Genomic DNA, 144,179 nt, shown 5'->3' on the forward strand with positions numbered 1-144,179 from the left:
CCTAAACCAACAAATAGGCTTTTTGGTCATTTGTATGATTTTAAAAATATATGGTTTATTTTATTCTTCCCTTTTGGATATAGAAAAGAAAGATTATAAATGAAGAAGGGGAAGACTAAAATTGAGTTTCAGAAGAACTTCCTTTGCTTTGTGCTTTTCTAGGACAGCAGCTTCCCTTAGACTTGTTGAAATAACTCCACATGGTCTAATTCAGTTAACTAATTCAGTGAACTCAGTTTTTCATGTAGCCAGTTCTATTTTGCCAAAACGGTTAACTTTCAAATGAGTTCTATGTCCTGATTTCTTTCGAGTAACGCCAATCGAAACCCTCTGATGTTGGAATTAAGGTTTAGTGGGGTGCAGTGAGGGACAATATGCACCCAAACAAGTTAATCTCTTACAGTTTCTGATCATGATATATGATTTAAGGCTGAGCTGTCTCCAGTATGAGCATTTGAAATGCAGCTAGTCTGAACTGAAATGTGCTGGAACTGTAAAGTACACGTGCATTTCAAAGATTTGGTATAAGAAATGTAAAATATTCCATTTTTTATACCGTGTATGTTAAATTTTTTTTACTGTGTAAATTTTTTTAATACTGTGTATGTTAAAATTGTAATATTTTAGATGTATTGATTAAATATATTATTAAAATTAATGTCACCTGTGTCTTTTTACTTATTAAATGTAGCCACTAGAAAATTTACAATTATACATGTGGCTCACATGTTTCTGTTGGACAGTGTTTCCCTCACAGAGAGGCACTCAAGTGGAAAGTCATCGTTAAAAGTTAAAGATAAGGGGTGCCTGGGTGGCTCAGTTGGTTAAGCATCTGCCTTTGGCTCAGGTCATGACCCCAGGGTCCTGGGATATAGCCCCAAATCGGGCTCCCTGCTCAGTGGGGAGCCTGCTTTTCCCTCTGCCTCTCCCGTTGCTTGTGTGCTCTCGTTCTCTGAGAAATAAATAAAAGCATAAAAAAAAAAGTTAACAAAACAGGGGCGCTTGCTTGACTGGCTCAGTTGGTAGAGCGTGCAACTCTTGACCTCTGGGTCATTAGTTCAAGTTCTACCTTGGGCTAGAGCATACTTAAAAACAAAAAGTTAACAAAAACTGTTAAATTTTCACATGTAATTTTGTAACTGAGGACTGAATCCTTTAACATGTTACATAAATAAAATATTTCAGGTATACATCTTAGAATGTTTATACATTTAAATATATAGATTTTTGTCTGTAGGTTTGCACAATATAGATTTGATATCAGAGAATCAGGTTCTAAAGAGAAGGCCAGTGGAACTGAGTGGGTAAGGAATTTTCTTTCAGCATCTGAGCACTATTGCTTTATAATACTTTGCAGAGTCTGAATCCCAAGTTCACACTGCCAACTTGCTTACCGGGGTACTCTTCCAGTTCCTGAAGTTTGGACTCATTGATATCCGTGGCGATGACTTTGGCACCTTCTCTTGCAAAAGCCTGGGAGACACAATATACAAGTAAATCCTTTGTTTATTTGATTTGATTCCATTCTCATTAATGGAAAGTCAGTTAGCCTTTCCCCCTTTATCTTATTTTCACTTTTTCCCTATAAAATAGATGGAATTTCAAGCTCTCTACTCTCACTTCACCCTTCCCATTGTTATTATTTTTATCATTAGGACAACGTAACATACATTGCGCTTGTCATCTAACCTTGTCCCTTTAAGCATTATCAAATAAAATCGTGTTTTTAAAATCTAGGACTCTGTTACTGATACCTCTCAAAATACTGTTCTGTGATGTGATAGCCTGTATTTCTCGTTTCTGAGCAAGTTCTTATTTTCCACTTCTTATATTCCAAATAATAAAAGAAAATGGGTTATTTCAACACTTTTTCTCCTCAGAGTATACTACTGTTTTCATAAATGTCAAATACTTTTATTAAAGTCAATACTTTAAATGCATTAATTAGCTAAGGTGGGGGTTATAATGTGCAAGAAGTTGGTATAAATTAGAAGGTAAAGGTAACCCGATAGTCTTGTAACTCTAGAGTCCTCTACCTGAACTGATGTAATTTCAGAAATCTATGCGTTCCCATAGGGCCCGTGCAGTAAATATAGTGCAGAGAAACTGAGGCAGAGGACTACCTCTCTCAGAGTCAGAGGTTATCAGTGATGTCACATAATAAACATGGGAGGTGTTCATGCCTTCGTCTTTTCCCCGGGGGTCAGGGATAGCGACTTTTCTTTTTGTAACTTAAGACAACAGAAGCACAAGATAAACAAGAAAAAAAAAAAGTAGAGCAGAATTAAATGACCATGGGATCTGCCCACATAGTTCAATACCTCAAAGTTAGTAGGCAAACCACAGATAACAACTTACTAAGGCAGCTGCCCGGCCAATCCCCTGAGCGGCAGCTGTCAGCACGATGACCTTCCCATCAAGTCGACCCATAATGGAACCTGCGGCTTAAGCTACAGACGCGTGTTGAATGGCTGAGCACCTGGTCCTGTGCAGCGATGTCTAGAATGAACAGTTCAGTGAACTCTTTAAGAACTTAATGACAGCATTTCTGTACAAATCGTCCCATCATCTGAATTCTCCAAAAATGCTGACTCCAGATACCTAGCTCGGTATTATCAGAAACATTTAGCACAACCCACTGAAGTGATATATTGGACTTTAATCCACCAATTGGTTTCTTGAGTACTTAGAGAAGACAGCATCTGATACTAACGGAGCAGGGGCGGGAGTCCTTCCCCTCGCTACCACCACCGTTCTCCCCACTGTCCCTATACAAACTGCTATAGCATTGTATGTGCCCTTACTAGTGGGGGCTGCTTCTTGATTTCTCTGCTGTAAACTTTTGTTGGGGTTTGCACTATCGATTATCTATGGCTTTTCCTTGTCACTGGGATGATTTCATGGTTGGCCTCAGAGAGTCATTGAACAAAAGAGCTGGAAAATCAAATCACGTTCAGTACTCCCATTTTATAGATGAGAAAAGTGATCTGACTTGCTCAAGGTCACAGACCCAGTTAATGATGGAGCCAGAACTAAGCTCAGGCCTCCTGACTCCTTTGCTATGTGACATTTCACCACACAATGCTGCTGATCCTCTCTTAAAGTTTCAGCGTGCTACCAGCAGTAATTTTCAGAATGGAGGACTGAGGAATTCTGACCTAGGGAAAATAAGATATGCATAAGATATTTGGTTCTTGGACCGTAGATCGCAGGATGAGAGGGAATGGCTAATGATGAGGTTGGGGGTAGTTAAGAGTCAAATGATGATCAACTGAGGCCATCTTCAAGGAACTGAGTACATTTTCTCACCCCACTGTTCTTAATGGGTGCCTCTGATCTCACAAGTCACACAATGGCTGCTTTGTCCCAAGGCATCACATCCCCATTCCAGGCAAAAAAAGAAAAAGAAAAAGGTGGTGGTGGGAGATAAAAGCGAGAAGGCTTCCAGAGTGTCCTCACTTTCTTTGAGAAGCAAGCCCTCCTCAGAAATTCCAGTCTTCATTTCACAGGCCAGCTCTAGCAGCAGGGGCTAGAATTTGAGGTTTTGTTTTCTAGCCTCTATGATAGAAAAGCTGGGGGAGGGGCGTAGCGAGCCCACTACTTGGTACATGTACAGATAACCTACACAATCACCCTGTTCAATTACCTGCCTGATAAAGTCCAGGTAGCTCGCTAGTCTTGCCTAGAGGACTCACATGATCTAGTCCATTCTGTTGGAACCTATCTCTGTTCTCCCCAGCCAACCTTGGCTTTTTGCTGTAACCAAGCCTCCGCGCTTTATCTAAGCTGGGAATGCTGAGGGGCTGGTTACACCTGTGGGCAATGGGCACCAAAGGACTGATGGAAAGAGTGTGACAGAATCAGACACGTATTTCAGGAAGATCACTGTGGAGCAGTCCCGGGCGGGGGTGGGGAGTGGGTGGTTTCCTGGGGAGGGTGTGCTGTGGCCTCAAGGGCCTCCCGTGAAATTGCAGGGAGGGAGGGGATGGAGAGGGGAGCGGGACGAGCGCAGCGTTTCAGACAGGAGGCCGGGCCTGGACACCAGTGCACTACCTTCAAAGGGATGATGTGGTCTGTGCCGTGTCTCGAGGCTGTGAATTCAAACCTAGGCCTCGGATTGCAGGTCCAAGAGAAGACCTCGTGGGTCGCGCTGTTCCTGCGGTCTCGGGCGGGCGCCCTCTAGGTCCGCACGCGGCCGCGCTGGCTGTGCGCTGAGGCCGGTGCGTGAGTTCGCATCCACGCGAAGGCAGACCCGCTTTGCGGGACACAAGAGACCCTGCGGACCCTCCGGCCACCGCCCAGCCCAGCCGGCGGCCCTCGCTCCCAGCCCTACGGTGGCTGGGGCCTCCCTCGGGGGGTCCGACGGTCGGTTCTCTCATTTCCTCTCGTATCAGCATTTTCTCTAGTACACGCGTGCACGCCTTAACTCTGTGTTGGAGTTTTGCTTCTCAGAGGGCCCCACTAACAAGCGGCTCCAGGGACCTGCTTACAGCTTCACCGATGATGTTCTCGGAGAAAGGCTGCATTTGTTATGCGCCCCGGAGGCTGAACTTTCACAGTGCCCGACCTCCTCTGATGCCAGGGAGTTGCACCGTTTTTTTTTTCTTTTTTTTTTCTTTCTTCTTACACGAGTGATACATTTTCACTCTAAACACGTAAAGAGTTGAGAGATATGTATGCTTCAGAAAGTAAGAGACTCCAATACCCGCCCCCCCATCTTGGGCATGGTGTATTAAAAAGTTATTATTTTGCCCCCCTGTCATTGCCGGTTTTAGGTGCATGGCACGGGAGGCACGTACCAAGGTTTTCCCTAGGATTCACTGACACCGGAGAGGCGCTTACTGAACAACTGCTCAAGCACAGAGCAGCCGCTTCGCTCACTCTGAAATCTCTTCCTCGCTGGTCTTGTCTTTCCGGGGCCAAATTTGAGGGCCAAAGCCTTACTGTTGGAATAAACTACACTATCAAACTAAAATGAATTTATTTGGGAAAATGAGGGCAAACGTGACCTGAAATGGTAAAATGAGGCAACTCTCAACAAATGCAACGTGAAAACCACACTGAAAAACTTACAAATACCAGAGTTTCAAACTTGTTAAAAACACACCCTTATCTTGATCTAACTGCTGAGATTAATCTTGAAAGAGGTACCTTGCAGAACAGAGCAAATCTAAACCTCCCCCTGTCCCAGTCTGAAGTGTCATTTAAAAAAATATTAGGAAAACTTACTTTAGAGCAGCAAGTGGATGTCGTCCACCAGATCCCTGGGCGAGCAACAAACTCGAGACCTTTGTACAGAAACAAGTCAGGCGCTTAATAATGCATGTCGGGATTTGTAGTTTCCTTCAGTTTTAAGAAAAGGAGGCGCACATTTATACACTATATATGTGTGTGTGCTGCCATCTAGTGGAACTCAGGTAGAACGGCTGACTCCAAGGAGAAGGTGAAAAAAGGAAAAGCACCTTACAGCTTACTTAGGATAGGGAAATCATTTCCTTCACTTTAATCCAAGTCTTTCTTTGTTGTTTGTCCGTGCCTGCTATGTGCTGTTCTAAGATATTAAAAATTTAATGAGTCAGAAACATCACATAGAAGACAGCAGGGCAATAAAATAGAAGGACCTCAGTCATTTAAGATAGTGGAGGCTTCCTTCCTGCCCCTTCATCAAGATTGTTTTGAGGGAGAGAAATAAAAATTTCCTTGTGTTTAAGGTAAAGTTATGGTTGTTTTGTCACACTCCGTCTCTTCTAACACTTGTTCATATTTAGTGCCAGAGTGCAGGCATCCTGGGTACACTGAGGGGCAGGGTCCGGGTAGCACTCTGAACTTCATAGTGTGGAGGCTTGAAAGGGAACGTGTTGGGTAAGAGCAACAGATAAAGTCTGGTCGAAGAGAACAGAGATAATAGACTACGTCTAGGACTAGGTCATGTGTGCCGGGCTTAGTAAGTCATACTGTAGCAGGTGTATAATTGAACAGAGTGATTGTGTAGGTTATTTTGTGCATGTACTATCTACGTTGGTTCATTCAACATCCACCTACCTCACTTTCCCCTGCCTTTTATTTTATAAAGGTCAGAAAACAAAACTCTCATATTCCTAGCCTCCTTTGCTGCTAGAGCTGGCCAATGAAATGCAAGTTGAGGATTTCCTTTTGGATAGAAAGGCAAGGCCACTCTGAAAGGCTTTTCCTTCTTTTTGCCTGGAATGTGGATCTGCCTTGGGACATGGCAGTCATTGTGTGACTTTGCTTGAGGTCAGAGGCACCCGTCAAGGACAGAGCAGGTAAGGGAAGGAACCTGATTCCCTGAAGACAGCCTTTATGCCACAGCACTAAACTAACTCCTCTGGGGTTTTTTTTTTTTTTTTTTTTAAGATTTTATTTATTTATTTGAGAGAGATTGAGAGAGCACGAACAGCGGGAGGGGGTGCAAAGGGGCAGAGGGAGAGGGAGAAGCAGACTCCCCACTGAGCAGGGAGGTGACATGGGGCTTGATCCCAGAACTCCTGGATCATGACCTGAGCTGAAGGCAGATGGGTAATCCACTGAGCCACCCAGGCACCCCCCACCCCGACCCCTGCCCTGAGATTCTTAGGCGAGAAAAAGGAACTTCTTTGGATCACATTTTCTCCCAGGTTTTTTCTCTTTGGAGCGAAGTATATTCACAATGGTCACGGTGGTTCAGAACAAAGACTGTGCAGTCAGAAAGATGAAGATAAGTCCCATGTCCTTTGCTAGCTGAGTAAATCATTTAACTCTCCAAGCCCCAGCTTTCTTATCTGTAAAAGAAGGTAACCGTAGCACCTGCCTCAGGCATGTGAGGAGAAAGGACTAGGCATTCACAACTACCAGCACATTGATTACATTTGTACTTAGTAAATGTGAATGATTATTAAAATTCAATTACAGTAGATGAATTACAGTAGATGAAAAATATCTCTGATCTAATTTCTGCATATATAAACACACAGAGTCTTTGATAAGACTGTCCCTCATTGCCCGGGGTAGCTTCTAACGGAGTCTAATGATTTCTAATGACACCCAGCTGTGCTCCTTGCTTTAGTAACAATGTCTTTAACTTTTGAGTATTTTAGAATACAATTTTTATGTATATGAGGATTCTCTAATCAAGGTCAAGTCTAACACTACTTTCTTGGTGCCGCTTTCTTCAGCCTCCCTTTGTCCCGATTTCCAACAATAATGCCGACTCTGTGACAGCCTAAGTAACATGGTGTTGCAAAAATTTGCTTACCCATCTATATTTTCCATGGAGTAAATTTCTTCAAGGCTAGGGACTATATCTTTTTCACCCTTATACTGCAGTCAGCACATACTATATTTTTCAACCAAACATGAATTTCACAAAGGCAGTAACTTTTGGTGCCTAGATCAGTGATTGGCACACAGTAAACAGCCATTAAATATTTGCTGAGTATGAATGGTAGGCTCTCAATAGGTTTCCTGGATATAATTTTGCCAGGCTCTCCAGAAAATGTTTCCTATGAACAATAATCTATTTGTCTTCTTTGACTTTTCAGACCATTTTAGTGTTGTCTGACCATATTATTGCTTTTTATCATTTTTGCATGTTTCATTGTTGACTTTCATCATTGTCTCTTCACAGCCATTTATCATGATATTGAAACCCCAGATCATGAGAGTGAAGCAACATTTCTGAGGGAGATGTCAACAACATGGGGGAGTAGAAAGTCCCACCTCTTTTCCTCCCACAGAGACACCGATTTAAAACAATATACAGACCAAAATACCTTTATGAGAACTTAAGTCAGTTAGGAAGTCACAGGACCCTCGGTATGGGGAGAGCTGAGAACAGCTGCATTGAAATGGGCAAGAAGAGTCATTTCCCTTTACCCGTGGCTCCACCCACCGCACCCCTTACCCAAGTCAGCACAGCTCAGCCTCTGGCTCTCGGTTTCCCCAGGGGAGTAGGGGGAAAGAGAGGAGTGGAAAACTAACCCAAAGTTCTGACTTTTTCAACGGAAGCCCAAAGAACTGGTTTCTGTCTTGCCTGACTTGGAGTGCTGATGGAACCGGCATTAATTGACACTGGAGGGCCTGCAGTGCCCCAGATGGAGGCCGGAGTGGTTCAGCATAGTTGGGAGAGAGGGAGAAGAGTGGAGCATGTTCTTGGTATTCCAACTTTTTGGAGGGCTGTCCAAGATTGGTACTTGTCTTGCCTACCTGGGGTGCTAATGGGGAGCTGATATACTTTGGATGCCTGAGGGCCAATGAGAACAAAGGGGGCGGGGGTGCGTCTTACCGCAAGAACATGCTGTACTGAAGACAGACACCAGAGGGAGCAAGAGATCCAGCTCCTAGAAAAGAAATTGGTAAACTTCTCTAATTGGCAAATTATACCCACAGCCCAGAGGTCACATCCCCCTAAAAAGGTTTCAGAGATCCCCAGGATCTCTAACCAGGCTGACAGGTGAAATCTTTCCTTGTATGAAGCAGTCTGTAGACCAGAAGAGGTGGCTCCTTTTTCAAATGGATAAAACTCAGCAAAAAATCAGAAGGTGCACACACACACAAAAGAAACATCCCCCAGGGATGCCGGGGTGGCTCAGTCTGTTAAGCGTCTGCCTTCGGCTCAGGTCATGATCCCAGGTTCCTGGGATCGAGCCCCACATCGGGCTCCTTTTTTAGTGGGGAGCCTGCTTCTCCCTATGCCTGCTTCCCCCCGCCCCTGCTTGTGCTCTCTCTAATAAATAAATAAAATCTTAAAAAGAAAAGAAACATCACCCAAAGATCCCCTTAAGAATATGATAAAAGTATGGACCCAAGTATCCTAGAAAAATGACAAAATTAACAAATTAACATAAAATTTCAGAGGTTTTACAGACTGCATGAAGCCCATCCATAGAGGTCTTATGTATCTGTGGGGACTCTGGGTTTAGAAGAATTTTTCTACTTTGATAGAAATTCTGGTGCTGTTTCCTCATGTCTGAAAGAAAAGGATAGAATAAATGGTCCATGAAGTTCTTCCAGCTGGGAGTAAAATGTAGTAGAGTACAAAGTCTGGTAACAAACCAACCAATTTAGAGTGCTTGTACGGGGGCTGGTGGGTAACAGAAAAGCGAGAGAGAACTTTTTTATTTATTATAGCAATAGAAAGATTAGCCTAGAAAATGAAGAGGTCAGAGCACTTTGCTAAACTTAGCAACTTAAATCCAGAAAGCATGTATATATTCTCATAGCAAAATTCTATAAGTCAAACAAACAAGTAGAGCCAAATATACGCTGAGTACCCCACCAAGAAGCTATTAATTACTGTTACATAGACTTGTGATTCAGAACCATTAATTAAACATTTATTGAATGTTCAAGGTACTTAAAGAGGAGTTTATAGTTTTGTTAATTAAATGATGCTTTAATGTATGCATAATGCCTTGGGAATATCTAAGTCATATGTGGATAACATTACATTAATAAAAATGAGTACATTTTATGTATACATGGAAAGACTGGAAAATTCCTTCAATAATTTTATTCTTTACAAAATATATAAATAAATAAAACAATTCAACTTGTAAAGTATTACCACATTCAAAGAAGACATTGCTATCACCATTCTAAATTACTGGAACGCATTCATCTCCTATTCCTTCGTCTTCCAATTCTAGTGGCAAAATGAAAACTGAACTGAAATTAAGTTGGACTGTGACAACATCGCCAGGGATAGGCACATGAAGTAATAAACAGTCATTTCCAAACAGGGAATGCTGGGCCCCCGGAAAAGTGACAGGAGAGGAGTCTACTGTGTCCTGCACTCGGGTGCATCTTTTCCTGAAGAGGCGTGCCAAGGAGCTGGCTGAGGCTCCACGCTCTCTGCTCCAGCAGTTTGTTCTTCTGAGGAAAAACAAAAAGCAAAAAAACCCAAAAGTAATCTTATTAAAACACACACACACACACACACACACACACAATTTGAATACAACTGGAAATGGAAACGATGTTGACAGGAGAGATATGAAGAATGAAAAATGACAATACGGTCATCAACCTCCTTGTGTTTGGTCACTAAAAAGGTGTATTTCATTTCATCAGAGGTGGAGAAGTTTATTCCCCATTTTCTCAGAAAAATCAACTGTTAGAGAAGCCATTTTGTATATAAAACCAAGAAGTAATAAAGTGTCACTTGAAATTCATCAGTTTGAGATTCAAAGTGAATCAAACACAGATGGAGTCTAATTTTCCTTTGCCCTAATTTTAGCAAAAAAAATGATGTGCTAAATAAATAGCATATATTTTGGAGAATATTTCGCCATTCTTAGAGAGTACTTCAACTGCATTTATGTTTATAAACAATATTCATTTTCAAATGATTATATTCATTAAAGTAAATCTCACATACCTGGTCTTTGCAATTATCTCAAGTTGTTGAGAAAATTTAAGTTATTTATAATTCAAATTAAAAACTAACATTAAAATTCTTTTTGAATAGTATTTTATTAATTCTGGCTGAGTCTATTTCCTTTAATTCTGAATTGGTCAGTTTTTTTTTTTTAAGATTTTATTTATTTGACAGAGAGAGAAAGAGAGAGAGTGAGGGAGCGCACAAACAGGGGAAGCAGGGGAAGCAGCAGTGGGAAAGGGAGAAGCAGGCTCCCCACTCAACAGCGGAGCCCGATACGGGAGGGGGCTCGATGCCAGGACCCCGGGGTCATGACCTGAGCTGAAGGTGGACGCTCAACTGACTGAGCCACTCAGGCACCCCTGAACTGGTCAGTTTTTGATTCATATATTCTTCCAGCCTACTCTTTTATTTATTTTACTTAAAAATAGTACCAGAGTGATCCATATATTGATAAAAACACTTAAGCATTTCTATTTGCTGTTGAATTAATTTATATCATGCATGTGCCCCTGGCACTATCAGATAAAATTGAAAGGTGATTAAATGTTTCTCAGTTTTTTGGGGGCGCCTGGGTGGCTCAGTCAGTTAAGCGTCTGCCTTCAGCTCAGGTCATGATCTCAGGGTCCTGGGATCGAGCCCCACATCGGGCTCCCTGATCAGCGGGAAGCTTGCTTCTCCCTCTCCCACTCCCCCTGCTTGTGTTCCCTCTCCTGCTGTGTCTCTCTGTCAATTAAATAAATAAAATCTTTGGGGCCCCTGGGTGGCTGAGTCGTAAAGCATCTACCTTCGGTTCAGGTCATGATCTCAGGGTCCTGGGATCGAGTCCTGCATCGGGCTCCCTGCTCAGCGGGGAGTCTGCTTCTCCTTCTCCCTCTGCCCCTCCCTCTGCTTGTGCGCGTGCTCTCTCTCTCGCGCTCAAATAAATAAATAAAATCTTAAAAAAAGTTTCTGTTTTTCAAAAGACTCTTTTAAAATAGTGTCTATGTATATACAGCAAAAATTCCATGTAAGTGCTAGCTAATGAAAGGTCCTTAAATGTTTGTTTAAATACTATTCCATAAGGTGAACAGTTCAGAAATTTTTTCGAATTGTTTGGTGCCTTCCTATATCCCCAAGAGCACTTCCAGACTGCTAGCTTGATCTAATTTTGATGTGTGGTTGATGAGAATGGACTGATTTCTTCTAACGTCACACATCTCGCTGGTCTGGTCCGTCCACTTCCACAAACACTGGCTACCTTCGCTTGGGGCCAAAAATGATTTGGCAGCTGCCTCTCTTAGTGTACAATTTTGTTGCTTTAGATGTCTACGACTGTAAGGGCATTTCCGACAGGCAGATGCGCTGTCCCATGGACACGTGATCCATGCTGTGCGGTGAGACCTACAAGAAGCGCAGTATTACAGAGCCTCTCCGCCAATGCTCCACACCTCTGCGTCCGGCACCTGGGCCCAGCTGGGGGTGACCCTTGACACTACCTGCCTCCGACCAGTCAGGCGCCTCGTACTACTGATTTTACTCCCACATCTCACTGGTCTGGTCCGTCCACTTCTCTCCATCTCTTCTATACCTGTTCACATCCCCGCTACTATCACCCCTTGCTTGGACAATTGTCATCGACTCTTGCTCCTATTATTTGTTGGTTACCATATAGCTAAGGAGGTGTGTTCAAAATTTATAACTCATTATGATCCTACCCATCATGTGGTTTAAAATCTTTCAAAGCCTTCCTCTATATGCTTTCAGGATAAAGTCAAAGTTCCTGTATACAATGTACAAATCCCCACACACCTGGCTCTTCTCTTGGCCTCACTGCCTCCAACCGAAGCAGCTTGTGCTCACTGTGCTCTGACCAGCTTCCTTCCAGCCCTTCCCCGGCTTCCGGTCCGCCCTCACTGTTCTATCTGCCCGAGATACTTCCCCTCCCCTCTTCGTTAAGCTGACTCACATTAACCTCTTAGATCTCAGCTTCCTTCTTCAAGGAAGACTTCCTTAATATTCCTGAAACAAAAAACCTATCATATGCCTCACAGCCTTTTACACTCTAGAATTTTATTTTATTTATTTTTTTGACTACTTGATTACTGTGTGTATCTCCTCGTAGACTGTAAGCTTCTGTAGGGTAGGGACCATGTCTGGTTTTGGTTATCAATGTACCATCAGGGTCTCATCTCTGACACATAGTTAGAGACCAAAATTTTTTGCTGATTGAATGAATAAGTAAATGAAACAAGTCTATGATCTGGCTTGCCTAAAATGAATATAATGCTATTGGAAATACTGGCCCAGTGCATTGATAAGAAAGGCTTCTTCAGTGAAAGTTTTGTTTATAGGGTAGCGTCTTCATGTTTTTAAGAGAGTTGCTTATTGATCTTAAGGAAAAGTTGAAGGTTTAAAAGGCAGAATAAAGACTTAACTTGGGGTAAAAATGATGGACTTTAGTGCTGTGCTTTGGAGAAAATTTCTCACGACAGAAGTGCCACATGAAGTCTGTGCACTGTAGCGTGCTCAACTATATCTTGTCTAACCTTGTCCTGTGGGGCCACAAATTAAAGGTAAGTTCTGACAGTTATTCCCGATTTCTAAAGAACCAGTATATTTACGTACCTGGGCAAAGGCCTAAGCTGGAGTTATCAAAATACCGAACTGGATGAGGTGTCGGTAAAGACTTTGATCGGCTGTCAAAAAACCAAGACTTCGGTGATTCCCTTGGCACAGGATCTGGTAAATTCCGTTCCTTGCATTGAGAAGGCGTATGCGGCCTCTTTTTGGAAGCTGTTCTAGTCACTTTAGGAGACTGAGGAGAATTCTCACAACTAACTTCTCTGTGAGTCTCTCTTTTAAGGATTCTCTCCTTCCATGTTTTGACCTCGTTGGAAAGATGATGATTATTGCTTGAATATAGGAGGAAAAAAAAAGGGAGAGACTGTAAGTCTGCACAATTCCTGAATTTATTCACACGGTACATTCATTCTCTATGCCCTGGCCACACTGTACGTCTTTCAGTTCCACCAACTGGTTATTCTTCCTGACCGAAAGCCTGGGCACATGTTACCCTCTGCCTAAAAGGCTCACCAGTCTCTCTTTTCATCTGGCCTAACCCTTGCCCTTTTCCACAGCTACTCTTATTTCAGTTTCTTCATCATCAGTCCTCCCCACACCTAGATAAGGTCCTGTTCATGTTTTTTTTGTTATTGCTGTTTAATAGCACTTGTTGCAAAAAATTGGTTGTATAGTTATTTGTTTAATGCCCATTTTTCTTCTGTTGTATCACTAAAGTGCTTGGCACAAGATTCTAATCTTTGATAGAAGCCAAATATTAAATTTGTTAGAACTGCTTCCAAAGTAAAAGCAAATAGACTACAATAATGGACTTAAGGAATTCTCCTTTGACTTGGGTATGCAGACTTGTGGTCTATTTAAGCTGCCCCTCAAAGATCTTTGTTTACTTCCTATTTCTTGGCTTCATTAAAAATAGGTCAATTGATAGATAGCAAACATCTGGAATGGGGCTACTACAGTCTTATCCTTTTTAAAAAAAAATTATTACATATATTCTAAAACTCACTTTCCCTGTATGCATGAAGGGTTGCCAACTGCAAAAAACAGGTATGGAGGTGTATACACCGAGCTCCCTACATGTAATAGCCAGAAGCATAATTTCGATATCACATAAGCAGATCTTACCTTAAGAGTTCACTCTTTTGCCTTGTTAGCTGTTCATTTTGTTGCTTTAACTTGGAGATTTCTTTCTCTAGCCGTATATATTCACTTTTTAAGATAAGAGCTTTTGTGCTTTGTACGATGCCACTGCCACCCCCACATGTTAAGGGTTTATTTGAAGGCTGTGAGTCCATACATTCTGATATGACTGTGAGGGAGGCAAAGACACAAATAGGCAATGATTTTCATTATCTCCAAAGTTCAAAATAAAGAAGCATTACAAAGAGCCATAAGTCACTGCAAAAACCAGAACATCTCAATCACCATGTCCCTAGAAGCCATCCTTCCTTCCTCCTTCTACCTCCCCTCCCAAGCCTATTTGATCTACACTTCTAGTCGTCTCTAGAGTCCTCTTGCTTCTCTCCAGCCACCAATTCCACTAGCACGGCACTGCTGGCTGGACTGTCCCACTACGACGGCAGCAGCCGCAACCCCCCCGGTTAGTGTTGTCCTTCACTGCTCTCTCCTCTTCATCAGGGGATGCACGGGAGGCCTTCTTACAGAACAGAAAGTGTGTGTGGGGTCCACCACCAGTCATTCAGTGTGCTGTAAGTCCTCAACACCTACCTGTTAACTAAATAAAACTCAGAATGATACTAAAGCATATATTAAGTATTCTACACTGTATGTGTGAAGCTAAGGTAAGGAATTGTTTTGTAAAATTGTATAACGATGTGAGGTGCTTATAAAGTAGAACAGTCCACTGAGTAACTGATAACTTTACAAAAGGTACGCTGTGTGTGGGGAAGATACTCAGTGTCCATTTTCTTTTGAATTACTCTGAGTTCAGATACAGTATGCACCTGAAAGTCACACATTGAGAGTAATTATCCTGACCCTTCTGTGACAACAAAGCATGCTCGTTTCTAGTTTTATCACTGAAGTTTTCCAGGTAAGGATGCACTTCTGCAATAGACACTGGAGAAGTTTGGGCTAAACATGTATGAGACAACAACTTTAACACTATCTCATTTTTGTTTTTTAAATGAGTGGATAATAATACACACAAGTATTATCTTATGTTGGTTTGACATTTAGAATTTTCAGTGTGCTTTCACACACAACTTTCAGTTTGATCCTTACAATACGTATATATATAAGCTAGGAGGTCGGGTATTATCCCCATGATTTCATATAGCCATGAAGTGAGGGGGACCTGACCTTAGTTCACTGCTTGTTTACTGTGTCCCAGTAAAAGCTGTCCCAAGTACTGTTCAGCATCCTCTCTTTTCAAATGAAACACAAGAGACAGTAATATGGAAAAAGGAACAGGTTGAGGAATGCACAAGCATAAATTTGATCATTAGATGTGAAAACTGTAAGATAAATTTGAAAGAGTTTGCAAGTAAGCATCAACTCTATTTTCAGTACTAAGAACATGTAGGATATTATCTCCTTATTTCTACTGTGTGCTGATTGCATTTTTACTGCACATATGGTTAAATTCTACTACAATGTGTTTGTATTTTTATTGGGAAGGGTACTTCTACCTTGATAGTTACATCATTCTTTTATAATACTGAAGATATCTTCACTCATATGTAAAGATCTGATGCAAAGGTAAAATTCTTATTTTTTAAGAATCTATAATGGATAAATAGTTGAGATTACAGGAAACTAAGGAGATGTCATAGGATAAATATGATCTCAATAAATTCATTTCAAAAATAGTTTTTTCTAAATTAGTGGTTAACAGGTTTATTCTTTTTTTTTTTTTTTGTAAAGATTTTATTTATTTATTTGACAGAGAGAGACACAGCGAGAGAGGGAACACAAGCAGGGGGAGTGGGAGAGGGAGAAGCAGGCTTCCTGCGGAGCAGAGAGCCCGATGCGGGACTCGATCCCAGGACCCTAGGATCATAACCTGAGCCAAAGGCAGATGCTTAACGACTGAGCCACCCAGGCGCCCCCAGGCTTATTCTTGAGTGTCACATATATCATAGTCTTCAAAATGTCTACATGTATTGAGAAATAAAATGGAAAGGATCTGGAAATATCAGCATTTTCTACTTACTTGAGGTATCTTGGGCTTGTTGATTTCTTCTAAGATTTTCTCTTAGTACCCTTATAACTTCTTTTTGATATTCTACAGTGGCTTTTGTAGAAGTAATTCTAATAAGAACATCAATAGAAACATGTAAAAGCTTTGCAACTATTTATAATGGAAGAATAAACAGAATTGTTATCAAGAATTTTCTAGTAAGATAGATCACATTGACATAAAACCTGTAAGTGGCAATAGATACCCCCGGTATCGAATATTTTATAGCTATAACATCATCAAATTGAAAGGATTCTGTTTGGTTGCAGGAGTAGTTTTTGAAATTCTTTTTAAATTTCTGGAAGCCCAGTAGCTATTAATCAGAATTACCAGGGCACCAAAGTAAAAAGAACTTCAACCCATTTCTACCTTGTCAGGGAAGCAAACCCTGGGTGCAGCTCTAGTCTAATGTGATACAGAGGTTAAATTCTGCTCACTGTTACCCAGAAGAAAGTGACATTTTAGGAATTGTTGGCTTAAGTGTTAATCAGCAGTGATAAATCATGAGACCTTCTGTCTTTAGAGACTCTGAAAGTATCTGCTGATTCTATTCGATACATAAAATTGCCTTTTTAAAAAAAGATTTATTTATTTATTTGAGAGAGAGACACATGCAGAGAGTGCAGGAGTCAGGGTCCGAGAGAGAGAGAGGGAGAGAAAAACTCAAACAGACTCTGTGCTGAGCCGAATGCGGAACTCGGTCTCAGGACCCTGAGATCATGACCGGAGACAAAACCAAGAGTTGGACGCTTAACCGACTGCATCACCCAGGTGCCCCTAAAACTGCTTTTTTATAATGAAGAACTTGATAGGTATAAGTTTCACTAAAACCAATAGTCTTATCAATGGAAGGCTGGTTAGAATGCATGAAGCTTCAGAGTGCTACTTTTTGGGCAAATTAGGCATCACTGTTAAATATTTATAGGAAGAACAAAAAGCATTAGGAGTCAGAAGAAATCTTAAGAAATCATCTAATACAAACCTATCCTTAGTGATTATGAATACAAAGACCAGAGATTAAACAGCCTATATGTGAGGTGATATAATAATAAGTGTCAATATTATATTTCTAATTCACTGTCTCTATTTAATATTCTTTCATTATGCTATATCATAAAGAACTTCAGGCATGCCATTATGTACAGTATATATAAATAAAAAGAAGTCACGCTTTTGGGTACTAGGTACCGTAATTTAAGAGGAAATGCAATTTTACACAAAAACACAATAGGAAGAACAAACTAAATTAAGAGAACCAACAAAAATCTTAGTCGAAGTGTTAAACACACACAGATGCACATACATACAGGTTCTTAACATTCATTTTCAAGCATAAAAAGGCCACTTTTAAGCTGTTTATGTAAGACAGCAAGAAGCACCAAGACACAGTGTGTTAATAATTGACCATAACCATGCTGATTTTTAAAAACTTTGCAGATGTAATGAGAATTTAGCAAGTTTAAAATCTGTGGATGTTTGTATTTATTTTAAAAAACAGTAACAATATTTCCATATATTTTAAAAAGTTAACCAATGCAAAAAATTTAGAAGGGAAAATTAAGCTATTTTTTTTTTTAAGATTTTATTTATTTATTTGTCAGAGAGAAAGAGTGAGAGAGAGAGCACAAGCAGGAAAAGCGGCAGGCAGAGGGAAAGGGAGAAGCAGGCTCCCCACTGAGCAAGGAGCCTGACGTGGGGCTCGATCCCAGGGCCCCGAGATCATGACCTGAGCCGAAGGCAGATGCTTAACTGACTGAGCCACCCAGGCACCCCGAAACGTAAACTATTAAAGTCATGTTCAGTTAAGGCAAAGACATACTCTTTTTCAAACTCTTTGGCATTTTTCATCTTCTCTAGGTCTATTTTCACCAGCTTCGTTTTGAGATCTTCAATTTCTTCTTTATAGGGCTTAGCTCCTAAAGCAACTTTGTCCTAAATTTTTTAGAGAAAAGAAAAATAAAATAATTTCAGAGCAGTTTTAAAGAGCTGTTAACTACCTTGATTTGGTAGGAAAATTTTAAAACAGCAAACTCCAAATATATGAAAAGCAGAAAAGGCACAAAATTTAACTCTAAAATGAACAAGTAGATATTTGCTGTGAAGTATACATGAAACTACTGGAAGCTAATATGTAATTGAGAATACATGACCTCCATTTTTTTTTAATTTTATTTGAGAGAGAGAGAGAGAGCGAGAGAGTGAGAGAGCATGAGCAGGGTGAGGGGCAAAGGGAGAGAGAGAAGCACACTCCTCACTGAGCAGGGAGCCCGATGTGGGGCTCGATCCCAGGGCTCCTGGGATCATGACCTGAGCCGAAGGCAGATGCTTAACCTATTGTGCTACCCAGGCGCCCCTTCATTTCCTAAAACAAATTTTTTTTTTCCAATTAACAATGATATAAACAAAATGAAATAGAAAGGTTGAAAATAATGGGTAGACAAAGGTAAATCAGGAAAATGAAACAAAAAGATGTCAGAATGGGAATATAAATATCAAACTAGAACTGAATTCAAAGTATAATAAAGTGTTCCTGGGATATTTGTACTCAAAGATGGTCAATCCGGTGCTGAAAATATAACTACTTTCGACTCAGAGAAAAAAAAATCATATGTAAATACATACTTAAATACATTTAAACCCTTTTTTATAAATACTTATTTTTTAGAGCAACTTTAGGTTTATAGAAAAATTGAGCAGAGTACAGAGTTCCTATATACCCTTGTCGTGCTCCATCTCCCTCCCCACCCTGCCTATTTCCACTATTGTTAACATCACATTTTAGTGTGGTATATTTATTACAAATGATGGGCCAATATTGATACATTTCAGACTGCATTAGGGTCTATTGTTTGTATTGTACATTTTACGGGTTTTGACAAATGTACAATGACACATGTTCATCATTACAATATCATACAGAATAGATTCACTGTCTTAAAAATCCCGTTCCACCTATTCATCCTTCCCTCCCTTACCCCTTCTGGACCATTGCCAATCATTGATTTTTTTACTGTCTCTCTGGTTTTGCCTTTTCCAGAATGTCATATAGTTGGAATCATTTTTCAGATGGGCTTCTTTTAATTAACAGTGTGCATTTAAGGTTCATCCATGTCTTTGCGGCTCGATAGCTCATTTCTTACTATTGTTGAATGAATCAGTTTCTTTGTATCGCTGTACCACAACCATACAATGGAGAATTAGATACTGAACAAAAAATAAAACCCATCTAAATAGGAACCTAGAGAGCTCTCTTTAGTCCTCTAGGCTTTCCCAACCCAACTCCCACAGAAACTTTTATGCGCACCCCATGGCTAGCAAAGACTAAAAAGATGCAAAACCTCCAAAAATGAAAGATGCTCAGCTTAAGGAGGTGGATGACTGGTTAAGATAAGCCTGTTCTTGGAGGAGCCCACTGTTTGCTTAGTCACAGCACCAGTTCAGTACCCTACCTTCTGAGTCAGATGGTGATGTAGGGGACTCCCTGAGCATGTGACTGGCTGGAGTGTTGGCAGTTTTGTAAGAAACTGCCAAACTCTGTTTTCAAACTGGCTGTCCCATTTGCAGTCCTACCAGCAATGAACTATTGCTCTACCTCTTCACCAGCATTTAGTGTGGTTCGTCGCGTTTTGAGATATCACAGGTGTGTAGTGGTATTTTGTACTTCTCTAATGACATATGATGCTGAGAATCTTTTCATATGCTTATTTGTCACACGTATATCTTCTTAGGTGGGGTGTCTGCTCAGAACCGTTGCCTATTTTTTAATTGGCTTTTTTTTTTTAATCATTGAGCTTTAAGAGTTCTTTGTATATTTGGGACAACAGTTCTTTATCAGATATGTGTTTTGCAAAATTTTTTCTAGTCTGTGACCTTTTTATTTTCTTAATTGTCTTTCACAGAGCAGATATTTTTAATTTAAACGGAGTCCAACTTACCAATTTTTTCTTTCATGGATCGTGCTTTTGGTGTTGCATCTAGAAAGTCACCACCAAACCTATGGTCACCTAGATTTTCTATATCTTATCTTCTGAGGGATTTCTAGTTTTATGTTTTACATTTGGATTTTTGATCAACTGAGTTAATTTTTTGGAAGAGAGAAGGTCTGTGTCAAGATTTGTTTTCTGTTTGTGGAAGTCCAGTTGTCTCAGCATCATTAGTTGATAAGACTACCCTTCTCCACTGAACTGTCTTTGCTCTTCTGTCAAGGATCGGTTGACTGCATTTGTGTGGGTCTATTTCTCAGTTCTCTATTCTCTTCCATTGATCTATTTGTCTATATATTATTTTAAAAGTTCAAAGGACTCTAAAAAAAAAGGTATCCATTTATGACACTAAAAAAATTTCAATATATTCTAGAAATGCAGATTATTTTTTTGCCACAATATAATGAAATAAATTAGTCATATATAACATTGTTTAAAACATTCTTATGTAAAAGAAATCAAAATTGAAAATACTGAATTAGAAATGAAAGATAACAGAATTCCCTATTTCAAATATATGGTATGTGACCAAAGCTGCACTCAAGAAATACTGACGGTCTTAGTTTTGCTAATAAACTGAAAAGACGGAAAACATGAATTTCTTGGTTAACATCACCTATTTATCATCTGCATTCTTAGGCAGATTCAGTCAAGAAACTTTAGTGGCTCTACCTGAAAAAGAATTCCTTTGAAATTCTGATTTGAATTACATGAAATTTAGGAATTAATTTGGGAAAAACTTAGGATTGTATTTAGGTTCCAACCTAGGAAATGGTGTATTTCTTATAAACCACAGGTTATCCTATATTTCTTTTTAAAGTTTTATTTTTCTTTTCATATATGTTGCCCTCATTTTTTGTTAAGGTTAGTCATTCAATCATCTTATTTTAGATTTTGTGGCCATTATAAATAAGATATTTTTTTTCTCCTCATGCAGGGTGTCCATAAAGTTCTACTGCAGTTTAAATTTTTGATGTGTTCACTGCTACTTGATAGAAACAATTTGTAATGATTTGTAGGAAGTGTATCAAGATTTAAACAAAATTGTTAATGATTCCTTTGTTCAAATTACTTTCTTCTCTATTCAATCAACAAACCTGACGTTATTATATTGGACAGCTATATCCAAGATGTTTTTTTTTTTTTAAAGATTTTATTTATTTATTCAAGAGAGAGAGAATGAGAGATAGCACGAGAGGGAAGAGGGTCAGAGGGAGAAGCAGACTCCCCGCCGAGCAGGGAGCCCGATGTGGGACTCGATCCCGGGACTCCAGGATCATGACCTGAGCCGAAGGCAGTCGCTCAACCAACTGAGCCACCCAGGCGCCCCAAGATGTTTTCAAATAGTGGTGAATAGGTTAAAAGTTTCTTCCTATGCCAAGTCTTGAGTTAAATACATTGTTGCATTTTATAGAATGTTTATATAATACTGAAAAGCAAATGAAATAAACTCAAATGGTATAAAGATTTTATGAATCTGTATTTTGCTTTCTTTCCCTATAGGTGTTATATAATGCCATAACCCAGAAAGTTATTTCTGGCACACAGGAAAGATATTTATCTTTCTATAGATGCCTGTATCAATTTATACAGAATGTGGAGAAATTTGTTGCTTACTTCTTATCTTGAAATACTTTCTTCACTTTTGTGAAGAAACCGTAACTGCTGTCTGCACTCTATGTTGTACCTCCTCCCCTCCATCTTACCGGCTGCTCCATCTTGGTATCTTTTGGTTACTCCTTATCTCTTCCCCATCATGCTCCTGGCTTCATCCAGTCTTATGACTTTTATACGCCGACAATTCCCCAAATTTATACCTTAAGTCTAGATCTCTCTTAGACTTACGTATACATACAACTGCTTCAGTCATATCTCAAGATGGGGGTCCCCAATAGCCATTTCAAATTCAACACGTCCAAAACTTAGTTTTGATTCAGTTCCCATGGTTTCAAAAACTTGCTCTTCTGAGAGTCTTTCCCATCTCCATAAATGGCAAGTCCATCCTTCTAGTTGTTCAAGCCCCAAACTCCAGAATCATCTCTGACTCCAAGAAATATGAGAGGAAGGTATGTGCGCCACTTCTGGGACAGAGTCTTTAAGAGTAGAGATTTTAAGATTATTTTAGCTTCTCCATCTGTCCCTTTCCTGTGAACCTGGGCATGGACAGTTTATAACTTGGCTTTAACCATGCAGATGAAAACAGCACCCGAGGGGGTGGTGGAGAAACAGGATGGAAGGGAAGTGAGCTTCTGAACGATCATGCAGAATGGAGCCACCTGCCAACCTGGAACTCACACTTTTATATGAGATACTCCCTCTTGTTTGAATTGCTACAGTTTGGGTCCCTTTGTTGTAGCAGTTGGTATGTCACATTAACAAACACACCCTCCTGGATTCTATTTTCAAAGAGCAGCCTTTAGAAAATTAAAACAGACCATTTTATCCTTTTGCCAAAATCCTCTGATGACTTCACATCTCACTCAAAATAAAAACCACAGTTCTTATAATGGACTGTCAGACCCTTTATGAATTGACTCTCTGCTACTTTTCACCTTATTTCCCAACTCTATCTCCTTGCTCACTCTGCTCCAGGAGACACTGGCTTTCTTGTTTCTTAAACATACCTACACTATTTGTGCTTTCCTTTGCCTGGAAGGCCCTTCCCCTACCACATAGCTCACCCATTCTCCCAAGTCATCTTAGTGGTGTGGCTCTCCTCAGCTCCCCTTTATAAGATCATATCTGATTCCCTTATGCTCCCACTTTCACCAGGTACCCACGCAACCCTTATCTAGCTTAATTTTTTCCCACCATACTTTTTACCATCTGACACACATATATACTTATTTTCTCTCTTCCTGAACCAGAATGTAAGCTCCTTGGAGGAAAGGAGGGGCATTTCTTTCTTTCCATGGCTGTACACATGACATCTAGAGCAATGACCATCACATACCAGATACTCAACAAATCTATCTTGATCAAATAAAAATGTGATTCGATATATTAAATAATTACTCCCAAAAATTCTAAAGCTTTACAATTGGTTTCTTGGTTTTTAACTTTACATTTAACAAAATTGAGATTGTTTTTTATTGCCTCTCTGTTTCATGTCTTATTAAATGAACCAGAACTTTTAGAACAATGTTAAAATGATGAAAGGAGCAGACATTCTTGACTTGTTCCAAATTTTAACCGAAATGAAGAGATAGAAAACTTAAGTGCCTATTAGGGTCAGACTCAAGCAAAAGAAGTGTGAGAAAGGCTGGAGCTAAAACAAAAAGGAGTGGTAAGGATGTGATGAATGAAGGTGTGATGTGTGTAATGGCATTCAAGGTCAAAGACAAATTACTGTTCTTCCTAAAGTAAACAGGTCAGATTCAGCCCAGAGGCTACCAGGTGGGGCTCAATAATGGGATTAAATAAAAAGAATTTTAAAATGTACTTATCTAATCCAGAGCAAATATTTACATAAGTTTTTTCCTGAAAAATGAAAATATACATTTTGAACTATACAGAATATTTATATATCTTTTAAAAAATAATTTTTCTAGGAATATAGAAAATAATCATTATTTTACATGAAAATACAATTTTGCATTTCATTTATAAATTTCTACTTGCTTTAATAAGCTTGAGTACTGAACTTCAGATGTTACATAAGTCACAGGAAGTTCAAGTAAAAGATCGGAGTTTCAACCAAATTATCCGCCAAATTCAACAGTAAAAGAAAAAAAAACCCTTTTATTATAAAGTTGAGTTCTTTAAGTTACCTGAAGTACTTGGATCATTTCTTTTGTTTTTTCAAGGCATTTATTTGATTCATTAACTTGTGTTTGAAGTTTTGCTATTATGTCATTAGTCATCTCAAGTTCTTTCTGCATCTTTATAATCTTGCTTTCCTTATGCTTAGCACTTTCTTGGGCTTCACGCAGTGAAGTTTCCAGCTCCTGAATTTTCTGTTAGAAAAAGCACACGTATATGAGGTGTGCCATGCAGGCACAATCACGGTATATACATGTAAGACAAAGATGATCACATATAGGTATTAATGTTTCAGACTGCATTAACAAAGGGTAGAAGAGAAACCAAATGTCACCTAATTTACACGTATGTTATTTTCTTTATTTAGAAGCTGATGATTTTTGGATTAAAAAAAAAGACCCAAATTTTATATTATAAGGTTTAGTGTTATTTTATTTACTGGTTTGTATGGTGCTAAGCATATTAAACAGGCACTCACATTTTAAATTAACACCACTTAAAGGAAATACACTTAACTGACTCTTTAAGTAATGCATATAACATATCTTTCCCTTTACTTTTATTACCTAGTTTTTAAATACAGGTATCTGGAAAAATTCGAAGGCGTATAATAAAGGGTAAGTTTCCCTGTCTCAGAACCCTAGCTGACCCTGTAGCAACCACTAAACTCTTTCAAGTGTATCCCTCCAGAAATTTTCTATGCCTATCTCAGCATTTGTGAATACACAGTTATAAAAACAGTCAGTCATACATACAGTAGGAACATACTGAATATACAGTTTTTTTTTTTAACTTGGCAATATATTTTCCAGATCTTTCCATTATCAATACATACAGATCTCTCCACCTTTTTGTTTTCATGGATACATACATCCTGTTTCTTAGAGGTACTATAAATTAGTTAACCCATCAACCACTAATGAACATCTAGGTTATTTCCAGTTTTTTGCAAGTAAAAAAATACCTGAATTTGTCCATATTTTTAAGATTATTCACCCACACACACATATACAGGTTTTCCTAGAAAATGTGTTTCTTCTTGGCCCCATCCAGAATTTATTTTTGTTTAAGTGAGTGAGGTAGAAACCCAGATTTATTTTTTCTCAGTGGCTAGCTGGTTGTCTGGAATCAAACATTAAGTATATCATCTTTTTCCCACCAAGTAGGCAGTTACCATTATCAAATACTGATATCTCCTCCTTGGGTGTACTGCTGAACTCTACTCTGGTCCACTGCTCTGTCTATTTCTGTATCATTACCAAACTGTTCTATGCTACTCTAATTTGTCATAATTACCAAAGTAAGAGCATACAATAATTATCTGATAGGGTATTTTCTGGGATTACTAAAGACGGAATTTCCTTCTGCTTCTTTATTGCTTTGGTAGATGGGTTTAGTATTTTTGCTATTTTTGTCTCCACCAGCTACTGAGGTCTGTAGGGATTAGCAAATCAATAAACTGTACTAGTGATCTTCTAGTTTCCACTGGTAATTGATTATTAAACTAGTGGTTGATGTTTTAGGTTTTTATTTTGGTAAAAGTGATAAATTTTAATTTACTCGGGTTCTTCACTAAGTCATCTTGTGAGCTAACAAAATAAAATAGCATATTTGCTTCACAATTCCCAAGTAAGGCTAGTTAATAAAATAACTGAATCATTCAAATAACGTATTGATTCTTGGATGCAGGTTAATCTGCATAAAGATATTTGTTATATTTTTAGCCTCTTCCATCTTAATTTTGATATAACATTAACCAATATTAAAGACTTTGATGATAATTAGAGAAAAGCTGAATTGCCCTTTCCCTCTAAGCTAGTTCTATAAATAGACACAGATTATAGTTCAATAAAAAGTTACATGATTGAAGAAATTTATAATATACAGTAATGACACTTGAAGCAGTATATGTATCTCTTAATCAAATTAAGCTATGAGTTACTTCTCTTTTATAATTTAAAGGGAAGATCTCATATAATATATACAGTTCTGTAGTTATTTGAGTGACAGCCACGGTAGAACTAAATTTAAAAAAGAAGCCCCCCCCCCAAAAAAAAGAAGATAGCAGGAGGGGAAGAATGAAGGGGAGTGAGTCGGAGGGGGAGACGAACCATGAGAGATGATGGACTCTGAGAAACAAACTGAGGGTTCTAGAGGGGACGGGGGTGGGATGATGGGTTGGCCCGGTGATGGGTATTAAAGAGGGCACGTTCTGCGTGGAGCACTGGGTGTTATACGAAAACAACGGATCGTGGATCACCACATCAAAAACTAATGATGTACTGTATGGTGATTAACATAATAAAAAAATAAAAAAAAAGCCCATCACACACACAAACATGGTCCATGTTCCCTAATACATTTGATACTATAATTTTGCTCTGAAGTGATATATAAAATGCATCTTTGATCAATTCGCAAATTAAAAAACATCTAAGAAATCACATACCTCTGTTGTTAGTTGCGTGGCTCTTGATGTAACATGAAGATTCTTATTGTCTTCTGTAGCAGAATCAACAAGGATACCAGACGTCAGGGAGATCTTCAAAGTTTGGTGGTTTTTAAATAGTTGTTCATTTTTCTCTTTCACTGATTTCAGGTCACATTCCCATTCTCTGGCTATGGTAGCATTTCTTTCCTCAAACTCTGTAGATTCATTCATAATAGCCTATTGAATAGTAAAACACCATTATAACTCTAAAATGAATTACATATAAAAAATACTATGAACACTACTAGAATTCTAGGACAAGGCACGTGCTGAAATTCATCATTTAGAACATCTTAGAACAGTACTTTAAAAGGATGTGAACATTCTTTGTGGTTTGCATCAGTTCCTGAAATTTCAGAAGATGCTGGATGTTGATGATGAGAATAAAAGAAGAATGAGGACTGGAGAGGATTTGTATTGATTTGCAAGATGATAAATCTCGCTTTATTGGATCAGCGCTAACATACGAAGCGGAAATCTGCAGAGCTGTGCAGGTTAAAGTCATTATGTATGTTAGGACATTTATAATGTCATATACAAACATTAACTGACACGTAATGGCAGAGCAAATCCAGGAAACTTAACAGCAATCTATTTTCCTGTTTCATTTCAAACCTCAGTGTTTATAGGGAAAAGAATTCACTGACTTTTGGTAATTAATCTGAAAATCTTGTATTTCTGTGCAGGGACTAACACTCAATCACCACCCTCCTTTACACTGAAGGCTAACTCTGAAATTACTCATATTATCTTTTTACTTCCTAATTCTTAAGGGATGTACTTTTTGCTTTCATCATTAATGCCTTATTGGTTTTATCTATATCTTTAAGGCACTTCTATCAGACTTGCATGCTAAATTAGTTGTGTTCTTGCTGGCATTCTGGGCTCTCCTTGGTTCTGCACTACTGACCTCATACCTATAAAGGTATCAATTCCTATTTCCAAGGTGCTGGAAGAAGCCATATATCTCTGCTCATCCACACAGTAGGAATCCCTACTTTCTCCTCACAAGTAGGTCCTCAATATTACAAGAAAAACACTGAATTTTATGGGGATTATCTTATTCAAATGTTGGTTTTTATGCTTTTCCTCTGTTGATTGTGAACTTTTTTTTTTTTTTGAAGCAGCTCATTTACTATTTTGCTAGCTTGAGGTATTCAACAAATGGAAATATCCACAGGAAAATATATTTTAAAGAATATTGTCTATACTTCAGTGTGATTTAAGTATAGTTTTCAGATGAAATTAAAGTGTCAAAAAAGACCTACCCAAACATATGAAATATGAAACCAATTTTTGAAGTTTTTTTTATTAACATATAATGTATTATTTGTTTCAGAGATACAGGTCTGTGATTCAACAGTCTTACACAATTCACAGCGCTCACCATAGCACATACCCTCCCCAATGTCCATCACCCAGCCACTCCATCCCTCCCACCCCCCACCACTCCAGCAACCCTGTTTGTTTCCTGAGATTTAGAGTCTCTTATGGTTTGTCTCCCTCTCTGGTTTCGTCTTGTTTCATTTTTCCCTCCCTTCCCCTATGATCCTCTGTCTTGTTTCTCAAAATCCTCATATCAGTGAGATCATATGATACTTGTCTTTCTCTGATTGACTTATTTCGCTTAGCATAATACCCTCTAGTTCCTCCCATGTTGTTGCAAGTGGCAAGATTTCATTTTTTGATGGCTGCATAATATTCCATTGTGTATGTATATATATATATACCACATCTTCTTTATCCATTCATCTGTCAATGGACATCTTGGCTCTTTCCATAGTTTGGCTATTGCGGACATTGCTGCTATAAACATTGGGGTGCATGTGCCCCTTCGAATCACTACATTTGTGTCTTTGGGGTAAATACCCAATAGTGCAATTGCTGGGTCGTAGGGTAGCTCCATTTGCAATTTTTTGAGGAACCTCCACACTGTTTTCCAGAGTGGCTGCACCAGCTTGCATCACCAGTGTAGAAGGGTTCCCCTTTCTCCGCATCCCCACCAACAAGTTTCCTGACTTGTTAATTTTAGCCATTCTGAATGGTGTGAGGTGGTATCTCATTGAGGTTTTGATTTGGATTTCCCTGATGCCTAGTGATGTTGAGCACTTTTTCATGTGTCTGTTGGCCATCTGGATGTCTTCTTTGCAGAAATGTCTGTTCATGTCTTCTGCCCATTTCTAGATTGGATTAGTTGTTCTTTGGATATTGAGTTTGATAAGTTCTTTATAGATTTTGGATAGTTGCCCTTTATCTGATATGTCCTTTGCAAACTGCAAATATCTTCTCCCATTCTGTCGGTTGTCTTTTGGTTTTGTTGACTGTTTCTTTCGCTGTGCAAAAGCTTTTTATCTTGATGAAGTCCCAACAGTTCATTTTTGCCCTTGCTTCCCTTGCCTTTGGCGATGTTTCTAGGAAGAAGTTGCTGCGGCTGACATCAAAGAGGTTGCTGCCTGTGTTCTCCTTTAGGATTTTGATGGACTCCTGTCTCACATTTAGGTCTTTCAACCATTTTGAGTCTATTTTTGTGTGTGGTGTAAGAAAATGGTCCAGTGTCATTCTTCTGCATGTGGCTGTCCAATTTTCCCAACACCATTTGTTGAAGAGACTTTTTTCCACTGGACATTCTTTCCTGCTTTGTCGAAGATTAGTTGACCATAGAGTTGAGCGTCCATTTCTGGGCTCTCTATTCTGTTCCACTGATCTACGTGTCTGTTTTTGTGTCAGTACCATACTGTCTTGATTACTAGAAGCTCTAATATTAATCTAGCTCCCTTTGCTCCAGCTGCATATACAACAAGCAACTTTCTGACTACTGTATATTTTACCAGGTATATGAGATAGGGATTACTTCAGGGAACAGAATGAATATTCTGATCAGTGGAAAGTAAAAACAAATTAACAAGCTTGTCTTAAGCCATGTTGGTTCTTGTGAATCTGTACACTGGAGCCAGTCACTTTGGGAACAATGCTATACACCACATCTCTGAACCTCAGAGTTGAAGTATCAGTGCATAAGGCAGTGATACCACCAAGATGAAAAGTACATCTCAGTGAAGTTGCTGGACAGGCTTGTGTGTGGCATGGCCACAGCTGTGGCCTGTTCCCTGAAACAGGCTCATCTCACTCTGTCTGAGGCTACTTGGGGGAAAGGCTCAAATCCTCCAGAAGCAGGGAGAAGTGAGAAAGGAAAGAGCATTCAAGATTCCCTAAGGGGAAATTGATTATTACACCCCAAGATTTTATCTTCTTTACAAGTGTAAGTGAATATTTTTAATTATCTTAAGGAAGCACACATAACATGTTAGAGGAAGAACATGTTTTACCCAATTTTTTCCCCCAGTTTTTTTCAAACAAAAAAATAAAGTATATACAAATAAAGAAGCATATCTAAGATTAAGTTGCTCTAAGTCTTTTTTAAGAAAAAGGTAGAAAAATTAGAGCAAACAACAAGAAGAATGAGCTAGCACACACACAAAAATCACTACTTACAATTATTTTGTTATTATAGAAGTTATTCACTTGACAAATCTTATCATTTTCTTTCTGGATGCCATTTTTAAGCTTTTCTATATCAAAATGAGTATTCAACCATTCTTCCAAAAACTGGGTCATTTCTTTCCTATTACTTAGCACTTGCTGAAATTCAGTCTTTATGCAGTGGAAGTCATTTTCTGAAAGATCTTTGAGAATTTCCTGTTTGAAAAATAAGTATTTGATCACCTGAACATTGAGTTTTTATCTAAATATCATACATAAGGGGAAAATACCTTACTGAACTCTCATTCTTAATATTGAATATCTTGAAATAAACATAATTCTAATTTATTTTAGTTGTATTAGAAATATAATTCTAATTCAAAACTTTGTTCTAGTTATTTGAATAATAAAAATCTGGCAGTATAAGCTATGTAAGGAATGTCTACAAATTCTGCCTGTTAGAATTAAAAACCACCAAAACTATCTGTGACTACTAATCACACACATGCAGTACTGCTGCATGCAGCTTTTCTGTGCACCCAGGCCTTACACACACATTGGGAACTGGATGCCAGCCTCACACTGCTGGGTGAGAGCAAGATACTCCATGAGGAGCTGCTGTAATAATAACATTGTTCCAGACCCCCAGCTGCAGCTCTAGGATGTTTTAGAAAGCATTCGGAAACTTATTCTGGGGTTCTGTGAATTCCCACTTATTGGGACTAAATCTACTTTTCTGTATCTGTGGAGTCCTGAAAAGCGGCTGGCTAGTCCATTACGTGGCACTCTTCACATCTGGCCAGCGGTCACCCTGCAACCTATTTTTAATTTCTGGAAAATGAAAATGGCTCTGAGCACATGCAAAAGTACCTTCTCTATATAAGAAAAAGGCTTAAAATCTAATTAAACCATTTAAAATAAACTATACCTCAATATGTAGATCCATATTCTGGCTCAATTTGAGGTCCATGAATTCTCTGGATGGTACATCATAATCATGTTGAAGCTGCTGTATTTTAATTAGCAGTTCATTTTGCTTTTCCACTTCATCAATAAAAACTACTTCAAATTTATTGATGGATTCATGTTGTTCTTCCTTTATCTTTGTAACATGGCTTAACACATACTTGTAGAAAAACATTAAACAAATTGGGAAATGAACCTTTTATCACATTTAGAGGAAGTTTTAAACCCTCAAGACGAAGAGGTGGGATGGTATATCTTGTTTATCTATATCCTCTGGTAAGTGAGGAAGAAGGAAAGAGCCTCTCTCTATCCCCAATTTTTTCCTCTCAGTATCTTGGGAGAATAACTTCCAGACTTCAAGTTCCTTACTTTGGATTCCCTAGGGGCTACACCTCATGGATGTCCTACAATTACCTCCGATTCACTGTTAAAATGGAACATAATCTCTTTCCCTATAAACTCACCTTTCTCTTCTGCTCACTTTTTGGTTAACTATGTCACCAATCATGCAGGTACCCCAGCTAGATGCCTGAGGTTCATTTTCAACATCCCTCTCCTGCCTACCTTGGTTGGGTAACCAATGTGGGTATACCAGCCTCAAGATGTACTTCTCACATGTAGTTAGATGTCTGGCATCAAGGTGACAATAATTTGAATGTCATATGTTCCATGGACCTCCTGGATACATTCTGGATATCTGATTGCCAGGAAGAATATCAGGGCCTGAGAGGCAATCTACCGAGGAAAGACAGACACCAACTCCCTACCTCCTCAATCTCCCACCACTCCTTAACCTCTTATTGTCTGGCTCTTCCCTAACCACTCAATTAAAACTGCTCTAACAAAGGTCAACAATAAGCTCTATTATCAACAAATTGAGGGCATCTCTTCAGTTCATATTCTGGCTGTCTGAACCATCTGCCAGTCTTGACCATTTCATCTTTGACATGCTTGTCCTCCACTGACTTGAGCAATAGCACTTTTGCTTGATTTTCTCCTGTCTCTTTGCCATTTCCAACCTCAAACCCATTTGTTGCTCTCTTTTCTGCTACGGACTTTTGAAAATTTATCTTTTCCAGAGTTCTCATCTTATCCTAAGGCTCTTAGTTTTCTATTATGCCTTCTGGGTGACCTTACTCACACATGTATTATCTAGCATGTATATGCTGATGAATTCCAAACCTTTATCTTTAGTCCTGACTTGTCTCCAGACAAACGCCAGACTCATAACTAAGTGCCTACTTGTTTTTCTTCTTGAATGCTCCATCATGAGTATTTCTACCTCAAAACATCTCAAACTAAACACCTGATCGCTTCTCCTGCCTCGCCTGCCTTGCTCCTCTTTCTTTTTTGTTGATGGTACCACTCTCCACAAACCTGGCTATGCCCAAATTCTGGCACTCAATCTAAACATCTCCCTCCTACCTCACTATCAATCACATGAACTTCCTATTTTAAGCTGCTGAATATTTAATTTCTTTTATCCTCCCTGTGCCTATGAATCCTTTTCTAGTAGTACGGTCACCTGTAATATCTAATCTGGACCACTATAACTGCCTTTTGTCTCTTCTCTCTGCCACAAACTCATTGCTTTTCTACAGTGAAGTAGCTAAAATGGTAATCTGATCACACTACTGCTACAACGTAAAAATAACGGCCCAGTGGCTCCCCATCATCTGCAAAATGAACTCTAAGCATTATTGCTTCAGTCCAGCTTCTACTGCGATCTCATTTTCTGTAATTCTTTATCTGGTTTGTCATACAACCTGCACGTGCTTCTGTCACTACACTTACTAGCTGCTTATATGTTTGCCTCATGCGCTAGACTAGGAGATTTCTGAGATATTATTCCTATCTGTCTCTCGAGCACCATGATGGTATCTAGACTCACAGGCAGAGCTCAAGTTTTGTTGAATGAACAGGTCCTAGAGGCACAGTGGATCCTGCACATAACTATTCTGAGATGCACATAATCTTTAATTCAGCAGTAAATATACTAAATAGCAAATATGCCGACTCCCAAAGTAGGACTTAAATGCACTGATGTTAAAACTAAAATTTATAGCAATATTTACAAAGATATTACTAAAAAAGGTAGTACCTGAAGTTTCTTCATGACTCTGTGGAATTCCATTGAACATCTTTGGTTTGCAGTGAGAAGTTTTTGAATTTGTTTGATTTGTGGATATGGAAGTGAGAGGTTTGCTTTTACTCTAACTGAAAGCTCTTTTTGGGTTTCAATTTCTTTCTCCAAGTCAAGGGATAGTCTATTTAAGCACTCATAATGATTATACATCTCTGAGTATCTCTTCAGAAGCTCCTAAGGAAAATTAGAAATCATTCAGTTTAACAATTCATCCTGATTTAACAACAAATAGTGCTTGACCTAGAATTGCTTTTTTCTTTTAATTTTAAATTTATTTTACTTTTAAATGTAAATTCAATTAATTAACATATAATGTATTGTTTCAGGGGTACAGTTTGTGATTCATCAGTCTTATATAAAAACCCAGTGCTCATTACAACACACACCTTCTCCAATGCCCATCACCCAGTTACCCCATCCTTCCACCCCCTCTCCTCCAGCAACCCTCAGTTTGTTCCCTATCATTAAGAGTCTCTTATGGTTTGTCTCCCTCTCTGGTTTTGTCTCGTTTCATTTTTTCCTCTCTTCCCCTATGATTCTTGCCCTAGAATTGTAACAAAATTTATGCTTTAACATTTTCGGTAGTACAGAAACAAATTAAGACCTTTGTGTTTTTAAAAAAAGGAAACTCTTATTGTTGATTTTGGATTATAGAAGTAATATTTAATTACTGTGAAAATTTTAAAAATTTAAACAAATGTAACAAAGAAAACCAGAAACAACCACGGTTATCATTGTGATACATTTTCTTTTCCTTTTTTGAGCATTCATGAATTAAATGACCATCTACAAAGAGTGAGGATAAATATGAGGGAATTCAATCTAGTAAGTGTTATAGTTCAAGACTGAATGCTGGCTCATGTTTACAGTAGGCAATGTGAGTTTGCAGGTCAAACAAGTGACGAAGAATCAAGCTAGCTATTTGCCAGCTTGGTGAAGCCTCTTTACACATTTCTATTTATCTGCCTAGAATCTGAGTTTTCTAACTTTTTATCAGAGTTAGAGTTCAGGTTCTATCTCTGCTACTTCCTGACTAGGGAAATCACTGAGCCATTTTCCCAACTACACAATGAAGACTATGATGATTGCCACAAAGTTTTCTAGGGGGAAGTAAATATTATAGTATATCTCTATCTATGTAATCTGTAAAATATATACAGACATTATGGCTTAAGGGAAATAAAATTATATTTGTAAAAATGTTCCCATATACAATTTTTAAACTTATACCCGATTTCAAATCCTGATTCTACCAGCCATGTGACCTTGGGCACCTACTAAACTTCCTCTTCAAGCCTCGTTTGTAAATGGGGCAATAAGGAATATCACATGAGGTAAAGCATCTGGTATATTAGTGTATTTGGCAGACACTCAATAAACCTGGCCTCTGAGCTCAAACAACTAGAGGCTACACAGGGGACACACTGGTCAAAGTACAGGTGGAGGAACACAGTAGTTCAAATTGCTAGTCATATAAGAAATAACATGTTTAATTCAGGGTGCTAAATAATAGAACAAGGGCCTGCTGACAATAATGAGCTTCCTTTTTAATAACTTAAGGAAAAGCTAGCTGTTCATTCATCTGGGATGTTGGAAAGGGGATTCTTGCCTTTGGTCTTAGTATGAATCACATTATGATATGGAACAGCACTGTGTAGTAGTCATTCATTTGTACTTTTAAAACATATTCTGATAGGAATGTGCTAAGTGACATAAAAACACACACGAAAAGTCTTTAGGGATCTTGCATTTGGAGAGCAGTGACAGTTAATCGTGTTGGCCTTTTCCCTCAGCATATATTCAGAATTCAAATATTTCCCACTGCTTCCATTGATACCTCTTTAGGCTCAGCCACCATCATCTTGGCCTGGATTATTGAACTTAGTCTCTCAAATGTTCTTCCTGCTTCCACTCTGTCCATTTTCAACACAACAATCAGAGTCATCCCTTTAAAATGTAAGTCAGATCACATCTCTCTCATGGTCAAAACCCTCCAATAGATCTCCATTTCACTCAGATTAAAACCCAAAGATCTTTTAAGGCCCCACAGCCTGCGTCTTCCTTATGAGCTCTCTGACCTGATTTCTTATTAGCTTTCCCCCTTCTTGATGCTCCTGGAACCCACCAGGCACTCTTCTGCCTCAGGAGCTTTGTACTCGCTATTTTTTCTTCTCATCCTGTTCTTCCCCCAGCCAGCTATATGGCTTAATCCTTTACCTCTTTTAGGTATTTACTCAAATCCCACCTTTCCAGTGGGGCCTTAGAATATGTTTTGTGTTAAAATAAATAAATAAAATAAATAATAAATAATAAAATAATAAATTAATAAAAAATAAAACACACAGTTTTGTGTGTTTGTGTGTACATATGCACACACATGCACACGTATACTAGATTATAAAATTTAAAAAAACATTGACCATTATTTATTTATTCATTCCACAGACATTCCTTGGATTCCATTTAGGCCTTTGGAGGAGTACCAATATTCATTTGTAATTTTAACATAGGGCACTTACTTTTATCCTAGAGCATTTTTCTCTTAGGCTTTCTGTGAGGTGGTGTCTTTCATTACATTGTAACTGTTTTTCATATTTTACTACCTCTTTATGGTTCTGTTGGTCCTATGTTGGTACAAAGAAATAAACAAGGCTTCAACTATAACTACATTCACATATAATGTCTATACGCTTTTCCAATTACATTTTTTCACATCATTTCAATAATGGAATTATAAACTTGTAACTCAAAAACAAAGTTAAAAATGGCCAGAAAACGATTAAGAGTACCATTAGGTTGTAGTGAATGGCCTCAACTCATTGAGAAAAAATGTGGAAGAACCACATATTTTTTGAGATGGGATTTATTCCTGTAACCGTCAGAGTTGAAAACTAGATATTAGATTTACATCTGATTCTTACGATTCTAAGTTTCCGAGTCAGAATTAGTCTCTGAATTGCTGCCAAATAGTACACTAGCAAAACCACCTGAAATATCTCTATTCATACTCTTCCCAGCACCTTGGAACACAAAATGTGTATCCTGTTACATTTTGTACTTTTGATTAGAAGTATAAAACAAAACGTTTTCTCCCATTTATTCACTACACTACTTAGAAGAATGACTAATAAATATTTGTTGAATGAATTAAATTTCTTTATGAATTTCATTAGGGTCCACATAAGGATGGTTCCCAAGTGTACATGTTTCTATTGATATTGAAAATGATTCGGTCTTCTACTCTCGTTGAATTATGAGAATAAAAAAAGATTTTTATAGATTTTATATAATTTCTTATTTGTCTGAATTTTATGTTATTTTCTAGAGGGTTCAACTGAGTTTTTTAAGACGTGATTCTGAACATGTAAAGACAGTCACACTGGCTGAAATTCCTTCCACCGTGTGTCTGGCCACTTGCCTCCAATGGCACTGAGAAGAGTGCATGCCTAAAACTGTCATGTGGAGGCAGAGAAATGGGCACTTACTCTTTTACAAATCTAGTCCTTCAAATGTTTTTCTATTGAGGATAATGCCATTTCCTGGTTTAAAAAAGCCTTTTAAAAATTACATTAAAGAAAATGGTCTGCTTTATGTAACAAATCTTTTCTTAAAAATAAATTAAAATGATATTTTCTGAAAAATATTTTGGCTTCTTTTAAAACTGTATCTTCTATTTGTGTGAAAAATTATAGTAATACTTTTCCCATCATCCTTTATTGTTTGTAGAAAATTTCCAAAAAGAAAAGAAAAAAAGAAAAAAAAAACCCCACAAACCCCCTCCCCCCAAAACAAAAGAAACCAAACAAACCCAAAAATCCCACAACAACAACAAAACCAAATTATTCCCCTTTCCAGAAAAGCTTGATTCTTATAGACAGTTACTAATAAGGGAAGATTCTGAACTCACTCTAGCTATCATTTCTCTTAAGGTTTCCCTGAATTGGTCTCTTTCCATTTTGAGAGACTCTTTTATCTTTCTTAGCTCATCTCTTTCTTTAGCTAAAATTCTTATTTCTTCAAGGCTTTTATGAAGTTTCTGAGTCAAGTGTAAGTTATCCATTTGCATACATAAATTTTGGGCCTCAAATCGCTGCTTCAATTGTTCCATTTTGTTTATATTTTTATGAGTTTTATTGACATCTTCTTTCATTTTAAGAAGTCGAAGCTCTTTTTTCTGAAGTTCTTGTATCTTGAGATAATTATAAAACAAGTTAGAAGGCAAGCACAATTCCTTCAAGGAAGGCAAACAGTGTCTGCTGGTTATATATGTACATCTCTATCTCTATCTCTATATATCTGTATCCATATTGTTTCTCATTCCACAAATGATTTTGGACAGTTACTCTCCAAAGAACAAAACAACACATACCTTTTGCTGTAATTCATCTTTAGATTTATTTAAATCCTTTTGAATATTTGAAATCTGAGTTGTCTTTTCTGAAACTCTCTCTCTGAATTTATCAATAGTTTCTTGGTGTTCTTTCAAATGCATGTGAGCAATTTTTAGTTCCTGTTGTGTCTCCAAATCCTTTATTAGAAGAAATTGAGAAATATCATGATATCAAGGCATATTACCTTTCCTTAATGATGAACCAGTTTAACAAAATCTTAAAAAATGCATGCTATAGTTAAAAACAACCAGCACACCACCCCCAGATTAGACCCGTACAGAAGGATATAAACTAAAGTCCCTGTCCCTAGCCTTCCCCAGCTTCGTTGGGCTGCTTAGTGATCTCTGCTGCTGCTTTCCTCCCTCTCATACCACTTGGGGATTATTCTAAATCAGTACCACATAAAAAGGGCCCCATTCTCAAGCTTAGTAATCCATTATACAGATGTACCCTACTTAGCCCAGTGCCTTATTGATAGACACTTGGATTACTTCTAGATTTTTGTCAGCACTAACAATGTTGCAGTGAATGCAGCTGTATTTCTGTCCAAATGTGTGAATGTATTGGTAGGATAAATTACTACAGGTGGAATCGCTATAGCAGATATATATGCGGACAAATCTTTAATAAGGCAGTGTCAAACTGTCTCCCTAAAAGGTTGTGACATTTACATTTTCACCAACTGTTATAAGAAGGAAGCTTCTGGTATGAACAACACATTTACTGGATGGGTAGAAAGAGCACAACTCACTCTAGCTTTGGTTTCCTGTAGGTTTGCCTGGAGCTGGTCTCTCTCCAATTTCAGATTATCTCTTTCTTTCATTACAGATTTCATTTCTTCAAGGTTTTCATGAAGCTTCTGAGCCAAATTTAAATTCTCCGTTTCTATTTTATCCAGAGTTAAACTTTGGGCCTTGAATTGTTTCTTCAATCGCTCTATTTCAGACATTTTTTTCTGTGACTCACTGACATCTTCTTTTAACTTAAAAAGTTGATGTTCATTTGCCTTAAGTTGTTGAATCTTAAGATAATCATAAAATAATGTGTTAGGAATAAGACAGTTTTTAAGGGAAGGAGAGTTTCTAAATCGATTAAGACAATAGTCTTCCTATGTTGCTCATTAATATTCTACAAAATTTCACACAAAATTTATTTTCTTTTGAGGTATAACATATATATTAATCTTAAGTGTATAGCTTAATTATTCTTGACGTATGTACACATCTATATAATTATAACCCAGACTAAAATTTAAAACATGTCTAGCACCCCCTAAGGTTCCTGTATGCCCCCCTCCTAGAGCTAACCACTATTCTGAACTTTTTTCATCCTAGATAAGTCTTGCCTGCTTTTGAACTTAAAAATCACAATGTATTTATCCATTCTCCTATAGCTAGACATTTTACTTGTTTTCCATTTTTTGCTGTTATGATTATAGAACTGTTATGAGCATTCTTGAACATAACTTTATGTGGAAGTATGCATTTTTTCCTCTTAAGTACATACTCAAGGAACAGAAATGCTGAACCACAGGCAGGTGTATGTTCAGCACTAGTAAAACTGCCAAGATGTTTTCCAGTGTGGCTAAACCATTTTACATCCCCAAAGGAGCTTATGCACAAATAAATCAAATATCCAAACCAGCACATTCTCCATACCTTTTCTTGTAATTTAGCATTTGAACTTTCTAAATCCATCTGCATATTTGATATTTCATCTGTCTTCTCAGAAACAAGGCCCTTGAGTTTATCAATAGTTTCCTGGTGCTCTTTCACATGCACGTAAGCGATTCTTAGTTCCTCTTGTTTTTCCAGCTCCTTTATCATTAGAGAAATTTTAAGAATGGTGACACGGCTTAATATTAACTAGTATTTTTTTTCTGAAAGTGATATATTTCCTTAGTATAAATAATAAAACTATTACTTCTTATTCTACATCTTTGTTAGGAAGTTATAAGGTTTCCCTGCCTCCCTTTCCCTGTCCCCACCTCCCCACAACCTATTCCTACTTTTGAGAGGCAGACACATGATCCATATACTATTCTACAGCTTGCTTTTCCTTCTAAGAGTCATTTGGGCTTCCAAATCAGGACATTCAAATCTATTTCTTTTCTTTCTTTTCTTTTCTTTTCTTCCTTCCTTCCTTCCTTCCTTCCTCCCTCCCTCCCTCCCTTCTTTCTTTCTTTTCTTTTTTCTTTCTCTCTTTTCTTTCCTTTCCTCTTTCTTTCTTTTCTTTCTATGTGTCGTATAGTATTCTGATATATCGCTCATGTTTACCCAGTTTCCTTCTGATGGACATTTAGATTGTTATTAAATTTAGATTTTTATTAAAATTTGCTACAATGAACAACCTTGTGGTGTATGTGTGTTTGTGTACGTATATAAATATACATGTTGGATGAAGTCTACAAAAAAATTACCAGTTACAGAATTTGATTTTTAGAACAGTATCAAATTACCTGCCTGAAAGTCTGTATCAGTTCACTCACACCAACACTGCCACTCATGTCAAAGAATGGCTCACTGCTGTCAGGAAAACATCGTGTTTACTCACTAGTATAGGAAGAGTGACTTACTTTAGCTTCTTTTTCTCTGAGGCTTTCCCTGAGCTGGTCTCTCTCCATCCTAAGGGTTCCCTCTGCACTTCTGAGGGCATCTCTTTCCTCAGTAACACATTTCATTTCTTCAAGGTTTTCATGAAGTTTCTGACACAACTTTAACTTCTCGGTTTCTACACTTTCCAGGGTTGAATTCTGGGCCTCTAATTGCTTCTTCAATTGCTCTGTTTGATACATACTTTCTCGGAGATCATTTTTTGCCTTCCGAAGTTGATGTTCTTTCTCCTGAAGTTCTTGGATCTTGAGATAATCATACAATAAATTAAGATATAGATAGGTATTGAAAAAAATGCTAAATAATACTTTCGAAATTAAGTAGCTTTGTCTTCAATTTCAGGCTAATTCATATCTAGTTTCATTACACAAAAGACCTAATTCAAACTCGCAAAAAAAAAAAAATACCTGTGCTTTTAAGGCAGCATTTGAGTTTTCTAAATCCATTTGCATATTTGATATTTCATCTGTCTTCTCAGAAACAAGGCCCTTGAGTTTATCAATAGTTTCCTGGTGCTCTTTCACATGCATGTAAGCAATTCTTAGCTCCTCTTGTTTTTCCAGCTCCTTTATCATTAGAAAAAGGAAAATGACATATTCAGAGTAACAAAATTCAAACTGTGTGTAGAAAGGCAGAGAGAGGGTAAAAGGTAATTATGCCCCCCGCCCCTGTTAGACCTCATCCTTTAAGTTTGTCTTAAATGTCAATACATGCTAGATACATTACTCCACAACTTACCTCTTTTCGTAATAGGATACTTCCAAATCAGCACCATGGCACTACCTCCTTCTTTACTGGTCTGAATGTGCGGCCCTTAATTAACCAGTCCCCTGCTAACCGACATTTAGCATCTTCCCTATTTTTTTGTTTGCTTTGCACAATTGTGTTGATGTGTACAGGATATATGTTATGACTGGACTTTTGGGCTCAATGAGTAAACTTATTGAAATATTTGAAAGATAGTACCAAATAGTCCCCCTCCAACCTTCCCCAAGGCTGGACCAATTTTACACTCCCACCAATCCTATTGATAGCCCATGGTTCTTTTAGGACATGATGTCCTATTTACTGGATGGGGGAAAGACGGCAACTCACTCTAATTACAGCTTCTTTCAGGTTTTCCTTGAGCTGGTCTCTCTCTACTTTGAGAGTCTCCTCTACACTCCTAAGATCATCTCTTTCTTTTGTAACAGATCTCATTTCTTCAAGGTTTTTGTGAAGTCTCTGAGTTAACCTTACATTCTCCATTTCTTTATTTTTCAGAGTTGACTTTTGGGCCTCAAACTGGTTCCTGAAGTATTCCATGTCACATATTTTTTCCTGAGTCTCACTGACAGCTTTCATCTTAAGAAGCTGATGTTCTTCTTCCTGAAGTTCTTGAATCTGAGAAAAAATAAAACAAGTTAGGACAAAGGCAGAAATTTGTAGTAAAAAGAGGAATTGTTTCTAAATTCAGTCATCTTTACATTTTATCTAATGTATATACTATTTTCTTCCACAGGGAAATGAGCAACACAATAATCAGATGTCATTTTCCAACTTAACAAAATAAGACCTACCTTTTCTTGTGATTCAGCATCTGAGTTTTCTACCTCTCTCTCAATATTTGCTTCTTGGTCTGTCTTCTTTGAAATATTCCTTGTACTAATGGTTTGTTCGTGCTCCTTCAAAAGAACATAAGTAGTTTTTAGTTCCCGTTTGATTTTCAGTCCCTTTGTGATTGGATAAAAATTAATAAAACAACAGTGAATATCACTGTTAACTATCTTAACATTATCTTTGTACCTAAAAAAAAATTAGAAGAAGCAAACTTACTTCAGTTACAGTTTCTTTAATGTTTTCTTTGAGTTGTTCTCTCTCCATTTGAAGAACTTCCTGCACCCTTTTCAGTTCATCTCTTTCTTTCATTATAATTTTTATTTTGTCTTGACTTTCCTGAAGTTTCTCAGTCAACTTGAGCCTCTCACTTTCTATATTTTGTAATGATGAATCTTTGACTTTGAGTTGCTCCTTTAATTGCTCCAGTTCACTCATTTTTTCCTGAGTCTCAATGATTTCTTTGGTGCTAATAAATTGTTCGTGTTTCTCATGGAACTCTTGGATCTTAAAATAATAATAAGTTAACAGCCAAAATATACATACACGTAAAATGTGTGTGTTTATATATGTATGTGTGTATATATATAGATCTGTTTTTGTATTTTTTTTTTTAGAGATTTTATTTGACAGAGAGAAAGAGATAGCAAGAGGATGGGGGGGAGGGGTAGGGGGAGAGGGAGAAGCAGGCTTCCCGCTGAGTGCGGAGCTTGATCCCAGGACCCTGAGATCATGACCTGAGTTGAAGGCAGACGCTTAACCGATTGATCTGTTTTTGTTTTTAAAGGAAAAACACCCAGGATGTTCTGCATAACAATCTATTGTTATGTGCTAAGTGACATAAAATGTATGCAAAATTAGTTTCTGTAGTTCAGTTAGCTAGCTCCCTCAGGTTTTCTCCTTCATGTCCTTCACCCCCAATTTACCTTTTTCTGTAATTCATCATTGGTTGTTTCTAATTCCTTTCGAAGGCTGGAGAGTTCAGTTTCCCTCTCTGAAAGATTCACTCTCAGCTTATCAATAATTTCCTCCTGTTCTTTCAGGTGACAATGAGCAACTTTCAGTTCCTCTTCGGTTTTCAGGTGCTTTATTATTAGAGGAAATTGTTGAGAAATTTATAGAAACATTATAACCATTATACTCTAACTCCTTTTCCCAAAGGTTTAATTTTTACAAAAATATCTGCTTATAAAATAATAATAATAAAAAAAGCACATAGGGAAAGGATGAAACCTACCTTAGCTGTAATTTCTCTCATGTTCTCTTTGAGCTGGTGAGTTTCAGACTGAGGAACTTCTTGCAGCCTCTCGGCCATCTTGAGCCTTTCCATGCCCACTTGTGGCAGTGCTGCCTCTCCAGCTTCGAGTGGCTCCTGTAGTTGCTCCAGCTTGCTCAGGATTTCCTCAGCCTCATCATCCTTTTCTTTCACATTGAAGGTCTGATCTTGTTGATCTTGAGGCTCCTGAATCTTAAGAGAATCCTAAAACAATAGAGTTGACAGCCAAAGAAAGAAATCAGGACATTTTCTAAAACGATTAAGTCAGGATTCAGTGGCTCATTACAGAGCATTCTTTCCACTCTCCCACTTGTCATTACTCAGGTATTGAACACTTATTTCCTTAGGGTTCATTGTGTTGTTACTATCGTATTAGAGGCTGGAGATACAATGGTAAATGAGACTTACATGATCTTTGCCCTCCTGAGACTTGCACTTTAGAGGGAAAGATGGACATTATGCCAAATCTTACCAAACAGAGGTTCTGGGTTCCTGCAGGGTATGTATGTGGCAAGCCTAACTTACCCTGAGTGGTTAGGAAGGGCTTCCTGGGGGATGGAAAGCTTCAGTTGAGAACTGAAGGATGAGAGCACTAGTTAGGTAAGGGCGTATGGAAATGATGCAGGTGGGGAGACCAGAACATCTGAAAGCCATGATGTGTAGAAGCACAATGCTGGAGCATCATGAGCAGGGCTAAGAGTGAGCAGAAATAAGGCTGGAGACCAGCAAGGAATGGGACCCAGGGCCTCAGAGGCCATGTGAGGGATTCCAGTCTTTAGTTCAAGAGTAGCAACAGACTATTAAAGGGTTTTAAGAAGAAAAGATTACTTGGGTTCAGAACGGGGAATGAATTACAGAAGTAGAGGAATGAATATGGGGAGACCAATAAGGAGGCTACCACAGAAAGCCAGGGAGAGATTATGGTGGCTTGGTTTAAGGTGTTGGCAATGTGGGGAGAAAAGATGGAAGATTTCACACACATATAGGTACACGTGCGCACGCGCGCGCGCACACACACACACACACACCCCCCTCTTAAAATCAACAAGATTTGGTGCTTGGATTACAGAGTGAATGGGAGGAAAGGATACTGGGAAGGGTGATTCTCAGATTTTGGTCTCAGGTACTGAGGAAGTGCCTTATGAGATGCTGTAGGAATAGATTTAAAGAAGGAAAGAAAATGGTTTTTCTGGCTTTATCCTTTCCTGTACTTTAGCATTGCTTTTTCTAAATCATTTTTAAATATTTAAGAAGACCACTGTCTTCTCTGAAGCATTTCTCTCAATTTCAACAGTTTCTTAGTATTTATATTTTTAGTTCTGTTTCCAATCACTTCATAATTAAGAGACATTTAAAGAAAACATGATAGTAACATTATAACTACAACACAAGTGCTTCCTTTTCCAAAGACTTGATTCTTATAAAACACTTATTAAATGGAAGGAAAGGATGAAACTTACTTCAGCCAACGTTTCTCTAATGTCTTCTTGCAGCTGGTCTTGTCCAACCTGAACTGCTTCTTGCATCGTTTGAAGCTTGTCTCTTTCCTCAGTTAGAGATTTTGTTTCTTCATGACTTTCTGGAAGTTTTTCAGTCAATTCAAGCCTTTCTATTTCTATGCGTGCCGATGTCACTGAATCCTTGGTTTTGAATTGCTTCTCCAATAGCTCCACTTCATCCACTGCCCCCTGAGTATCACTGACTTCTTTCACATTAGGCACTAGCGCCTGCTCCTCACGAAGCACTGGGATCTTGTGATGTGCATAAAATACCAAGGTTACTCTGATTATCACCATGGTGTGTGTGTGTGTGTGTGTGTGTGTGTGTGTGTGTGTGTGCGTGCGCGCGCGCCAGAAGGAGATTCTATTAAAGCACAGGGACAGGACCAGGGGCAGAAGGAGCTGCTGCTGTGTTATCATAATTCTTTAAGGAGAAAAGATGAGGATATTATCCACAGAAATAAAAGTGATCCTGAGCCCAGAGCCTACTGTGGATCACGAACTCCAATTTATTCATTTTCCCTTGATTCCTACCAAAGCTACTCATGACTTTTCTGCTGGTCATATTCCGCCATAATTTTCTTTTGCTCTAGCTTACATCCAAAGTGAATCAGTTCTTATACTTGGCTAACACACTGTCAATTTAGTCAGCTGCACACTTCTTCATTTCTATACTAGTTCCCAAATGCCACAGGAGAAAAGTCATCATTGAGCAGATTATATCTCAATAAACGAATGGTCCCTCATTCTCAGATGAGCGTCAATGCTATATCTCAATTTTTTTATGTTTACAGATTGATTCCCATTTCCTATGGTCATTAGTGGTTCCATGTAACTTTGCATATCATATTTCTGCATTTTTCCTACTGGAATTGAGGGATTATTTTATACGCCCACACTCGGGGGGAGAGAACAATGTCTTAATCATATCTAGTTTCAATGGCTTGCACACAGTGGCCTTTAACCTAGGTTGGTTCAGTTATCCCAATGTTTCATTTTCTCTATGGCACTTGCCATTATCTCACATTACCATACTCATTTGTTTGCTTATTTACCAGTTACCTCTTTCCACTAGAGTCAGCTCTATGATCATAGAAATTTTGTTCACCTTGTTCCCATTTTATTTCTATAACCCAGGACTCTGCCTGCCACGTTACAGACTCAACAAATAGTATCCAATAAATGAATGAACTATTCACACAGTCACTACTTATTGCTCACCTTTCCTTGAAATAAAAAAGAAAAGAAGAAGGGACAAAGGAGAGAAGAGACAAACCTTTTCTTGTAATTCAATATTGGATTTTTCTAAGTCCTTCTGAATATTTATTATTTGAGCTGTCTTCTCAGAAATGTTTTTTCTTAGTTCATCAATAGTTTCTTCTTGTTCTTTAAGATGCACGCGAGTAATTTTTAGTTCTTCTTTTGTTTCTAGACCCTTTATTAGCAAGTGGAATTTAAAGAATATTATAACCACATCATCCTAACATTGCCTCCCCCTTTTCCAATTGGCTCCGTTTTAAAGAAACATTTAATAGATGATGAAAGAAAAGGGTAATAACTTACTCTAACTTCGATTTCTTTTATGTATCCTTTAAGTTTCTTTCTCTCTATTTCAAATGATTCCCGTAATTCCTTTAGATCATTTCTTTCTTTGGTTATGGATTTCATTTCCTCATAATTTTCATGGAGCTTCTGAGCCAACTCTAGCCTCTCCATCTCTATACGTTCTAATGTTAATTCTTGCTTCCTTAGTTCATTCTTCAAATTCTCTATTTCATTCATCTTTTCCTGCATCTCATTCATTTCTTCTTGTATACTAAGAACTTGTAGCTGTTTTTCTTGTAGTTGTTGGTTCTTAAGAAATAAAATTTTTAATTACCATTTTGCCTATATACTCTTAAAATCTCATGTAAAATGTACTTTGCTGAATGGAAATAATCATTATCACCGCCCTGCCTACACTCCCAATGTAAACAGACAAGCAGCTATAAAAGTAAAGTAACCTTCTAAGCATAGTGACTGTAGTAGGTTGAATAGTGTCCTACCCAAAATTCAAGTCGATTCAGAACTTCAGAATATGACCTTACTTGGAAGTACGGTTTTTGCACATGTAATTAATTAAGGACTGAGAAGAAATCCTATTGGATTGGGGTGGGCCCTAAATGCAATGAGAGTGTCCTTGTAAGAGGCAAAAAAGGACACACAGAGACACAGAGAAAGTCCTGTGAAGATGGAGGCAGAGATAAGAGTGATAGAGCTATAAGCCCAGGACACCAAGGAGAGCTGGGAGCCAAGGATAGTTATTAGATGCAAGATTCTTCCCTAGAGCCTTCAGAGGAGTATGGTATTGCCAGCAACTTGATTTTGGACCACTACAATCCAGAAATCTGACAATAAATTTCTGTTGTTCTTTAGCCACCAAGTTTATGGTAATTTGATACAGAGGGTCTAGGAAACTAATACAGTGTCAGTAGGTTAATCAAGGAGGCAAAGTGAAAATGAGAAAAACTTGAAAAGAGACTAATTAAATTTAAAGATATAGTTGCCAAATAACTATAATTCCTCAACTCTTAAAAACTTGTGGATAATCTATTTTTACTTCTAATAAGGTCCTTATGGGGTGGCCCAAAAAACACTGAGGCATTAACTTTTTTTTAAATTAAACTTATTTAAATTCAATTTAATTAACGTATAGTGTAGTATTAGTTTCAGAGGTAGAATTTAGTGATTTATCACTTGCATATAACACCCAGTGATCATTACTTCAAGTGCCTTCCCCAAATTTCCCCTCCAGCAACCTTCAGTTTGTTTCCTATAGTTCAGAATTTCTTATGTTTTGCCTTCCTCCCTGTTTTCGTCTTATTTTTCCTTTCCTTCCCTTATGTTCATCTGTTTTGTTTCTTAAATTGCACCTATGAGTACAATCATATGGTATTTGTCTTTCTCTGACTTGTTTTGCTTAGCATAACTTCTAGCTCCATCCACATCATTGCAAATGGTAAGATTTCATTTTTTTGGATGGCCGAGTCATATTTCATTGTAAATATGTATATACCACATCTTCTTTATCCATTCATCTGTTGGTAGACATCTGGGCTCTTCCCATATTGTGGCTATTGTGGACATTGCTGCTATAAACACTGGCGTGAATGTGCCCCTTCGAATCACTGTTGGTATCCTTTGGGTCAATACCCAGTAGTTTTATTGCCAGGTTGTATGGTAGCTCTATTTTTAACTTTTTGAGGAACCTCCATACTGTTTTCCAGAGTGGCTGCACCAATTTGCATTTCCACCAACAGTGTAGGAGGGTTCCCCTTTCTCTGCATCCTCGCCAACATGTGTTGTTTCCTGAGTTGTTATTTTTAGTGAGGCATTAACTTTTTTTAAAGTTCATAAATATGTATAAGTCTATCTCTTTATTTTTTTCAGTTCAATTAATTAATGAATAATGTATTATTAGTTTCAGAGGTAGAGGTCAGTGATTTATCAATCTTATGTAATACCCAGTGCTCAATACTGAGGCATTAACTTTTACATAAGCCTATTAATTTCACTTCTTTAGGATGAGTATGAAACAGACATCAGGTTTTAGTAAATTTAATTAGGTTATAGTGAAAGGGAGGAGAATTAAGAGTATATTAAGAGAAAAACATTCCACAGAAGCGCAATGGAAATCACAATATATTATTTATAATGCATGTGGCACTGTCCTTAGAGTAAACAGAAAGACCTCAGCGGGTACATTTTAGAATTACTTGGGCAATACAATTATTACAAGAGTCTTAGCCCTTATACAAATATTACAACAGCACCTTACTTCCATAAAATAAATGAGTCAGGAAACTGTAAATGTCTAAGAGATGGTAACAGTCATAAATCTTACATTTTAAAGAATCAGTACTATATCTTTATAAAGGAAGGATCTTTGTGTTACTGACTAATGGATCTCAAGACCCAGAACAGCATTTGGGCTATGGGGAGTTCCCAATAAGTTTCTTTTTTTTTTTAAGATTTTATTTATTTATTTGAGAGAGAGAGAATGAGAGATAGAGAGCACGAGAGGGAGGAGGGTCAGAGGGAGAAGCAGACTCCCTGCTGAGCAGGGAGCCCGATGTGGGACTCGATCCCGGGACTCCAGGATCATGACCTGAGCCAAAGGCAGTCGCTTAACCGACTGAGCCACCCAGGCGCCCCTCCCAATAAGTTTCTGATGAATGAATATATGATACGATAATTTAGATGAATCAAAGCCTTCTCTCTCATCTAAAGACTAGGGTAATATAATCCTCACAAAGAGTGTTGGTTAAGATATAGGTATGAGTTGAAACTGTCCACATAAATAATTAGCATTAAAATGTGTTCATTTGGGAGATAATGCTATTTCTAGAACTTAGCTCTATAGCAATCAAAATGTATTTAAAAAAAAGTTTAGTCAGGAAATATAATATGGCTAGGAAGGTAACTTTAAAATTCACCTTTTCCTTTAGCTTTTCTTCAACTGCTGCTAATTTCTCATAGGTCCTAGAAAGCTCTTCCTCTTTCTTTATGGTGTGGTTCTTTTCTTGTATAATGATCTCTTGTTGCTTTTTAAGTTCATCTCCAAGAATTCTTAATTCTTCTTGGTTTTCAATAGTCTAGAATTAAAAAAAAGTTGAGATTAAAATTAGTATTACATTTATAAAATCAGGTAAAAATCAGCATTTACCTCAGCCTAAAAATGAAGAAATCATGGCAAATTCTATTGGAAAAGACTACCTTAAAAAGAAAGTCTTTAATTTAATCATACAGATGCCAAGCATCTGCTTTTTATGCTGTTTCTTTATTGCTCCACTTATATTCCTATCATGAAAATTAGAACTGGATTTGGTATTCTGTCTCGAGAGGTTTGCCCGTTTTCTACCCTTAAGCCAAAGGAGACTGTTTCTAAGCTTTCATGGACTGATGACAAGACTACAGTTATGGGATTTTCATATGCTAGAATGGTTATGATTTAGGGCACCAGTTAACAGCAAGCTCAAAATGGCAGCCATCCTTTGCTAGCATGACTTGGGCTAACCCTAGTTATAAGCTTAAACAGTGACATTCTCACGTATCATGACCATAAAAACATTGCAAATATGAGACCAAGAACAGACTATGACTTTTGTCTGTATTCTTATTTAAACTTAGTTCTTTTGACCAGACAATCCCAAGAAATATGGAAAATTACACAAAAGGTCAGGTTCTCCTGAAATCCACAGCAAACTTCTAAAAATGTGAATTTCAATCTATACATATTATATTGTCCCAAATACAGAAACAAAAACTAAAGTAGATTTGACAATATGGCAAACATTAACAACAAATAATTAAAAATGAAGTTTAAAAATTATAACAGAATAAAAAAAATTTAGGAACAAATTTAACAAAATATGGACAAGACCTGTACACTAAAATCTACAACACATCACTGAGAGAACAGATAATTTATAGAAAGATATGCAATGGCCAATAAACATATGAAAAGATGATCAATATCCTTAATCATTAGGGAAAGGCAAATGAAAACAATGAGGTACATACTCAATAGGATGGCTAAAATTGAAAACACCAATAATAGGAAGCATTGGTGAGGATGTGGAGCCATCAGAATTCTCTTAATTTGCTGATGGGAATGTAAAATGGTACATCTACTTTGGAAATCAGTCTAGTAATTTGCTATGACCCTGATATTCCATTTAGATACCTCAGAGAAATTTTTAAAAAAATGTTCATAAAAAGTTTTGTGTAAGAATGTTTACAGCAGCTTCACTCAAAATAGCCAAACACTGGACAGAACTCAAGTTTCCATCAACAGGAGAAAGGCAAAACAACTTGTGGCCTATTCATACATGGAACACTACCCAGCAATAAAAAGGAATGTAAAAAAGTAGGTACAAAAGAGTACATGCTGTATGATTCTATTTGTATGGAGTTCTAGAAGAGACAAAGTGACCAATGCTTAAAAACCGTCAGGACAGTGATTATATGGGGTAGAGAGTGAGATTAGAATTGACTGGGTCAAGGCACAAGAGAACTCTGTAGGGTGAGGCAAATGTTCTACACCTTGACTGGGGTAGAGGGTACACAAGTAGAAACATTTGTCAAAAGTCATCAGACTATACACTTGCATCAGATACATTTCTCACATGTAAATTATGCCTCAGTATTGTTGTAAAAATCCAGAACATACAAGACAAAAACATACAGCTAAGTATACAGTGCTTAAATACTACCATTTCAATATTTTCCCTTAGGTCAGTCTGTAATTGTTCCTTTTCTGATGTAATACTCTCTAACATTTGTTGCAGTTTATTTTTCTCCTGTATTAAAGAAAATATCTTTCTCTGTTGCTCAGTTAGCTCATTATCTTCAACATTCGCAATCAGTGCTTGAGTATTTTTGGCTTTCAAATTCTGTTTATTTGTGTCAACCATCTAAAATATAAATAGATTAAACAAGAATTTCTCAGTTAATAACAATTTTAATAATAATAAAAATTGCCAAAACTTTTATTACTTATTATTTACCAGGCACTATTTTTTTTTTTTTAAGATTTTATTTATTTATCTGACAGAGAGAGACACAGCGAAACAGGGAAACACAAGCAGGGGGGATGGGAGAGGGAGAAGTAGGCTTCCCACCGAGCAGGGAGCCTGATGCGGGGCTTGATCCCAGGATCCCGGGATCATGACCTGAGCCGAAGGCAGACGCTTAATGACTGAGCCACCCAGGTGCCCCATACCAGGCACTATTTTCATATACTGACACATTTAATCTTCACTCTAACCTTATGAGATAGGTACTAGTATTACTTCCATTTGACAGATGAGGAAATTGAATCCGAGAGAGGATGATAGGTCACTTGCCCAAGGTCACTCAGGTTTTGAAGCCAAGAGGTCTGGCTCCAGAGTTTGTGCCCTTAAGCATACTCTTGTTCATGGATTAAGAACTACCTGGCCAGCTGTAGCTATTTAACAATTATCTTCATGTATGATGATGGGTCAACCTAATTTTATGAAAGAATAAGCCACCTTGAACTCCACCACTTTCTTTCCATCAAAAGCTGGAAATGATTCTCTATCCCCCACTCCCAACAAATCATTATTTTCAGAAGCAGTCATATTCACAAAAGGTTGGAGTTTTATCATAGGAGAGGGCAAAATAACTTTGATAAAAACAGATTTCATATTATAGTAGTATAATCCACCTTTTAAAAATATATACTTTTTATATACTGCTTAAGAAAAGCATGTTATATAAATTCATTTATCCATAGACAAGTGTTAAGCAAAGGTACCCTAACACGTGTACTCCTTGAGAAAGTGAGACAAAGACTAACATTACAATCACTGGTATGAAATTAGGGTATCACTATGTAACCATACACATCCAGGAAATACAGCTCCATAGCGGCTATATATGTTTTAAAAAAGTTTTAATAATAGGGGTACCTGGGTGGCTTAGTGAGTTAAGCATCTGACTCTTGATTTCGGCTTGGGTTATGGTCTCAGGGTTGTGAGATGTAGCTCTGTGTCAGGCACTGTGTTCAGTGGGGAGTCTGCTTGAGATTCTCTTTTCCTCTCCCTCTGCCCCTCCCCCTGCTCTCTCTCTCAAATAAATAAATAAAAGCTTTAAAAAAGTTTTAATAATAATCTACAATTACATTGGAAAAAATTGAAAAATAAAGAGAGAAAAAATCATCCAATGTCACCAGCTTCACACAACCCACTACAATTCTAGAATATTTCCTTTCAGAGTCTGTTCTTGAAAAAATTTTTCTTGAACACAGTAATTATGATTAATATATACAGAATTCAGTTTTGCTCTTTTCCATTTAGATCACATGCATTTTCCCATGCTGTTACATAATCTTCAACTTATAATTTTTAGTAGTTGCTCAATTCTCTAGAGTGGGTTTGGATAAACCATACTTTAACTATTCTCTTACTGTTGGCAGTATGCATGAGTTTCTGACAATGGAAAACACAGGGCTAACTACATGAGAACTTAAGGTAAGGAATAGATAGTTGTTGGGACTAATTTGTCAGATACTGTACTTCAGAATCTCATATCTGTGCTCCTAAACATAGGAATGTACACAAAGACAAAAAAGGCTGAGACAAAGTATGTGAGAATACCCAAGGGAGATTTCAGAAATGAACCCAGTCTAGAAAGTATTTCAGCTACCATGAACAATATCTAACATATCTTATTATTAAATAAAGAAAAGGAATTGTGTCCTTTATATGAGATAAGTTTACTAATCATTGTTTAAGATTTGTGTTGAGACACACTAGAGAAACTGCATTTCTAGAGAAAGAAACATCAAGCAGGATTTAAATGGGCACTCTGAGGGGGAGGAGCAAGATGGCGGAGGAGTAGGAGACCTGGGTTTCGTCTGGTCCCAGGAATTCAGCCGGATAGGGATCAAACCATTCTGAACACCTATGAACTCAACAGGAGATTGAAGGAAAGAATAGCAACAACTCTCTGAACAGAAAAATGACCACTTTCTGGAAGGTAGGACGTGCACAGAAGTGAATCGGAGGCGATATTTGGGAAGATAGACGGCGGGGGAGGGGGCCTCCACCCGCCACTTCTGACAAGTGATAGAGCAGCGGAGCACAAAATTGGAAATTTTAGAAGTTGGCTCCACTGAGGGACATCGCTCCAGTGACTAAGTGGGGGGTGGAACCCTCGCTGGGACAGTGTGGTCTCAGACCCTCGTGGTCACAGAAAGGCTGGGGGTGCCAGAGTGTGGCAGATCTCCGAAGTATCAGAGCAGGGAAGCCAGATGCAGAGACGGAGCCGAGGAGTGGGCTCTCAGCTCGGGGTTGCCATAAACCGTGATCTGTGGCACAGTCAGGCCACTGCTCCTCCAGCAGAGACCCAACAAGCGGCAGATTCGGGGAGACTCCCCTTCCTCCCCGGGGAGGAGTGGTGCGGGAGCGCACCACAGGGATCTGCTGGGTTTGGAGACTCCACACAGGGTCGGGTGCCAGAGATAGGAACGCGCAGTCACAGGACGGGTGAGCACGGAGTGCGGCCGGAGACCCGGGAGGCGGGAGTGACTGACTGCTTTTCTCTGGGGGTGCACTGAGGAGTGGGGCCCCAAGTTCTCGGCTACCCTGGGGCAGAGATTGGGAGGCTGCCATCTTCACTCTCATCCTCCAAAGCTGTACGGAAAGCTTGCAGGGAACAAAAGCACCTGAGAGCAAAACCGAGATTACATAGCCCAACCCCAGCAAGGGCGGGGCAATTCCGCCTCGAGCAAAGACATGTGGGAACCACAGCTACAGGCCCCTCCCCCAGAAGATCATCAAGAACAGCCAGCCAAGACCAAGTTTACCGATCAATGAGAATGGCAGAACTCCAGCTCTAGGGAAATACTGCATATAGAATTCATGGCTTTTTTCCTGTGATTCTTTAGTCTTTCAAGTTAATTTTTTTTCACCTTTTTTTTTTTTTGAATTTTTCTTTTTCCCTTTTTCAACCAATATCTTATCAATCCCTTTTTTTAAAAAAAATCTTTTCATTTTTAGAGTCATATTCTATCCCTTCATAGTAGTTAACCTTATTTTTGGTATATATATGTAAGTTGTTCTCTCTTTAAAATTTTGGGATACAGTTTCTTCTAACAGATCAAAATATTCCCTAAATCTCTAGTGTATGGCTTTGTTCTAGTCTCCTGCCTGATCACATTCTCTCCTTTTTTTTAAATCCTCTTCTTTCTTTTTTCAACCAACTTCTTATCAATTCCTTTTATAAAATCTCTTATAATTTTCATCTTTACAGTCGTATTCCATCATTTCATCGTATTAACCCTTATTTTTGTACAAATATAAGTTTTTCTTTCTTTAAAATTTTGGGAGGCACTTTCTTCTAACAGACCAAAATACGCCCAAAATCTAGTGTGTGGCACTGATCTATGCACGAGCCTGATCATATTTGATCATATTCTGTTTTCTTTGTTTTGTTTCATTTTTGTTTGTTTTTATCTTTTTCTTTTTTCTTTCTTTCCCTTTCTTTTCCCCAGGTTTCAGGTCTCTTCTGATTTGTTTAGTGTATATTTTCTGGGGATGTTGTTATCCTGTTAGCATTTTGTTTTCTCATTCATCTATTCTCCTCTAGACAAAATGACAAGATGGAAAAAATCACCTCAACAAAAAGAACAAGAGGCAGTACCAAATGCCATGGACCTAATCAATAAGGACATTAGTAAGATGTCAGAACTAGAGTACAGAATGATGATTTTAAAGATACTAGCTGGGCTTGAAAGAAACATTGAAGTTATTAGAGAAACCCTTTCTGGAGAAATAAAAGAAGTAAAATCTAACCAAGTTGAAATCAAAAAGGCTATTAATGAGGTGCAATCAAAAATGGAGGCTCTAACTGCTAGGATAAAGGAGGAAGAAGAGAGAATTAGTGATACAGAAGACCAAATGATGGAGAATAAAGAAGCTGAGAAAAAGAGAGATAAACAACTAGATCACGAAGGCAGAATTCAAGAGATAAGTGATACCATAACACAAAACAACATTAGCATACTTGGGATCCCAGAAGAAGAAAGAGAGAGAGGGGCAGAAGGTATACTGGAGCAAATTATAGCAGAGAACTTCCCTAATTTGGGGAAGGAAACAGGCATCAAAATCCAGGAGGCACAGAGAACCCCTCTCAAAATCAATAAAAATAGGTCAACACCCCAACATCTAATAGTAAAACTTACAAGTCTCAGAGACAAAGAGAAAATCCTGAAAGCAGCTTGGGAGAAGAGATCTGCAACCTACAATGGTAGAAACATTAGACTGGCAACAGACCTAACCACAGAGACCTGGCAGGCCAGAAAGAACTGTCATGATATATTCAGAGCACTAAATGAGAAAAATATGCAGCCAAGATTACTATATCCAGCTAGGCTGTCATCAAAAATAGAAGGAGAGATAAAAAGCTTACAGGACAAACAAAAACTAAAGGAATTTGCAAACACGAAACCAGCCCTACAAGAAATAATGAAAGGGTCCTCTAAACAAAGAGAGTGCCTAAAAGTAAAATAGACCAGAAAGGAACACAGACAATATACAGTAACAGTCACCTTACATGCCTTACAATGGGACTAAATTCGTATCTTTCAATAGTTACCCTGAATGTAAACGGGCTAAATGCCCCAATCAAAAGACACAGCCTAGGGATGCCTGCGTGGCTCAGTCGGTTAAGCAGCTGCCTTCAGCTCAGGTCATGATCCCAGGGTCCTGGGATTGAGTCCCGCATCGGGCTCCTGGCTCAGCAGGGAGCCTGCTTCTCCCTCTGCCTGCAGCTCCCCCTGCTTGTGCTCTCGCTCACTCTCTCTCGCCTATGCTCTCTCTCTCTAGCAAATAAATAAATAAATAAAATCTTTAAAAAAAAATGACAGAGGCTATCAGATTGGATAAAAAAATAAGACCCATCGATATGCTGTCTGCAAGAGACTCATTTTAGACCCAAAGACACCCCCAGATTGAAAGTGAGGGGGTGAAAAACCATTTACCATGCTAATGGACATCAAAAGAAAGCTGGGGTGGCAATCCTTATATCAGACAAATTAGATTTTAACCAAAGACTGTAATAAGAGATGAGGAAGGACACTATATCCTACTTAAAGGGTCTATCCAACAAGAAGATCTAACAGTTGTAAATATCTATGCCCCTAACATGGGAGCAGCCACTTATATAAGCCAAATAATAACAAAAGCAAAGAAACACATTGAAACAATACAATAATAGTGGGGGACTTTAACGCCCCCTTTACTGACATGGACATATCATCTAAGCAAAAGATCAACAAGGAAATAAAGACTTTAAATGACACACTGGACCAAATGGACTTCACAGACAGATTCAGAACATTCCATCCCAAAGCAGCGGAATACACATTCTTCTCTAGTGCCCATGGAACATTCTCCGGAATAGATCTCATCCTAGGTCACAAATCAGGTCTCAACCGGTACCAAAAGATTGGGATCATACCCTGAATATTTTCAGACCACAATGCTTTGAAACCAGAACTCAGTCACAAGAGGAAAGTCGGAAAGAGCTCAAATACATGGAGGCTAAAGAGCATCCTACTAAAGAATGAATGGGTCAACGAGGAAATTAAAGAAGAATTAAAAAAATTCACGGAAACAAATGAAAATGAAAACATAACTGTTCAAAATCTTTGGGATGAAGCAAAAGCGGTCCTAAGAGGAAAGTATATAGCAATACAAGCCTTTCTCAAGAAACAAGAAAGGTCTCAAATACACAACCTAACCCTACACCTAAAGGAGCTGGAGAAAGAACAGCAAATAAAGCCTAAACCCAGCAGGAGAAGAGAAATAATAAAGATCAGAGCAGAAATCAATGAAATAGAAACCAAAAGAACAGAACAGATCAACAAAACTAGAAGCTGGTTCTTTGAAAGAATTAACAAGAATGATAAACCCCTGGCCAGACTTATCAATAAGAAAAGAGAAATGACCCAAATAAATAAAATCATGAATGAAAGAGGAGATTACAACCAACTTACCAAAGAAATACAAAGAATTATAAGAACATATTATGAGCAACTCTATGCGAGCAAATTAGATAATCTGGAAGAAATGGATGCATTCGTAGAGATGTATCAACTACCAAAACTGAACCAGGAAGAAATAGAAGACCTGAACAGACCAATAACCACTAAGGAAATTGAAGCAGTCATCAAAAATCTCCCAACAAACAAAAGCCCAGGACCAGATGGCTTCCCAGGGGAATTCTACCAAACATTTAAAGAAGAATTAATACCTATTCTTCTGAAACTGTTCCAAAAATAGAAATGGAAGGAAAACTTCCCAACTTGTTTTATGAGGCCACCATTACCTTGATCCCTAAACCAGACAAAGACCCCATCAAAAAGGATAATTACAGACCAATATCCTTGATGAACATGGATGCAAAAATTCTCACCAAAATACTAGCCAATAGGATCCAATAGTACATTAAAAGGATGATTCACCACAACCAAGTGCAATTTATCCTTTGGCTGCAAGGTTGGTTCAACGTCCACAAATCAATCATTATGATACAATACATTAATAAAAGAAAGAACAAGAACCATATGATCCTCTCAATAGATGCAGAAAAAGCATTTGACAAAGTGCAGCATCCTTTCTTGATCAAAACTCTTCAGACTATAGGGATAGAGGGTACATACCTCAATCTCATAAAAGCCATCTATGAAAAACCCACAGCGAATATCATTCTCAAAGCGGAAAAACAGTTTTCCCACTAAGGTCAGGAACACGGCAGGGATGTCCACTATCACCCTGCTATTCAACATAGTATTAGAAGTCCTAGCCACAGCAATCAGACAACAAAAAGAAATAAAAGGCATCTGAATCGGCAAAGAAGTCAAACTCTCACTCTCTGTAGATGATATGATACTTTATGTGGAAAGCCCAAAAGACTCCACCCTAAAACTGCTAGAACTCATACAGGAATTCAGTATAAAGTGGCAGGATATAAAATCAATGGCCTTCCTATACACCAACAGCAAGACAGAAGAAAGAGAAATTAAGGAGTCGAGCCCATTTACAATTGCACCCAAAACCATAAGATACCTAGGAATAAATCTAACCAAAGAGGCAAAGAATCTGTCCTCAGAAAACTATAAAATACTCATGAAAGAAATTGAGGAACACACAAAGAAATGGAAAAACACTCCATGCTCATGAGTTGGAGAACAAATATTGTGAAAATGTCAATGCTACCTAGAGCAATCTATACATTCAATGCAATCCCTATCAAAATACCATCTACTTTTTTCAAAGAAATGGAACAAATAATCCTAAAATTTGTTTGGAACCAGAAAAGACCCCGAATAGCCAGAGGAATATTGAAAAAGAAAAGCAAAGCTGGTGGCCTCACAATTCCAGACTTCAAGCTCTATTACAAAGCTGTCATCATCAAGACAGTATGGTACTGGCACAAAAACAGACACATAGATCAATGGAACAGAATAGAGAGCCCAGAAATGGACCCTCAACTCTATGGTCAACTAATCTTTGACAAAGCAGGAAAGAATGTCCAGTGGAAAAAAGACACTCTCTTCAACAAATGGTGTTGGGAAAATTGGACAGCCACATGCAGAAGAATGAAACTGGACCATTTCCATACACCACACACAAAATACCCTCAAAATGGATGAAAGACCTCAATGTGAGACCGGAGTCCATCAAAATCCTAAAGGAGAACACAGGCAGCAACCTCTTCGACCTCAGCCACAGCAACTTCTTCCTAGAAACATCGCCAAAGGCAAGGGAAGCAACGGCAAAAATGAACTATTGGGACTTCATCAAGATAAAAGGCTTTTGCACAGCAAAAGAAACAGTCCACAAAACCAAAAGACAACTGACAGAATGGGAGAAGATATTTGCAAATGACATATCAGATAAAGGGCTAGTATTCAAAATCTATAAAGAACTTATCAAACTCAACACCCAAAGAACAAATGATCCAATCAAGAAATGGGCGGAAGACATGAACAGACATTTCTGCAAAGAAGACATCCAGATGGCCAACAGACACGTGAAAAAGTGCTCAACATCACTAGGCATCAGGGAAATCCAAATCAAAACCTCAATGAGATACGACCTCACACCAGTCTGAATGGCTAAAATTAACAAGTCAGGAAACGACAGATGTTGGCAGGAATGTGGAGAAAGGGGAACCCTCCTACACTGTTGGTGGGAATGCAAGCTGGTGCAGCCACTCTGGAAAATAGTATGGAGGTTCCTCAAAAAGTTGAAAATAGAGCTGCCCTACGACCCAGCAATTGCACTACTGGATATTTACCCCAAAGATACAAATGTAGGGATCCGAAGGGGTACATGCACCCCAATGTTTATAGCAGCAATGTCCACATTAGCCAAACTGTGGACAGAGCCAAGATGTCCACAACAGAGGAATGGATAAAGAAGATGTGGTAATACACACACACACACACACACACACACACACACACACACACACACACACACACACACTGGAATATTATGCAGCCATCAAAAGGAATGAAATCTTGCCATTTGCAACGACGTGGATAGAACCAGAGGTTATTATGTTGAATGAAATAAGTCAATCAGAGAAAGACATGTATCATATGACCTCACTGATATGAGGAATTCTTAATCTCAGGAAACAAACTGAGGGTTGCTGTGGTGGGGGGGGGAGGGATGGGGTAGCTGGGTGATAGACACTGGGGAGGCTATGTGCTATGGTGAGCGCTGTGAATTGTGTAAGACTGTTGAATCACAGACCTGTACCTCTGAAACAAATAATACATTATATGTTAAAAATAAATAAAAAGAAGAAGATAGCAGGAGGGGAAGAATGAGGGGGGGAATCGGAGGGGGTGACGAACCCTGAGAGACTCTGGATTCTGAGAAACAAACTGAGGGTTCTAGAGGGGAGGGGAGGAAGGGGTTAGCCTGGTGATGGGTATTAAAGAGGGCACATTCTGCATGGAGCACTGGGTGTTATACGCAAACAATGACTCATGGAACACTACAGCAAAAACTAATGATGTAATGTATAGTGATTAACCTAATAAAAAAAATAAAGTGTGCACTCTAAGGGGATTCATGAGAAACCTAATGCAGCCCCTTGGGGTCCAGATGAACTGAGGGGTCCATGCGGGATTCCATTATGAACATGGTAACAGAAGACTAAGCTGATCCTAGCCTTCCATCCCAGATTTGAGACACCCCAAGAAACAGAAAAGCCCCATTTGGACCTTTTTTTATCAACATAGATGATTCTAGCATAAACTTAATACCACACACCAGCTGGTCCCAGTGAATAGAACTCTCTTTTTCCCTCACTTCTCTGCTATTGCCCCTTTTCATGGGGCCCTATAATTGCATTTTTGCATTTGTTTAAAAGCAGCTAAGTATTGTTGCATCTTATTTTCAAAAATCTTTTCAAAAAAACCTTCCCCTAATGAAAGTGAAAGTTATAAATTTCAAATCAAGGTCAAATGCCTTTGGCTCATTTGATCCAAACTACATATAAGCTGAGAACACAAGATAGAAAACAAGTGAAAATGCTTTTCTAGGAGAGAAGTACTGAAGCATAGGGAGAGAGAGGGAAAGCTTTTCCAAGGCAAGAATACTGTACCCCAGGGTAAATGGGGGAAAACTCATTATATAAATAGCATATAAATCTATATAGAGATTTATTTATATAAGTTGGAGGTTACTGAATTATTCTTAAGCAGTATTTGTTTTTATTTAATAATATGTAAATCCTGATGATTTTTCTGTTTGCATATAATATGCAGTTTTAAAAAATTTTATGACCACATAAAACCCAGTTGCATTATCTATATACATACGTACATATTATATATACATATACTATGCCAAGCTATGGATGTGTGAAAGATTATTTCACCAGTCTCCCACTGATGAATGTTTTAAATTTCTAGTAGCAAATGTTCTGGAATCAATAGTATTAAGTGCATAAAACTGAAAGACAGTATAAAAATCCTGTTGATAATATATATCAAAGGCATTTTTGAAAAGTAGAAATGTATATAGTAAATGAATCCATTGTATAAAATTATAGGCAATCACCAGTTACAGACCGAATTTTGTCCTCCCAATATTCATTTTGAAGCCCTAACCCCCATGTGACTGTGTATGTGAAGAGAAAGCCTTTAAGGAGGGTAATTAAAGTTAAATGAGGTCATAAAACTAGGACCCTAATCCCATAGGACTGGTATCCATTCATTCATTCATTAGGCTCGATGCCCAGCGCAGAGCCAGACGTGGGGCTCAAACTCACAACCCTGAGATCAAGACCTGTCCTGAAATCAAGAATTGGTCACCCAGTTGACTGAGCCACCCAGGTGCCCCAGATTGGTGTCCTTTTAAGTAGAGGAAGAAACCCAGTGCTCTTTCTCAGCTTGAGCATAGGAGAAAGGCCCTGTGAGGGATACAGAAGGAAGGTTCCATTGGCATGCAGGGAAAAGAAGACTTAACAGAAACTAAATTTTCTAGCACCTTAATCTTGGACTTCTAGCCTCCACAACCAGGAGAAAGTAAATTTCTGTTGTTTTAGCCAGCAGTCTGTGATATTTTGTGATGGAAACCCTAGTGGACTAACACATCTCTCTTAAAACAAACAAACAAACAAACAAAAAATCATCATTAGCATCTCCTAGTGTTTGTTGTATATAATTGAATAACCAGTTAAGACCTTATTCTCCTAAGGTCTCAGAACAAAATGAACCATACTACTTAGAACAAATTAAGGTGAGATTTAAGCACCTAATAGTAAAAATTATAGCATAAGCCCTAGGAACAGGCATTAATAAAATATACACATTGATTTTACAGGGATCTCTAAGCAAGTTTAATATATAAAATCTGACATAAAACAAATATTTTAGACAGTTAATAATAAGCAAACTTTCTTATATTCTTAGAATTCAGAGGGGTTTTTATTATTTTTTTAAATTTTTAAAAAAAGATTTTATTTATTTATTTGACAGAGAGAGAGAGACAGCGAGAGAGGGAACACAAGCAGGGGGAGTGGGAGAGGGAGAAGCAGGTTTCCGGCCAAGCAGGGAGCTCGATGTGAGGCTCAATCCCAGGACCCTGGGATTATGATCTGAGCTGAAGGTTAAGCGACTGCTTAACCAACTGAGCCATCCAGGCACCCCTTCAGAGGGGTTTGTAAGGACATTTCAAATACATTAGGCCTCAAAATATCAGCTTAAAGTTTGAACTAATTTTTGCCTTTTTTTCCCAAATTGATTGTAAGCAGTTATATCTGAAGTTATTTCAAAGACATCAGGGTTATGCTTGTAAATTATTGTTAGTTATTAGCACTGTGAATAATAAACAAGATTGAGATTATCATTATGTACTTAACTGCTTGAGGTAAAAGAGAAAGCTCATCTACACATATAAAAACTTTGAATGGAAACACCATTTACCTTTTCCTGGAATTCATCCTTAGTTTCTCCTAGGTTTTCCTCTGTATGCCAATTCCTGGAAGTTTCCTCAGAAATTTTCGTTTTTAGTGTGTTAATTGTTTCTTGGTGTTGTTTTAAAGACTCAAGAGCATTTCTTAATTGTTCTTGGGTGTCTATATTCTTTGTCAGAGAAATGGAAAACAATGTCCATTAGAATAATGTATAACAGTGGAAGTAATTTTGTAGTGGCTACCGGATCATGAATTATAAGTGATGGCTCCTGTCCTGTTTGTAAAGAGGCTCTGAATTTTCAGAGTTTACTCAGTAAAAGCCTTACCATGTTTACAGTATCCTGAATGTCACTTTTGAGTTGGTCCCTCTCAATCTGCAGGCTCTCCTGGAGTTGTTTTAGGTCTTCGTTTTCTTGGGTTAAGGTTCTTACTTCTAGTAAAGTTTGTTGAAGTTGCTCAGCAATCAGTGTTTTTTCCTTTTCCATAGTTTGCAGCCTCGAATCTCTACTTTCTAATTGTTCCTTCAGCTCTTCCACTTCATTTAACCTGTTTTGACTCTTAGTTGTCTTCTGAACTTCTTCAGATTTGGGAGAAAGCTTTAAAATAAGAAAAAGTAAATGTGAAAAGCAGAGCATTCTATGGTATATAAATGGAAGCCAAACCCCAGAAAGTTAAAGATCACTCCCCAGAGGGTGTCTTGTACCAACCTCTGTGTTCACAGCATCCAAACTTAAACCAAGTTTTTGAGCTTGTTTAGAGAGATTCCCTATTTCCTGATTCATTCTTGCATTCTCCTCAAGGACCATCTTATACTTTTGCTCAAATTCAATATGATGATTTTTAAAATCTTGGAATTCTTGATCAGTGCTTTTGTAATTCAACTGGGTAGTTGCTAGGTCATTTTTAGTTTTCCCAATTTCTTCAAGTAAATCTTGAATTCTACTTTCCTTTTGAACTACTTCAGAAAACAAATTGTCTCTTTCTGATGTTATTATACAGAGCTCTTCAGATTTATCATGCATCTATGGAAACGAAATAAAATTAGCTATGTTAGCAATGTATGGTCTACTGAAGCAGGCTTCAGGAAAAAAAAAGTTTCTTCGGGGTGGGGGGTAAGGTGGGGGAGGGGGAAGACATTGAAATTGTGCAAAAATTTGACCGAGAAAAGGCAACATTTTTATTGTCACCATCCTTTAACAATGTATTATCCTGTTTAACTTTACCTTCAGTTTCATTTTCTATGCTCTTTGGGTTCTAGCAAGGATTGCATGGAGAAGGGTACTCAGTAGAAACACTTCATTTCAGGATGTGCCTTTATCTCCTTATCTATCATTCTAAAGTATTTTCTAGCCTCTTCGTGTGTCATTTTATGTTTTGTCTTAGAATTTGACATTTTTCTCCTAAAGCCTTTAAATGTAGCTCCAAATTCTAAAAATATCATCCCTGAATAATTTAAATAGTTAAGTTTTATTTGAATTATTATTTAAATCAACCCTATCCAGCTAATAAACAGTAAAATAACTGTGAAAGGTAAGGTAGCAATGGTGGGAAGAAGAGAGGCGGACTTACAGCAGAGACTAAGGACGGGGCTAATACAGCAGGGTTGTTTCATTCATGGACTTAGGACAGCAGGCACATCTGTGGAGCTCAGCTACTGGCTTCATAACTATTTGTTGAGCTAAAAAACAGCACCTACTTTAAAGAGTTTTTAGGATGACTAAATAATGTTGCTAGAGTTCTTTAGCATGATGTCTGCCACTTGGGTCTTCAAACACTTGTCAGTTTTCTTTTAGAAAAGTAGAGAGGAAGGAAAAGCTGGCTGATGGTTCACAGGTTTGTTCACTGGCCTGCAAGATTTACACTGACCCTTAAACTTTATCAGTCCCCTCCCTTACATCTCATGTTTTTGTGTTCAACGTAGTGATGGAACTAGTACCAAAAACAAAAAAGTTAAAAAAAGGATGGGCCATAGAACTCTATTTAAAGATTTTATTTTTAAGTAATCTCTCCACCCAATGTGGGGCTTGAACTTACAACCCTGAGATCAAGAGTCCACACTCTCTACTGACTGAGCAGTCAGATGCCCCCATAGAACTCTGTTTAAATGGTTTTTTTTAAAAATTTATTTCAGAGAGATAGAGAGCATGGGGATAAGAAGCAGAGGGAGAGGGGCAAGCAGACTCTGTAATGAGCCCAGAGCCACTGCAGGGCTGGATCCCACAACCCCGAGATCACGACCCGAGCCGAAAACAAGAGTCAGATGCTCAACCAACTGAGCCACCCAGGCGCCCCCAAAACTCTGTTTAAGTGAAACATTTGAGGACTACAGAATTGGTTGTTACATGGATCAAGTTACTAAGTATACTGTTAAATAGGCTTTGAAAGTGTGTTTTCTGGTAATAAGAAAATTGGGGGAGGAACTACATTCATTTCTATTCCTAACAAGTTGAGTCATATGTTTACACTCTCTTGACTGCTACTTTAAGATAAACTACAGCAAGACATTTAAAGTGCTATTACCAAGGTTTTTATTTCAAAATAAGAATTATTTGCTTTAAAATGTGTTTACCTCTTTCCTCAGCATTTCTACTTCTGAGGGTAAAGATTTCAATGCTGAGAGCAAATTAACTTCTTTATGCAAAGCTTCATTTTCTTCAACTTCTTTATTCAGTTCTTTCTGGAGGTCAGTAACCTTTCTTTCCAGTTCCAAATTACAGAGCAAATCTAGGATATTTTGGGTAAATTAAAACAGCCCACAGTTATTGGGATAATCTAAATAATATGCAAAGTTAGATTATTTAATCAGACTATATAAAATTTATTAAAGAGTCAATGTTGGTTAACAGGTAATCTAACCATTAATAGTTCTTCAACCACTTTTTGAAAATCAGGTCCAATTTATTTGAAAAATAATTCCTAAATCCTTATTAATTGGAATTCCATGGAAGCAGTTATAAATACTGATCTCTATCGAAACTCATTATTAAGCTATTAAAACAATCATATCAGAGGATAATAGATTTCTACCCATTGGAATATAGTCGCAAAATCCTTCAGGTAGGTTTCTAGACAGTCAGATCTGCAAAGAATTAAGTGAAATTATGAAATACCTTTTGGAACTTTGCCATCTATAAGGGAGGTGAGTTTTGTTATTTCATTAAAAGAAGATTGCAATTCTTTCTCCAGATCCACTTGCATTTTCTTTTTTGCCTCCAGTTGGCATTGATATAACTGAATATCATTTTCCATTTCCTTGTATGTATTTGTAAGTTCTTTCTGTTGAGAGAAACATTGCAAATTCACAGAAATGTAGTGATTGTAGCAACTATTTTATTATAAATATTACAGGAAACAGTTACCATTTTCTCTTTCAGCTCCAGATTTTCACTTCTAAGAAAGGCTGATTCTTTCTTGGCATCAAGGGCTACAGTTTCAGCATCAAGCAGAGTCTGTTTCATTTGTTTTATGTTTTCAGTGCTTTCCTATACACAGGACAAAAAGAACTTGGTGAAATATGCTAATTTCAAATGTGTATTTAATAGGAAAAGATGAAAAGAAATAATATTTCCACAATAAAAATATTTTAAAAACTCTGGCTATATTTTTCCAAATTATAGAAGCATTGTATAGACTGAAGAAATCTGTTATTGTTTAAAAAAGGTTAACACAATTGTTGTTCAGCTAGCTTGTTAAAATTTCCTATGTATTTTTAAGTCATTCTAAAATGACTTAAAATGACCTGCCATCTAAAAACGGCAGGTGAGTAGTTCATAATTAAAATTAAGGGTATGAAATCACAAATTTCAAAGAAAAAGACAAAAAACCCAATAGAGAAACAGAGAAAAGATGAACAGGTAACTCACAGAAGGGAAAATGCAAATGACTGATATATACATGAAAAGATCTCAGTCTCATTTTTAGAGAGAAATGGCATTTTAACTTTAGCTTACATAAATTCAACCACATATATCCTTGGCAGAATATTAATGCACAAATGAATGAATGAATTGGATGAATAAAGGGAAAGAAATAGCAATTTTTAAAAAGTGGGCAATTCTGCTTGCGACTCTATCAACAGACAACTCCTGGATTATATGAAAGTGCCTTTCTTCCCAGGGCCTTAGAATAGTAAGATTACTTTTACAAAGGATCATTTGTCAGGTAACAGAAGAGTCCTGATAGAAGGTAATAAAAAGTACTCTGAAAAACTTAAATGAAAACAAAAGAAGAAAAACCAAAATTTCAGCTTGAAACTGCTGCCTTCTTAAAAAGAGTTAAAAACTAGAATCAAACTGATACTTTCTTGAGGTAATCAGGAGGACTGAAGGCAAATAGAACAGAAAGCAAGCAGCAAAAATTAACAATTTCATCATGAAATTCAATGTTATTTAATGCCATATCTTTTTTTTTAAGATTTTATTTATTTATTTGAGAGAGAGAGCATGCAAGAGAGAGCATGAGCAGGGGGGCAGGGTAGAGGCAGAGGGAGAAGCAGACTTCCCGCTGAGCAGGGAGCCTGATCCCGGGATTGATCCTGGGATGCCAGGATCATGACCTGAGCTGAAGGTCGACGTTTAACTGACTGAGCCACCCAGGAGTCCCTTAATACCGTATCTTATACCAACTAAAATCATCTAGAGCTACAGTTTCTGAAAAATACCAAACTGTTAAAATAGTTATTTAAATTATAATGAGAATTCATTAATATTAATGAAATTTATAAAATCATGCTCAATCGCATGTGATATGTATAGTTTCAGTTACTTATCAATACCAACATAAGTGCTCACCTAGAGATACTGACTACATACTTCTGCATGCATTTGCATAAAATAATTGAAAAAAGAAATAAATTTTGAATTACTAATTTTTAATGGAAGCTCATCCTTACTTATATTCACTCAAAGAACGATATCCTCAACTCTCTATGAATGATTCTTCATCTGTAAAATGGCAATGATATTAACAGTCCCTCTTTTATAGAGTCAGACAAGATTAAATAAAATAGTATATGTAAAACAACTGCAACAATGCCTGGCACACAGTAGGCTCAATGTAAGCTCAATATTGATAATAATGATGATGGTATACTATAAATGCCTACATGATTAAACAACAAAATAAACCTGATTTTTACCGATGAGTATGACAAGTCCATTTTCATATCTTCTGACTTCTGAGAGTCTATGTATTTCTGTAGCTTCTTAACCTGGTCTTCCTTTTCTCTAAGCAGCTCTACTTTTGAGCTTAGCTCATTCTATAAGAAGTATGAAACAGAAAAAAGTGAAACGTATTTTCTTGTATTTAAATTTTAGGGGATAAAAAAGAACTTACATTTAATAGTTTAAATCATTAGTAAAATTTAAAAAGTTGATATTTAAAAAACAAAACGTTTCTTCTATTTTCTGAAATCATGTTCAATTGCGTATAATGTACATTTTATAGTTCTAGTTCCTTATAATAGAAATACCAACATAAATGCTCACCTCAAGATCTTGATTATACACTTCTGCATGCTTAACTAAATTCTTTAAGTTGGAAATTTCATGAATTAGTTGCATCTGTAAGAGCATGTGAACAGGCAACAGAGCAAACCAATAGTTAATAAAGCAAAAAAAAAAAAAAAAAAGAAAGAAGGAAAACCCCCCAAAAGATAGCATTTATTCACTGCTTCAGAATCACCAAAACAGTAAGAAGGGATTAAGAGATCAATTGTTCAAGCTACTGTTACAGAGCACCTCATCATTTGAAGATATAAAACAAACAGAAACCCAGTAAGTCAAACAAAAAATCCTCAAACCCCACAAAACAAGCAAACAAGAAAAAAACCTCAGCATGACCCAAGTAACGGTTATGTCACCTGTTAATAATGCTATAATAATGTCAAAAGCAAATTAGTATGCATCCCTTGGAAGATATAAACTGGTAATCAAACTTTAAAAAACACTTTTAATAGATTTTTGTTTTGGGGAGGTTCAGTGCAGAAATGTTATTTACTCTACAAGATATTTTGGTTTCTTCCCATAAATTAGCCATTTAGCTTTACACTGGCATACTTTTTAAGGATTAGTGTTTTAGAATTTAGGTCTGGATTAGGGTAGTTTCATGTGGTGCCTTTACAATAATATCACTGTTCACTAAAGCTACAGAGATATGTATAGGATTATCAATTATTACCTTGATTCATTCTATGGAAAATATTGGAAAGATGATGTTATTGTTTTATATTTTTTAACTGTCTAAAAGTATAAAGAATACTTAAAAATATATGTGTTTCTATTAAAGTTTCCTTTCCATCAAATACCTGGAGCATTAAATATTTGAGTACTACATACTTTTGTGTCAAAACACGTAAATGACAACTTACCAGAGATAAACATACTTTCTCTTAGAATTATGAAATCTTCATAATTCGACGAGTCCTTAAAAAGTAAAGGCAAGGTGGGTGGGGGGATGGGGTAACTGGGTGATGGGCATTAAGGAGGGCATGTGATGTAATGAGCACTGGGTGTTATATGCAACTGATGAATAACTGAAATCTACCTCTGAAATTAATGATACACTATATGTTAATTAATTGAATTTAAATAAAATTAGATTAAAAAAGAAGAAAAAAGTAAAGGCAAATTCTAGTAGAAATGTAAGGGATTTACGAAAATAGTGTCTGGTTTAAGTAATATTTTCTGAATGTTTAATTCAGCCCTAACTAGTTTAGATTCAAACTAGTGTTGACATTCCTATTTCAGGTCAGCATCTTCCAGAAATATTATGTGAGCCAAATTAGTATTGAAAATTTCCTACTGGCTGCATTAAAAAAACAGAACTAATTTTAAAAATATATTTGAACCTAATATATCCAAAATATTATCACTTGTTCATGTAATCAATATAAAAAAGTAAATAGTTTACATTTTTTTTCATACTTAAGTCAGTTCAAACTGGCCACACTTCAAGTACTCAATCATCACATGTGGTTAGTGGCTATCAACTGTTCAGCAAAATTTTAGACATTTGTGTTGGCTATAATTTAAATTGGCTCCATCTTTTATCTTCTCTTTCTTTTAGAAAAATTTTGTGCAACAAAATCACATTTACCAATAAAAAATGAAGGGGGGGAATTTGGAGAGGGAGATGATCATGAGAGACTATGGACTCTGAGAAACAAACTGAGGGTTCTAGAGGGGAGAGGGGTGGGGGGATGGGTTGGCCTGGTGATGGGTATTAAAGAGGTCACGTACTGCATGGAGCACTGGGTGTTATATGCAAACAATGAATCATGGAACACTACATCAAAAACTAATGATGTAATGTATGGTGATTAATATAACACAATACAAGAAAATAAGGAAGAACTAAAAAATTAATCTTTATTTTAGAAAAGAAACATTTAGAAAGAAAAATTATCTCACTTCTCATTTGAAATAGCACTTTAAGTATTAATTCTAATTAATGGAGAAAGATGAACTTTTGTAAAGCTTGGACTGTGACTTCCTAATGAGGTATTATCTAAGATGCTGAGTATAAAGAGAAAGTATATGATATAATCAAAAGTTAATTGGCTGCTACATAAAAAAAATTACAGATTTCAATTGTAATTTTCAGCAGGTAAAATAAAATATTTAATTTCTTAAGACAAAAATCTCCAAGTTGTTAAAATTCTAAAATTAATCAAGTTAAATCAAGTAGAGGGTTGGAATTTCCTTTGTTCCCTGAGCTTGATGGGACTTGACTTTGTTTACCCCTCCTTCTAAAAATTACTATTTAAATATCCTGTATTTCTATATTCCCATTTGAAAATGATACACAGTTCTGGTGATTTATAAAACCATTAGGCAAAAAAAAAAAAAAAAAAAAAAGAGCATTAGGCAAACCAGGGCAATGACCACATGTCCTAAGGCCATAATTTGAATTTTACCTCCTTTTTGGCTAAGCTTTTCCCAAAATGAAAGTTTGGGACCATATTTTACTGCATACACAGACATATTTTTAGTTTAAAATAGAATGGAACTGCCTTTGAGCAGAATAAGTTTTTATTACTTAGTATTTTAGGTTACCTTATAGAACCTAGAATTTTAGTTGTGTCCAAGTAAAGATGAAAAGAATAGGATTATTTCCCCCCTTGACTGTGGTTAAAAGGAAAAAAAAAATCAGGTTGTGAGAGTCAAGTCATATACTCTGTGAGCTTCAGTTTTTATTATTGAATATATAAATCATGTAAAAAACTTTGAGAAATTATTGCTATACTTATGCCCAAAGTTAATTTTATGTCATATTATTTATAACGAGTAAGATAGAATTAGATGACATTGGGAGTTAGAAGGGGCCTTGGCAAGCACCTGGTTCAACCTCCAGGGTGGAGAGAAACAGGAAGTAAGTCCGGAGAGATTCCGAGACTTGCTCAAAGCCTTGTATCCTACTTGGAAGCAAGTTTGGCTCCAGAGACCATGCTCTTAACCATGACACTAGACCACCCCCTTCGTTATAAAACTCAGTGTTTATTGACTGATGTCTACGGGTCAGTATTCGACATTTTGTATTTTGTTAACACGCAAATTTTAAAACAAGTTAAACGAAACCCTGTGGAGAACATACAGACTTTGCATCTTAGTATATATACCCATGAAATGTAGCATTAACTTTAATTTATAGGTAGACTGGAAATAATACTTTTGGCACTGAATTGTTTTTTCCTTATTTAAAAAAAAGTTAAAAAAAAGAGGGCGAGAAATGAAACAATACCGAGGAAAAAGCATTGCGTCCCTTTGGGCTATCCTCACAGAAATCTTGGAAGTAGCTGCAAATTAACTCATATTTTAACTACACCAGAACACTGGCTCTTATTTTGAGGGTAGGGGGAGTTATAGACTGCTTCATAGTCTTATAATGGCTATGGATTCTTGTTCCAGGACAATGAATATGCATTCAAAAATTCTGCAAAATAATTTTATAATGTCTGTGACCTCTAGGTTAAGGAAGGTCTGCTCTAAGAAATCTCTTGAATTTCTTGGAACAATTTCTAAGTATCTGAAGTCTGGGTGTTTCTGGATTGGGTTCTCTTAACATGTAGCTTAATATTATATATTTAGGAAATTTAAGTGATCTGTTTCATTTCTAATAAATTCATTACTAGTATTTAGTACTAGTTACAATAATTTTCACAATAACTCTCTGATATGGAAAAAGACACGAGCAAAATCAGCTTCCCCAGCCATTCTAATAATGTTCTAAATATTTAGGAATATACTTTGTAAAGAAAATGAAATCCATTAACACATAGTATCCATGCATAAAACATTCAGCCAGATAGTAAAATTCATATTGGTCTCAGTAGGAAATGGTTATACTCTAGTCAGTACTTCTGGTGTGCTCAACAAATTAATGTTTGAGAAAAATAATTCATATGTGAAATAAATATGATTTAAATATTTTAAAATATAAGTGAATTACTTCTTAAATTTTCTAAATTTTGTGTACACATAGAAAATGGTTGGATTCTCCATATGTCAACCTTAGAAATAAACATCTTTAAGAGAATGATACTTCTTTTAAAAGTGTGGTTTTATTTTCATGTTTCCATATCTCTTACCTCCTGATCTTTTTCTGCTTTTCTTTCTAGAGCCTCAAATTCATCCAAATCATTCTTTTCTTTTAATTTCAATTCCATTTCTTCATTTTCTCGTCTTAGTTGTTCATAGTCCAATACCAGATTATCATAGTTGGCACGAAGGGAATTCAGTTCACTTTCTAAGTTTTCCTATTGGAAACAAAACCAGATTTTCAAGTCAGAGAGAATTCTAATCCTATATTGTTTCCTTACTAAAATTTGGACTAGTCAAATAGTTTAACCTGAAATCATGTAGTTAACTTAGGTCATTCTCTTCTTCAATATCTTTCTAATGGTGTAGCTTGATCCAGGGTAAAATAAAGGATGTGCATTTTGGTGAACTAGCTTAGAAAACTACTTTGAAAGGAATGAAAAAAAAAAAGATCATATAAACAAGCCTATATCTAACATATAAACTGCCTATATCTAACTGAGAAAGTTGTCAGGAGTAGGAAGCTGGGGAGGTAGGTGCATCCCGGAGAGGTGGGGTGTATCCCGGGAAGTCCACTTGACCACAGATCCTTATGCTCCTTAGTTATGAAGTTGATAATTTAATTCTCCACCTGCCTGATGCCTGTTTTATTTCTTAAATAGGTCTGAATTTTGGAAGGGAAACAGAGGTATTATTTATTGACCTCTAAAACTCTAAATGCTGCTATGTTTTACCATACTCAAAAGAGGCCTGTTTCTGTTTTGTATACTATTATGAGAAAGAGATAAACTGCAGGTTAAAAAAACAAAAATTAACACCAGGGATTTTCCAAAAACAACACACTTCTAGAGGATGTTTTAGGGACATAAAAGCACTTTAACACCTAATTTTAAATAATACAACGGTTAAGTAATGATAATAATTCCCAAGAATCACTGCAATTTTATTCTAAAACTAAAATGGAATTTTCTTAACAAATACATTTATAAAACTATACTATACTTTTTTGGACATTAGTAGCCTAGAAAGTCAATATGGACTGTATACCTTCTGAGTATTCACCACAGTATTCCCTAAAGGTTTGATAAAACCACACATAACACATTTACTTTTATTTTTCAGTATGATTTGGCAATATTACCCCCTCCCTGCTGTATCATTCTTCTACTATATGCCTGAGAATTTTGACACTTTAAAAATCAGCCTTTTTTAAAACCCTTACGGGATTATGTAAGGAAAAACAGAAACAAAAAAAACCCCACAAAACAAAAACCAAAAAAAAAACAAAAAAAACCCCAAAACCAAAAAAAACATAGATACCAAGATCTATTGGGAAAGAACTAGACACAAATGTTTACCTATTACCATACACCTGCATTATACAATTTTTAGCTTCCTTCTACATGTCAGTTATCAATTAGGAGTGTAACGAGTAATTAGAACCAAAACTGTTACTAAAATTAAGTCAGAGCGAGTAATGTGCTGCTACAACAACGTAAACACCAACAAAAAGTGAATTTTAAAAAGAGTGAGAGATAATGTTTTATAAAATAGATTTAAGTTACCTGACTTAGTAGCTTTGTTGCTGGATTCCACTCTGTCTCATTTAATGTATCAAAAGTATTACTGAAAATATCCGACTCTGAGCAGAAAGCTAGAATTAGGGGAAAAAGAGATTTATCCATAAATATGTTTAATAAAGTTTCTTAAAAGTCAAAGACTAAAAAAAAAAAATCTGATTGGAGGTAATAATAAGCTCCAAATAGCTAACATGTGCTCAAAATATGAATGCCAAGAATACATTAACAACAGATATCACCATTTATATTGTATGAATTAAGATCCCTGGTTAGAATTAGTAATAAAATACCCGATCCTTGATACAATATAGGTAAAAGGACAAATTCTGAATTTGAGATTTGATCAATGTAAGTAGATTTTAAAATGCCCTTTAAAAATACTGCTAATGTTGAAGACATTATTTTGAAACATGCCTGTGTAATGCTACCCTTTCAAAGTTAAAGTTTAAGGCAGATGTTATATGGATACTAATTTAGCTGGATAATGATTCAAACCAACAATAAAAATGTCTTGTGTTTCAACTAAAGTGTATCATTCGTAAGAGATGTGAAAATAATAGAGAATGTTCACTTTCTTAAAATCACTAATTTTTATCATTATCTCCATTGTAATCGCATCTAAAATACATACATTCTATTAAATGTGTTTATCACATTAACTCAGTTATAAATAAAGTAGTTCTTTACCGGGATGCTTTTGTAATTAAAAGCAGCTAAAAAAGCACTCACATTCATCAATTTCCCCCACTACAGTTACAGCCGCCTTTCGTGTTTTTGTTACATTTGTTGACATATTAAATTCATTTATGTAATTTGAGTCCTTCATTTTGTTAATTTTGCCAAGGCACCAAGTGACTCTTCGTTTTCTTTTAGCCTAAGAGGAAAAAAATCAAAATTACCTCATACAGATCTGGGCTCAAACATCATGAAACAAGGGAATTAATTTACATTTCTTGGAAACCATGGACTTGGTAGAATTCTTTTTAAGCCTATTTTAACATCCTATCAGTCTAAGGATGTCATGAGAAAACAAATTTTTAAAATCAGTGTTTAACCCTATAAAAAATTTGATGAAACTATCATTTAAAATTCATGTTTTATTTGAAAGTTTCCCTACAAACTTTTCTGGGACTTAATTGAAAGGAATTGGCTGACTCCCACCTCCAAGTAATCCGGTGTTCTCTAGCAGGGAAGCTGCTGCTGCCCACCACAGCTACCAAAAGCACTCTGGGGTGTCCAGCTCTGACTGGGAAGGGACAGACAGATGGTCAATTTGAACTTCCTTCAGCGAGTAGATCTCCACACAGCCTTCACAATGCCAGTCTCTTCCAATGCAGTAAAGCTAATGCCTTCCCCAGGGCTCCTAACCTCATTGCTCCTCTCTCCCCTGGGACCTTGCTCCCTGGGTTATGGATTCATCTGTTAGCCTCACCAGCCCCCTCTAACAGCTTGATGAACGAATGCTCCAGCCTCTCCATTTGCTTTTGATTTTTTTTAAAACAAACCCTTCACTCCTTACTTCTCTCTAGCTACAATTTTCTTTTCATTTCTCTTTCGTGCCCTTCCTCGTCATCCATCTACTCCTTCGTCATCCTTTCAGGAACACCTCTGTCTCCTGGTGCTTATTCCACCACTCACTCTGCTTTGCTGGTTTCTTCTTTTCCTCTGCTTGTGTTTTCCCGTATTTCATGGCTACCATTCTTCTCCTGTCCCTCTATGAAGTACAAGTACTATCTCATCTTACTTAATCCTCCCAACTATCCTCTTACTACCTCCTTTTTATAGGTGAGCTGATCTATAAATGGTCCTTTTTTCTATCTGAGGCCAGTCCCCTCTAATGTGCTCACAATCTCATCCCCTGGGGTCATCTCAACCCTCTGTAAGATGGCTTTCACTCCTAGCACACAGCTCAAATTGCTTTGTAAATGAGCTTGTTTCCAAATCCAAAAAATTGTCTATATTTATCTTAATTAACTTCTCAACAGAATGTGACACTGCTGAGTACTACCTCTCTGAAATATTCTCTTCCCTTAATGACCACAACTCACGTGGTTTCCTTCTTAACTCTAGAGCGAATCCTGGCTCCCTTCGGGATTCTTCTACCTTTATCTAAAAGTCGTTCTTGGGGTCTGGTCTTTGGTCTTCTTTTCATTCCCAACATGCTCTCAGAACCAGCCCATCCATTCCCACGACTTGACTTTGGATCTGCAGTAGCTAATGCCCAAATTGATATCTCTACCTCACATCTTTCACCTGATTTTCATTTTCAATTGCCTGAAATCTTAAACTGGAGATATCCCAAATAAAACACTGAGCAGCTGCACTGCTCTTCATTCGATGTTCCTTAACAGTGAATACTGCTACCAGCTACCCAGCAATGTTTGCCAGTCATTCTGGACACCTCTCTCTCCCTCTCCCTGACCCTCACATCTAAGGAATCACAAAGTCCTGTTGAGTCTCTCTCCCACATAGCTCTCCAACTGATCCGTTTTTTTTCCATCTCCAGAGACACAGTCCTTGTAGAGCCCCAACCAATCGGATGCACACAAGCAGCTGTACCTTTCTGAAATACAATCATGATCATGTTACCTACAAGACTTTTCCTTGCCCTTAGCATAAGGCAATGTTCAAATCCTTCATTGTGATTTAAAATTCCCCTGCCACCAAAACATTTTTAAGTCCAAGGGATACATTATGTTGTTTTCACTACTCCAAGCTTTTGTACATGTGGATCTCTTCCTGAAATATTCTTCCTTATACCTTCCATTGGGTTGTTTCCTATTCATCAGTCAGTCAACAAATAGCACTTGGGATATCTTCTTTATACCTACTATGGTGACTTGAACATAATGTCTATTAATAATATTATCTTAAGAGCATATATTTATTGAGGATTTGCCCTTTGGAAAATGTAGTGTTGAGCACATTCTATGCATTATTTCACCTAATTCTCACAACAATCTTATGAGGTGGGAATCAAACTATCTCACAGATAAGGAAACTGCAGCAAAGTGGATTTAAGAAATTACCTAAGGTAAAGAGTTAGGAATTGACAGCACCAGGATTCAAATCCAGGCAGTCAAGCTCCAGAGGCCATCCTTTTAATCATGATACCATCATAGATAAAAAATACCTACTGGGCTAAAAAAAAAAAAACCCTAACTCTAGTAAAAACAAAAAGTACACATACTGGAAGTCAGAATTTTGATCACTATGTTGATCTATATTCTAGATCAATTTTCCTAAGATTAATATTTGTTTCTTCAAATAGAAAATATTACCACATACCCTAGACACTTATGGTTCCCAATCACCTGATCAACTTCATTAGAATTTCTTAAGAAACATATTGTACATAGATTCCTTGTCAGTATTTTAGATTTCTTGAATTAGGATCTCTACATGTGGGATCAGAGATCTGTATTTTTAATGAACCTCTTAGGTTTTACTGATGTATAAGCAAACACACAAAATGTTCTGGGTTTTCTGAATATACTGTATCAAAGGATAAGAAATGCATAACTATATAATAAACATATAGGAGTACCAATCCTAGTCTCTGTATACCAAGTCTGTGTTGTCATCTTTTAAATTTTACCTTTAATTCCTGTTGTGATGTGAGGGAAGAAGAGGTCACCAGCATCCGTGTTAAGTTCTGAATTTTCTCAATCTGTACTTTTTGAAGCAAATCTTTTTCTTCCAAAAGTTGGGCCAACTGGTCTTTTTCCATTGCCTGGGCCCGAGTCTCCAAAGAAACCTATAGAATGTAATATTAAGTTATATTAATAATAAATGTAGCTATATTTTAAAACCTTGAAAGTAGCTTAAAAGAATAGAATATTAAATTTGTATGTGGGGGCTCTTGGGTGGTCAGTTAAGCGTCCAACTCTTGATTTCAGTTCAGGTCATGATCTCAGGGTCGCGATAATCGAGGCTTTACTGAAATGAAATATACCCTACCTACAAAATACTAACACTTTGGCAGTTGCCATAATCAATAATTTCTCAAACCTATAATGAAGTAAAATACACATTTCTTCCTGTGTATTCTAGATGCTATATGTAAGATTATAGCAAGGCTGTTAAAGCAATTCTAGTAATTGCCTAAAAATATATAAATGATAGGCAGCGAAGTTATAAAAGCAGAGGCTTGAATACCTATGGCAAAAGAACAGATGTTCTCATAAGACTTTCATTTGATATTTTAGGTCATTTTATTTTTTTAAATTTTAGCTCATTTAAAAAAAGATAACCAAAATATAAGATTTTTATAAAATACGAAACTGCAATGATTAAAACAAACAAATTACAATGACAAGTGATTATGCTACCTTATTAGACTTTATCTTAGGGTCAGAAGAATTCAAGATAATGTGAAAATACAAAAAATAAAGTTTTAAGTAACTACATACAGTCTTTCTTTTTAACCTAGTTCCCTATGTATTTGTGACAATTTAGAAAGAATGTCTCTACTTGGCTCATCTGAAAATCTCAAATTTTGCCCTTTGGAAATAAAAAACAAAATCTAGAATAATTTCAAGAAACCAAAGTTTTCAGTTTATAGTAAATTAAACTAAAAAAAATTTTTTTTTAAGATTTTATTTATTTGAGAGAGAGAGAATGAGAGACAGAGAGCATGAGAGGGAGGAGGGTCAGAGGGAGAAGCAGACTCCCCGCCGAGCAGGGACCCTGATGTGGGACTCGATCCCAAAACTCCAGGATCATGACCTGAGCCGAAGGCAGTCGCTTAAGCAACTGAGCCACCCAAGCGCCCCTAAACTAAAATTTTTATGAGGTGATTTCTCCTTACTTGAAAGCTGTTTTAAATTTAGGTTACAGACCTCAGGTATTGATGAATTAAGAAACTCTGGGCATTTGGGCAGATCTTAGTTCTCCATCTGACCCTATTCTTTACTGAAATACATGGTTCATACATACCTCCTCTAACTGTTTCTTAAGATCCATTATTTCTTTTCTATATCTTTTCAGGAGAGCTTCATCACTTGATACCTCATTAACATAAGGTGTATTCTTCATATATTTGGCAGTGCTGGCAAACTGGGGAAAAATATAAGAGTGTTAAGTGTTCAATATAAAAAATTAATTTAATTGATAATATTTAGGTTTCTTATAATTTTTTTTAAAGATTTTATTTATTTATTTGAGAGAGAGAGAGAGAATGAGAGATAGAGAGCACGAGACGGGGGTGGGTCAGAGGGAGAAGCAGACTCCCTGCTGAGCAGGGAGCCCGATGTGGGACTCGATCCAGGGACTCCAGGATCATGACCTGAGCTGAACGCAGTCGCTTAACCAACTGAGCCACCCAGGCGCCCGGTTTCTTATAATTTTTATAAAGAAAGATCAATACTCTTCCCCGGTGGCTTAATAATTTTGAACATGGAGAGTATTCTATGTCCTTGTAATTTACCCTGGCTTCTAGTCTTCAGATGAGTGATGGAAATATCTTGAAGATGGATGGATGCCAACAGAGAACCTACAAACACTGGCTTACTGGAATCCCAACCACCCTTCAAAGTCCAGGGCAGCTGCCCCCTCTACTCTGAAGCTTTGCTTCCATTTGAAAGTATCTCTCCTGCCTTTGAACTCTATTCTACTTATCAATAGTTAATTAAACCAGGCAATCATATTGGAAGACAGGTCTTACCTTCCCTCTAAGACTATAAATTGTGAGGTCAGGGACTATACCTTCTATCTTTGTTTCTCTGACACTACCTTGATCCAGTGCTCAGTAACTATTGAGAACAACATTTCTTAGAGTGTAAGTAGCAGAAGTAACTATAAGTAGATCCATGAAGGTGACCATTAAATAATACCGAATCCTTGACTGAGACAGCTGTTCTATTGACATTTCTCATTTTTTTTTCTTTTTTTTTTTTTAACAGAAAATGTAAGCCTTAGGCTCAGAGCAAAGGCAAGCAACAATCAGATAGCAGGAGTTCAAGAGTTACTTTGTTATAAACACACACAGGTATTTGTTGAAAATGATACTAATTTTTCATTCATGGGACTGAGACAAAGTTTCCTTCTACAATAAGTAGAAAAAGTGAGTTTTTTTTTTTTTAAGAAAAATAGTATGATAGTGTTGGATGTGGCAAAAATTATGGAGTTGGGATATGAATGATTGAAATTTTGAAAAATAAAGGAATACTATTTAGTAGGCAATACATCAGTTTTATTGCAACAGGTATGTTATGTCATTAAAAAAAAGATACCTAATTTTAGTGGGTAATTTTTTCTGCTTAAAGACGATTTTCCCCCATATTGAAATAAAAATCAAACTCACCTGTAGAGTAGTAAGGGTTTCATCAAAAGACACTGGAGTAATTGTGCAGATAATACGTGTCTTTGCATTTCCTCCCAAGGAATTCTGGAGAATTCGTGTTAATTTACTATCTCGATAATTTATGAAACCACTTAGTGAGAAAGGGGTTTAAGGAAAAAAATAGTAAGAATTTTTATACAACAACAGTGGTTGGTTTTTAATGCAGAACCTTAAATTAGCTACAGTTTAAAAATTAATTCTTTACAGGTTACCTGAGGCAGATCAAAACTACTAACTATATCATATTTAAGATAAAAAGTAAATTTAGTAGGTCACAGTCATATGTCTAAGAAGCTAGGCATGCTCACAGAATCACAAAAGCTTTTTAATACAGGGAAGAAATCAGTACATTATTTGAGTGTTACTAAAGTATTACAATTTTCAACCTCACGCAAAATATAAGCATCAATAAGTAAATGGACAATGGAATAAACTTACCCAACTTGTCCATCACTAAGTTTCTTGATCACTTGTCCCAAAATAAATAAACTTCTATTTATATTACAGCCTTCCTTGAGTCGCACACCTGCATTTATTAGGCAAATATGAAAATGAAAGTTGACCTCTGTACTAGATGATGAACTTATTTATCAGTAAGTTATAAAAGAAATTAGAAATTAAAGGGTCAGATGGTAAAGTCTGTGCTTTGGATTGGATCTGAGCCCATTTTCAATGCCACTAGTAAAAGGAGCTCTCTCCCTATTTCTCTGACCTATTAAGTAAACTAGAAATGTTATCACCTGAGAGGAAGAGCAAAAAGAAACAGATGGCTAAGGAAAAATAAAATCAAAGGGAAGAAAAGTTCATTTCCTAAAAGAGCCTGTCTAACTCCTCAGTTCAAATCTGTTTTTTTCCAAACCTCCAAATATAGGCAACTATAGACTTAACAACCGAATTAATTCCTGTAGACTCACAACAAACAAAGTTCTAATTTTTAAGCTAATATGCTCATATGGCTCATATATCACACACACACACACACAGAAGTACACTGAAAAGCTCTCTCCTACTCTTATGCTCCATTCGAACAGTTCCTATCCTCCTACCAGGAAACCACTTTTACTAGTCAACTCTTATAGAGATTTTTACGAATACAAGTTCACATACATTTATTTCTTCCTTTTCCTTTTTACACAAATAGTAGCACATTATATACGCTAATCTGTACTTTGCTTCTTTTTCTACTTGGCAATATATCCTATCAGTAAACACTGGTGTTTTTCATTCTTTTTTATAGCATAAAATTCCACTGTATGGATGTATCAGAATTTATTCACTCAGCACCCTACTGAGGGACATGTAGGTTTTCAATCCCCCACATATACAAAAAGTACTACAAATAGTTTTGGACAGCTGTTATTTCACAGGTGCATGATTCAGCTGCTGCTGTAATATTGCTGCTTAACATGCCAGCTTAAAACACCAGCATGTATTTCTTGTCCACAGGTTGCAGGATGCACCAGTTTGGTGGATATAGGTCATGCACAGATGAGTGTCTCTGTGTCAGGCTGTAGGAAATTGACATAGAAAGGTCTGACATCTTCATGATTTCAAAACTTCCTGTCTAAGTATGCTTTTCCATTTGTTTAAGTATTTGATTATGTCCTTTAGGTCTGTTTTAAAGTTTCCTTTATTTTGGTCTTGAGTAATTTTTGTTGAGTATCTACCTAGGTATTAGATCTCTTAAGTCATTATTGTAAATGGATGGAGTCTTTTTGTACACTAAATATTAGAACTGGTCGTTGTTTGTATTATGAGTTAATGTCTGTATATTAATTTTGTACTCCACCACCTTTCTGAATTTCCTTACTAATTATGAAAATCTGGTTTTCATGGGGCTCTCATAAGCTTTGCAGCTATGCAATCCTATCAACTGCACAGTTTAGCTTTTAATTGATGCTATAGTAGCCTAATTTGCCAGATATAGGAGCTGCTTTTAAATGAACTTTAAAAAAATTTTTTTTTTGACATTTTGAGAGAGAGAGAGAGAGAGAACACGAGAGGGGTGAAGGGAGGGAGAGAGAAAATCTCAAGCAGGCTCCATGCCCAGCGGGAGACTAACACAAGGCTTGATCTCACAACCATGAGATCATGACCTAAACCAAAATCTAAAGTTGGACACCCAACCAACTGAGCCAACCAGGCACCCCCAGATGCTGCTTTTTATGTTAAGGACTTTCATCACAAAATTACTATCTTTATTAGTTTCTAAAGTGCAAGGTAGCACTTTTTTTTTTTATTCTGTAAAAGAACAAGATGACATTGAGGCCAATACATTTATGAGTTTCCATTACCTTCAGCGCCTGTTTGAGCAGCTCTTTCACTGCCTGCAAGGTCAACCAAATTCTGTAAGGTAGATGAAAATAAACCTTTAGTAAGGGTAACTTGAACTAAAAAAACCCAACTACTGAAAGAACAATTTTTAACACACAGTCTATTTGCATACCCCATTTGGATGCTTGTCTTTCATTCCACTGTTTAGGCTTTCCCCTTTCTGAGTCAGATTGATCTATATACCTTGTTCCTTCTTTATAATATATCCTCCATAATGCTGTCAGAATAGCCTCTCCATTTCCTACACAAAGTTCAAAACCTTACTGGTGAGTATGATTCTTTACAATCTGGCACTTGTGTTGCTCCAGCTGTAAATCGACCCATTACTCAGAATTCTAGCTGACCTACTCACTATGCCCTAAATGCCTCACGTATTTTTATGCTTCCAAGAGCTACCTTTTGCCATTCCCTTTGTTTAATCAGTCCTAATGTTCTAGTCTGCCCCTATTCCTTATTAAGGACCAAAGATGATTGTTACCTTCCTAGTAAAACTTTGCCACCTTTATCCTTCCTCTCCCACACCTTGAATGAACTGCTCTTTCAATCATGTACCCAGCGGTCTTTAAAGATATGACTTATTCTTTAGCACTTCCTGTGCTGAGTTAGTCATTTGTGTCTGTGACTACACCGTAGCATCTTTAAAAGCATGGGCCTCCTCATTTCACAAATATTACTGACAAAAAAGTGACTGCCCGTCATGCTCCAGGCAGTGTGTTAGGTGCTAGGGATATGACAGTGAACCAGACAAATAAGTTCTCTGCTCTCACAGAGCTTTTATTCCACATGGGGCAGGCTGGGGAGAGGAGGACATTCATGAGAAATGAGGAAAAGACACATAAGAAACACATCATGGTAAGTGTAATATAGATAATTTAAGGAGAGTGCCAGAAGAAGAAAGAAGAAGGTACAGAGCAGGTTCTTCGGACCAGGCGGTAGGAAAGGCCTCCCGTTAAGCTAGGATCGGGAATGACAGAGAAGAGGGGGCCAGCCATGCAAAGATCAAGGGAACCATACTCTAGATAGAAAGAATAGCCTGTACACCCAATCACAAAGCAGAAATGAGCTTGGTGTATTCAAAAAATAGAAAGGGCAGCATGGCAGGGTTGGTGAAGTACAGATGGGACAATATAGGGTAAGAGAAGTAGATAGGGGTCAGACTGTGCAGGGCACTGTAAGGAAGAGTAAGAACTCTGGATTTCCTAAATGCGATGGGAAAGGGTTTAAGCAAGAGAGTGACAGTCATATCTTGATTTAACTTTCTGGCTCCTGGACTGGAGAGGGGCAAGAGTGGTAGCAGGGAGTCCAGTCAGGAGGCTCCTACAGGAATCTGACTGAGAGGTGATGGTGGCCTGGGCTAGGGAGGTAGCCGTGGAGACAGTAAGTGGTGGAGGGATGTCTTCTTTATTCTTTTAATCTCAGAGCCGTACTATGCTCAGAACATGATGAAGCCTCAGCAAATATTCTTAATGCATTAAAACAAAGTCAGAGATTTAAATTCTGTCTCTCTGTAGACACTTTAAGGGATGGGCAGTACTTATGTACTCCTGCTTTAATTATGTCCTATCTAGACACTACTTTCCCTAAAATACTCAAAGTCTAATCTTTCTTGTATAGTATCTTTATTACAGAAGACCTAGATACATAATAAAGGGGCAAAATGGTGAGGAAGGCAGCATGAATTAAGGAATAAAGATGGAACAAGTATCAGTGTTCAAAGACACCAAGAGGCCCAATGTAGGTATAAGAGAGGAGCTCACGTGGAGTAGAAGGAAGTGAAGTTAGGTTGGTTAAAATTGGAGACACAACATGAGCTGTACTTAGTAACAATAGAAAAATTAGAAATCTGCAAACAGACTGCAGAAAGGAAGACCAGAGTCTTGGGGCCAGGTCTAGGAGAATGATACAGTAATTCAAGAGATGAGAACCTAAATGAGTGTGACACCCATGGGAATGTTGAATAGGAAATATTAATGACTGGACAAAAGGGGAAGGCAGAAAAAGATGAGGCAGAATTGACATGGGTCTGACCTAAGTGACCAGGATAACGCTGGTACTACTGGAAAGAAGGAATATTCACTATGATAGGGAGAAATTAATTTTGTTTTAGACACACTGAAGTTTGAAATAACAGTGCGACACACAATTATAATCATCTTTACAAAGACATGAATTAGAACTCAGAGACTCTAGATAAAATAAATGTCTGATTGTCATCAATACAGAAATGATAACAGAATGCCTGGGGGCAAACACAGGAAGTAAGAAAGGCCACAACACTCCTATGTTTTTGATAGGAGGGTAGGAAAAAGAAGCCACAAAGGGTATAGAAAAGGAGCAGAACTGAAAGAAGCTAGATATTATGAACCAGAAAGATCAAAAGACACTTAAAAAAATAAATAAATAAAGGCCACTTCCAAAGAGCCAGAAAATGACTTTTTTGGGGAAGACTTCTTTCCAAGAAGATACTTAGAGTAAGTCGGAAGGTGAAGGGTTGAACCAGATGGTATCTATAGTCCCTAGATGATAGAGCATCAAAGAATATGGAAAAAGTCACCAAATGGATCACTGAATATGTCAAGAGTATTAAAAATAAATTAAGAGAAACGTTAAAATTGTAGTGAAATATCACAGACTGGGTTTAGAAAGCAAAACAGAAGTTAGGTTTTGTGTTTTTGTTGTTGCTAAATCAAAGACCAGTATACTAAAATAAATTTTACGCTGGTACAGTGAAATAACTGAGGTGAACTGAATTAGATATTTAAGACTCTGATTTTTCAAATCTGAAAGTGAAAAAACATATTATAGATTTATTATTTTTTCCCTGAAGTTTTCAAATCAAATAGAATAATCTTCAGTCATATCCTAGATGAAGCTAAAAAATTTAGACCATGAAGACAGAGAATATTGGCAAGGAACAGGAAGGAAGTACAGAAAAAGAGAGAGAAATGATATAGTACAGCAAGAAGGAAATGGGAGGTTTATTTATGTGGAGAAAGGAAAGTTTGCATAATGTATATATTCACTGTTTAACAAACAGGTATTGAACATAAACTATGCATAATGTGTTGAGGCTATAAAGATGAATAAGATTATCACTCTTCCCTTCAAGGGATTTATAGTCTAAAACACTGTATGTATAATATAAAACATTTTCTTATTATATTTAAGAATATACTTGAATAATGTGATTTACTATTTAACAGTCCCAGCTAGTTTTTGTTGATCTCCTGGTCTCAATTCTATTGGCTGAGACAAAACAACAACAACAACAACAAACCGAACAGTCCCCACCCCCATTCCAAGAACACTCTAACTCTTAAATGCATATGGAAAGCCTTCCTCCAAGAACTCTGGTTAGGAAAAGTCCTTCAATCTAAATTTTAGGAGAGGCAACCATAACATAACAGGAAGAAAGACCCTCTGAATTCTTCCTATGTTTTAGCTAGTAATCTCATGTCCACAAATGAGACTAAACTACCAATTTATACATGTTTTTGCCTGTTTAGTTCAGTTAACAGTTCTTATGAAACCAAACATCCAGCAGCCAAATTAAATTATGCTTTGGCCCATACGGTACAGTACCATGGTCCATCAATACTCACCAAATGGGACACTTTGACAGATCCTTCACAATTGGAAGGTTCTCCTTTCTCTCTACTTTCCAAAATCTAGACAGAAAAGAAAACTTGTAAAAAATTAGTGCATTTTTAATTGGAAAGGCCAAACAGAGAGTTACCTACCATCCTAAAAATAGTATGAGAGCGACTGCTTCTTTGATTCATTTTTGTAATTCCATAATGTCTATTCTCTGTAAAAAGTAAGTCATATTTCAGCTGTATACATTAAAATCCAAAGAAAAACATTAACTTTTATTTTTAAGAGTGAAAAGTGTGATTTGAAGCCAAATACATTTAACTGAATAGTTTTTACAAGTGTTTTGGGGAAATACAGTATAAAGTCTTACTTTCTCCTTTGGTGATCCATTTCAAAGCCATTTCTGATGTATAAACAACTTCTTCTGTGAGATCAGCCACATACACATTCCTCTGAAACAAGTTTAATTATAAGAGTAGAGAAGAAGTCATTAAAAAGTGTGAATCTCAAAAGAAGGTGTTAACTATTACAGAACTCATTTGTGGAAGTTATAAGTGGAAAATGTATGAAAATAACAAGCAAACCTATAATATGTACAATTTATTTCCTATACCAAAGCACAGCAAATTCTAACCTGATACTTCCATCTTGCTCTTTTTTAAGGCACTTATACCAAAATATTATAGCTGTCAATGTTTAAAAACTATACATATTGCTCATATGCTGTCTTTATAAACACTTAAGAAAAAATAAACCATACAAACAGGAGAAATATAGAAATTAAAGGGAAATGTTCAAGAATAATAACCCCAATAAGCAAGTCTATTTTTAGAGCTACTTCAACTCTGTTACTCACACTGAAGTCTTCCCGAATTACTAAAGGCTTCATTTTTTGAGTGTCACAAAGTAAGTCTGTAATGGTTTCATTATATATCTCCATGTAAGACACACGTAAGAGAAACTCCCTGTCAGGAAACTGGAAGAAAAAAAAAAAGTGTAAAAACACCAGAGATCATCCATTTGTGAAAACCTAATATTGAATACCTATGTGCTAATATTAAATATTAAAATATTCTAGAAATTATCTTTGCAAAGCAAACAAGAAACAAAACCTCATATGGTTTTATATTGATGATAAACACAAAAATATAAAAATATGTTTCAGGAATAATGAAAAGTATAGTATCAAATAATTAGGAGAGCACCCAGTCCAACTCTCTAAACTCAAAATAAAACCCTACCAACGAATGTTCAAATAAGGACATTAAAAATCATTAAAATGAAAAAATAATGAAAAAATAAACCTAAAACCAAATCTTAGTTAGGTTGTTTATTCTGGCCTCTTCTCTACCTCTACTTTTCTCTGCTCCTTAATAATCACTTGTAGGTAAACAAAGGCAAGGAGGAGCTAAGCATTCCTGAAAGATTTTCCTGTTCCTTAACACTCACTTTTTGGTGTGATTAGTTGTTTCAGGATTCAAGGGGAAGACTGAAAGAACTTTAAGCTCTACAAAGTAAGTTTGTGGGGGAAAAAGTGAATCTATGTTATGCCTTCTTTACCCATGGCTAATGAAGATATAACTATAAACCTACTTCCTTTCATCATTACAAGAGACTATTACTACTTTTACCTGTATACACCAGAAATTTAGCTAAGGTATTTACCTTTTTAATTTTCTGGAAAATGTCATGAATTGCCCTGGGTATTACTCCCAAATAATCCTCTGAACCCATCATGGTGTATGTTTTTCCTGAAGCAGTCTGACCATAGGCAAATATGGTACCTGTAAAAACAAAACACACACACATGCAAAGATTAAAAATGAATCTATAGGGTGTAAAACTATCAATACTTGAAAAGAGAACCAATACTAAAATATCTCTACAGTGAATACAAACCATTGTAGCCTTGTATGGCAGAATCTATGATTGGTACTGCTATTTCTTCATACACATTTTTAGTAGTTTCATTACTGTGAAAGACACGATCTAAAAAAAAAAAAACCACACACATACACACAGAGGTTAAATCAAACAAATCAACTTTGTTTTCTTTCTTAGTAGTTGTCCAAAGAAATAAAATTGTCAGGATATGGTAAGATAAAATATTTAGGACACAATATTCTTTTCAACTTATTGGTCCTTTGAAAAGATACTTCTCTATAAGGTGAGATGTGTTGGTCCTCACAAAGAAAAAATACAAGTCAGACTTCTCAACTATCCTATGTGCTTTTAAGAGGCAGTAGGGCATAGCGGCTGAATTCAGGCGTATAGAATCAGACCGTCTGCAAATCGGGTTCTACCACTTATAAGCTGTGTGACTTTGGGCAAGGAGATTGATGTCTCTGTGCCTCAATTACCTAATCTGTAAAATGGATATGTATTCTCTTCCTCACAGAATTATTATGAACATATGGTTAATACTTAGGAAATGTGAACTATTACTATGCTCTGAGAAATTTTAAAGTTTATAACATATTTGACAAGAAGGCCTAGCTCAAACTAAACTAAGAAATGGACACATATGGAAGAGGAGACCTGAACAAAGCTGAAAGGTTACAGGAAATGACTAGCTGGCTGGCTGCTAAAGGAGGCTGGGTTTACAGTAGCATTTGTGCTGATGAGTTCACTAGTCTAGGATGTGGTTCTCTGCTTTTGTTAGCATAATTAGCACATTAAAAATGGACTACTCTTTCAATGGTGGCCTCATAGTAAAAATCTCATAAGAAATGGATTTGTAAATCAGGAAGGAAATGGATCCACCTGCAACAAGAAATTCAGTGGTCAGACTGTTTGCATTCTGACCATACAACTGCCCTGTTGGCAGAACTAAATGGAAACAAAAGTGCCATCTGAAAGCTGCTTAGGGGTTATGATTTCAGAGCAAGGAGAGATGGTAGGATGATCTAAATCTTCATGCCATTTGCTTTAGATGGGTGGATAAATCTAAATCTTCTATGGGCATACATAGCTACTGAGAACCTACAGATCATGTGTCTGAATGTCTGTGTATCCCTCACTCTTGGTTTTATAATCTCTGGGATATATTGTTTTACCTTTTTAAAAATTATGTTAATGCTCTAAAACAGTCCTTTACCAGAAATTGTTTTCTCTTTTACAGATCTTTGCTCCAAAACCTTTTATGATGGCTTTCTAGTTTGATACTAGTTCAACAACCTAGCCATTCTTACTCCTCAAGTTGTTGAGAGGACCTCACTGTTGTTCTGAGGTGCCTAAGTGGCAGCATGCTAGTGTGGCTGGATTTGGAGCTTGACTCTTCCATTTGCTGGCTGTATGACTCCAGGCCTATTTCAGTTCCTCACTGAAATAGAAAGGTACCTACAGTATAAGCTTGTTAGGAGGATTAATGAGTTAATCTGTATGACATGCTTAGAACAATGTCTGGCACATTGTCAGCAGTACATCCATATTAAATCAACACACAAATCAGCCTAGTCAACCTTTAGGGTCTGCATGTCCTGTGTCCTAATTAGCTCTCACTCATCCTGCAGGTCCCAGTGTCACTGGTATCCTTTTAGACACATAGACCAGTTAGATCCGCTATAAACTCTCATAAAGCATATGTCAACACAAGTGTGATTACTCATTTAAAGCCTCTCTCGCCATATAAGTTTCACAAAAGCTGGGGTAGGTCTCTGCTCTATTCCAGCACACAAAGAAGGAATATCTTTACTATATATTCTTTAAAGAATTTTCTTAAAAGATGAACCATGAGAGACTATGGACTCTGAGAAACAAACTGAAGGTTCTAGAGGGGAAGGGGGTGGGGGGATGGGTTGGCCTGGTGATGGGTATTAAAGAGGGCACGTATTGCATGGAGCACTGGGTGTTATACGCACACAATGAATCATGGAACACTACATCAAAAACTAATGATGTAATGTATGGTGATTAACATACCATAATAAAATAAAAAAAATAATGGTGGAAAATATACACGAAACTGAAAGAAAGATCTTAAAGATGACTTGACATTAAGCAACATATTTTAGGCTTATGGGGTTTGGGTCACAAATAAACTAATGAATAAGAGGAAGAAGTATTAGTTTCAACCATATGGCACTATGATTATAACTTCATTTTATTTATTATTTTTTTAAAAAGATTTTATTTATTTATCTGAGAGAGAGACAGACAGCACAAGCAGGGTGAGGGGCACCCTGCTGAGGGAAAAGAAGACTCCCTGCTGAGCAGGGAGCCCGAAGTAGGGCTTGATCCCAGAACTCCGGGATCATGACTTGAGCTGAAGGCAGATGCTTAACTGACTGAGCCACCCAGGCTCTCCTATAACTTCATTTTAAATATCAATTTATTATCTTACTTACCATACATGATGGATGAACAATTTTTTAAAGTTTCCACTGAAGCAGTTTATAGGTTTAGTCTGATCTTTAATGACAAATCCAGTATTATTGATAAGACTTTTATACTCCTAATAGGAAAGGGATAACAGATTAATTTTTGATGCTATTATAAACCTACCAAAATTGAAGGATTTACTGCCATCAACTTGATAGATAGCATTATTGTCAGTTTTCCAGTAAACTTGGGTATCTCCTCCAAGAGCTTCTTCTCTGAAAGAATAAAAACACTGCATTTTAGTATAACTGGCCATGGAAGTCATGTTATATGACAGATAAAAGATTCCATCTTCTGAAGAATATTTTAAAAGACAATATCGACTTATACTATGTATTAGAAATTTGGAAAATCTGTCTTTAAGGGGTCAACACTTTTAAGTGGGGGGTCAGTGATCTGCCTTCTCATGGGAATTTCCTTGTAAAGTTCTTCATTTCCACCCACCTACCCAGTACTGGTTGCTGAAAAGATACATTCAAAATGCAACTCTGATCATGTTCCTCTTGCTCAAAACTTTAAAAAACCATCTGAAATTCTTAATATGGCACACTAGACTTGGATCATGTTTATTTCTCTTCAACGTTATCTTGCTCTAAATTCTGATATATATCTAACTCCATACAGCTACGTGAAGGTCTCTTTCAAAATAAGAAATGCAGCCCCTCTGTGTCTGGAATACCTTGACTTACCTTCCCATTAAGTAATTTAACTATTTTTTCATTCTGACACCAGCCCTGTCCCTGGTGTCATCTCAGAGGGCTTAATGACTCCTCTAGCAAACACTCTGCACCTATCATAACACTTGTTACCATGTATTGTAATGGTTTATGTAACTTTTCTAATGCATTAGATAATGAGCCCTTTAAATATAGGAAATTCCTCATTTTGATATTGTCATTTATTAAACACCTTGTGATATTTAACAGTTATTTCTCAAACACAAAATATATTAGTATTCTGGAGTGAGGGCCAGAGACTAGAGAAGCAAAGACTTCATTTCTTCCCCTTTCTGCTTTTTCTCTACAGCATTTATTACTCCCCTAACATTATGTCAACTTAACATTCTATATTTTTTACTTTATTTCCTGTCTGCTCTCCTAGAATGTGAATCCGACAGGGGCAACGATGGTAGTGTCTGTTTAGTAGTGGACACTGTACTAAAAAAAAAAAAATCAGGATTAATAAATATCAGCCATTCAACGTTCTGGATGTTGAATTCAGTCATTGACTGAATGAAGTCTTGAGTGCCTAGGAATACAATGCAATAAGACAGACTAGTCCTTGCTCTCAAGGAATATATAGTGAAGAGGGAGAGGCAGTTAAGTGCAAAATGACCAACTGTGATGAGTGCCTGTAAGAATTATCCGATACGACTTCCTTTAAGGAATGGGGTGGGGTGGGGTGGGGAGGCTCAGATGGAGAAAGGCAGTGCAGGGCCGGCGTCAAGGTCTTTAACGTTTGCCAGCCTGAGTTATACGTTTAAGAGACTCCTACAGATGGAAAGTATCTTCTAGATCTTCCGATCCTTCTCCGTCACTTACAGAGAGGGACGCAAAACCTATCGGTAAGGGGCGGAGATACCAAGCCACGGAACCGGGGAAGGAGCAGCCGGGACTCTCCGGCTCAGGCCCGCACCGGAGGCCGCAGCGGGGTCCTGGTCTCGGTCTGGCCTACCTACCTGTTGTTGAGCGGCCGGACCCGCACGCAGACCGCGACAGCCCCTTCCTCTGCCATCCTGCCAGGCTAGACCCCAGAGAACTGGCGCAGACGCTCTACCTTCTCGGCCTCAGAGAGCACGGGCCGCCCCGCCTTTAAGTTTAAAATTTCCCAAACGCCGCGTCTGATTGAGCCGCGGCCTCATGACGTCATGGATTGTTCCACTGAGCGCAGCGCGGGGGGGGGGAGGGCGCGAGGCCGGAGGCGCGTCCACGGATAAAGGGGGGGGGGTTAAAGGATGTGGAGGAGAGCCGGGTAGGGAGTCACAGAGAGGGGTTGCGGGAAGCAGGCGTAGAGCGGCTCTTCTGGCTAGAGCAGGGACAACTATTATCCGCGAAAAGCGCCTGCAATGCAGGAAGCAGTTACAAACTCCGTCCTCCACCTCACCCTAAAACAGTTTGCAATCTGTAGGAAAAATAAGGCAGAGAATTGTTGTTTTCACCAGCAAGAGCTGAAACCTTTAAAGAATCCACTAAGTTTTTTTTTTTAATTAAAAACATCTCTAACGGTAAGAATTTAAAGTCACTGAACTGCTCCGAAACTTAAGAATCTTGTTGTGCTCCTTAGAAACTGAGTTTTATGTTTTCCTTTTTCTTTCAACTCCTGTTTCCATTGGCTGTGAGTTCCTAAGAGGTTGTTTTAGAAAAAGAATTATTGAGGACTGGAAAAACTCTGAGTAGTGAGGTGAACTTTTATTAGCAAAAATGGGAAAATAATTCTTTCCCAGAAATAGTGCTGGTTTCTTTTTTAAAAATATGTATCATGGTAAAGTGTTAACATTTTCTTTAGGAATGATTTCATTCCCTTTCTTAGTTGATTTAAGGAGCTTCAGGAATTATTCCTTTTCCTTCACCAAAAATCTGCAGTTACTAATAACTTTATTATTTAGAGGAGTAGAAAATTCTGGTGATTTAATAAAACTATTTTAGAAGGTAATTTGGCAATATCAGTAAAAAACTGAAGGCACATGTGCCTTTTATGCAAGCAATTCTGCTTTTAAGATTTTATTTATACATATTTGAAGGACTGTGCAAGGATATATGTATATGGTTTGCAACATTGTTTACAATAGCAAATGGCTGAAAACATGTTAAATGCTGATAAATAATAAATATGAGACTAGTTAAATAGATGGCATTTTATCAATACAATGAAATGTTATGTAGCCAGTACAAAGAATAATATAGCTCTTAATGTGAACTTTAGAAAGCCATTCAAAGTGTTTCATTAACTGAAAGAAACCCAAGGTGTGGAATTATGTGCCCAATATGATCCTGTTTGATATTTCAAAGGATATTTATATGTCTGGATATGCATACATAATTTCTGGAAAGATACACAGACTATACCTGATTTCCTTGGAGTGGAAAGACTGAGTTAGATTAATAGATTTACCTTCCATTGTATAATATTTTATAATTATTAGTATTTTAACCATGCAATAGTTTTGTTCAACTTGAAGAAACTAGTTAATAGAAAAAAACAGTAAATAACAATGAGTTTGATCATTCAAGATTTGCTTAACCAGCTGTGAGCTAGTATAGACTACTCCTTTTTTTGTGGCTACACTGAGATGATACTTGGCTGTGCCAGATAAGACAGTGTTAAGAAAAGTATATTTTTAACTGATTTCTTAAAAATGGTAGTAAAATATTGCACATATTTAGTGGAAGGGAAGGAGCCTGTAAAGAGGAAGAAGGGACGTACAGTTAATGAGAGAAAGTCTCTGACAACAGAAAGGGGATTGGTTCAAGGGCACAGAGGATTTGCCTTTCATAGTTGTGCTTGTGATTATGGCCATGCTAGTCTTTGTTGTCATCATTGTAGCAGCTAACATTTATTGAGATTCATTATGTGCCAACTGCTCTGTTGTATGCTCTACCTGCATTTTTTCATTTAATTTTATAAAATACGATCATTAGCAAATACTCATGAGCACCTACTGTGTGCCAGATATAGCTATTACTCTCTTATGGGAGATGGATAATGCCCAAATATACAGTGGTAATGAATATTGAGAAGAAAAGTTAACAGCAGGTCAGAGGAGAGAGAACGAGAAAGTGGGGGTGGGCTGGGGGTGCTAGTTTCTCATGAAACACATTTGTGGGAAGAAGTGGACAGTAACATGTAAGTAAAATAACTTTTGATAAGAGGAGGTACCCCTTTAGATGGGATGCTCAAGAAAGGCCTGAGGAGGGGACTCCTCAGGTGAGACCTATATGACAAGAATTAGCCAAACTTGGGAGGGTAGGGTACCTCTTTTACTTGTCCCAGACAGAGGATCCCAGTCAGAGAACCCAAGGTTTGTATGAGTTTGTCTTGTACATGTCTGAGGCATGAAAATAAGACCCCTGTGGCTGAAACATTTTAGGCAATGGAGAAAGATAGGTGAGAGCCAGGTCCTGTGCAGCCTTGTGGGCTGTGATAAAATGTTTGGCTGTTATTCCAATGGTGAGGGAAGGTGGATGGAAGGTTTTAAGCAGGGGAGTAGAAAGGGATTCACTATTGAAACAAGATTTTCTTTTCTACTTCACTATGAAAATAGAAGCAGCTAGCAGAAACTTTACACTGATTCCTACCAACCTGGTTACCCACCTACTTGTCTGTGCCCATTTAACTCATCTCCCAGATTGTAAGTAGGTGAACAACTGTCTGTCCTCCACTCTGAAAATTTCTCCATGTTTGCATTAGATCCTGCCCCTTCCTGCTTAACTTCTCTCTGTCTGATGTCCTCATTTCCCCTTCTCTAATAGACTGATCTTTAGCAAACATATGCCTTAATTTCTTCCATCTTGGATATCTAATAGATATTGCAAACTTAAAATGTCTAATACCAAATTCGTGATCTTCTCCTCAAAACCTAGTGGATCTGCAGTTTTCCACTTCTCAGTTGATGGCAAGTCCACCCTTACAGTTACCCAGACCACAACTACCTCTTTTCTCTCAAATTTGGTGTGCCTGAAAATTCTGTTGGGGCTACCTTGAGAATATTCTAGAATATGACCATTTATCACAACTTCTGCTACCTATCAGGTCCAAAATACCTTATCTCTCACTGAACTCATCTCTATGTGTCTACCTTTGCCCACCCCCACTACCAGTTTATTCACAACACAGCAATTTTAGTGAACCTTTAAAGATATGTTAGGTCATATTAATTCTCTCTTAAGACCCCCAGTGCTACCCACAACCCTGATTTTTCTCAAATAAGACCCTAGTCTCAGCTGTTTCCCTGCCATGATATTGTCCCTTGTTAACCATCTGGCCTTACCCTCTACTACTCTCTTTCTTTGCTGTCTCCACTACAACCACAATGGTCTCTTGACAGTTTCTTAAATACTGGACAGGCACCCTCTAAAGGCCTTTGCAGTGGCTGTTCTCTGCCTGGTACGCTCTTACCATAGATATCCATGTTTTCCTTCTTCCATTTAATCTAGTATCTGCTCAGAGGTCACCTTCTCAGAACTCTCTTTCTCTCTATAAAATAGTAACTCTCTTGTCTGCAACTTCTTTCTTTACTCTTCTTTTAAAAGATGACTTATAACTTCCAGAAATGTATGTATGTATCAATTTATGTACATATTATTTGTCTCCTCCCACTAGAGTGTCAGCTCTATGAAGTTAGCAACTTCGTTTTTGTTTATCCCTTACCCCCTGCACCTAGAAAGAGATTTAGTGTCTCTTTCTAGTAAGACAAAATTGCTTATTCAGGAGGGGGAGGAGCAAGATGTGGGAGGAGTAGGAGACCTGGATTTCGTCTGGTACCAGGAATTCAGCTGGATAGGGATCAGACCATTCTGAACACCTACGAACTCAACAGGAGATTGAAGAAAAGAATAGCAGCAACTCTCTGAACAGAAAAGCGACCACTTTCTGGAAGGTAGGACGTGTGGAGAAGTGAATCCGAGGCGCTATTCGGGAAGATAGATCGCGGGGGAGGGGGCCTTCATCGGCCACTTCTGGCAAGTGATAGAGCAGCAGAGCACAAAATCGGAACTTTTAGAAGTCGCCTCCGCTGAGGGATGTCGCTCCAGTGGCTAAGCGGGGGGTGGAAACCTCGCTGGGACAGTGTGGTCTCAGGGCCCTCGGGGTCACAGAAAGACTGGGGGTGCCTGAGTGTGGCAGAGCTCCTAGGTATCAGAGCCGGGAAGCCGGCTGCAGAGACGGAGCCGAGGAGTGGGCTCTCAGCTCGGGGTTGCCATAAACCGTGATCTGTGGCCCAGTCGGGCCACTGCTCCTCCAGCAGGGACCCAACAAGCGGCAGATCCGGGGAGACTCCCCTTCCTCCCTGGGGAGGAGTGGCGCGGGAGCACACCACAGGGATCTGCTAGGTTTGGAGACTCCACACGGGGTCAGGTGCCAGAGATAGAAATGCTGGGTCACAGGCCGGGTGAGCACGGAGTGTGGCCGGAGACTGGGGAGATGGGAGTGATTGACTGCTTTTCTCTGGGGGTGCACTGAGGAGTGGGACCCCAAGTTCTCGGCTCCTCCGGGGCGGAGATTGGGAGGCCACCATTTTCACTCTGGTCCTCCAAAGCTGTACCGAAAGCTTGCAGGGAACAAAAGCTCCTGAGAGCAAACCCGAGCAGATTGCTTAGCCCAGACCGACAAGGGCGGGGCAATTCTGCCTCCGTCAGAGACTTTTGGGAACCACGGCAATAGGTCCCTCCCCAAGAAGATCAGCAAGAACCACCAGTCAAGACCAAGTTTACCGATCAATGAGAACGGCAGAACTCCAGCGCTAGGGGAATACTGCACATAGAATTCATGGCTTTTTTCCCATGATTCTTTAGTCTTTCAAAGTTAATTTCTTTTAACTTTCTTTTTCTTTTCGTTTTTCTTTTTTTGAATATTTCTTTTTCCCTTTTCCAACCAACATCTTATCAATCCCTTTTTTAAATCTTTTTTTATTTTTCATTTTTAGAGTCATATTCTATCCCTTCATAGTAGTTAACCTTATTTGTTTTATATATATATATATATAAGTTCTCTCTTTAAAATTTTGGGATACGGTTTCTTCTATAAGACCAAAATATACCCTAAATCTCTAGTATATGGCTTTGTTCTAGTCTCCTCCCTGATCACATTCTCTCCCCCCCTTTTTTTTAAATTTCTCTTCCTTCTTTTTTCAGTCAACTTCTTATCTTATCAATTTCTTTTATAAAATCTTTTATAATTTTCATCTTTACAGTCATATTCCATCCCTTCATCATATTTACCCTCATTTTTGTACATGTATAAGCTTTTCTTTCTTTAAAATTTTGGGAGGCACTTTCTTCTAACAGACCAAAATACACTCATAATCTAGTGTGTGGCACTGATCTATGCACCAGCCTGATCATATTTGATCATATTGTTTTGTTGTTGTTGTTGTTTGTTTATCTTTTTTTTCTTTCCCTTTCTTTTCCTCAGGTTTCAGGTCTCTTCTGATTTGTTTAGTGTATATTTTTCTGTGGTTGTTGTTACCCTGTTAGCATTTTGTTCTCTCATTCATCTATTCTCCTCTGGACAAAAAAACAAGATGGAAAAAATCACCTCAACAAAAAGAACAAGAGGCAGTACTGACTGCCAGGGACCTAATCAATAAGGACATTAGTAAGATGTCGGAACTAGAGTTCAGAATGACGATTTTAGAGATACTAGCTGGGCTTGAAAAAAGCATGGAAGATATTAGAGAAACCCTTTCTGGGGAAATAAAAGAACTAAAATCTAACCAAGTCAAAATAAAAAAAGCTATTAAGGAGGGCAGTTAGCAATGCAGGCTCTAACTGCTAGGATAAAGAAGGCAGAAGAGAGATTTAGTGATAGAGAAGACCAAATGATGGAGAATAAAGAAGCTGAGAAAAAGAGAGATAAGCAACTACTGGATCACGAGGGCAGAATTTGAGAGATAAGTAACACCATAAGACAAAACAATATTAAGATAATTGGGATCCCAGAAGAAGAAAGAGAGAGAGGGGCAGAAAGTATATTGGAGCAAATTATAGCAGAGAACTTCCTAATTTGGGGAAGGAAACAGGCATCAAAATCCAGGAGGCACAGAGAACCCCTCTCAAAATCAATAAAAATAGGTCAACACCCTGACATCTAATAGTAAAACTTACAAGTCTCAGACACAAAGAGAAACTCCTGAAAGCAGCATGGGATAAGAGATCTGTAACCTAATATGGTAGAAACATTAGATTGGCAACAGACCTATCCACAGAGACCTGGCAGGCCAGAAAGGACTGGCATGATATCCTCAGAGCACTAAATGAGAAAAATATGCAGCCAAGAATACTATATCCAGCTAGGCTGTCATTAAAAATAGAAGGAGAGATAAGAAGCTTCCAGGACAAACAAAAAACTAAAGGAATTTGCAAACACGAAACCATTCCTATAAGAAATATTGAAAGGGGTCCTCTAAGCAAAGAGAGGGCCTAAAAGTAACATAGACCAGAAAGGAACACAGACAATATACAGTAACAGTCACCTTACAGGCAATACAATGGCACTAAATTCATATCTTTCAGTAGTTACCCTGAATGTAAACGGGCTAAATGCCCCAATCAAAAGACACAGGCTACCAGATTGGATTAAAAAACAAGACCCATCGATATGCTGTCAGCAAGAGACTCATTTTAGACCCAAAGACACCCCCATATTGAAAGTGAGGGGGTGAAAAACCATTTACCATGTTAATGGACACCAAAAGAAAGCTGGGGTGGCAATCCTTATATCACACAAATTAGATTTTAAACCAAAGACTAAAAAGAGATGAGGAAGGACACATATCCTACTTAGAGGGTCTATCCAACAAGAAGATCTAACAATTGTAAATATCTATGCCCCCAACATGGGAGCAGCCAATTAATAATGAAAGCAAAGAAACACATCGACAACAATACAGTAATAGTACTGAAATGGACATATCATCTAAGCAAAAGATCAACAAGGAAATAAAGACTTTAAATGACACACTGGACCAAATGGACTTCACAGATAGATTCAGAACATTCCATCCCAGAGCAAAAGAATACACATTCTTCTCTAGTGCCCATGGAACATTCTCCAGAATAGATCACATCCTAGGTCACAAATCAGGTCTCAACCAGTAACAAAAGATTGGGATCATTCCCTGCATATTTTCAGACCACAGTGCTTTGAATCTAGAACTCAATCACAAGAGGAAAGTTGGAAAGAACTCAAATACATGGAGGCTAAAGAGCATCTTACTAAAGAATGAATGGGTCAACCAGGAAATTAAAGAAGAATTAAAAAATTCATGGAAACAAAATGAAAATGAAAACACAACTGTTCAAAATCTTTGGGATGCAGCAAAGGCAGTCCTAAGAGGAACGTGTATAGCAATACAAGCCTTTCTCAAGAAACAAGAAAGGTCTCAAATACACAACCTAACCCTACACCTAAAGGAGCTGGAGAAAGAACAGCAAATAGCACCTAAACCCAGCAGGAGAAAAGAAATAATAAATATCAGAGCAGAAATCAATGAAATAGAAACCAAAAGAACAGTAGAACAGATCAACGAAACTAGGAGCTGGGTTTTGAAATCCAGTAGTTGCTTATCAATTAACAAGATTGATAAACCCCTGGCCAGACTTAGCAAAAAGAAAAGAGAAGTGACCCAAATAAACAAAACCATGAATGAAAGAGGAGAGATCACAACCAACACCAAAGAAATACAAACAATTATAAGATCATATTATGAGCAACTCTATGCCAGCAAATTAGATAACCTGGAAGAAATGGACGCATTCCTAGAGATGTATCAACTACCAAAACTGAACCAGGAAGAAATAGAAAACCTGAACAGACCCATAACCACTAAGGAAATTGAAGCAGTAATCAAAAATCTCCCAATGAACAAAAGCCCAGGACCAGATGTCTTCCCAGGGGAATTCTACCAAACATTTAAAGAAGAATAAATACCTATTCTTCTGAAACTGTTCCAAAAAATAGAAATGGAAGGAAAACTTCCAAACTCATTTTATGAGGCCACCATTACCTTGATCCCCAAACCAGACAAAGACCCCATCAAAAAGGAGAATTACAAACCAATACCCTTGATGAACATGGATGCAAAAATTCTCACCAAAATACTAGCCAATAGGATCCAATAGTACATTAAAAGGATTACTCACCAAGACCAAGTGGGGTTTATCCCTGGGCTGCAAGGTTGGTTCAACATCCACAAATCAATCAATACGATACAATACATTAATAAAAGAAAGAACAAGAACCATACGATCCTCTCAATAGATGCAGAAAAGCATTTGACAAAGTACAGCATCCTTTCTTGATCAAAGCTTTTCAGAGTATAGGGATAGAGGGTACATACCTCAATTGCATAAAAACCATCTATGAAAAACCCACAGCAAATATCATTCTCAATGGGGAGAAACAGAGAGCTTTCCCTCTAAGGTCAGGAACATGGCAGGGATGTCCACTATCACCACTGCTATTCAACATAGTATTAGAAGTCCTAGCCACAGCAGTCAGACAACAAAAGGAAATCAAAGGCACCCGAATCGGGAAAGAAGAAGTCAAACTCTCACTCTTTGCAGATGATATGATACTTTATGTGGAAAACCCAAAAGACTCCACCCTAAAGCTGCTAGAACTCATACAGGAATTCAATAAAGTGGCAGGATATAAAATCAATGCACAGAAATCAGTGGCATTCCTATACACCAAGAACAAGACAGAAGAAAGAGAAATTAAGGAGTTGAGCCCATTTACAATTGTACCCAAAACCATAAGATACCTAGGAATAAATCTAACCAAAGAGTCAAATAATCTGTATTCAGAAAACTATAAAATACTCATGAAAGAAAATGAGGAAGACACAAAGAAATGGAAAAACGTTCCGTGCTCATGGATTAGAAGAACAAATATTGTGAAGATGTCAATGCTACCTAGAGCGATCTACACATTCAATGCAATCCCTGTCAAAATACCATCCACTTTTGTCAAGGAAATGGAACAAATAAACCTAAAATTTGTATGGAACCAGAAAAGACCCCGAATAGCCAGAGGAATATTGAAAAAGAAAAGAAAAGCAAAGCTGGTGCCATCACAATTCCGGGCTTCAAGCTGTTTACAAAGCTGTAATCATCAAGACAGTATGGTACTGGCACAAAAACAGACACATAGATCAATGGAAGAGAATAGAGAGCCCTGAAATGGACCTTCAACTCTATAGTCAATAATCTTCGACAAAGCAGGAAGGAATGTCCAATGGAAACAAGACAGTCTCTTCAACAAATGGTGTTGGGAAAGTTGGACAGCCACATGCAGACGAATGAAACTGGACCATTTTCTTACACTACACACAAAAATAGACTCCAAATGGTTGAAAGACCTAAATGTGAGACAGGAGTCCATCAAAATCCTAAAGGAGAACACAGGCAGCAACCTGTTCGACCTCAGCCACAGCAACTTCTTCCTAGAAACATCACCAAAGGCAAGGGAAGCAAGGGCAAAAATGAACTATTGGGACTTCATCAAGAAGAAAAGCTTTTGCACAGCAAAGGAAACAGTCGAACAAACCAAAAGACAACTAACAGAATAGGAGAAGATATTTGCAAATGACATATCAGATAAAGGGCTAGTATCCAAAATCTATGAAGGACTCATGAAACTCAACACTGAAAGAACAAATGATCCAATCAAGAAATGGGCGGAAGACATGAACAGACATTTTTCCAAAGAAGACATCCAAATGGCCAACAGACACATGAAAAAGTGCTCAACATCGCTCGGCGTCAGGGAAATCCAAATCAAAGCCTCAATGAGATACCCCCTCACACCATTCAGAATGGCTAAAGTTAACAAGTCAGGAAAAGACAGATGTTGGCGGGAATGCGGAGAAAGGGGAACCCTCCTACACTGTTGGTGGGAATGCAAGCTGGTGCAACCATTCTTGAAAACAGTATGGAGGTTCCTCAAAAAGTTGAAAATAGAGCTGCCCTATGACCCAGCAATTGCACTACTGGGTATTTACCCTAAAGATATAAATGTAGGGATCCAAAGGGGTACATACACCCTGGTGTTTATAGCAGGAATGTCCACAGTAGCCAAACTATGGAAAGATCCAAGATGTCCATCGACAGGTGAATGGATAAAGAAGATGTGGAATGTATATACAATGGAATATTATGCAGCCATCAAAAGGAATGAAATCTTGCCATTTGGAACGACGTGGATGGAACTGGAGGGTATTATGCTGAGTGAAATAAGTCAATCAGAGAAAGTCATGTATCATATCATCACACTGATAATGAGGAATTCTTAATCTCAGGAAATAAACTAGGGTTGCTGGAGTGGTGGGGGGTGGGATGGATGGGGTGGCTGGGTGATAGACATTGGGGAGGGTATGTGCTATGGTGAGTGCTGTGAATTGTGTAAGTCTGTTAAATCACAGACCTGTAGCTCTGAAACAAATAATACATTATATTTAAAAAAAAAAAAAGATAGTAGGAGGGGAAAAATGAAGGGGGGGAGTCAGAGGGGGAGTCGAACCATGAGAGACTATGGACTCTGAGAAACAAACTGAGGGTTCTAGAGGGGAAGGGGTTAGGGGGATGGGTTAGCCTGGTGATGGGTATTAAAGAAGGCACATACTGAATGGAGCACTGGGTGTTATATGCAAACAATTAATCATGGAACACTGCATCAAAAACTAATGATGTAATGTACGGTGATTAACATAACATAATAAAATAAAATAAGAAATTGCTTATTCAATCACTTCATAAATACTTATTAACATAATTTCTGGAAAGCTGCACAGAGGACAACTAATCTTTGGAGGGGAGGAGTGTGTTAGAAAATAGACCTACCTTTCATTGTATTTTACTTCATTATCATTAATATGTTAATTAATGAATATTGTTTTTCTCAACTTTAAGAAATTAGTTAATAGATACAAACTCTATGTAAAATAGTCTACTCATCCATGACTGGTTTTGGTTAAATAGTATACACTACTTTAAATTTAAAGATGCTAGGCTGTATCTAATAAGATAAAACAGTGAATGAAGCTATGTTTTAATGTGAGTGATCAGGGAAGGCAAAGAGATTTGTTAAAAGATAAACTGAGGCATATTAAAAATTTTAAGTTTATTTGAGCAAAAATTGATTCAAATTGGGCAGCATCCAATCTAACAGAAAGGAGCCCTAAGGAGGTGTACAAACTGAGACTTTTATAGGCAGAAAGGAATGAGAATAAGGAAGTCATACTAGGCAAAAAAAAGCAGGTCAATTGTTGAAAAGTTACTTTCCTTTAGGGGATAGGAAGGGTTTATCAGGTATATCACCAAACTCGTGCAGATTAGGTGATTCCTGATTGATGGAGTCCATTTCTGGGAGAGCTGAAACAGTAATTAAGTCTCAGTTTGGTGATGTGAGGCTTGACATAAATAACTTTATTTTGGACCTTTTTGTTTGTTTTTTAACAGATTGAACAACTTGTTTGAAGTTATAGAACTTCTGGAGAGAGTGGCTTAAGATTTGGATGCATATCCTTTCTTCTTTTCTTTTTTTAAAATTTTATTTGTTTGCAAGAGAGAGAATGAGAGAGACAGAGAGCATGAGGGGGAGGAGGGTCAGAGGGAGAAGCAGACTCCCCGCTGAGCAGGGAGCCCGACATGGGACCCGATCCCGGGACTCCAGGATCATGACCTGAGCCGAAGGCAGTTGCTTAACCAACTGAGCCACCCAGGAGCCCTGGATGCATATCCTTTCTAAAAGGTACTTAGAACATTTATTGATTAATTTTTTTTTCTTACCTGGAAGATTAATACATGCACGTGATGAAAACGTTTAAGTAGTACATGAAGAATCCAGTGAAAAATAAACCTTCTTGGCACATCTGATCCCCAGGGTGCCATTGTCATCCCAAAGGCAATTTTGCCATTTCCTAGAGTGTTATCCTCAAATTAATCTATAGATGTGCACGTATATTTCTTTTCATATATTGCATATCCTTTTACAAAAATACCTGCTGTACATGCTATGGCGCACTTTGCTAAAAATGTGATCTTTACATAAATATTTTCATTCAGTTTTGGAAGGTAAAGTGAATTTTTGAGGCATGTTAATTGCACACACTTCCATGTTGATATTTAAGTTACTGTTCCCCCCTTCCCCCAAACTGTGTTAATTTCTGCAGAAGCTGCAGAGGGCACTGTACATCTTCCAAAAGCATGGCATAGCCTTGAGTGTTTTGCAGTTCTTGAGTGTGGTGCACATTTTAGGATTCAGAGAAGCTCCTGAGACTAGAAATATGCATCAATTCAAATTATTCCCCTGTCTTCATTTATTTTATGCCTTTCATATAAAATTAATTACAATATATATTTATACCATACTATTATCTTCAACAAGAATACTTTTTTCTTTACTAGATACAATGTTTAATTTCCAAAGCATAAGTCTTATCTTTAATTTTGCTATAACTATTTGTAATGATCACAAACATAGTATCCTTTTTCTTTTAATCATGGTTATGTGGGATTTGTGTGGAAGCAGCACTGACCTGGGTCAGTCCATCTCCACCGTTTATAGGCTATGCCACAACACCAGAAAATCGTTAACTATGTGATTTACCATTTTCTCATCCACAAAATGAGGAAATTGGCTGAGAGAATTTCTAGGATTCCTGTCAGCTTCAGTAAGTCTATGACGTCTTCATAAAAAGAGAAACTTATTAAAGTTGAGTTTGGATGTGTGTCAGATAGAAGAGGAATGAGTGAGGGGGTGGGCAAAGCCATGCAGCTTGCAGAGGATATCTCAGGTAGTCTCAGTGCTGCGGAGACGGATACGGTAGTCCACCAAAATCCATTCTCTTCTTTCCGGCCAGAAAGCAAACCTTGCACTTAAAGCTGCTACTTCTAGGCCTCAATAATAAAAATTTCATGGGCTGGCTGACTTTTCCTCCCTTGTCCTTGATGAGCATCCTTCCTCTTTCCCTTAGTGACAGTTCCAAACCTCCCTCTCTCTCCTCATGCCTGGGTCCCACCCTCATCCTTGCTGAGAAGCCAGGCAAGATGTCTCACCTCCCAGCTCTCCAACCCTTGCAGACTATCCTCCAGTTGACCCATATCCCACCAATTCTGTTATCACACACTTCCGGAGAATGAGGTGTTTGTCACCTCTGAGAGACTGAGGTGGATTCTTCTGTTTACACCCTGAGTCTGTCCTCTTCAGTCTTCTCCAGGACACTGCTTCAGGAATTAGTCTCTATTTCAGAAAAAAAGGCTATGAAATAACAAAAAGAAGAATCACTCTAAAATAATTATCTAAAGTTGTTGAGTGAATATTCCTTATCACCTATCAAATTTCATCTTCTTTCTGTACTGAGAGAAGTAGCTGAAAATATGCATGAAGTAACTGTCTTCTTGAAAATGTTTAATTGATATACTGTAACTAGAATGGGCCCTAATAACATAATCTTTTTTCAGGCCTAGAGCTGTCTCTGAAATGTAATCTCTGGAATATGTGTATACCAGTAATATTGAGAACCACATCATTTCATTCCAGGATCCATAAAGGGCATTGCATATGTAATTAGCAGAACAAATGACCATGTGGGGCACATACTTTTACATTTGCATGGTGGGTAAGAATGATTGTTTTGATTATGATTTTCATGTATTTGTTTTTTTGCTTCTTTGACTTTTATAATCTTTAATGTGTATGTCTTAGTACCAGAGGATACACTGACCTTTTAAAATAAAATATTTATTTAATTTGGTGAAGTGTAAGATTTGCTCACCAGTAAAACACCGTGGTTTAACCTTACTGTTATGTATGTTTCTCTTAAGTATTGTAAGCATGACTGCATTAGTTTTTGAAAGTTATTTTGAAATACATTTGCAAATATATGCATGGGAACAACATGAATTTTCTTGGTACCCAGAATAATCACGGAATGCGTTTATTTGAAAACCTAATAGTAGCACTTGCCACAGTCAAACATTGAGCTTTTTGCCAGAGTGTACTCTTAATTGTTTTTCAGTTTTTTCTTAATAGGTTTGTAATTTGATCTCTTTGTGAGATAACCTGTCATTTTATGAGAAACTGTTGGGAGAGTTAACTGAAAGTAGAAGCAAATCCCAGGGAACCCCTAAAAAATAGCTAATCCCTTTATCTTACTGCCAACTTTGGCTTCTTCAGACTGAAACAACCAACCAACCTAATGATAACAACCTAATCCTGTAGAAATTTGTGCATCTATTAGCTGGAAACATGCTCAGTGCCCACATTACAAGTTAAGAGATTTGAAAGTGGCTGTCTCTGAGGAGTGGGAGTGAGTAGTAGATAAAGGGTAGAGGGCATAAGGGAACTGCTGTTTTTGTTTTAAGCTTTTTAGCACTACTTGATTTGTAAAATATGTGCACATGCTATTTTAATAAAAATAAAACAACTTTTAAAAGGAAACTTACAAAATGAAGTTATCAACCCTAAACTTGGCCATTAGTTCTTTCATTATTTCTTATGGGCTAGATGTACACTAACTGAAAGGAGGCTGGATCGGTCCTCCTTGAGTGGAGCTTCTTCCAAAGACCCTCCTGGAGTGAGGGGACCCCAGAGGAGAGTGAAACATGGGGAATCAGTGGCCGAGGCAGGAGACAGTTATGACCAAATAACACAGGGGAATCATCACTTATATCAAATGAACCATAGGTAAGAGATTCCTCAAGGACTCCCAAAGAGAAAAGGTTGCTTTCCGATGCAGTCCTCTCCACCCTGCTTCCAAAAACTAGTGTGGTGGACTGATGTTTCCTGTCTAAAAGAGAATGAAACCAGAAAATTAGTAGTTCTGGCATCCTTGGGTATATGGATATGGATCCTTCACTAAATCTGGTCTTGACTTTGTGAGAAGCATGAAAGCAGAATTCACCTGCATCTCTAAATGTGCTTGATCTCCTTTGCTTAGTAATTGAATAAATAGTAAAATAAAATGAAAATATTTCTAGCTTGTCCAAATTGTAATTCTTACCAGTCTTTGTTCTTTTGATCAGATTATGTACTTTGACCTAGCATGATTGATACTGGGGAGAAAGTTAGCTAGAATGACTTCATGGTTTATGGGGAGAGCTAGGAAAGATGGAGACAAGGATGACATTTCCCCTCCTCTGCCTGCTACCTGGGTATAGCTTACTATGAACACATTGCTTTTGGAGGCATTGAGCTCTGGGTTCTCATCAGTGAAATCCATTTGGGTTGCCAGACAACCGAGAGGAGGTCTCCAGGTGAAGTAAAAAGGAAAGGGAAAATAGAATTTTGGCTGGTTTCCCTGGATTATGTAAGGAGCAGGCTGTTAAAATAGAAGGCAACTCATGTAGCGAATGACCCCCTGTTAGAGAAGGTGCCTCTAGATGGATCATATCAGATTTTCCAGATGGATGACTATGGTTGGCATTCTTCCTGTTTGTCCTGGAATTAGATCATCTGAAGCTGTTATTTTATTTTCATTTCAATTCATATCACTTCAATTCTCTAATAAATGAACATTGAGAAAGATTATGAACTAATGATTAGTTTACCTAATTGTACTTATTTTTCAGTTTTATTTCTTTTTTTAATTTTATTTTATTATGTTATGTTAATCAGTCTTATTTCTTTAATTGTTCCCTAAGTAAAAAGAGCCTTGTTACTTATGTTGATGAAATCAAGATACACTATGTCAACCACATGCTATTGATTGATCAACAATTAGTTAGTGAGTATCTCTTTGCGCCAGGAACTAGGAATTTAGGATGCATCTTTGAACAAAGCAGATAAAAAGATTTTGCTCTAATTTTGCATTTTTTTGTTTTACTCACATTTAATAATGGCTTAGACCAAAAGATTTGAAATTCCAACTACATTTCCATTCCCTGTAGACCTGTTTTTCCTCTCCATACAGACATGGATAGACACACAAACTCACTCACTCATCTATTTAAAATTTGGAGTATTTAATGGTAAATGTTGAAATACAAATGTACCTTTAATTAGATTTCCTTTCACGCCTACTTTTTTTCCTGCTACAGACCATCAAGTCTGTCCAAAGATTCTTTCTGAATCTTTGTTATGTTTGGTTATCATTTTTATTTTAACTAAGCTGTTGTGTTTTAGGAGTTGTTTTTAACTAGATAACAAGAGTTAAGTGATCATTTACATGTTTTTGATTTTATGCCTCTCAAGCATAGTGTTTTTGCTTTTGAAGCATTATGTACATAGTTTTATTTCCTTAAGTATCAATTAAATTAAAGAAGTTGGATTTTGTCTCATATAATAATGCAAATAGTTCCCTTATTCTATAAGAAATATTATTTAATAAATATAAAATAGAAAGAATGGGGATTATAAATTCCCTCTTTTGAGTATTTCATGACCTCACTCTAATCTCTGCATCCAAGCTATTATTAATGCTGGATACAATATAAGAGAAGAAAATTAAAATTAGAATTTCTGTAATTCAGAAATGATATAGCAGTATAAAGGGGTGAAAAGTTGAAGCCAAGGATCTTCTGGGTGTTTGGATCCCACGAGGTAAAGGGGTAAGGGCAAAAAACAAAACAAAACAAAAACAACCAAGCCAGGTTTGGTTTGAATCCAGGGGCTACAACAGGACTTCTCTGTTTAGCTGGGGAGACTGGAGGCTTACTACGAGTGACTGCCTTGGGCTGTGGCTTATGCAAAGCTTGAGTCTATGGAGGTTTCTGGATATAGTGTTTGGACCAGTCTTAAGCCAAGCTTCCCTCTGGTGCAGCAAATTGATTTGCAGTTTGCTCAGTTTTACTGGGAGGGAGGAACTTGGAGCCGCTGTTAGGAGATTTGGTTCTGGACTGTCAAAATGTTGGGTAAAAGAGAGGGGAGCAGAGGAAAGAGAGAGTTATCAAGTACTTTATTTTTTTAAAATTAATTTATTTACTTGAGAAAGAGAGAGCAGAATGAGCAAGAACACGAGTAGGGGGAGAGGGAGAAGCAGGCTCCCCACTGAGCAGGGAACCCAAGCAGGGCTCGATCCCAGGACCCTGGGATCATGACCTGAGCCGAAGGCAGCCGCTTAACCGACTGAGCCACCCAGGTGCCCTCAAGTTCTTTCAAATAGAAAAAGTCCCAAATTCCAAATGTGGAAAATTCATTTTAGGAAACACATCCAACAAAAGCTGTAGATGGAAGATGACTTCCTCCTAGACAGGTCAAAATCAAAGAGAGAATTGGCAAATTGCAAGATAATACTCAGGAATTTGCTCAGAATGCAGCCCAGGTAGACAAAATGACTTTGATTAAAAGAAATGAAGGATAGCTAGAGAGTCTCCAACATTTGCACTTAAATATAACAGTAATTCCAGAAGAAGTGAATAGAGGAAATAAGAAGCAATATTCAATATTCAAATGACTGAGGGATTTTCAAAATCTGAGGAATTTTCAAAATTCCTGAGATTGAAAGTGTAATTGCAAAGAGCAAGTAGAATAATTAAAAGTAACTTCACACCTAGTCACAGATTTGTGAAATTGGGAACATCAAGAATAAAAAGAAAAATTTTTAAAGTTTCCAGAAAGGAAAAAAAAAATTACCTGAGGATTGACATTAGACAGCAAATTTCCTACCAGTAGAAGCATATAACAGAAGGTAAATATACTAAGTATCCTCAAAGTGCTGGGGTGAAATAACTGTCATCTTGAACTTTATGTCTAGTGAACTTGTTACAAGAGTGAGGGTAGAATTATACTGACATTTGCAAACATAGAAATAATAAGAGGACTTAGATGTTCATTGAGAAAACTATCAAAGCACGTGTTACGGCTAGGTGGGGTAGGGGGTGGGGAAGAAGTGGAATGGAAGAAACAGTGATAAATTCAGGAAGTGGCAAATATTCTGATAAATTTAACCAACTACTGATTGCAAAAAAGAACTTGGTTTTTAGGGTATATTTTTAAAGAAAAGACAAAACCCTAGTAAATAATGAGGGATATGAGAGAGGAGTAGTATTCAAAGGGTAGTTGAAACATGTTAAGTTTCTTGTTTTGGGAGGAGACTGAAGATCCTCAAAATTTTATATTTAGATAAAAAAATTAAAGTTAAAAATGTGTCAGGCCATACAGACGAACTAAGAATATCCTTTATTGTGACATCTAAATATCCTTGTTTTAATTCCACTTTCTGAATTCAGAAATGTGCTCGGACAGGCTTTCTTTGGGGAGGTGAATGAAATAAAATTATGGAGACATAAAATAGATTGGTGGTTGCCAGGTCTTAGGGATGGGAGGTGGGAGTAGAGTGGGAGTTGTTATAAAGAGGTGGGGGGGGAAGCCTTGTGGTGATGCAACAGTTCTGTGTCTTGATGGTGGTGGTGGTCACAGAAATCTACACAGGTGATAAAATAGCATAGAACTGCACACAAATAAGAGTACATAAAAAAACCAGTGAAATCCAAATAAGTTCTGTAGATTGTACCAATGTGGTTTTCCTGGCTTTGGTATTGTGCTATAAATATGAAAGATGTTATCGTTGGGGGAAACTAGATGAAGGGTACCTTCATCTACTTCCCTCTACCTTTTGTTTTTACAATTTACTGTGAGTTTACAATTATTTCAAAATTAAAAGTTAAAAAGTGGTCCAATTAATGTTTAGCGGTTTTGTAATGATTATCCTAATCTTTGTGTTAAAATTTTGAATGCCCTGAATTAATATTTAATAAGATAGGTTTTCTATGAATGTGGAAGATGGACTCTTCATGCTCTAGGTAACACAGTTATAAATGTTTTGCTGAGAAAAGGAGAGTTTTTTTTTTTTTTAATATGTTTAAAGAAAGCCATATAGGGGAGCCTGAGTGGCTCAGTCGGTTAAGCGTCTTCGGTTCTGGTCAAGATCCCCGGGTCCTGGGGTTGAGTCCCCAGGTCTCTCTGCTCAGCTGGGGGTCTGCTTCTCCCCCTCCCTCTGCCCACTGCTTCCCCTGCTTGTGCTCTCTCTCTCTGTCAAATAAATAAATAAAATCTATTTATTTTATTTAATAAAAAAATAAAGCCATATAATTTATAAAAAATAATTTGCTTAATTTTCATAGATTGCCAATTATGTAGGACTTCAAGGTGGGACTGTATCTTATTTATCTTTGTTTGCTTCCATAGTCCATAACAAATAAGACACAATAATCGTTTCAGACACCCAACACATTTGCTTATTTCTTAATTTTGCTGTGCTGTATTCTAGCTATGTTCTTAAATTTGCTGTGCTGTATTACTCTAGATGTGTAGTAACTCCCTCTTTCTTTGCTGTTCATGGAAAAACAATTTAACCAATTTACTCATGAAGGCATTTGCATGAGCAGCAGAGTTTTCAGGTGGGAGTAAATGGAGATGGATTACACAATACAGTTCATGCAGCTTAATATTGAATGTTTAAAATTCCTCTTCTTCAAAGTTCTTTGGTGACTTCTCATAGACCCGTTATATCTATAGACTGCAGCCTTCTGCCATGTTGTCTTATCCCTTTATCTCCATAAATTATTTCCTCTTCTCTTATACTTTTTCTTACCTATACATTTCTTCATTAAAAAAAAAAAATGCAGAGCTTTTTTTTTAGCGCCATCTGCTCACTGCACCGCCTCCTGCTCCTCCTGCCGCCGCCCTGAGTCACTGCTTGTGCAGCTCCGACCGCCTGGCTCCCCGTGCTAGCCACCGATATTTGGAATTCTTACAACATGGCAGACATTGACAACAAAGAACAGTCTGAACTTGATCAAGATTTGGATGATGTTGAAGAAGTAGAAGAAGAAGAAACTGGTGAAGAAACAAAAATCAAAGGTGTCAGCTGACTGTTCAGATGAAAAATCCTCAGATTCTTGCAGCCCTTCAAGAAAGACTTGATGGTCTGGTAGAAACATCAATAGGATACATTGAAAGCTTGCCTAGGGTAGTTAAAAGACGAATGAATGCACTCAAAAACCTTCAAGTTAAATGTGCACAGATAGAAGCCAAATTCTATGAGGAAGTTCAAGGAAGATCTTGAAAGAAAGTATGCTGTTCTCTATCAGCCTCTATTTGATAAGCGATTTGAGATCGTTAATGCAATTTATGAACCTACGGAAGAAGAATGTGAATGGAAACCAGATGAGGAGGATGAATTTTCGGAGGAGCTGAAAGAAAAAGCCAAGATTGAAGATGAGAAAAAGGATGAAGAAAAAGAAGACCCCAAGGGAATTCCTGAATTCTGGTTGACTGTCTTTAAGAACGTTGACTTGCTCAGTGATATGGTTCAGGAACATGATGAACCTATTTTGAAGCACTTGAAAGATATTAAAGTGAAGTTCTCAGATGTTGGCCAGCCCATGAGTTTTGTCTTAGAGTTTCACTTTGAACCCAATGAATATTTCACAAATGAAGCGTTGACAAAGACATATAGGATGAGGTCAGAACCAGATGATTCTGAGCCCTTTTCTTTTGATGGACCAGAAATTATGGGTTGTACAGGGTGCCAGATAGATTGGAAAAAAGGAAAGAATGTCACTTTGAAAACCATTAAGAAGAAACAGAAACACAAGGGACGTGGGACAGTTTGTACTGTGACCAAAACAGTTTCCAACGACTCTTTCTTTAATTTTTTTGCCCTCCCCTGAATTTCCTGAAAGTGGAGATCTGGGTGATGATGCTGAAGCTATCCTTGCTGCAGGCTTTGAAATTGGTCACTTTCTACGTGAGTGTATAATCCCAAGATCAGTGTTATACTTTACTGGAGAAGCTATCGAAGATGATGATAATGATTATGATGAAGAAGGTGAAGAAGCAGTTGAGGAAGGGGAAGAAGAAAGAGATGAGGAAAATGATCCAGACTATGACTCAAAGAAGGATCAAAACCCAGCAGAGTGCAAGCAGCAGTGAAGCAGGATGTATGTGGCCTTGAGGATAACCTGCACTGGTCTACCTTCTGCTTCCCTGGAAAGGATGAATTTACATCATTTGACAAGCCTATTTCAAGTTTTTTTGTTATTGTTTGTTTGCTTGTTTTTGTTTTTCCAGCCTAAAATAAAAATGTCAAATATAATTTTAGTTCTATAGTGACATGGATAAAACTCACAGATGCAACACTGAGCAGGAGAAGCTGGACACAAAAGGATATACACTGTCTGATCTACTTTAAATGAAGATAAGAAATAGGCAAAACAAATTCATAGTGTTAGAAATCAGCAATAGTGGTTTCTTTTTGGGAAGAGGAGCATTGTACTTTAGAAGGGGGATTTTGAGGGTCCTGTGATAGTCTATGTCCTGATGTTCATGGAGGTTGTAAATGTGTGTTTACTTTGTGAATGTTCATTGAGCTGACTCTTGTAGTTTGTATATTATGTGTTTTATACTTCAGTTACATAGTTTATTTTCAAAAATGCAAGTTAAATATTCTCATTTCCATTTCATGATTGAGCTATCTAAACTTAAAAGATTGAGTTATTGGCCATTGAATGAGAAGTGGAATGCAGCTCCAATGCTTCTTTTCCACCACCACTGCTTTCAAAAAAGTATTTACTGAGCATCCCTTTGCATGATTAAACTTTTTCTGATGCTCTTCATCCTTTACTTTTTCTCTAAAAGGCCATGGCCATACAGTAAATATTGTAGACTTTGTGGGCCATATGGTCTCTGTTGCAATTATTCAACTCTGCCATTGCTGTGTGAAAGCAGGTATATGCAGTTCATAAATGAATGGGGTGGTGATGTTCTAATAAATAATTATCGACAATGAAACTTAAATTTCAGTTAACTTTTACATACCATAAAATATCATTCCTCTTTTGTTTTTATTCAATCATTCAACATTCAAAAATGTAAAAACTATTCTTAATTCCTGGGCCATACAAAAATGGGGGGCCGGCTGGATTTGGCCTTTGGGTCTGTTTACCAACCCCTGTCTTAGGGGTTCTATTTGTGTGTTTACATAAATTGCAGTTTATGTCCATAATTTATTTATTTCTTTATATACATGGGCAAGGAAGCAGCCCACCCTATATTGTGAGGATCTTTAAATTGTCAAATTTCCAGCTTATTTAGCACATCACTAATTTCATGGCTCATAGGTTAAGCTAGAAAGTTCTCTGAAGAATAGTTTTGTCCACATTCTCTCTTTTGTGTTTTCTTCCGTTTCTTCCCTTTGCACTTAATAAGAATACACAAAATTTTCTGGGATAAGAACAAAAGGATTTCTCAAATGTTAACAGCTGTTGAACCATCTGTTATTTAAAAAAGAGTTTGATTAGCACCCTAGGGCAAAGAAGCTGTTTTAGCTCTGGGTGGGCCAGGATAAAGAGGAAATAGAAGGCCTAGCTAACCGTTGATGGCTATCACTATTGACAGCAGAGCATACCTCATTTGGAAAAGGATGTAAATAATAAAGTGTTAATTTGAAGACTCTTGATAAATTATCATTCTTATGAGCTTTTATATTCATTTTGGTGAAAAATATGAAAGGAAGGCATAGCATATGAAAAGAAAGAGCTTGGGGAAGTTACTTGTAAATTTGTAAAATTAAAATTTGATTGTCTGTATATCCTTGATTTTTCTCAACTGGTTTCCTGTGGCATGCGTGCTATAAATCCCCCCAATGTGTGGTCTTGGGAGTTTGCTCATTGGGTCCTGGCTATTACGGAGAATAGAAACTATTTTAGCAATGTCTGACAGACTGAACCTATACCTGTAAGCGTTATAAGATGTGAGGAGTGAGGCACAAGGAACATATAAGAGGTAGCATATATCACTAAGTTGGCACCAAGGAAAACTTCATGTTTACTGGAACAAATTAACATTTGGCCTGGTGAGTTTATGGGATGGAAATCAAGGCAGTAAACACATCAACTCAAACATTAGGGGAGTGCTGAAGGTCATCCAAGAGAATACTGTAATATGTGGATAAAACTGCAATCCTTTAAATATGCAGCCCAAAATTCTAGTATTCAAAGTATGTCATGAACACAATGGTCTAAACATGTGTTTCTCAACATGGCAACTCTTGGGAGTTTGGGCAGTAATTTTTTTTTATTTGCAAGGATAGCCTCACATGCTTTCCAGGATGTTTATCATTCATGGTCCTACCCCCTAAATAACAATAGCATCCTTAATTTTTGTGACAACCAAAACATCTTCACATTCTTCCAAATGTGGTATGGTACCACTACTCCTGGCTCAAAACCACTAGTTTAAATGATACAATTCTTCTATGTCATTAACCTTACTCACATTAGACTTGTTGGACTTTGTGTTGGACAGGGGGTTTCTAAACAACCAGAGTTTGCAAAAATAGACATCTTGGCGATAACACATTAAGATATAAAATGTTTCTTTTGCTTTTCAGATAACAAAGCAAAAAAGACACATTAAATAAAAGATGTGCTATCCCTAAAATTATATACATTTTTCTTTATTCTCTCTTTATGTACAAGCTGATACAGTTAAAATTTGTGTATGGCTATTTCTCATAAGCACAGCTTTTCACTAATTTCAATATATTGATCCTACTCTTTCCTTTTGGATGACACATATTTTATTTGTCCTCTCTTTCACATGCCAGCCCTTTATATGATTAATTATGGCCTCTATAGATAAATCACTCTTAGTTATTTAATTCAAATGAACTTACACCCCATGTAAAGTAGACTTTGTATACCTCATTGTTTTTGTTGTCCTTTCAGTACATTGTTGTCAATGTCCTTCCTAAGGTATGGTGCCCAGAATTAAATCAATTAGTGTTGCTGACCATTGTCAGGTTACAGTGGGTGTTGAGTACTGTGACCACCTTTGATCTGGATGTTAACTTCCTGTTAATGCAAATGAAGAAGTCTGTTAGCTATTTTATATTTCATGAGTTATTACTACTTAATGTTGTACTTTTGGGCATGTACTTTTTTGGTCATTTTATTGGAATTGCTGTTAGTCTTTTTCATCTTACACTTAAGTTATTGAGGTTTTATTCTGTTTCAAACTTTATATTTTACTTTTACATTTTTTCTTGTTGGTTTTTAGTTTAATTGAACTTACGAAGAATAGTTTGAATCCTGATTATGTCACTCATTGCATTAGCAATTCCTCTTATACTTGTGTCAAACAATTTTCAGGAGCATGATTGTTATGTCATTATCTAAATTATCAATAAAAATGCTGAACAGGGCAGAGACAAGGATAGAATTCTACAACAAGTCACTAGAGAACACTCTCCAGATTGATAGTCATTAATCAGCAATCTAGTTACTATTCTCAATAACAGTAACCATACCTAGCTATTTTATTCAATTCACACCTCTGAGTCTTTTGACCTGTCTAGTGACTTGAAATAAAGTATCTATCTGTCTAGGGTACAGTTAAGTACTTTGAATTTATAGTTGAGTAAATTGAAAATCATAATGCAGGATGTTTGTAAAATAGGATTATAATTTGTATCTGTGTATACATATGCATATAATTTTATAATGGCAAATATTGTTCTCAGCTTCCTCCCCACCTTTTGGTGGCTTCTGTTTTCTCACATTTTTTCTTCTCTCTAATGCTCCAACAGCTGTCTAAGCTGTCAGTACTTGTGTTAGTGATGTAGAAGTGGGAGAAGGAATGAGGTAGAATAGAAAAAAAGTGTAATCTGGGAATGAGGGAAAAGATATTTCAGAGGATTTTTCCCAGAAGTTAGATGAAGCCCCTTCATTTGTACTGGAAATTGATAGAAGAAGGGGGTTTTGGGGGCGCCTGAGTGGCTCAGTTGGTTCCTTGGCAGACTCTTGGTTTTGGCTCAGGTCTTGATGACATGGATGCTGAGATTGAGCCCAGTGTCTGGCTCCATGCTCAATGGGGAGTCTGCTTGCAGATTCTCTCCCTCTGCTCCTCCCCCCACTCTCTCTCTCTCTCAAATAAATGAATCTTTTAAATAAAGGGGGGAATTTTAAGAAATATTGCTATGAAGCATATGTCCTGTTCACTATATTTGAGAAATAAAAGAACTTGATATTAGGTTTTGGTTACTGAAATTTGTTCCTTTAGGAGTCTCTTCCTTGAATTTGGATTGTGTGGGTTCTTGGCTTTAACAAGGAGAGGGAAGGAGAGAGGGAGGGAGGAAGAAGAAAAAGAAGAGGGATGGAGGGGAGAGGAGATAGCGAAGGGAGGGAGGAGGAAGGCAGAGAGAATTTATATGTTATAGACAGTCTGGGGGTATTGACATCAAAGTATTAACAGTGATTTCCTGTGAAGAGTAGGCTTGGGGAGGAGGTGGAAAATTTTAACCATCCATAGCTGTTGGTTTGAAGTTTTTCAATGGATATTTATTTAGAATAAAAAAGTAAGAAATGAAGAACCTAGATACTCTTTTTATTTACAGGTTATTGAAATAAAATTTCTATGTAGTGATATGCAGAAATCTTAGGTGTGCAATCCCATGAATCTTGACAAATTCATGTCACTTGCATATACACAAATCTGTCAAGATACAAAGCATTTCCATCACTTCAGAAAATTGCCTCCCCTAAGTGTACTTTTACTATTTCCTTTTCTGATGGGGCTTCCATTTTTTCTCAGTGGTACTTGTTTTACTCTTTTGATTCATGGCAATCTGTTTCCCTTGGCTATATCAACCTAAGCTAAAAATAGGAGCTCTCAAACATAATAAAACAGCATTTCTTTGGACCTCTTACAGCTATCATAAGGGAATGCTAAACTGACCCAAATACATCTGATATTTAGGAAAATAGTATGTTAAAGAATCAATCAACAAAATCAATAGCATTCATATTTGCACATAATAATCTATTAGAATACAACAGGAATGGAGGATCCTGTTTATGATAGAAAATGAGATGAACTGAAATAGAGTATCTAGGCATGAACTTAAGAAATATTCAAGTCTAACTGAGGAAAACTGTGAGACATCGCCAAAATGCACAAAATTGGATTGGAACCAATGGAAAGACACACCATGTTATTAACTAGAAAGACTGAATAACATAAAGATGACAACTCTTCCTAAGTTAATTTATAAATTGATTATTATCCAAGTGAAAATTGGAGATATACTAGTTTATTCAATTTTTACTTGAAAGAACACCAAGCAAGAATAGCTAGGGAAGCCCTAAAAAAGAAGAGAAATGATTGGGATGCTAGTTTTAGCAGACATTATTGGTGCATGAATTAGACAGACTAATGTAATAAGCAAAATAATGTAATTAGACAGACTAATAGAATAAAAAGCCCAGAAATCCCAAGTGCATACAGAAATTGTTATATTATAAAGATAGCATACCAAAGCAGGGCTGAAAAGATGGATACTTTAATAAATGATACTGGCATAATTGAATAGCTACATGGAAAATGATAAAATTTGATCCTTCCTTGAACCATATACCAGGATAAAGTCCAACTGTATCAGAGAAGTCATGCAACTACTGGAAAAAAATGGGGGCATTCCTTTATAATTCGTAAATGGGAAAATTTTATTAAAAATTAAAAAATCTAGAAGACATGGGGAAATGACAGATAAATTTGACTGTGCTAAGATAAAAAAGAAATTTCACATGGAAAAAAGCTGTAAGAAAATTAAAATAAAAAACAATAAACTAGGAAAACTGTGAATTATATTACAGACAAAGGGTTACTATCTCTAATGCAAAAAGAGCTTCTAAAAATACAGTAAAACAAGACCAGTAACCCTAAGCAAAATTGGCAGAAGTGAACTAATAAAAGTAATAATAAATGCTCATGGTCCTAGATGAAATGAAAAGATATTCAACTCATATGTAATGAGAAATGCAAACTAAAATTATGCCAACATACAATTTCTCAATCTTCAGAAAAACAGGAATAAAGAATCCAAAAATATATTTCACTGGCTGGTGGGAATGAAGAAAAGTGCAACCCATATGAAGGGGAGTTGGCAATATCTACCAAAGTTATATTTGCATTTTCTCTTTGACCTAACAATCCCCCTTCTAGAAGTTCATCCAAATATGTGGACATTGCAAAAGTACAGGGGACATACTCACAACACTATTCATTGCAGAACTGTTTTCAATAGAAAAAGATTCAAGTCTAATATCCATGAATAAGAAGTAGTTGAATAAACTATTATGCATCCACATAATGAAGTAGTATGCCCCTGTAAAAAAAAAAGAACTAAGAATATATCTATATACCGCTTTGAAATGAGCTCTGGGGTAGATCATTACATAAAAAAAAAAATCAAGGAGAAAATTATGTATTATGCATACTGTTTATCTAAGGAAGTAATTTTTTCTTTGGCTTGTATTAGAAAAATGAAAGAGTAACCCAAAATTAAAAGGAACAAGTGTTATTTATAGAACAGGGTTTCTCAACAACAACAATAGTAAAAGTTTGGACTGAATAATTCTTTGTTGTATGACTATCTCATGCACTGTAGGATGGTTAACAGCATCCCTGGCTTCTACCTACAGATGTATCTACCTAGTTGTGACAACAAGGCATTGCCAAATGTCCCTAGGGGGCACTTTTTTGAGAATCTCGATGATTGTGGAAGGAACAGAGTGGAGGGGTAGAAATGGAAGCTGGAGTTCTCAGAATATATCTTTTTTAATTTTAATTTTTAGATTTGACTTTGGAACCATGAGAATGTTTTACATAACTATATAATAAATTAATCCAAAATTAAAAGGAGTTCCTAAAATATAGGGAGCAAAATGAAACATATTGAGTTGGTAGGTTAATGACAGAGAGTAGATTCTTCAAGGGACCTTAAAACATAATAATTTTAACTGTACAACTCTAGTGAATATGCCCTAAGGAGAAAAAGATCTGCAAAGAAATATTAAATTGTTTTTTTCAGTTACCAGTGTTAGTGATGATATTGTTCAAAACTAATTAATAAGTAATTATGTTAATGCTGTTAGGAACCAATGTTTTTAGCATAAGAGAAGAGACATATGAAAGTACAAAAAATTAACTAAAAACGTCAACCTAAATTTGGATTGGAAATATTAACATGAATTCATGATGATATATTTTCTCTTAAAATGAATTGTTTCCTAGCCCTGTCTGCTAAAAAAGTCCTGAGACAATACTTAATAGTACCCAAGCTGTGGTCTTTAAATTTTTTTTTCTTATAAGAAGAAACCACAGTTTTTGCAGAAATGGGTGTTTCCAGGTCCAGGGCAGAGAATGTACAAGAGGAGTCAGAAAGACCTTGTTATATCAGAAAATGAGGAAGCTAAAATACTATTATGAGTTATGACAAAAAAAGCAAAGGAGCCAAATTAAAGAGGCTTCCTCATATCAGGATTAATGACTGTATTGGATTAAAAGGACAGCAGTTATGTTAAACTTCATGACTTCATAATGATACTCAAATAAATGGATAAGAAGATGTGGCACACACCCACACACTGGAATATTACTCAGCCATAAAAAAGATTGACATCTTGCCATTTGCAACGATGTGAATGGAGCTAGAGAGTATTATGCCAAGCAAAATAAGTCAGAGAAAGAACCTCAAGTACCATATGATTTCACTCATATATAGAATTTAAGAAACAAAACAAACAAGCAAAGGGAAAAAAGAGAGAGGGGGGCTAACCAAGAATCAGACTCTTAACTATAGAGAACAAAGTGATGGGGCACCTGGGTGGCTCAGTCAGTTAAGCATCTGCCTTCAGCTCAGGTCATGATCCCAGGGTCCTGAGATTGAGCCCCACATCGGGCTCCCTGCTCAGCGGGAAGCCTGCTTCTCCCTCTCACTCTGCCTGCCGCTCCCCCTGCTTGTACTCTCCCTCTCTCTCTCAAATAAATAAATAAAATATTAAAGAAACAAACAAAGAAACAAAAACCAAAGTGATGATTACCGGGGGTTGGGAGGGGTGGGAAGGAGTGGCTAGTGGGGATGGGTTAAATAGGTGATGGAGATTAAGAGTATACTTGTGATGAGCACCGGGTCTTGTATGGAAGTATTAAATCACCATATTGTACACCTGAAACTAATATTACAATGTGTGTTCACTAATAGGAATTTAAATCAAAACTTAGGAAAAAAGCCTCATTGTTTACCTTTGAAGAATGTTACAGAACCAACTCATTCTTCCGAATCCTGGTAAGGAAGGGAATGTATCAAACATGTCTTTCCTGTATGAAGAACCTCAGGGCAGCCATCTAGGTCATAAGTGGATCTTTATTGAAGTATTCCAGCTAATAAAGAGGAAATAAAGTAATGAGACCATTATCATTTCTAATTTTTAATAAAACTAGATCTAGGCAAAGGCCAACAATAGCTGCTAAAAACATTTTAATGGAAGAATCAGGCCAGCAATACCTAAACTCACAAAGAGGGAAAACCAAATATTACATACTTCCTAATAGAGGCACACTGCATCAGTATGACTTATTCCTGACAAAATATCAAACTGAATCTCATCAGACCTCTATATCTAATCATCCATAGGAGATGGAATAATACGTTGACACCATGAATATATAGTCAGCAAAATCTAGAATATGGAAAAGTATAGGAACAACAATCCTGTTTTTTAAAATAAAAAAAATTGTGAGGAAAAGAAGAGGGAGAGGGAATGTGTGAATTAAAGAGATTTATGAAACACGTTAACCAGATGCAACATATGGACCTGGTTTGGTTCTTGCTTGAGACAAATCAACTCTAAAACGCTAATGAAATGATTAGAGATGCTTGAACATTGACTAGGTATTTGATAATATGAAAAAGTTGTTAATTTTAAGAGGCGTGGTAATAGTATTTTTTTTAAAAAGAATCTTGTAGACATATATTCTAATACATTTATGGGTGAAATGAAATGTCTGATATTTGTTCCCCATGGGAAAGCGCTACTTAGTCCTGCCTCACTGGCTCTCCAGAAGTTGTTTAGCATTTGCTGTTGGGTATCTTAACAGCTCAGGCAAGCTTAAGAGGCAACATATTGATAAAGATTGTACTCATTGGAGAAGATGAAAATGAAATTGCTTAATGGATCTTTCTGCCTTTCCTTTATTATCCATTAACATTCCATTCTCTATCTCCAGCAGGGAAATAGACATTCCTTGATTATTGCTTCTCTGGAATTAGCTGAAAACATTTCAGTTCTTTTCCTATTTTCCGCAATTTCAGCATATCCTGGGCTTAAATCTTTCCAGAGCTATTTTAAGGCTTTATGTCACTTTTGTGATGTTTGTGTTTAAAACTTTGAGATCATCATATTTTTCTCTCCTTTTCTCTCTCAATACATTTTATATCTGCAGTTTGATTATGTTGGACCATTTTCAATATTTCCTTCCTCTGAAGAGGCCATTCCCTATATAAATTTCTATCATATCTACATTACAAATGAGTCCAAAATAGAATATTAATATTTTTTCAATTTTGTGCATGAGGATATTATCAGAGAGGCAAGAATGCCAGAGAGAGAGAGAGAGAGAGAGAGAGAGAGAGAGAGAGAGAGAGAGGAAGAATTTCTGAAGCAGAGTACTTTTTTCTAAAGGAGGATGTGACTTCTAGCAGATATCCTGATTAATTGAGACTGCAATCTCTTGCCTTTGTGCTGGATTTATAACCTCTGTCAGGGAAGTGTCACTTCTTTCTTCTATGTGGGGATCTGTAGTGATATCATTATTCTCTTTCTCCCTCATCTAAATGCTCTCCACTAGCCTGGCACGGTAGGGCTTATGAATGAACAAACCCTATTTTTGTGCAACATCTGTGTAGATGCTGTTCAGTTTTCATTTCCAAAATCATGATCTTCATTAAATAGAGGCAGACGAAGCACCACCTGTGCCCCCTTTGTTACCTAAGTGGGGCTTCAAGATTGCTCAAGTTAAATTCCTGTACCTTCCGACTATGTTGTTTCTCACAGTGAATCAGCAGATGAGTTCACATCCAATATGGGTTTTATATTTTGCCTGACTCACTCTAGAGCTATTTTAATAGTCTTTACTCTATATACTGTTATAGAAAGGCAGCACATTATTATGATTTTAGGTTTTAAACAATATGCATGACCAATGAAAATGTTGAAATTGTGATCATTCAAGAAGCTAGCTAATTAGCTCAGAATGATTGACGTCTAAAAGATTAAATGTGGATTAAAGTTGTAGGGGTGTGTGTGAAGAGAGAGAGTGAGACAAATTAAAAGAGGAATCTTGAAAAGGGTGACTCTTCCTGTAAAATGCAAAATGGAAGTAAAACCATGCAGTAGTCTATTTTGAATTTTATTATCAGGTTACTTTACTTATTTCACTGAAACTGAAAAATATCCTGATCAAATCTAAAATGATATGAATATCTCCAAATACTTTTAATCAGATTAATTTTTATTGGTTCAAAATCAGTTTAGGTGAGATGAAATGAATGGGAAGACGAGAGTGTGAAAATTGTGGGGAGAAAACTGATGCTAGATTCAGAACCACCATTTAATTAGTTCATTCATCTCTCTACCCCAGCATCTGTCACACTTGTTGGTCCATAATGGGTGCTCAATAAATCTCTGTTGGATTATATTATGGTGATAAACATCAACAAAAATAAATTATAGGTCAGCCACTGTTTTTTTTTTAAAGATTTTATTTGTTTATTTGGGAGAGAGGATGAGATAGAGAGAGCATGAGAGAGGGGGAGGGTCAGAGGGAGAAGCAGACTCCCTGCTGAGCAGGGAGCCCGATGCGGGACTCGATCCCTGGACTCCAGGATTATGACCTGAGCCGAAGGCAGCCGCTTAACCAACTGAACCACTCAGGCGCCCCCAGCCACTGTTTTAATATGATGTCTATACTCAAATACTTACGTGTCTGTAGTACATGTGATTACATTTTAGCTTTTTGGTTCACAGTACTACCATTTGAAGTTTTTAAGGTTTGTCTTGAATGAAGCATATCGTCTTGAGCAGATAGTTGGTATTTTAGTCTCATTTATCTAGTGCTTTATATAATAGACAGGTTAATTTTTATTTTTACTTAAAATATAAAACACTACGGTAAATAACAAAATTAAACAGTAAGGGAAATATTTCTTACAGTGTTTTTAACAGGATAAACACAAACTTCTGTAGCATTTGGTACTCTCCCTAATTCTTGTTACTTGCTTATTTCAACAACACTTTGATCCACAGACTTTAATTTGCATGTGTTTAGTAATACATTTGAGATACTTTACTTGAAGTTGGAAGTCCTTGGATGTCCTCAAAAGTCTGAACTGTCAGTCAGCTTGAGTAAATGCTTCTATATCTTTCCCTGACTACTATCTGTGGTAGTAATGAGTCTTCTGACTTTATTTTTATCTTCTGTTGAAGTAATTCCTCGCAGGTTTCTACTGTGTTTCAGAATTCTTTCATGTTTGTGCATCATAAAAGCAAAATATCATCTTAAAGTAATTCTCTACTTTTCAAGAAGAGTGGAAGCTAGTAGTCTGTTTTGTCTGCTGACCTTTGCTTGGGAGCACTAAGACAATATTTACATTTAATATAATTGCTTGCTCATATTGCTTACTCATTTTTATGTGTTTTAAAAAATTTCTCTAAATTTAAAATCACATTATTGAGTACAGAGATTGTGTGTCACATGAAATTTTTATATTCTCAACAGCACTTAGCAATTGCATTTCACTTAGTTTATAACTGATATTTGTTGATTTATAAGTAAAAACGCTTTCAGGGTTCCCTTGCTCCTCTCTCCTTTTGTGAACCTGTCCAGTAGCCTGTAATGAATATTATCATTGGCTTTCAATACTGCTGATTTGACAGATTTAGAGATAGTACATCATCTCTCATCCACTTTATGGCTGCAGAAAGGATGGACAAGCAAATTCTTTATACCCTTAGTGACTCATTAAAATTTTTATAAACATAATACCAGAAATAATAAAGTCATGAAAGCACAAGCGTGGCAATTATTTTAAAAAGTTAAACTTTTCTTCCTATACTTGACCATATCATAATGTCATTCCAGAGGGAAAACATGTATTTCTTTTTTCATAGTTTATAGAGGTTAAATCTTGTCTACAATAACAATGTTATTATTTTTTTTCTTGTTAGAATGCTATTATTGGCAGAGAATGTCCGGTCTTATTTAAGTATATGGGAAAAAACAGTCTTTTAGAAAATTCATGTTTTACCCAACCTGAATTCTACTTAATTTTCCCTCTATCACATAGTTTACCCAAACATAGCTTCTGGTTTCTTTGAAATATTTGAAAGGCTCAATATTGTATGTGCTTTATGGTAGATATGAGTTAAGAAACTTGGAAGTACAAGAAAAGATATCACACTTATTAATTATATATCTTTTTACTTGCTTCAGTATTACTATAAAAACACTGAAAGTTAAGAGTAATTGGAGTACCAATATATTTTCGTAAGTTTTGGATATCTGTTACAACTTACTTAAGTAATTTTGAATAGATACTGACAATAATTCTCATATTATGGATAGTATTTATTCACAATCATTCATATAAACAACTATTAGACACTACTGTGCTCTCCTTATTAGATGCTAGATCTTTAAAAACATGTGGCCTGAAAAATAAAAATAAAAACATGTGGCTTACTAAGTTTTGAGAATCTAATTTGAGAAGATCTGATGAGAAAGTTATGCTATGAGGATGATGAGGATGATTATCAGGATAAATTGTGCTATCACTGAATTTCAGATGATTTTTGCTGCCTCAGCTTTTTTAAGGCATTTTTTTTCTAGCTTTATTGAGACATAATTAACATATAACATTAAGTTTAAGACAAACATGTGATGATTTGATACACATATATATTGCAAAATGATTACCATAATGAAGTTAGTTAACACCTTCATCGCCTCACATAATTCCTTTTTTTTTGTTTTGTTTTGTTTTATGGTGAGAATATTTAAGATCTACTTTCAGCAACTTTCAAGTATATAATACGGTACTGTTAGCTCTAGTCACCATGCTGTACATTACAACCTCAGAATGTATTCATCTTATAACTGAAAGTTTGTACTGCTAATCAACATCTTGCATTTTCCCCACCCTCCCCCAGCTTGGGTTTAATTCCTGCCCTGTTACTTACTAACTCTGTAACCTTGAGCAAATTACTTAAACTCTGTCAGTTCTGTATGTGTGTTTTTCTCACTTGGACAACTTTTAAGTGGATATTAAAAGAATTTTGGGAAAGTTCTTGCTATGCAACAGACACAATAAATATACATTTATTTTTCTCTTTCTGGTCTATGCTACTTCTTTTTTTTTTTTAAATCAAACTATTGTTGTTCCTTGAGTAATGCTGAAAAGTTAATTAATAATTCATCTTGAACACTTACTGTATATATGACACTGTGTTGGTGCTAAATATTTGATGTGAAAATGAGGCCTTTCTTTAAACTCATCATGGGCAGTTTTCACATATCACAATGCTCTTTGATTTATCTATTTATCTAGACAGGGTTATTGAAAATTCAGCCTTTGAACAAGTTGTGAAGTCATAGAACTTTAAGCTGAGAAGACATAAAAGCTTAATGAGTCTGTTAACGATTTGTGAATTTAGGACATTTTATTCTGTAGAAATTTTTATCTCTATTATTTGGATTGTAATGAGCAAACATGTTATCTTGGATTAGAGAATAAATTGTTTTCAGGCATTTGAGGACAATGAATTCCACAGATATATCAGACTCTTCAGAAAACTTAGGTTAATGATAAGGAGAGGAATTGGGTCAAGGGGAAGAAGATCACCAAAGAGTAGAACCCATGGATCTTCTTTTTCAGTTTTCCTACTCCTTTCCATTTTCTCTCACCGTGTTCCCTCAGTCCACTATCTTTCGTGGACACATATCCTTTTGTTCCATGAGACATGTGTCTATGATAGATGTTGCCAGGAGGAGATAAATCATGGTAGGGGAGCACCATTACCAAACAGACACATATATCCAGATAATTTTCTCACTATGCAGGGGAGATATTTTTGAGTAAGGAGCTCTCTAGTGTTTCTAGTCTTCTCCAGATTAAATCTCCAGACTGTAATAGCCTGGTATACCAATTAGTTTTAATTTAGTTTCCCAAGGTGGAGACACACACTACTTATAAAGGAGATAATTTTAGATAGTACATCTGAGGGACATGGTCTTAAATAACATCTAATCACAGATTTTTTTTTTTTAACTTTTATAGTTCTTCTCATTAGTAAAGAAAGATCTCAGGTTGATAATAGAATATATTTAACAACTAAAACTTCCTAGTGTAACTTTTTATAAAGAGAGAGCAGGTCTCAAACTGACCCTGGCTGACAGCAGTAACCAACTGAAATGTAATAGTTTTATTTTCACTTTTTCTATTTTTGGGAAGTGATGCTGGATTTCCATTTATGATAGGAATATAAAGTTCTTAAAAATACATTGAAATTAAATGGCAATTTAGTTGATTTAAACATAAAAGTTAAGGAAATAATTGTATAATTGGTTGAAGTACCAGCTGTGAAGATACTATTGACCATAATTTAACTTTAACCTGATTTAGTACTTTCCATTACAGTCGGTGTATCTTGTCATCTGATATCTAGACTGGACACAGTGCTTCAGGAAGAGTCTGACAAATGAAAAATACTGTGGTACGGTCAGCAACTTAGTCCTGCCCAATATACTTCAATTAATACCATCTAAGATTGCATTAGCTCTTTTGTAAAGCCCATTATGCTTTTGTCTTATATTGAATTGAAGTCAACTTAATCCCTCAGGTGTTTTTCCTAAGAACTTCTGCCAAGTTGACTTTTCTTCTTGAGACACTAGTACAAATTGATTTTTTGAAAATCAGGATAAAAAAAATCGCACTGTTGGAGTGCCTGACTGGCTCAGTCGGTAGAGCATGTGACTCTTGATCTTGGGGTTGTAAGTTCAAGCCCCACATTGGGTGTAGAGCTCACTGAAAATTCATTTCAGTAGTAGTTTCACTTAGGTGACACTTTCTTCTTTTAATCATAAAAATAATATGAACTATTTCATCGAATGTCTTGTTAATCTAAAAAAGCCCACAAAATCAGTAAGATTCTCCTGTTTCCCACTTCAGAAGAAAACTTACCAATGAAAAAAATTAATTAGTTTGACATTATTTACTCTTGACATTTTATTTTTTTAAGTCATCTATTGATCATGTGTAGATAATTTAGTTTTGAATTTTGTTTAGAGTTGACATTAAGCTTTGACACTTTTCCAAAGCCTGTTATTTCAAATAAAATAATGTGGAAATGGTCCAGTTTCATTCTTCTGCATGTGGCTGTCCAATTTTTCCAACACCATTTGTTGAAGAGACTGTCTTTTTTCCACTGGACATTCTTTCCTGCTTTGTCGAAGATTAGTTGACCATAGAGTTGAAGGTCCATTTCTGGGCTCTTTATTCTGTTTCACTGATATATGTGTCTGTTTTTGTGCCAGTACCATCCTGTCTTGATGATGACAGCTTTGTAATAGGGCTTGAAGTCCGGAATTGTGATGCCTCCAGCTTTGCTTTTCTTTTTCAACATTCCTCTGGCTATTCCTCTGGTCTTCTCTGGTTCCATACAAATTTTAGGATTATTTGTTCCATTTCTTTGAAAAAAGTTGATGGTATTTTGATAGGGATTTTTGATAGGGATTGCATTGAATGTGTAGATTGCTCTAGGTAGCATTGACATCTTCACAATATTTGTTCTTCCAATCCATGAGCATGGAACGTTTTTCCACTTCTTTGTGTCTTCCTCAATTGCTTTCATGAGTATTTAATAGTTTTCTGAGTACAGATTCTTTGCCTCTTTGGTTAGATTTATTCCTAGGTATCTTATGGTTTTGGGTGCAATTGTAAATGGGATCCACTCCTTAATTCTTTCTTCTGTCTTGTTGTTGGTGTATAGAAATGCCACTGATTTCTGTGCATTGATTTTATATCCTGCCACTTTACTGAATTCCTGTATGAGTTCTAGCAGTTTTGGGGTGCAGTCTTTTGGGTTTTCCACATAAAGTATCATATCATTTGCAAAGAGTGAGAGTTTGACTTCTTCTTTGCTGATTCAGATGCCTTTTATTTCTTTTTGTTGTCTGATTGCTGTGGCTACACTACACACAAAAAGAGACTCAAAATGGTTGAAAGACCTCAATGTGAGACAGGAATCCATCAAAATCCTAGAGGAGAACACAGGCAGCAACCTCTTCGACCTCAGCTGCAGCAACTTCTTCCTAGAAACATCGCCAAAGGCAAGGGAAGCAAGGTCAAAAGTGAACTACTGGGACTTCATCAAGATAAAAAGCTTTTGCACAGCAAAGGAAACAGTCAACAAAACCAAAGGACAACTGATAGATGGGAGAAGATATTTGCAAATGACATATCAGATAAAGGGCTAGTATCCAAAATCTATAAAGAACTTATCAAACTCAACACCCAAAGAACAAATAATCCAATCAAGAAATGGGCAGAAGACATGAACAGACATTTTTCCAAAGACAACATCCAAATGGCCAACAGATACATGAAAAAGTGCTCAACATTGCTCAGCATCAGGGAAATCCAAATCAAAACCTCAATGAGAGGGGCACCTGGGTAGCTCAGACAGTTAAGCATCTGCCTTCGGCTTGGGTCATGGTCCCCGGGTCCTGGGATTGAGTCCTGTGTTGGGCTCCCTGCTCTGCGGGGAGCCTGCTTCTCCCTCTGCCTCTCTCTCTCTCTCTCTTTCATGAATAAATAAATAAAATCTTAAAAAAAAAAAAACCTCAATGAGATACCACCTAACAGCAGTCAGAATGGCTAAAATTAACAAGTCAGGAAACGACAGATGTTGGCGGGGATGCAGAGAAAGGGGAACCCTCCTACACTGTTGGTAGGAATGCAAGTTGGTGTAACCACTCAGGAAAACAGTATGGAGGTTCCTCAGAAAGTTGAAAATAGAGCTGCCCTATAACCTAGCAATTGCACTACTGGGTATTTACCCCAAAGATACAAATGTAGGGATCTGAAGGGTATGTGCACCCCAGTGTTTATAGCAGCAATGTCCACAATAGACAAACTATAGAAAGAGCCAAGATGTCCATCAACAGATGAATGGATAAAGAAGAAGTGGCATATATATATATATAATGGAATATTACGCAGCCATCAAAAAACCTGAAATCTTGCCATTTGCAATGACGTGGATGGAACTAGAAGGTATTATGTTAAATGAAATAAGTCAATCAGAGAAAGACAAATATCATATGATCTCATGATATGAGGAATTCTTAATCTCAGGAAACAAACTGAGGGTTGCTGGAGTGGTGGGGGGTGGGAAGGTTGGGGTGGCTGGGTGATGGACATTGGGGAGGGTTTGGGCTATGGTGAGCACTGTGAATTGTGTAGGACTGTTGAATCACAGACCTGTACCTCTGAAACAAATAATACATTATATGTTAAAAAAAAAAAAGAAGACGATAGTAGGAGGGGAAAAATGAAGGGGGGGAATCAGAGGGGGAGTCGAACCATGAGAGACTATGGACTCTGAGAAACAAACTGAGGGTTCTAGAGGGGAGGGTGGTGGGATGATGGCTTAGCCTGGTGATGGGTATTAAGGCGGGCATGTCCTGCATGGAGCACTGGGTGTTATACGCAAACAATTAATCATGGAACACTACATCAAAAACTAATGATGTAATGTAAGGTGATTAACATAACATAATAAAATAAAATAAAATAAATATGTGGAATTGATTTTAAAAATTTACCACAGAGAATATAGAAATTATACATGGAATTAATTAAAATCTAGAATTGCTACCTTGTTTAATAATTTAGGTGAACTTTTTGCTCTCCTTGCCCTCAGAAAAAGTAAGGATTATAAGGATAACAAGTATATGTATTGTATTTGTAAGGAGTTGTTTGTACTAGTTTCTGGTTTTTGAGTGAGAAAAAAATCTACATATGGCAAAAATAATCAGGTAATGAAAAATACATCTGACATTTGAAATTGTGAAGTTGTTTCTAAGTTTATATTTTCAGAGTATTAATAGATAACATTTAATGTATATTTGTTCCCTTCTGGGCACTGTCTAGGCAGTTTGCTTGTATTACTTCATTTAATCCCCTCAAGAATTTTATGAGCTAGCTCTATTTCACAAAGAAGAAACTGATGCAGAGTGGTTAAGTGAGTTGCCCACGATCATTCTAGAGTCAGTGTTGACCCTCATCTATGGTGACTAGCATTCATTCTCTTACCTATTGTTACATATTGTAGTAAAGCATATTATCTAAAGACAACTTGCTACCAGCTTTTGCCAATAATTCTTTGAGATGGAATTTTCTACTATTTTGTTAGCAAAGTATCGGGAAAAAAAGTGTACCCCATTTGAGTGTCATATTATAGAGAATATCAAATGAAAGCAAGTAATATTTAGTACAACAGAAGTTCTCTATAGCCAAACACTATCTTTTAGAGCTTGTTATTATGAAGTTAATCTCCACAGTAGTAAGGGAGACCTGTCCTGAGTTTCTAGTGGGTCAGAGAGTTCACATACATTTTCTTTAACCCATGCAAATTTCCTATCTTGATTTTATAAATGAGGAAACCAAAGATTGCAGAGGTTCACCCACTTGTCCAGCATCTCACATGTAATCACATAGGTGTGTCTGATTCTGACACCCATGCTCTTTTCAGTACATCAGTCTTACTCAAAGCCCACATTGGAGCGAAGGGAGGTCTGTCTCTAAGTCTCTTTTTATTCCAAGGATTATGCCATGGTGAGAAGTTATAGGTTTCAGAAAAACAAAACAAAACCAAAATACCTTCTCACATTCTCTAGGAGGTATGTCTTTTTTTTAATAAAATAAAGAAGAAAAATGGCAATGAGCTAGAAATTTTATATTATGAATTTTCTTAGTGTCTCTTTCCCAGAATATAAAATCAAGGTGATACATGTCTTGAATACTGGATTATAGATAATAATTGTTGCTGTTAGATGTTGTGTTTTGCTGTTTGGTCTTTGTAACTCAAGTATGTTTTTTGACTTTCTCCATCTTGATATGACCAAGAATTCTGATATTTCTTTTTGTCATATTTTGCTTTAGTTTATATAATTTCTAATGACTCAAATAAACTCTTTAAAAATCCTTATAGAAAAATATTAGTTTAACTGCAATAAAAATAGGGCTTTGAACTTCTTATAAGGAAATTTAATTTCCATGTTAAGAGCTACATCAGTTATGTGCCATGTGGTTTATACATGTTACCTTTAATCCTTAATGACATCCATCCAAGGTAAATATTATTTTAATTTTATAGAACAGGAAGCCATAGTTAATACATAGCTTCAGAAGTAGAAAAATATCTGGTATATTAGAAGAACATCAAAAAGGGGCACCTAGGGGGCTCAACCGCTTAAAGTGTCCAACTCTTGATTTCTGTTTGGGTCATGATCTTGGGGTTGTGAGATTGAGCACCTTGTTTGTGTTGGGCTCTGCCCTGAGCATGGATCCTGCTTGAGATTCTCCCTTTCCCTCTCCCTCTGTCTCTCCCTGCCTCACTCATGCTCTCTTTCTAAGAAAAAAAAAGAACACCAAAGAGATCTTTATGGATAGAGCAAAGTGAACAAAAAGGAGAGGAGACATATTATTAGAAAGGTATGGTGGGGGAAAGAATGGTGAGTGAGATACAGATCATTTTGATCTTATAAGAGACTGTAGAGAATGAAATCTACTCTACCATTTTGATTAGAGGAGTGCCATGGTAAAATTTACATTTTAACTGGTCACCCTGGCTGCTCTATTGAGAATACCCTGTGGAAGCAGAGGGACCAACAGGGGGTTCCAGCAGTAATCCAGATGAGAAGTGAGGGTGGCTTGAACCATAGAGGTGGCAGGGGAAATGGTTAGATGTGGTTTGGCTCTTGATAAATTTTGAAAGCTGAACCAGTAGAATTTTCAGACACATTGAATGTTCAGTATGAGAGAAAAAGAGGAATCAAGGAATGGCTCCAAGGTTTATGGTCTGAGCAACTGTAAGGATGAAGTTGCCCCTGATTGAAATGGAGAAGAATGTGGAAGAATCAAACTGTGGGAAAGATCAATATGATAAATTTGAGATGCTGAATAGTTAGCCGGAGAGAACCGTGGGCAGGAGACATACATTTGGGTATCATCAACACGTATTTAATACTGAATATACAGAGGTTGAGACAGATTACCAAACAAGAAGTATAGATTGTAAAGGAAAGGTTTCTGAGGAATGAAACCTGGGACACCCCAATGTGGAAAGATGGAGAGATCAGGAGGAACTACCAAAAGAAATGGATTTGGAGTCTCCAGTGCAGTAAGAGAAAAACCAGGACAGTGTGATATGTTTGAAATTGTATTAGTCTGCTTAGGCTGCCATAATGGACTGCCACAAACTGGGCAGCATAAACAACAGACATTTATTTTCTCACAGTTCTAGAGGCTAGAAGTCCATGATGAAGGTTCTGGCAAATTCGGTTTCTGGTGAGGACCCTCTTACTGGCTTGCGGATGGCTATGTCCTCCATGACCTTTCCTCTGTGTATGCACAGAGATGAGCTCTGGTGTTTTTATCTCTTATAAGGGCACCAGTCCTGTTGGATTAAGGTCTACCCTTATGACCTCATTTAACCTTAATTATCTTTTTAAAGGCCCTATCTCAGAAAACGTCACAATGGGAGGTACACTTCAATATATGAATTTTAGGGTTACAATTCAGTTCATAACACAAGTCAAGTATAGAAAATGTTTCAAGGAGAGTGATCAGACATGTCAAGTATGGCTTTTATCTATTTATGTTCAGAGCTAAAGCAAATGTTGTCCCCATGCTTGTGCTCTCTCTCTCTCTCCCTCTCTCTGACAAATAAGTAAATAAAATCTTTAAAAAAAAAAGATAGGAAGAACTTTTTGCATGTAAAAAGTCAGTATTTCCCAACTTCTTGTCCATGGTTTGATGAGGCACTCACTTCCTCTCCTTCTCCCCCTTCCCCCCCTTCTCCCAATCTTGTTAACAATAAATTTAGCTTTGCTAATCTTTCCTTCCTGGTTTTCTCTCCATCTTGGATCTATAATAGATAAAGTTTCCCAACCTGTTTTATAATTTGGATTGGCAAACCTCTCAGTGGAAAAGGAGAGGGTAGGTGATGGGAGTGGTAAAGAAGCAGAATTTGAAGGCTGTTTTTGCCAGCATATTTTAGAGCCCTGTAGTAAGACTGTGATCTCCAGTGTCTGCCAAGTTTTCAATGTTAGCAGAGAAACTCTTGGAAAGTGAGTAGAAAGTAGATCAATAATTAAGATATAAAATTTATTCCAATTCTGAAATTCTGTGTTTCAGTGGCCATCCTCAGCAGAGAGCTTAGAATTATGGGGAAAATTAAAATATATTAGAATTAAGAACAATATGAGCCACTGTGATATATGATATATATATATATCATATTAGGATAATGCTAATTATAGATAGCATTATGATCTCTGAAGGATTATATGCTTAGAGAATTAGAAAATTTAATATCTCATGATAATATATAGACTACAGTTTTAAAAATATTTAATTTAAAGCAGAAATAGCTAATAATAATTTGACCTAATAACTCAATAATCTTAAAACCTGGTGTTCTTTACTGCATGTATGGTAATATTTGTTATCACTTCACAGATTTGTGTTTCCAAAGCTGGTAAACAGAAGCTATTTTCTCCTAAACATAATGTTTTTATTTAAGAGGTACTTAGTGATAAATGAACTCAGTAATTATTGACTATTCAGTAAAAGTAAAATTCAATAATAGGTAAATGGTGGGAATTTGAGTTTGGCTATAGTGGACTATTTTTCATTTTCTTCTATAAAAATGTTAAGGAAGTTTCACTTGAGGGAGAATGGTATAAATGTAATTTTTCCTAGTTCCTCCTCTCCGAACAATTAAAAACTCTGGTCTCAAATATAACACAAACATAGGAAGACCCTGAAAGGTAGAGAAAACAAGACAAACTGGCTAGGTATCCTGGGACCAAGGAATGACAGTGGGGAATTCCTTAGGTTTTGTTTTTGCCTTGTATATCCCAAACTGTGTCCTGGAGAAGCTTTACACCTAAGAATGCCAAGAGACCAGACCAAAACCCAAACCAAAACAAACCAAAGAAGCCCCCCCCAACCCAAACAAACCCAAAGAAACCAAAAACAAAACAAAACAAAAAAACCCAACCAAGACAAAACCCAAACAAACCCCAAAATGACAAAGCAAAACAAAACCCAAGAAAATCCTGTTCTCATTAGCTAAAGGATGAAGGAAGGGCCAGCCTAGAAAGGCAGAAAACATGTATACAATAAATGATCTACTCCAGCCAAACACCACAGAAGAAAGCTGCAGCTCTGTGCCCACTCCTTCCAGTGAAGACTGGGTAGAGTACCTGGACTTCCACCCTTGCCAGACTGTAGGAGGTGCCCCATTCTTCATGCTGGGGTGTCAGAGAAGGCTGAGTGAGAAACTGAGACTTTCATCCCTGCTGGGCACAATGAATCCCCCCTCCCTTGTTTGCAGTATCAGTAGATCAGTGACATGGCACCCCTTAATCTCCCAGCCAGGATGTCATCAGTGGAGACCTAGTGGGAGCCTGAATTCTCACTCTGCCCAGCAGTATCAAGGAACCCTTAACCCCCTCAGGTTCCAACAGAGGCTGAGTGCAAAACTTGGGTATCCACCACCATCTGGCAGTACTGAAGTGATGCCCCCTTTCATTCAGTAGAGTAGTATCAGAGGGAAATTGCTGGGGCTTCTGGGTGACTCAGTCGGCTAAGCATCCAACTCTTGATTTTGACTCAGGTCATGATCTCAGGGTCCTGGGATTGAGCCCCACTTTGGGTTCTTGCTCAGCAGGAGTCTGCTCGTCTCCCTCTCCCTCTGCCCCTCCCCCACTCATGCACACACTCTCTCCCTCTCTTAAATAAATAAATAAATCTAAAAAAAGTTTGCTAAAAAAGATTTAAATAAGATTGAGTCTCATAAAACTCCAAATGTCCAGGTTTCAATACAAAATCACTCATCATACCAAGAACTAGGAGGAACTCAAACTGAATGAGAAAAGACAATCGACACCAACATCAAGATGATATATATGTTAGAATTATTTGACAATGAATTTAAAGCAGACATCATGGGCACCTGGGTGGCTCAGATGGTTGAGCGTCTGCCTTCGGCTCGGGTCATGATCCCAGGGTCCTGAGATTGAGTCCCGCATCGGGCTCCCTGCTTCTTGGGAGCCTGCTTCTCCCTCTGCTTCTCTCTCTCTCTCTGTCTCTCATGAATAAATAAATAAAATCTTAAAAAAAAAGGCAGACATCATAAAAATCCTTCAGTGAACAATTACAGATATGCTTGAAACCATTGAAATCTGGGCAAAAAATTGAAATTCTCAGCAAAGTAATAGAAGATATAAAGAAGAGCCAAATGGAAATTTTAGAACCAAAAAAAAAAAAAGAAAGATAAAGCAAAATAAAAACTTAATAGATAGGCTTAATAGAAGAATGGAGAAGACAGAGGGAAAAAAAAGTCAGTGAATTTGAACATAGAACAATAGAAATGATCCAATCTGAACAACAGAGAAAAAAAAATAGCTGGAAAAAAAGTAAACAGAGCTTCAGGGACAGATAGGGACAAAACAATTCACGTCTTTGCTTCCAGAAGGATGTAGGAGAGAGGGTTCCCACTGTTACTACATAGAAATACAATTGATTTTGTATGTTAATCTTGTATCCTGCAACCTTGCCGAACTCACTCACTAGTTCTAGGAGTTGTTTGGCCTTTTTTAAAATAGATTCCTTGGAATTTTCTCATAAACCATCATGTCATCTGCAAATAAGGACAGTTTTATTTCTTCCTTTCTGATCTGCATGCTTTTGTTTCTCTTTCTTGCTTATTGTACTGGCTAAAACCTCCCATACTATGGCTGAGTAACAGTGGTTAAAGTATTCTTTGCCTTGTTCTCAATCTTAGGGGAAAGCTTTCAGTCTTTGACTATTAAGTGTGATGTTAGCTGTGGGTTTTTTGTAGATGTTCTTTGAAGTTAGGGGACTTTCCTTCTATTCCTAGTTTTCTGAGACTTTTTACCATGAATGAGTGTTGACACTGAAACTAAAAATACAATGCCATTTATAATCACTCAAAAAAGAAAGAAATACTTAGGTGTAAGTGTAAGAAAACACCTGCAGGCCTTTATTTTGAAAACTACACAATGCTGATGAAAGAAATCAAAGAAGGTTTAAGTAAATGGAGAGATGTGCCAATTTCATGGATTAGAAGAAACAGTATAGTAAAGATGTCAGTTCTTCTCTAATTGATAAACAAGTATTCGAAATCCCAACAAGATTTCTTTGTAGATATACTCAAGATTATTCTAAAATTTATATGGAAAGATAGAGGAACTAGAACAACTAAAACAATTTTGAAAAAGAAAAATAAAGTGGGAGAAAAAGTCTACTTAATTCAAGATTTATTATCTAGTTACAGTAATCAAGACTGTGTGGTATTAGCAGAGAGATAGACACATAGATCAGTGGAATGGATAGAGAACCCAGAAATAGACTCATAAAGTATGGCCAGCTGACTTTTGACAAAAGTGCAAAAGCAGTTCAATGGAGGAAGGATAATCTTTTCAACAGATGGTGTTGAAGCAATTTTCTATTCACAGACAAAAACAAAAGCAAAAAAAACTTGAACTAAATCTCACATCTTATGTAAAAATTAAGCCAAAATGCATCCTAAATATAAATGTGAAAGATAATACATATAACTTTTAGTAGATAGCATAGGAGAAGAATCTTTGGGATGTAGGGCTTGGTGAAAAGTTCTTAGACATGACACAAAAAACACAATCCATAAAATACAGAAATCTATAAATTGCATGTCATCAAAATTAAAGACTTTTTTTTTCTGTAAAAGACATCATTAAGAGGTTGAAAAGATTAGCTTTAAACCCGGGGAAAATATTTGCAAACTTTATGTCTGAAAAAGGACCAATTTTTAGAATATAAAAGTAACTCTGAAAACTCACATTAGAAAGCAAACAATCCAAGTAGAAAATAGGCAAAAGACATGAAGAGACATTTCACTAAGAGGATATATGCATGACAAATAAGCACATGAAAAGATGTTCAGGATCACTAGCCATTAGGGAATTGCAAATTCAGACTATAATGAGATATCACTGCATACCTATAAAAACAGTTACATTTGAAAATGTGACAATACCAAATGCTGGCCAGGATGCTGAGAAACTGAATCTGTCATACATTGCGGGTGGGAGCGTAAAATGGTACATCCACCTTAGAAAATTGTATGGCAGTTTCTTAAAAATCTAGACATACACTTACCATATGACACAGAAATTGTAGTCCAGGGCTTTTATCCCAGAGAAATGAAAACTCTATTTGCACAAAAATCTGTACATAATTGTTTATAATAGTTTTATAGCCAAAAACTAGAAGTAGTCCAAATATCCTTCAGTAGGTGAGTGGTTAGACAAACTCTGGTATATTCATACCATGGAATACTGCCCAGCAAAGAACCAAAACCAAAACCAAACCAACCTCAACCATAAAAACAAAAGTGAATGAGCTACTGATACATGCAGTAATTTGGATAGGCATTATGGTCAGTGACTAAAAGTCAATTTCAAGAAGTTACATATTGTATGGTCCCATTTTTGTAACATTCCTGAAATGTCAAAATTATGAAGATGGAGAACATTTTTGTTTGCTGGGGGTTAGGTATGTTGGAGGGGGAGGAAAGAGGTGGATGTGACCATGAAAGAATAGCATGGGGAGGTCTTTGTGTTGATGGAATAGTTCTGTATCACGATTGTGTTGTTAGTAACACAAATCTATGCATGTCATAAAATGACACAGAACTAAACTCACTCATGGGTAAATGTCAAATTCCTAGTTTTGATACTGGACTATAATTATGTAAGATGTAGCCATTGGGGAAGCTGAGTGAAAGGTACAGACCTCTCCTCTGTACTGTTTTTGCAAGTTCATGTGAATCTATAATTATTCCAAAATAAGATGTTAAAAAATTTAATCTTCAGAGGCAGCCGTGCATTCAGGCAGTTTCTATTCTGGTGAGAGAGATGGAAAACAAGTAACTAAGTAAGTAAATAAGTAAGTACATAACAGTAAGTAAGTAAATAAAGTCTTATCTTTCCTTGGAATGGATAACCAAGATTGCACATGATTCCTAAAGCAAAGTTTCCCCCTAAAAATACCTCTTTAAAAGTACTTAAAAATTTTTTATTATAGTAAAGTGACACATGCATTAGACATTTAATGATTTTTAGAAATACAGCCACCTATTTGTAAATGTAAATCTTTGTCCTTAAAACATTACCTGTCACTTTGAGAGAAAGAAAGAGCATGTGCATGCATGCACATGCATGTACGAGTTGGGAGGGGGGCAGAGAGAGAGGGAAAAGGAGAATCCTCAAGCAGAGGTCTGAGCTCAACGTGGAGCCCGATGCTGGGCTCGATGCGGGTCTGGATGTGCGGCTCGATGTGGGGCTTGATTTCAGGACCGCAAGATCATGACCTGAGCCGAAATCAAGAGTCAGATGCTTAACCAACTGAGCCACCCAGGCACCTCGATTCCCTGTCACTTTTAATCCTGCTTTTCTGCAGGAATCTCTTCTTTTGTAGCTGTCCAGCTGTCTCTTTGCTTGAGGTGGGACATCTATCTTCTGCCCTCAGACATCAGTGTTCCCAGACTCTAAGACTTACACCGTTGTCTTCCTGATGAGGGAGTAGAAGGCAAGCTAAGGACAAAACACAAGCTGACACCCTGCAAAAGCCCCCACCCTCAGGATATGTGTGACATTCCTCAAGCACTCCTGGCTGCCCTAAAACTAAGTAAGAGAAGGAAAAGACAAATATTTAACTAATATAGATCACAGTCCTGCCAAACATGAGTCTCCATCAGTTTACAAATGTCTTAGTGATTTATAAGGAAAAAGCATTCTTATCAATAATGTGACTCCCAGAAATCCATAACTCAATTTCTTGGAGCCCTAACATCACCCTTCCTTCCATGAGTGATGTGGGAAACAGAGGCAGAAGGAAATGTAAACGAAGTTAAGTTTCTTTACTACCTGTGGCCTACTGACAAAGACTTGTAACACAAAGAGTGTAACATTTCTCCAGGAAACATCCCAACGGTCTTAATATTAATGCCTTATTAGAAAGAAAAACAACCTTACCTTGACAATAGCAAGGCCTCCAGTATCCTGAGAGTCTTCTTTAGCATATCAAAGTCCTTTTGAAAACCTCCCTTTTTCTTTACCTCCCTCACTCCCAAGTGTATAATCAGCCATTCCTCCCAACCTCAATGCAGCAGCTCCTTCTGCCCACCGGATCACACTTTTTGTACCAAAAACATCTCAAGAATTCTTTTTCATTGTCGGCTTTGGACCTCACCAACATTCCAAAACTACATCATTCCCATTCTCAGGCCTTTGGACTCAGACTGAATTATACCACTGGCTTTCCTGGTTCTCTAGCTTGCAGACAGCAGGTTGTGGAACTTCACAGCCTCCAGAATTGCATAAGCCAATTTTTATAATAAATCTCCTCTTGTATGTATCCTGTTGGTTCTCTTCTCTGGAGAACCGTAATTGATACAGGTGGGAAGGAATTAGAATGTTGGCAGAAGAGCAAGGCAGCCAAATGTGGCTGGAGTGGAGTAAGAGAGAGTGGTAAGAGAGACCAGAGAAGTGGTGTCCTACATAATTTGTCCACCCTTGGCTCCACCACCACTATGGATCCCTCTCTTCTCTTGGATCATCTTCTCTGGATATTGCAATACTGGTGGATCATTTCAACAGTCGGTCATGGTGGGTCTTGAGACTTTTACTATGAATGGGATGAGAAGCTGTTGAAATGATAGGCAGAAAGTGATATCTTTCTTATGTTTAAAAGGAGCACTGGGTGTTATATGAAAACAATGAAGCATGGATCACTACAACAAAAACTAATGAAGGGGAGATGAACCATGAGAGACTATGGACTCTGAGAAACAAACTGAGGGTTCTAGAGGGGGTGGGGTGGGGGGATGGGTTAGCCTGGTGATGGGTATTAGAGAAGGCATGTACTGAATGGAGCACTGGGTGTTACACGCAAACAATGAATCATGGAACACTACATCAAAAACTAATGATGTAATGTAAGGTGATTAACATAACATAATAAAATAAAAAATTATTTAAAAAAACTAATGTATTGTATGGTGACTAACATAACATAATAAAATAAAATTAAAAAAAAAGAGACTTTTCTGGCTACCCAGTTGAGAACAGATTATTGGGTTTAGGAGTGTGAGCAGAGAGAATGTTTAGGAACAAGGCTATTATAATAATCCAGAGAAGAGATGGAAGTGGATTGGAATGGGGTAGGAGATGGGTAGTGGTATAAATGAGGAGGATGGATTCAGCATACAATTTGAAAGTAGGTATCACAGGATTTGCTGGTGAATTGATATAAGTAGAAAATTTTTGGCTTGAGCAATTGGAAGACCATGGCACTACATTTGATAATGTGTAATTTGAAAGGTTCGGTGTTGAGGAATATGTATTCTTGTTTAGTGAATCTCAACATATGGCTGTTGCTGTTGTTAGGCTCAGATTTGTAGACTGGATGAATATATTTACTTTTAGTTTCTTATCACTTGCTACCACATATGTGCCTGGAGTACCCCATAATTTATGAAGGGTGGGTATTAGCCACTGCTTGCATAAAGGATATCAGTGACAGAACATGATTTTTTGTAAAGGTTTTTTATTTATTCATTTGAGACACAGAGATACAGAGAGAGAGAGAGAGAGAGAGCATGAGCAGGGGCAGAGGCAGAGGGAGGGGGAGAAGGACCCTGGGATCATGACCTGAGCCGAAGACAGACACTCAACCACCTGAGCCACCCAGGTGCCCCCAGAACATGATTTTAATTATTATAAGGGCAACCCAAAGCACTCAAGCATGATGACTTAGAATGTCTGTCATTTTGTAATTGGTTCTGTATCATTGTGTCAAAATTTTTGTATGACTGGTTAACCGGGCCCTTTGTTCTTTCTGTTCCCCCTAGTGTCTCTGCCACATTCCTGCCTACCTTTACCTCTGAGGCTAACCTAGGTTATTAAAGTTTTTCTTTCCTTAAAATATACCTTTCAAACCAACAGAAAAGGTCTGAAGTCTTCCATTAAAAAAAACTAGCATATGTCATCTTTCAGCATGTCCAATAAAATGTTATTGTCTAGGGTGAATGACAACATCAATTTTTTTTTTTTTTACATGGAAGGACTTCAGCTATTTTTTTTCTGAATAATGTTTTTGGGTTTCTTCAGGGCACATTCTGACTAGTATTCCGGCTATTTTAATTTGCACAAGAGTTTACCAGTTTTTTGCATGCTTATTTATATTGGTTAACTCTAATAGAAAATCTGTGTAGGAAAAACATTTGTTCATTAGTCTCATAAGAATTGGAATATAGTGTGGGACTTTGATTTAGGATACAGTGAGAGAAAGAATATGAGTATGGATTCAAGGGAAAAAGAGAATGAATAAAAGGAATCCAGAAATAATCAGAAGGAACTAAGCCAAACATACAATTATACATCAAGGCCATAATAAACAATAAGTAAATGTAGTATTGGAGTGGGTTTTTAGATTGGTCCTCAAGACCATTGTGAATAAGGCAGAAAGCAGAACTCCAAGATAGAAACATATGTAAGTTTCAGTGGATGATTGGAATACAGTACAGACATATCTTGTTTCATTGTGCTTCACTTCACAGCACTTTGTAGATATCGCATTTTTCACAAATAGAAGGTTTGTGGCAGCCCTGTGTTGAACAAGTCTATTGGCATCATTTTTCCAACAGCTTTTGTTCACTTTGTGTCTGTCACCTTTTGGCAATTTTCAAAATATTTCAAACTTTTTCATTATTATTATATTTATTATGGTTATCTGTGATCAGTGATTACGACTTGTTGAAAGCTTAGATGATAACATTCTTTTTAGCAATAAAGTATTTTTTAATTAAGGTATGTACTTTTTTAAAAAACATAATGTACTGCACACTTAATAGACTTACTAGTATAGTGTAACATAACTTTAATTTGCACTGGGAAACCAAAAACTTTGACTTGGTTTATTGTGATACTAGCTTTTTTGCAGTGAACTCACGATAGCTCTGGGGTATGCTTGCAGTCCCCCCTTATCCGTGGTTTCACTTTCAGTAGTTTCAGTTACCTGAGGTCAACCGTGGAAACAGACAATCCTCCTTATGATGAATCATTAGAAGTCAGTAGTAGCCTAATGCTATGTCACAGTGCCTGCATCATTCACCGTGCTTCATCTCATCACGTAGGCATTTTATCATCTCACATCATCACAAGGAGAAGGGTGAGTCTAGTACAATAAGGTATTTTGAGAGAGAGAGAAACCACATTTACATTGTTATAATTGTTGAATTTTATTATTAGTTATTGTTAATCTCTTACTATGCCTACTTTATAAACTAAATTTTATTATACGTAAGTAGGTGTAGGAAAAAACACCGTATATATAGGGCTCAATACTATCTGTGGTTTCAGGCATCCACTGGAGGGAGGGATCCCCCACAGATAAAGGGGGACTACTGTAAGATCAAATTAAGTACTTCGAGCAGGTGCTGTTGAGAATCATGATTGTGAGTAAAATTAGCCGTCATGGTCCAGCCATGGTGGAAGGAGCTCATTGTCGATGAATGGTGTCGCGGAGATCAGTGGGTGGCAGTAAGGAGAGCAAGAGAACTCTCCTGTTACAGAGAAGTCAGAGGTGCCTTTCTTTAAATTTGTCATGGCATCACCATAACCCACCAATCAAAAATGGGCAGAGCAGTTTGTGGAGTGTACAGGATGGAGGCGGTTGCCAGAGTGCCATGCTTTGAGGATCACAGTGTAGCTCAGTGCATAGTACTTGAGGAAGGCTGAAAAAGGGAAGTACTTGATAGGAAAGTAATGGGATTCTCTTACTCTAAAAGGATTCCCTTCTATATACATCTTTAGGCTGCATATTGCTGATTTATAACTACTTTCTCAAAGCTACTCTGCATGGCTATTAAAACTCCATAGGTGGGGTGCCTGGGTGGCTCAGTCGTTAAGCATCTACCTTCTGCTCAGGTCGTGATCCCAGGGTCCTGGGATCGAGCCCTGCATTGGGCTCCCTGCTCGGCGGGAAGCCTGCTTCTCCCTCTCCCACTCCCCCTGCTTGTGTTCCCTTTCTCGCTGTCTCTCTATCTGTCAAACAAATAAATAAAATATTAAAAAAAAACAAAAACAAAATCAAACCCTCCATAGGTGGCCTCGGTCCTCACTTCCTGAAAGCAAAACAAACAAACAAACAA

The 144,179-nt window shown here is 37.2% G+C and overlaps 2 protein-coding genes and 1 pseudogene across 6 annotated transcripts in view; 1 reads left to right on the forward strand and 2 right to left on the reverse strand.

The window, feature by feature from the left end:
* The window catches only part of BDH2 (3-hydroxybutyrate dehydrogenase 2), a 21,465-nt gene extending 16,142 nt beyond the window's left edge, over nt 1-5,323 (reverse strand). For both annotated transcript variants that reach the window (XM_025873565.2, XM_025873564.2), the window contains exons 1-3: nt 5,230-5,323; nt 2,359-2,499; nt 1,395-1,473 (exon numbers count right to left, since the gene is read on the reverse strand). In XM_025873565.2, the coding sequence (XP_025729350.1) occupies nt 1,395-1,473; nt 2,359-2,430 (151 nt within the window). In that variant the 5' untranslated portion in view covers nt 2,431-2,499; nt 5,230-5,323. The remainder of the gene's footprint in view (nt 1-1,394; nt 1,474-2,358; nt 2,500-5,229) is intronic.
* Nucleotides 5,324-9,219: 3,896 nt separating this feature from the next.
* On the reverse strand, nt 9,220-91,921 carry CENPE (centromere protein E). Of its 4 annotated transcripts, XM_025873656.2 has the most exons (51): nt 91,793-91,921; nt 90,238-90,329; nt 87,634-87,723; nt 87,400-87,518; nt 86,591-86,710; nt 86,105-86,186; nt 85,881-85,948; nt 85,743-85,808; nt 82,101-82,152; nt 80,245-80,332; nt 79,768-79,897; nt 78,402-78,521; nt 77,062-77,220; nt 74,193-74,337; nt 73,449-73,537; nt 71,934-72,101; nt 67,834-67,908; nt 67,485-67,604; nt 65,707-65,829; nt 65,458-65,623; nt 64,917-65,071; nt 63,055-63,369; nt 62,674-62,943; nt 62,358-62,516; nt 50,596-50,796; nt 48,817-48,975; nt 45,905-46,195; nt 45,618-45,776; nt 44,303-44,593; nt 42,804-43,046; nt 42,493-42,651; nt 41,786-42,073; nt 41,530-41,634; nt 41,066-41,353; nt 40,378-40,536; nt 39,934-40,215; nt 39,017-39,175; nt 38,110-38,379; nt 37,337-37,495; nt 36,875-37,156; nt 35,487-35,591; nt 32,923-33,141; nt 30,784-30,981; nt 29,868-30,071; nt 26,334-26,552; nt 23,893-24,078; nt 17,959-18,071; nt 16,113-16,210; nt 14,063-14,246; nt 12,983-13,269; nt 9,220-9,870 (listed from the first exon to the last, which is right to left on the reverse strand). In XM_025873656.2, the coding sequence occupies exons 1-51, from the start codon at nt 91,846-91,848 to the stop codon at nt 9,776-9,778; spliced, it is 8,430 nt and encodes a 2,809-aa protein (XP_025729441.2). In that variant the 5' UTR covers nt 91,849-91,921; the 3' UTR covers nt 9,220-9,775. The 4 variants fall into 4 exon arrangements, with proteins under 4 accessions (XP_025729441.2, XP_073748167.1, XP_073748168.1 ...); XM_073892066.1 differs by lacking the exon at nt 67,834-67,908; XM_073892067.1 differs by lacking the exon at nt 36,875-37,156.
* Nucleotides 91,922-111,409: 19,488 nt separating this feature from the next.
* Nucleotides 111,410-112,826, forward strand: LOC112825633 (nucleosome assembly protein 1-like 1 pseudogene; annotated as a pseudogene).
* Nucleotides 112,827-144,179: the final 31,353 nt, after the last annotated feature.

This window comes from Callorhinus ursinus, unplaced genomic scaffold, assembly GCF_003265705.2.
Source record: "Callorhinus ursinus isolate GAN/ISIS: 27379988/994484 unplaced genomic scaffold, GSC_fseal_2.0 scaffold4, whole genome shotgun sequence".
Lineage (NCBI taxonomy): Eukaryota > Metazoa > Chordata > Mammalia > Carnivora > Otariidae > Callorhinus > Callorhinus ursinus.

Excerpts from the sequence above, each read along its gene's own strand:
- CENPE (XM_025873656.2), bottom strand. The coding sequence starts at position 91,848 with ATGGCAGAGGAAGGGGCTGTCGCGGTCTGCGTGCGGGTCCGGCCGCTC. Across the intron at positions 85,949-86,104 it reads ATGGATCACCAAAGGAGAAA|AGAATAGACATTATGGAATT; the intron begins GTAAGACTTTAT and ends TACTTTTTACAG. Across the intron at positions 82,153-85,742 it reads CTGTCAAAGTGTCCCATTTG|AATTTGGTTGACCTTGCAGG; the intron begins GTGAGTATTGAT and ends TCTACCTTACAG.